The following is a 144,179-nucleotide window of genomic DNA, read 5'->3' as shown; positions in this document are numbered from 1 at the left end:
CAGAAGACTAAGATGGGAAGTACCTATAAATGATGGACTACTCGATAAAGAAGCTGTAGATGAATGGTATAGTTTCTTTAATGATAAAGGACTGGAACTAATCGATTTCTTGCTAAAAAGAAAACAAAAGAAACTAAGACATATTGAATCATTGATAGCAGAACAGAAAAAACTCTTGGAACCATTTAAAGAAACACAAGAATTTCTAAGACTAACAGCACAAGTAAATAATGATTTGAAGATTAAGGATAAAGAAACGCAACAAAGAAAGACAAAGAAATATGTAAGAGATATGAATGACTATAAATCAGATCAGGTATTTAAATGGCAAAACCAAATTGGCATCAATGATCCCATCTCTACATTCTCAACACCTGAAAAAATAGTCAGAATGGAAGAGGCCCTAATGAACTAGAAAAATCTGAAACCAATGGACAGGTGAACAATTTTTCTCCAACCACACCAGAGAATAGAAATAGAGAAGGAGCCTATTACAATACCCCTAGGTCGGGAAACAGAGAAGTGAGGCGTGATCCACACAAAGAAGAAACCCATTACCCACAACAACAAGAAAGAACACACTACAACACCCCAAGAAACTCTAGATATGAAGAGAGAAATAGAGATTATCGTGACTATGATCACAACAGACAAACATATCAGAATAATTACACCCACCCATCAAGAAACTGGGAACCTCAAAGAGAGTATAATTACTACCAGTACCCATCGAAACCCCAAAGACTAAGAACACCAGTAAGACAAAGATCTCCATATAATACAGGTTATTACCATCAACCTGCAAGAAGACTGGAATATAGAACACCAAATGGATATAGAACTCCACAAAACTCAAGCAGGAGACCCCAGGACTGGAATTATAATAGACCAAATCACCATAATGGGCAAAGAGAAAGAAGAGAGCAACCATATGAAACGCATTACAATGGACAAAGGGACAGAAGAAATCACCCACATGAAACATACAGGAGAGATAGAAGTCCCATACCTACACATAATTATTATGGCCTCTTAAGAGATCTGAGAGATGAAGAAAGAAGAGATGATAGACATCATCAATCTGAAAAAGGAAGAAAAGAAAATGATCATAAGAAATCTTTTTTAGAGAAGGGCAAGAGAAATCAGTCTCCAAAAAAGAAAGAAGACCAAAAACCTCAAAGAAGAAGCACAGAAAGAAGAGAGGATGCCGAGGAGGAGAGGGAAAACAAAAGAAAAAGAGAAAGATAGGAGAAGGAATTTTTAATCTCAGCAAAAAGACCCTCACACAAGAAGAGTTGATAGTGCTGGATAAGGGACTGAAATATGCCCCAAAAAAATGCCTAGACAAATTTGAGACATATGCGGGAATTCAAAAATATATTAGGAAATTAAATATTAAAAAATATGTTCTAAGCAATCCAGTAAAAGCCACCTACAAAATAGGAGAGCCCAACATCATCCAGCACAGTAATCTGAAGAACAAATCTATTTTTAATCCCCAGATCAATGATAATAAGTGTATTAATGTTTTTTAAAGAATTGGTTTTAAATGATTTGAAAAATATTAAAATAAAGAAATATGATGAGTCCAAAGCCATTCAAACAGGCCTTAAAAAACTAGCAGATAGGCAAGATGTAGTATTAAGACCAGCAGACAAAGGGGGGGGGGGGGGGGGAATAGTAATTCAGGACAAAGAGAAATACCAAGAGACCATGTTAAATATGTTAAACGATGGAGAAACATACACCAAATTATTAAGTAACCCCATCCATAAACATAAAAAAGAATTGGAACAATTAATCCACCTAGGCCTAAAAAAAGATATACTCAACAAGAAAGAAGCAAGATTCTTAGTACCAGAAGCCTGTAGAACACCTATAATCTACTCAATACCAAAAATGCACAAAGATGGAGTGAATCCCCCACCGAGACCAATAGTTAATTGTATTGATTCACTCACTATGCGACTGGGACAATATATTGACACATTTCTACAGCCTATAATCCCACAAACAAAGGCCTTCACTAAAGACACGAAGTACATCTTGCAAATACTTGAAGAAACCCAGCAACAAGAAAAAATACAAATGGCCACTATAGATGTGGCTTCACTATATACAGTAATCAAGCACCATGAAGCATGCGAAGCCACAAAATGGGCCTTAAGAAAATATACTGGATTGATTTGCAAGCAGAGAAAATTTCTTATCAAATGTTTGGATTTTTGTTGAAGAAAAATTATTTTTGGTACAACAATACATATTACCACCAAAAGACTGGAGTCGCAACGGGCGCGAAGTTTGCGCCGAGTATAGCAAATATTTTCATGGCCCAGTGGGAAGAGGAAGCTATATATCAAAACAGACCATCAGAACTCATCTTATATAATAGATTCATAGATGATGAACTAATCTTCTGGTAGGGACCAAAAAATACACTTGAAGAATTCCTAGAAGAATTGAATAAGAATGATAAAAATATTAAGCTAACTTGGAATATTAGCGAAGAAGAAATTACATATCTAGACCTCCTCATCTCTCAAGAAAATGGAAAAATATTCACAAAGACTCATTTCAAGGAGGTAGACCGCAACAGCTACCTTCCCATGTCTAGCTGTCACCACAAAAACTGGCTATGGAATATCCCGAAGGGACAGCTATTGAGGCTCAAGCGTAACTGCACAAAAGACAAAGATTTCGAAGAACAAGCCAACATTCTAACCCAGAGATTTATGGATAAAGGATATGAACAAGACTTCATGAAAAATAAAATAATAGAAGTACAAAACACACAGAGAAAGGAATTATTGGAGAAGAAACAAAAGAAAAACACCTATACAGATAATGCTCCAATCATACTGAATTACAATATGCAATATAAAGCAGTGGAGAAAATAATAAGGAAGCATTGGTATATTCTAAAAATAGACAAACATCTGAAAAACAACATACCTGAAAAGCCAAGATTTATATATAAAAAGGCACCAACACTAAAAAATAAAATAGTTAAAACCATCATAGACCCCCCAAAAAAACCTTTGAAGTTCTTTACTGGTAAGGGTTTCTACCCCTGTAAAAGATGTTTTGCGTGCACAAAGACAAAGTATCCAAAACAGAAAATACTAGAATTCTCATCCACTAGCAATGGAACAAAATACAAAATCATAGACTTTATCTGCTGCAATACAGAAGGAGTGGTTTACGCTCTACAATGTAGTTGCGGACTACAATATATAGGGAGAACCAAACGCCTGCTAAGAATCCGTATAAAAGAACATGTGCAAAACATAATAAAAGGAAGTGACAAGCACACTGTGTCCAGGCATTTTGCCAAACACCATCAAAAAGACCCCTCAAAAATGATCTTCTGGGGCATAGCACCCTATAAGAAACATTGGAGGGGCAGTCACAAAGTCCGTACCCTGAGCAGATTAGAATCCGAATGGATTTTTAAAATGGATTCCTTCACGCCTAATGGTCTTAATGTGGACTTCGATTTAAACTGTTTTATTAGTGATTTTTAACAAATAATATAGAAGTTTCCATATACACAGAATAAACCCTAATGATATATAAACAACACAGAAACATTTTTAAGTATTTTAAAGATTTTAAAAATATAGTTTTACACTGTTTTAATCTGAATTTTAGTGATATAGAAAACAAGTATTGTATTCCTCTTCTCCTATACATTTAACAAGCTAAAGAACATCACAAGCTAAAGAACATTACATTATTGCGAAGTTTTTCATATTAGAAATAAGAAGATATTGCAAAACCTAGAGTATGGATAAATAGATATTCTTCTCTTATTTAAGTAAATCTCTCCTGTATGTATTTAAGAATTAATCACTATTTTAACAAACAGCGAGATTAATACGATTGCAGATTTTATTTTTGATGAATATAATACACAGGGGTTGTTGTAGGAAAATAGAGCCCATAACCTCACTTCCGGGGTAAACAAAAGAAAAAATTAGTACAAGCAAGTTCGGGAATACGGAGCAATATGGCGGATTGTTTACTTCCGCCGGAATTGCATGTACAAGTCCCCAAAAAAAAAAAATGGCCGAGACGATACTTCCGGCCCGACGAATATAAATAAACGTCACATCCGCTATTAGGCCACTCCCTGAGGAAGTCACGTGACGTGACGTAACGCGTAGGAGGAGCCGCCAACATAACTGGAAGTGACGTTACGGACCGGAGCTAAGTTTCTCCCAACGCTACTAAGATTTCTACCACGCCTGTAACAAGTCGGTTAACTGTAAGTGCAATGATTTTTTATGAATAAAAGTGGTTTTAAAAATACTGCACCATGATGGCCCTCTATGTTTAATGAGCCCTGAGGTCGCGCTAGGAGATTAGGACCCCTAAGGACCGAAGCACCCTGATACGAACCCTGAGAAGGAGCCCGAGACCACGAGTAGGATTCTGCAGACAGGAAATCCAGGCCAATAATAACCCAACCGGCGGCTAAATGTATACATTAAGGCGATTCATATAATTCATTAAGGTGAGAGTCTAGAACACCTAGAGGTGACACCTGGTGGAGGAACAAGTCACAGCACCTTATTTTTGCATGGAAACACTTTTGGGTTATATGTGGAAGATACACAGTTGGATTCATTAGTATAAACTGTTTATGGTGGAAAGGAAAAATGGACATTCACTGAAGACTGCACTTTATTTATCTTTTATTTGATGAGTTTTATAGACACCTGTTGATAAGATATATATTTATTGAAGATTATAAGCACCCAGCACTTTTATAGTTTAAAACACTTGGACTATTACTGTACAGAGTTTATTGAATTATTTATATGTTGATTTGATTGAAATTTATTTTAATCACGAGAATAAGGAATTGCAAAATAACAACACATGGTTTACACCACATATATTTATGTTTATCTTTTTCACAATAATTTATTTAATTTAAACTTTCTCCACTTCTAAAGCGCGCCACACACCCCCTTATATATAATTTCACTAACTGGTGTCTGGTACCAGTCTAGTGGCGCAGCAGTAGGAAGGGACCCTAATTACCTCTGATAGCGCAGGAACCACCCACATACATATAAAGGTAATGTTGTTTGGTCGTTCTTTTTTTCAGTTTCTTCTTATAAGAGACAACTTGCCAATCCATCCCGCAGGAAGCGGTGTGGAAACGATGCAAGTAGGAACAGGAAAGGAAGGGCCAGGAAGAATTCCCTGCTGCCTGAGGAAGAGGAGGCCTTCACCCAAAGAAGTGCCATTGTGGGTAATCAAGAGGCTGCTTGGGTACTTCCATTTGAACGGAATCTTGTGGTTGTGAAGGGCTTTAGTTTTTGTAAGCATTTTCTTTCTTAGCTGCAGAGTGTAGCGGGATACATTAGGAAACACCTTCAGGGTCACGTAGGTTGGAAGGGGTGAGTTTGGATGTTGAAAGAGAGCAAAGAGAGAGTAACATGTCTTTCATTGTGGTATCCAGGATAGGGTTGTTAGTAGTAGGGAAATTAGCTATTGGATCAGGGTGAGGCCTAGAATCCTTCATGTGTTCCCAGTGGCTTCTTACCTCCCCCTTTACCATTGCTAATGCAGGAGGAGCCGGCTCTGTCACCCTACGTTTCCAGAGCTGGAAGTGAATGGTGCTCGGTCCGCTATGCTGGGAAGGGTGTTGTACTGGGAGACCCTTCGATCCATGAGAAGGTACCGGAGCACCATTGCCATTTGCCTGTTGAGCATGGAAGCCACTGCCGGTGGCATTTTGTTGAAGCCCGTGGCTGGCGGGCAGAAAGTAAAGAGACATTTTTGCAGTTGGGCACATTCTTTTTATTTGCAGGCGATCCTCTTGGTGTAAGGGGTCTGATGTGGAGAAGTAGCTGTCTCCTGGAGTCAGCGAGGGGCATGGTTAGGGTAGTTTCCCAGGCGGTTGAGCGGAGCTCATCTAAGGAGCAGCCACCTTAGGTTCCGATTGCCACGCCCCCCGTAGGTTAAAATTTTTTAATTCTCCTCAATTGCTTTGTAAATAACAGAAAAACAGATGCTCAGTCAGCTGCTTCTTTTGTTTTTTTCTACCCTTAAATAACATACATACAATATGAGAATAGGCCACATCAAAAAAAACAAAACAAAACAAAAAAAAATATATATATATATACACACATATACTATATTACTATATTGTCAAAAGTATTGGGACACCAGCCTTTACATGTACATGAACTTTAATACCAATCTTAGACCGTCGAGTTCAATATTGAGTTGGCCCACCCTTGGCAGCTATAACAGCTTCAACTCTTCTGGGAAGGTTGTCCACAGGGTTTAGGAGTGTGTCTATTGGAATGTTTGACCATTCTTCCAGAAGTGCATTTGTGAGGTCAGGCACTAATGTTAGACTAGAAGTCGTGGCTCGCAGTCTCTGCTCTAATTCATCCCAAAGGTGTTCTATGAGGTTGAGGTCAGGACTCTGTGCAGGCCAGTCTAGTTCCTTCACCCCAAATTCACTCATCCATGTCTTTATGGACCTTGCTTTGTGCATCGGTGCACAGTTATGTTGGAACAGGAAGGGACCATCCCCAAACTGTTCCTACAAAGTTGGGAGCATGAAATTGTCCAAAATGATTTGGTATGCTGACGCCTTAAGAGTTCCCTTCACTGGAACCAAGGGGCCAAGCCCAAACCCTGAAAAACAACCCCATGCCATAATCTCCCCTCCACCAAATGAATTGGACCAGTGCACAAAGCAAGGTCCATAAAGACATTGATGAGCGTGTTTGAGGTGGAGGAACCTGACTGGCCTGCACAAAGTCCTGACCTCAAACCAATAGAACACCTTTAGGATGAATGAGAGCAAAGACTGTGAGCAAGGACTTCTCATCCAACATCAGTGCCTGACCTCACAAATGTAAGGAGGATATGGGAGCTTCTTTGAGACAATGACTTAGTTCAGGTAGGTGGTTGTTGTCAGCACACAACAGGGCAGCACTCAGGAGTTTTGGAGGAATATAAGAAATGCACAAGGAACCTCAAAGTGCAGCATAGACAATTTATTTGGACACATAAGGGTAAAAACATTTACAGGACTATCCATAGTGGCAATGTATATAACTAGGCATATTCACATTATAAAGCGCTGCACAAACTGTCGGCAGTATATAATTCTTGTATAATAATAATCCACTGTGCTCAGCGCTGTCGTGCATGGATGTGTTGAAGAGAGCTGACCCGCGGCTGTAATGTATGCAGAGAAGCTAGCACATGCAAGAGTGGAAAGGCAGTCTTTTCTTTTTTGACCTCACAAATGTGCTTCTGGAAGAATGGTCAAACATTCCAATAGACACACTCCTTAACCTTGTGGACACCCTTCCCGGAAGAATTGAAGCTGTTATAGCTGCAAAGGGTGGGCCAACTAAATATTGAACCCTACGGACTTAGAATGGGATGCCATTAAAATTCATGTGCGTGTAAATGCAGGTGTCCCAATACTTTTGACAATATAGTATCAATATATATATATATATATATATATATATATATATATACAGTGCCTTGCGAAAGTATTCGGCCCCCTTGAACTTTTCGAACTTTTGACACATTTCAGGCTTCAAACATAAAGATATAAAACTGTAATTTTTTGTGAAGAATCAACAACAAGTGGGACACAATCATGAAGTGGAACGAAATTAATTGGATATTTCAAACTTTTTTAACAAATAAAAAACTGAAAAATTGGGCGTGCAAAATTATTATTATTATTCACCTTTTGCTGCGATTACAGCTGTAAGTCGCTTGGGGTATGTCTCTATCAGTTTTGCACATCGAGAGACTGAAATTTTTGCCCATTCCTCCTTGCAAAACAGCTCAAGCTCAGTGAGGTTGGATGCAGAGCGTTTGTGAACAGCAGTTTTCAGTTCTTTCCACAGATTCTCGATTGGATTCAGGTCTGGACTTTGACTTGGCCATTCTAACACCTGGATATGTTTATTTGTGAACCATTCCATTGTAGATTTTGCTTTATGTTTAGGATCATTGTCTTGTTGGAAGACAAATCTCTGTCCCAGTCTCGGGTCTTTTGCAGACTCCATCAGGTTTTCTTCCAGAGTGGTCCTGTATTTGGCTCCATCCATCTTCCCATCAATTTTAACCATCTTCCCTGTCCCTGCTGAAGAAAAGCAGGCCCAAACCATGATGCGACCACCACCATGTTTGACAGTGGGGATGGTGTGTTCAGGGTGATGAGCTGTGTTGCTTTTACGCCAAACATAAAGTTTTGCATTGTTGCCAAAAAGTTTGATTTTGGTTTCATCTGACCAGAGCACCTTCTTCCACATGTTTGGTGTGTCTCCCAGGTGGCTTGTGGCAAACTTTAAACAACACCTTTTATGGATATCTTTAAGAAATGGCTTTCTTCTTGCCACTCTTCCATAAAGGCCAGATTTGTGCAGTATACGACTGATTGTTGTCCTATGGACAGAGTCTCCCACCTCAGCTGTAGATCTCTGCAGTTCATCCAGAGTGATTATGGGCCTCTTGGCTGCATCTCTGATCAGTCTTCTCAATGTATGAGTTGAAAGTTTAGAGGGACGGCCAGGTCTTCGTAGATTTGCAGTGGTCTGATACTCCTTCCATTTCAATATTATCGCTTGCACAATGCTCCTTGGGATGTTTAAAGCTTGGGAAATATTTTTGTATCCAAATCTGGCTTTAAACTTCTCCACAACAGTATCTCGGACCTGCCTGGGGTGTTCCTTGCTTTTCATGATGCTCTCTGCGCTTTAAACGGACCTCTGAGACTATCACAGTGCAGGTGCATTTATATGAAGACTTGATTACACACAGGTGGATTCTATTTATCATCATTAGTCATTTAGGTCAACATTGGATCATTCAGAGATCCTCACTGAACTTCTGGAGAGAGTTTGCTGCACTGAAAGTAAAGGGGCTGAATCATTTTGCACGCCCAATTTTTCAGTTTTTTATTTGTTAACAAAGTTTGAATTATCCAATAAATTTTGTTCCACTTCATGGTTGTGTCCCACTTGTTGTTGATTCTTTACAAAAAATTACAGTTTTATATCTTTATGTTTGAAGCCTGAAATGTGGCAAAAGGTCGAAAAGTTAAAGGGGGCTGAATACTTTCGCAGGGAAGATGGTTAAAATTCATGGGAAGATGGATGGAGCCAAATACAGGACCATTCTGGAAGAAATCCTGATGGAGTCTGCAAAAGACCTGAGACTGGGACGGAGATTTGTCTTCCAACAAGACAATGATCCAAAACATAAAGCAAAATCTACAATGGAATGGTTCACAAATAAACATATCCAGGTGTTAGAATGTGTTTAAGGGGGGATGGGTGCGCTGATAGTGTGTTGAAGCTGCTCCCGGTATTCAGTGCTTTTTGAATATAAATGATATGTGGGGTATAGGGGTGCGCTAAACAACAATGTATGTGAATATAAACAACATATATCCAAAAATGTGCAAATCAATCGGTGCATAAACATAAAAGTTCATAAAAGTCCATAAATTTTGATGCAGGTGAGTAGAATGATGTATCCAAATAATACGTGTATCCACCACCAAGTGAAATTCGTCCTTACCAAACGGAAATAAATAAGGTGCAATTATATATTCTTGTGCTGAAAAATCCAATCTCCAAACACCACGTGCAAATCACCAAGAATTAGCCTCTTACCAGATGGTAATAGGTATACACTTAATCAGTGAAACCACAGCCTCGCTTCCTCTCTAAGGTCTTGAAGTTGGATGCAGTAGCCACACTAACATTCCTCCTCCACTAGATGGCACCAGTATCGCTTGTATCAGCAAGAAACATCGCTTGCTCCTTCCTTACAAACTCACAGTTCCACCGTGCAAATAAAGGAAAGAGGGGACTGATAGTGTATTACCCTTGAGATTTCTTCAAAACAATATGGTATTGCACTTACAATTAGATGTCTTGTAATCAGCATAACATATAGGCATACGAATTCCTGTAGAGACTTGCGACCGGCTGCAGCACGGACCGCAAGTTATATGTGACGAATGCGCCTCCTAATCTGACCAGTTTCTTCCAATAGGACTTCTACTGAGACAGGAGTACTGGCGCAACATCACTTCCGCTTTATTTATACAGAAGGAAGCAGACTGTCTAACTTCCGGTGTCTGCAGAGTATGTATAGTAGGAAACTTCTGGCTGATGGCAATTTGAAGCAAAATTCTTTACTGTGGGTACCTTCCTTGATATAAAAGGAGTATATATAAAACAACTTTATTCTATATTAAAAACGAATGAATATAAGAATAGGATGTGATCGATCTAGCACATCCTGGTGACACCGGAAGTAAACACTTTCCTTCCTGTCCTACGACACACTAATTAAGAAGCGTAGTGGGAAAGGGGTGGCACCTATTAATGTTTGAACATAATTTTATACAGCCATAATAGGTGCCACCCCTTTCCCACTACGCTTCTTAATTAGTGTGTCGTAGGATAGGAAGGAAAGTGTTTACTTCCGGTGTCACCAGGATGTGCTAGATCGATCACATCCTATTCTTATATTCATTCGTTTTTAATATAGAATAAAGTTGTTTTATATATACTCCTTTTATATCAAGGAAGGTACCCACAGTAAAGAATTTTGCTTCAAATTGCCATCAGCCAGAAGTTTCATACTATACATACTCTGCAGACACCGGAAGTTAGACAGTCTGCTTCCTTCTGTATAAATAAAGCGGAAGTGACGTTGCGCCAGTACTCCTGTCTCAGTAGAAGTCCTATTGGAAGAAACCGGTCAGATTAGGAGGCGCATTCGTCACATATAACTTGCGGTCCGTGCTGCAGCCGGTCGCAAGTCTCTACAGGAATTCGTATGCCTATATGTTATGCTGATTACAAGACATCTAATTGTAAGTGCAATACCATATTGTTTTGAAGAAATCTCAAGGGTAATACACTATCAGTCCCCTCTTTCCTTTATTTGCACGGTGGAACTGTGAGTTTGTAAGGAAGGAGCAAGCAGTGTTTCTTGCTGATACAAGCGATACTGGTGCCATCTAGTGGAGGAGGAATGTTAGTGTGGCTACTGCATCCAACTTCAAGACCTTAGAGAGGAAGCGAGGCTGTGGTTTCACTGATTAAGTGTATACCTATTACCAACTGGTAAGAGGCTAATTCTTGGTGATTTGCATGTGGTGTTTGGAGATTGGATTTTTCAGCACAAGAATATATAATTGCACCTTATTTATTTCCGTTTGGTAAGGACGAATTTCACTTGGTGGTGGATACACGTATTATTTGGATACATCATTCTACTCACCTGCATCAAAATTTATGGACTTTTATGAACTTTTATGTTTATGCACCGATTGATTTGCACATTTTTGGATATATGTTGTTTATATTCACATACATTGTTGTTTAGCGCACCCCTATACCACACAGGTGTTAGAATGGCCAAGTCAAAGTCCAGACCTGAATCCAATCGAGAATCTGTGGAAAGAACTGAGGAACTGAAAACTGCTGCTAAGCACTTGCACTCAACTTCTTTGGTCAACCATGGCGAGGCCTGTTCTAAATTAAACCTGTTCTATTAAACCACTTTATGGTCTAGGCCACTGTGCTGCAGCTCAGTTTCAGGGTCTTGGCAATCTTCTTATAGCCTAGGCCATATTTATGTAGAGCAAAAATAATTTTTTCAGATCCTCAGAGAGTTATTTGCCATGAGGTGCCATGTTGAACTTCCAGTGACCAGTATGAGAGAGTGAGAGCGATAACACCAAATTTAACACATCTGCTCCCCATTCACACCTGAGACCTTGTAAGTCTAACCAGTCACATGACACTGGGAATGAGAAATGGCTAATTGGGCCCAATTTGGACATTTTCACCTAGGGGTGTACTCACTTTTGTTGCCAGCTGTTTAGACAATAATGGCTGTGTTAAGTTATTTTGAGGGGACAGCAAATGTGCACTGTTATACAAGCTGTACACTAACCACTTTACATTCTAGCAAAGTTTCATTTCTTCATAGTAAAAAAATGAGGTTGAAGGATTATAAGAGGTGCATGAAAGTCAGCCAGCCCCCAGTCTAATGTACTCACCCTCCAGTCTGTCACCAACCAAGTAGACCTGTCTCTTGATACAAAGAACAGGGGTTTAGTTGACACACATTTGCAAACGCATGTGGAAGCTGCAGAGCCACTTCACGGCACCCTGTTAAATCTGCAGCCCTAACACTCCTAATTTAGGAGTGGAAGCACATGGCTGCTAATGGATGGATGGGGGAACAGGTGAGAGGGAGACAGCCCAACCTCCCGCAACCCACCCTCATCCATGACTGGTCTGCTGTCTCAAAACTCAAATAACTAAGTTGTCACGTGAAAAGATGTAATAAAACATTTTCAAAAAAATATGGGGGGTGTACTCTCTTTTGTGAGATACTGTATATATATATATATATATATATATATATATATATATATATATATATATATATATATATATATATATATTTACACATATATATATATATATATATATATATAAAGAGAGAGAGGGAAAAGTGAGATAGCAAAAGAGAGAGATTCCTCTATTCCTAATCTACTACAATACGACTTTGGATTGAAAAAAAAATATTTTCATTCTGTTAGGCTTACTACTTGATACTGTGCATCATGGCAAGGCAAAAATGATCCCCCTTGTCCAAACCCACCAATAGGGCTGAACCAAAAGGAGGATGCTGGCTTTTAGGGGTTGGGATGCTTCATATTGTCCCCTCTCTACCTGTAAAATGCTTTTCGAAAATGGTGCTGAGATCCATGTAGCTCGCCCTTCCTGATGAGTAAGTATGGAAGTGTATAATCAGCACAACCACCCTCATCATTGCCAACAGACGAAGGGCTGCATTTTGCATCAAGTTTTTATGAACATCTACAGTACAGTGACCAATACTCACCACAGGTAGATAATACTAGAGCAAAAATGACTCTGGAACAGTTCACAGAAAGGGGAATTGAGCCGTATTTTTTTTATCAGATGAGAGAAATGTATTCAAAATATACTGTATCTTTTAATTATCATAGAATTTGTTGTCTTTTCATGTTTTGATTTCAGCTTTCTTTTTATTAATTTATTTATTTATTTGTTGATTTTGGTATTATTTTTTTTAACTGTTATATACCTCCATTGCTGAACTACTGTTTTACCAATTTACTACACTTTCTACAGAATCATACTGTTTTTTGTTACACTTTGTGTTAAGCTTATTTCCCCTGAGCATGCTACATTTCAGCTTCAGATCATGACCTCTGATTTTGGTATTTCCTTTTTTTTTTTCTATTTTTTTTTCTCTGAAACACTTACTAACATGAATTGCAAGATACAGGATATAAATAAATTTTTCGTGTTACTCTTCAAGGGTGTTGCATTCTGCAAATAAATGTTTTCTGATGACATTGGATCAATTTCACTTCTGCTACTCCTACCACACCTAAAATGTGCTGATAATTTCCATCTGCTCTTAAACACTATACTTACCGAATGTGCCCAGCATGCCAGTTACATCAACGGAAAACATTTTTCTTTCAAACGTGTTAGTTTTGATTCAAACATCTATTGTAATGATCAATAAAATACATTTAACAGCTAGGTATAATAGGTGCTATTTTGACTGAAAAAAAACTTTTTTGAAACCTTAATATTTCTCCAGCCAAAATATTAAGAACCAGTGTCCTCTTTCCAAAACAAAAGTGTAAGTATAGCGTATATTCACTAAATACAAGTTATATTGTAACATTTACTTGAAGGTTATCTGTAATTCCATTTGCTTGATATATCACACATTGAAGTTTACTGTTGTTTCCATTGGACGTCTGTCTATTAATGAATGTACATAGCCTCCAAGCTTAAAGTATACCCATCATAAGAAAAATATAATGAGGGATGGACGGTGTTAGTAAATTAGAATTTGCAGAACAATACAGACTGTGTTTGGGTTCTTTATCGTTCATAAAACTATTGTCAGAAATTCGTTACTTTGCCTTGGTCAGTGACTGAAAACATTCAAGTCAAAGCATCTTTTTGGTAAGTTAAAGAGGAAGTAAACCCTCCTCTACAACTTGTACCTATAGGCAAGCCTATGATAAGGCTTACCTATAGGTACTGTAAATATCTCCTAAACATGTACCGTTTAGGAGATATTTACCTTACATGTCGCCAGTGACGTCACTGGCGCATGCGCTCTGAAGGAACGGCCGATCGTGCCGTTCCTTCAGAGCCCCGTGCCGTGACTGTCGGCTCCCGCGCGCGTGCGCGGGAGTGACGTCACCGCGGCTCCGGCCAATCAGATGGCCGGATGCCGCGATCCCGGAAGACGGGCGACTAGACATGTCGCCCGTCATAGAGGTGAGTGAGCGGCACGGCGGGGGCTCGTTCTGAGGTAAGTATTGCATAATGAGCTAATATGCGATGCATACTAGCTCATTATGTCTTTCTTTTGCAGGGTGTAAGAAAAAAAAAAAAATTATACGAGTTTACAACCTCTTTAAGTTTCTCATTAAGTGCTAGTATGCGTTGCATACTAGCACATTATGACATTGCCTTGCAGAGACATTTTTTTTTAAACCACCTGCGGTTTATTACCACTTTAACATTTCTAGATGTTCCCTATTCCAAAGCAAATGGTCACTTTTTTGAGTTCAGGTTCACTTTAAGAACTGTATTTAGGGGATTTGTTCACTCAAAGAAGTGAATTAATATTTTTTTTGCGGTAAGTTTTTTGGTTTCAGTTGGTGTTTGTGTGTAAAATGTACATAACATTAGGCCATCAAGCCCTCTTACAGTCTTTTGTTTTAAACATGAGCTTAAGTTCCACGCATGGTATTCAAAACTCCAAAGTTGTGATTTATTTATTTTTTAAGGTTAAAAATGTGAAGTGAATACCAAACAAGGTATGCAAGCAGATGGCAATTGTGAACGGGCTTTGAACTCATGTCATGTACATTTTTACAATGCTTAAAAATCTGAATTTTAATTCATCTGAATTTTAAAAATTCAGCACTGATATTCCAATGTCAACAACACAATTGAGTACTGTACTGTATGTGATACTTTTTTACCCTCTTCAGTTCATACACTACCGATGGTCTCATATAAAAAAAAAAAAACAACAACAACAATGTATTAGAAGTTTAAGAATTGGAGCCTACAATGCCAGGTAAGATAGCTACATCATGGTAAATACGTTTTTTTTTTTTTTCTTTAGCCTAAGACTTCTTTAGCCTAAGACTTTAGCCTAAGACTTTCTTTAGCCTAAGGTCTTCACTTTTCACACATTCTTCATTTATACAATTTTTATATAATTTTAAATTTTTTCATCATATCACTCACAGTCACCCTACCGTGACTACCTTTTTGGGCATCATCTCTAATTTAATCATACAAGATACTTGTTTATACCTCACACACACACACTTATAAGTTATTATATAGCAGCACACTTGAGATATTTAATCATTTGTTTCTTTACTGATTTACTAGGATGTATCCCACAAATTTCCAATTATTGTCCAATGGTGGTCCTGCTGACCTTCCGCCACGATCCTCTTGCCACAGCTCCCGGGAAGGGGATGCCATTCCTTATGCACCTCCGAACTACCTCATGTGATTTTTGCAATCTTGGCTACTTTACTAGTGCCAACAGGTATATCCCCATCCCCCCCTTTTCTCCCTCCTTTCCCTTCTCCTCACCCCCTGTTTCCTTCTCCCCATGGCCCTTTGTTATACCATACTAACAACCATGAATTTCATTATAGACACGCATATATTTACATACTTCGCATCTGCTCCTGATGATTGGTCACAACCATGAAACGCGTAGAGCGGTTTAGGATGACACGTCATGACTATCATGTGTCTACTACATTTTTATTTATTATAATGAATTTTAACTTTAATTTATTAATTTATCTATATTATCTATGCTGGTGTTTATCCGCAATATCCAATTGGACACCATTGATATCATTATGTGCAATCGTATCATGCTTGCTGCAATGGGCTGCATTTCTTAGTGTCATCTACCAGTAATGATGCAACATGTCATTTTGGTTTGATGTGAGATGTATGTACATATTTATTGATCAAATATGATGTTATGATTTTTATATATTTATCTATGTTATCAACCAGTAATGATTACCATTGTCATTATGTTGTAATGTTAACATGTACATTTATCTATTAAAATGTGATATTTATTTATGTTGTTATGGATTTCATATACACATATGCAATACCTATGCCAGCCCATTGATACATTTATATTTAATTCCCCTGATTGCTGCCATATGTTTCATTTAAAGTCCCAACTTCCTTTTGTTTAATGGTAAATAAGTTGCTGAGAGTCTTGTGGCACTTATGTGCAGTCCGTACAATTGGCTCTTTAGCTTGTTGCTGAACTTATTTTTAAATGTTGAAAAACAAATAAAATCGGAGTACTTTTTGCAGTGTACTGCCCTAAGAAATTAATTTACAAGTTATTTGTAGATTGTTACTTGTAGATTTGTAGCTGTATATGTGCTGTAGATTCCTTAAAATTTACCAAAAGTTTTTTAGTAAATGATACACACATAGCTTATCAGAGACATTCAAAATGTGTAAAATAAAAAAGTCCTGGTCACTCCCCCAGAGTAGTACAATGTTTTAGGGCAAAAATGATATTGCTCCAGTCACAGTGTGTTAAAAACAAAATCATAAAAAACAAAAATAATTTGATTTTTTCTACTTACTTGTAAAATCCATTTCTTGGAGTACATCATGGGACACAGAGCAGGCTATAAGTATTACTATCTGGGTTATGCGCCACCTATAGGTGTACACTGGTAGACCAAACACAGTGAGCAAGAGGTCGTCTAGATATCCTAGAACTGGGATCCCTTGAGACATTAGGCCTAACACTAGAGATAGAATTTTTATAAACACCAATGGAGCTGTAGCGACCCCGAAGAGCAAAGCCACAAACAGAAAATGGCGATCATCTATCGTGAAACGCAGGAACTTCTGATGAAGTTGAAAAATTGGGACATGCAGGTATGCATCCTTTATGTCTATGAAAGCTAGAAAATCTCCTACCTGAAGTGAGGCTACTACCGAACAGATTAATTCCATCTGAAAAGGTTGAACGACCAGATATTGATTTAGGGCCTTGAGGATAGGCCTCACATCCCCATTTGGTTTGGGAACTATGAACAGGATTGAGTAAAATCCTGCAAACCTTTCTGATGTTGGTACCTCCAAAATAATCCCTTGAGCCAATAATCGGTCGAGTGCTTGAAAAAACAAGCTTCTCTTCTGTAGTCTGAGGGTATGTTGGACTGGACGTAGAAACCGACGATGAGGTGGAAGTACTTGAAACTCCAGCCTGTATGCCAGAGACACTGTGGAAATGACCCATCTGTCTTGAATAATTGTTTCCCAGGTTTTTGAAAAACCGAAAAACCTTCCCCCCAACCAAGCGACTGGGGACACCCCTTTAAAAGGAAGGCTTAGTTCTGGGCTTAGAAGGCTTCTGAACCCAGGTCTTTCTCTGCTACTGCGTCCTATTAGAAGTTCTTGCCTCCTTGAAAAATGGATGCTTACCTCTCTTTTTGACTGGTAAGAGGGAACTTTTCGCCCTTGAGATTTCTGGATATATTCATCCAAATCTTCCCTAAACAAATGCTACCCATTAAAAGGGAACCCAGCTAGCAACTTTTTGCAAGGTAACTCGGCCAACCAATTTTTTAGCCACAAAAAGCCTGAGTGAACCCTGAGGAGAGTAGAGGACTTCAGAAACCTCTGCCTGAGGTACAGTAGCTTACATGCAGAGCAGACCATCTCCACAAGAGATTGGATCAATATCCTCTGCAGGTGAGAAGCTGAGAAAGTCTGAGCCTCTTCTGGCAGTAACTCCCCGGAAGCGGAGTCCTTCACCTGAGAAACTTCCAATTCCTCAATATTTATCTCCTCTACATCCTCCACCTATTCCTGTTCCAACACAGATGGAGGATCTCTCATGGTTTTCCCCCCTTGTGTAACTGAGGCAATCATACCATTGATCTTATTTTCTAAGCCAGCCAAAGCTGAAGTTAGATCATCTGTTGTAACATATGTTGATGCAGATGCACCAGTAGCGGCCACAATGCCAGGTAAGTGTAATGGTTCATATTGACCTGTCTCCTTTGGTCTTTCAGGGGAAGCTATCACAGCAGAGCACCTACTAGGCTCCTCAGGGGCTGCAGGTGGTACACATGTGCCCCTTCCTGCTGTGCCTCCCCCACTCAGCTTTCTGGAAGACATAGCTTGACACAAGCGACTATATACCTGGGCTTGTGAAAAAAAATATAACACAAAGTCCCTCAGTACAGCATCTCTGCTGTAAGGCTGTGATCCAGCACAAAGCAGCTACCACAGCCTCACAACAATTTGCAACATTTCAGATATGCCTGCCACCTGTGCCAAACACCCAGAACTCACGTGCCCCAGCAAAAAGCCTCTATAAAGCTCAACACCTCAGGCAGCTAAGTAAGATGGCCGCCTTCATCTTCCGGACTTTAACAGCACATGTGCCATGTTGCCACATGCACGCTCAAGGGGAGATCGCCCCACCACGCACGCATGGTGTTACAAGTGTACGCCAGGTGTGCCCACCCCTCGTGCTCTGTGGCTCACTTGCATCTCAGGCAGTGATTTGAAAGCCTTCATTACACAGCTGCAAACAATGTCTGGCAAGGCTCTTCTCAGAGAGGCCGGGAACATACAGCAGCATGAAAAAAGAAATGCAAGGTATGTTGGCCCCAAATATCAGGTGAACCAACACAGAGCTAGGCTGAAAAATCCCCAACACCCTCTGGTGGCTGGAGAGGAAAAGTACAATCATTTGTGATAAAGTATAAATAACTGCGCTAAGCACAAAAACATACAATGATATTCTGTAAATGACCAATAAAATAAGCAGCAGCTGTAGTGGGAAACACTATAATCAAGATTCTAAAGGAAAGCCGCGCTATGTCTGAGATTGTAAAATAATCTAACTGAAAGATGGTAAATGAACATATAAATCAAGAATGTCCAAATGCTTGACACAACATGTGTCCAAAAAAGTCCAAACAAAAGAGGTCCAGTATAGAGTGCAGTATAGAAGAAAATGAATCCACCACCATAAGTCACTTCTTCCGCCGCTAGTGTGGCATGCTGGAATTAAGCTATGCGCTTACCAGATCTTACAAAGGTATCAGCATCGAACAATACATGGACATCAGTGGACTAGACCCAATGCAGTACTTCTCTCCGGACGGTCCCCTCTGCAGACAGAGCCCCGCAGTATCCACCATACAGCACAAGTAGTCTCATGCAGATCACCAAGCAATCATAGGGATCAATTCTTAGATGTTTTGGCTGCTTCTTCTTCTACATTTCTATGGGAAAGCTAGGTGACCAGCCAAGGCATAAAGCTTGCTCTGGTAAATGAAGTTGAGAAATAACTGACTTACTTGCAGAATCACCAGGTGGAAATGAAGGAAAAAAAGCCTAAAAAAAAGAAGCAGCCAGAACATCTAAGAATTGATCCCTATGATTGCTTGGTGATCTGGATGAGACTACTTGTGCTGTATGGTGGATACTGCGGGGCTCTGTCTGCAGAAGGGACCATCCAGAGAGAAGTACTGCATTGGGTCTAGTCCACTGATGTCCATGTATTGTTTGATGCTGATACCTTTGTAAGATCTGGCAAGCGCATAGCTTAATTCCAGCATGCCACACTAGCGGCGGAAGAAGTGACTTATGGTGGTTTGTGGTGGCTTTCCTTTAGAACAATAATTTGTGATATGACAGTAAAACAACAAAGTGTTGCCAAGGGAGTAAAAATATATATAACAAGCAGCAAGAGGGTCGCTGGTTCGAATCCCAACCACGACACTACCTGCCTGGAGTTTGCATGTTCTCCCTGTGCCTGCGTGGGTTTCCTCCGGGTATTCTGGTTTCCTCCCACACTCCAAAGACATGCTGGTAGGTTAATTGGATCCTGTATAAAATTGGCCCTACTATGTATGTATGAATGTGAGTTAGGGACCTTAGATTGTACGCTCCTTGAGGGCAGGGACTGATGTGAATGTGTCATGTATATTTAAAGCGCTGCATAAATTGACAGCGCTATATAAGTACCTGAAATAAAAAAAAAATAAAATAAAACACCCCTGATGCATTATGTAACAAGGGCTCACTTACCAATCCCCCACAGGACCCAGACATCTAGACAGAGGCCCAATCTTCACCCATCATGGCGGGCCTTATCACTAAAGACCTTCAAGGACTTGGTACCCCCTAACTTCATGTATCCACTCCCTTGAACCTGTACAGCACCTTGCCGGAATTGCCTTGGTTCTTACTTGCCCAGGATTCCAAAACACAGGGTCCAGCGCCAAAAATGGTCGCATTACAGGCAAATCCTCGCTGAGTCCTCCATTCTTTGCGAGGCTCAGGTACCATTTATCTTAGCATTTAGCCATCCTAAATAGATCCAATTATTAAGTCCCTTGATTCTCAATCGAACCGACCCGGGACCATAGAGCTTTCAGAGAGCTTTAACAACTGTGACCATCACCTTTAGGACACTGGCAAAAAACTGAATTGGCCCATTCTTGGCAGCTATAACAGCTTCAACTCTTCTGGCAAAGCTGTCCACAAGGTTTAGGAGTGTGTCTAAGGGAATGCCTGACCATTCTTCCAGAAGCGCAATTTTGAGGTCAGGCACTGATGTTGGACGAGGTCTGGCTTGCAGTCTCTGCTCTAACTCATCCCAAAGGTATTCCATTGGGTTGAAGTCAGGACTCTGTGTCGGCCAGTCAAGTTCCTCCACCCCAAACTCACTCATCCATGTCTTTATAGACTTTGCTTTATGCACTGGTGGGCAGTCATGTTAGAACAAGAAGGGGCCATCTCCAAACTGTTTCCACAAAGTTGGGAGCATGAAATTGTCCAAAATGTCTTGGTATGCTGACTCCTTAAGAGTTCCCTTTACTGAAACTAAGAGGCCAAGCTGAACCGCTAAAAAACAACCCCACACCATAATCCCTACTTCACAAAATGATTTGGACTAGCGCACAAAGCAATGAACTTGACTGGCCTGCCTCAACCTGATAAAACATCTTTAGGATGAATTAGAGCGGAGACTGCAAGCCAGACCTTCTCATCCACATCAGTGCCTGACCTCACAAATGCGCTGCTAGAAGAATGGTCAAACATTCCCATAGACACATTTTTAAACCTTGTAGACAGCCTTCCCAGAAGAGTTGAAGCTGTTTTAGCTGCAAAGGGTGGGCCAACTTAATATTGAACCCTACAGACTAAGTCTGGAATGCCATTAAAGTTCATGTGCGTGTAAAGGCAGGTGTCCCAATACTTTTGGTAAAATAGTGTATATTTATATACGCAATCCTACACTTCCACGAATCGGGCATGAGTACACACTGCCGGAGGCTCTCCCTCTGTGATTCTACGCAGTGGGTAGGGATGATCGAACGGCCGATGGTCGACCCGAACATTGACTGTTCGAGGTTTGGCTGAATTCCAAACTTTTTGCTGAAAAAGTTCGGAATTCGGCAACCAGAACCGACCAAAATGCAATGTGACAGGAAATGGGCTTTAAAAGCCTGTGATTGGACCAGAACCATCAATAAAAGCCAATTGAGGGGGCAGGAGAATGCTAGGAATGTGATTGGAGTGACTAGGGGGTCCAGAGGCCAATCATTAGTGAATACGCCCCCCAGTATATAAGATAGCCCCGCCAAATCCCTAGCATTGTAATACAGGGACGTGGAAGAGAGTGGAAGCAGTTCTGTTACTTCTGCTTCAAAGTGTCATTTAGCAATTATTAGTGTGAGGAAAGGGATATCTAGTGTAGTTAGAGTGCTATTTTCCACTATAGTTAGATTTAATAATCTAGTTTCTGTAGGGAAAGTGTTAAGTGTAAGGGGACAGTAGTGTAGTGTAGGGTTAACTGACTCTGACTGCTATGGCAGGGTGACAAAACCCTTCCATGTCAGGGTGACTGCTATAGAGAAAAGATTGTTTCTCTTAGAACACTAATAGAACAGCGATATGGCTTCGCCCCTGTCACCCTGCTTTTTGCTGCAGGTGTTTATAGGGCTTTTTTGAGGACATGTTTGGAGTCAGGCATGACATCTAAACTTCTGTGTATGGGTATATATACACACACACATGTATGTATATATACACATACACATATATAGGTGTGAAAGTAGCAGAACACTATGCTTGCGCTAATGAAATAATTAACAGGCATATGTCTCCGTTCCTATCACACCTATATGTGTGTATGTGTATATATACCCCTATACAGAAGTTCAGATGTTTTGCCTGCCTCCAAAGACCCCAAAAAAATGCCCAAAAAAACTCCTGCTGCAAAAACACTCCTGGGCGTTTTTGTAGCTGGCGTTTTTTTGAGCATTTTTTGGACACTAAATCCAAAGAAATCTAATTTTTTTTTCAATAATTTTTTCAATAATTGGCTCTCAATCAAAAATGAAAATTTTTAAGAACTTTTTTTGTGTGATTAATAGTCCCTGGGGCATGACCCAGAACCCTAGGCACTTTTTAGGGGCATTTATTGGGTTTTAGGGCTTCAAAATTGTGTTTTTTGATTCCAGAAGTTTGGGTCCCATTGATTTTAATGGGGTTCTGGAATCAGAACCGAAGTTTCAGGAAATTCGGGTGTTCTGGTTGAACCGAACTTTTCAAAAGTTCGATCATCCCTAGCAGTGGGAGCTGATCAGTGGGTCCCAAAGAACCTGATATCTGCTGGCACCCGCTGATTATTCGGTACACAGACAGAGCAGTGATCTGCCTATGTAAACAAGGCAGATTACTGTTCTGTCAGTAGGGAAAGCATTGATCCTGTGTTCCTGAAAAGCAGGAACATGGATCAATGCCTTCTCCTAGTAAAAGCACACAGTTAACCCTTTGATCACCCCTGATGTTTACCCCTTTCCCAGCCAGTGTCATTAGTACAGTGACAGTGTATATTTTTAGCACCGATCACTGTATTCGTGTCAGTGGTCTCCAAAAAGTGTCAAAAGTTTGAGTTAGTGTCCTGACTATCCATTGCAATATCGCAGCCCCGCTGTAAGTCACTGATCGCTACCATTACTAGTGTAAAAATAAAAAAATGAAGGAAAAAATAAATAAAAATGTCCCATAGTTTGTAGATGCTATATCTTTTGCGCAAACCAATCAATATACGCTTATTGGGAATTTATTTGCCAAAAATATGTAGCAGAATACATATTGGCCTAAATTAATAAAGAAATTTTATTTTTTCAATTTTTTTTATTGGATATGTTTTATGGCAGAAAGTAGAAAAAAAATTGTTTTTTTTTTTTCATTTTACTTTTTGGTCTTTTTTTCTTTATAGTTAAAGGGAAAAAAGCAGTGGTGATCAAATAAAACCAAAAGAAAACTCTGTTTGGGGGGGAAAAAGAACATTCATTCTTTTTTTGGATACAGCATTGCACGACCGCATAATAGTCAGTTAAAGTACCACAGTGGAGTATCGCAAACAAATGGACTAGTCATGAAGGGGATAAATCTTCCGGAGGGCAAGTGAATAAACCATAGTTTGTGGATTCTATAACTTTCCTATGGACTAAATCATATAAAATGACTTGGGTTATTTTCACCAAAGAAATGTAGCAGTATACATTTTGGGCTAAAGTTATGAAGAACAATTATTTATTAGCAAAATTGTATAACAAAAACCATTTTTTTCAATATTTTCAGACTTTTTTTTTTTTTTAGCAAAAAATAAAAAACCCAGTGGTGATTAAATACCACCAAAATAAAGCTTTGGTTTTGTGAACAAAATGGAAAAATTTAGTTTGGGACCAGTGTTGCATTAACGCGCAGTTGTCATTCAAAGTGCGACAGCGCTGGAAGCTAAAAATTGTTCTGGACAGGAATGGGTAAAAGTGCCCTGTTTTAAAGTGGTTGAAATCCCCATGCAGAGGTGGTATATGCTTGACAAAGGGTGCATGGTACCACAAAATGTTGTACCTTATTCCATCTCAACCTGTATCTGGTTTGTTTGCGCTTCTAGCTTTATATTGTATCCTTCCCACCTTTTTATAGAGGTAATTTACTAATCGAAAAACAACTGTTCACTTTGCAAAGTGAATAACCATGGTGGTTGGTATGCAGGGAAAAGATGTGGTTTCTTTGAATACCTAACTACATGCAAGGGAATTTTTTTTTTTTTTAATTACTTTTTTTTTCTTGCACATTATTATACAAACAATTTTTCCTGTGCTAGGGGCATTTCCTGAGTTGGGTTGCATGTGTTACCTAAACAAAATTAGGTGTGAATGGGCTCTTATTTAACTCAATGTACAGCTTGTTTTCTTTATGAACAGTCCCTACTCCTTTAGTAAATGAATACCATTGCATGTTATTTAGACCATTATTATGAAGATTGATGTATTTTGTACAAGTGCATGATAATCACTCCATGGCAGGTGTAGTTGCCCAATTGTGCACAATTCTTGCAATTATATACACTTCATTAGCAATATCCCTAACACACTTTATATGTATTATATGCAGAGTTTTACAGTACAAAAAATTTAAAATAAAGCTTGTGAAATAAAATGAATCTGCAGCTGAAAAAAAGTATATATATATATATATATATATATATATATATATATATATATATATATATATATATATATATACACTGCTGCTCAAAAAAAAATTAAAGTAATACTTTTTTAATCAGAGTACAGCATCAAGTAAATTAAACTCCTGGGATATTGATCTGGTCAGTTAGGTAGCAGAGGGGGGTTGTTATTCAGTTCCAGCTGCTTTGGTGTTAATGAAATTAACAACAGCTGCACGAGATGGGCAACAATGAGACAATCCCCAAAACAGGAATGGTTTTACAGGTGGAGGCCACTGAATTTTTTTTTTCTAATACTCATTTACAGTCTTTACTGATGATGCGATACCCGAACCCTATATTGGATGCGCAGGCAGTCCAACTCCTCCAGAATGGCACATAAAAAGGTGACAATGACAGAAAGTTTGCTGTGTCTCCCTGCAAAGTCTCAAGAGCATGGACGAGATTCCATGAGACAGCCAGTTACTCTAGTAGAGCTGGAAAGGGTCGTAGAAGGTCCTTAACCCTTCAGCAGGACTGGTATTCTTTGTTCACAGAGGAACAGGATGAGCACTGCCAAAGCCCTAAAAAATGACCTCCAGCAAGCCACTGGTGTGAATATCTCTGTCCAAACAATCAGAAACAGACTTCATGAGGGTGACCTGAGGGCCCGATGTCCTCTAGTGGGCTCTGTACTCACTGCTTGGCACAGTGGAGCTTGATTGACATTTGCCATTGAACACCAGAATTGGCAGGTCCACCACTGGCACCCTGTGCTTTTCACAGATGAGAGCAGGTTCACCCTGAGCACATGTGACAAACATGAAAAAGTCTGGAGAAGCCATGGAGAATGTTATGCTGCTTGTAACATTGTTCAGCATGACCATTTGGGTGGTGGGTCAGTGATGGTCTGAGGAGGCATATCAATGGAGGGATGCACAGACCTCTACAGGCTAGACAATGGCACCCTGACTGCTATTAGGAATCAGGATGAAAGCCTTGGACCCATTGTTGAATCCTAAGCTGGTGCAGTACGTCCTTGGTTCCTCCTGGTGCATGACGATGCCCGGGCGTATGTGGCGAAAGTATACAGCCAGTTCCTAGAGTATTAAGGAATTTATACCATTAAATGGCCGCCCCACACTCGCCTGACCTAAATCTAATAGAGCACCTCGGGGGCATTATATTTTGATCCATCCCACGTTGCACCTCAGTCTGTTTAGGAGCTCAGTGATGTTCTGGTCCAGATCTAGAAGGAAACACCCAAGGACACCATCCAGTGTCTCATTAGGAGCTTGCCCTTACATGTCAGGCATGCATACAAGCACATGGGGGCCAAACAAACTACTGAGTACCGTTTTGAGTTGCTGCAATGAAATTTCAGCAAAATAGACTAGCCTGCTGCATCCTTTTTTTCACTTTGATTTTTGGGGGTGTCTTTGAGTTTAGTCCTCTGTAGGTTATAATTTTCATAAAAAAATAAAATAAAAAAAAACAGTCATTCAAGATAGTCTCCAACCATTCAAGATAGTCTCCAACTTATCTACCGACTCACCTAAAAGAGGGTGGTGTTCCTAGAGCCAATAATTACACAAGAAAAAGGGGAGTATGATGAGCACTCGGAGGGGTGCCCATCAAAGGGACTCTATTAGGAACAAGCAGTTCCTAATACAAGCAAGCCTAGTACAAGCAAGGTCTTTGAAAATGTCACCTGAAGTGACGAAACGCGTCAAAACGTGGAACACACAATGTGACATACGCACAGAGTACTGGAGCACAAGCCGGAATAACCTCCGCTCGCCACTCTGCATTGCTGTACACTGCTGTCACAGGGATTTTTTTAACCCTTTTACCCTGCAAATACTTTGTGATTTTTATTGGACTACCCATTATATGGGGAATAAAGCTTTTAAACTTTATTACACTATCTGAAGCCTTTATATTTTCTATGTGCACCTACCGCAGGGCTCAAAATTTCAAGTCATGAGCTACTAGCCAGGCCTTAAGAGTTACTCGCCACTGGTTGCCCCACCCAAACCCTACCCTGCCCTGCCCCTAAACACGCCCTCGTAAAATATCTCATAAAATTACACTGTTAAATGTTTTATTCAGAATTAAGTTACAAAAATAAATATTAACAACAACAACAACCGAGAGAAAGAGAGGGTTCGACAGAGAGAGAGGGGGTTTGACAGAGAGAGACAAGGGGTGGGGGGTTGACAGGGAAAGGGGGTGACAGGGAGAGAGAGGAGGCTGACACGGAGAGAGGGAAAGGGGGTAACAGGGAGAGAGAGGGTGCTGACACGGAGAGAGGCAAAGTGGGTGACAGGGAGAGAGGGGGCTGACGTGGAGAGAGGGAAAGGGGGTGACAGGGAGAGAGAGGGGGATGACACAGAGAGAGGCAAAGGGGGTGACAGGGAGAGAGGCAAAGGGGCTGACATGGAGAGAGGGGGGTGGACGGAGAGAGGGGGTGACACGGAGCGAGGGAGAGACGGGGGTGACAGGGAGAGAGGGGTGTGAACGGAGAGAGGGGGTGACACAGAGAGAGGGAGACAGGGGGGTTACAGGGAGAGAGGGGGGTGACACAGAGAGAGGGAGAGAGGGGGCTGACATGGAGAGAGGGACAGAGGGGGGTGTCAGGGAGAGAGGGGGGTGAATGGAGAGAGGGAGAGAGGGGGGTCACACGGAGAGAGGGGGTGACAGGGAGAGAGGGGGGTGACACAGAGAGAGTGAGAGAGGGGGCTGACATGGAGAGAGGGAGAGAGGGGGGTGAACAGAGAGAGGGAGAGAGGAGGGTGACACTGAGAGAGGGAGAGAGGGAGGTGACAGGGAGAGAGGGGGTGACACAGAGAGAGGGAGAGAGGGGGGTGACACCGAGAGGGAGAGAGAGGGGGTGACAGGGAGAGAGAAAAGAAAGGGGTGACACAGAGAGAAAGAGAGGGGGTTACAGGGAGAGTGAGAGAGTGAGAGGGGGTGACAGGGAGAGTGACAGAGTGAGAGGGGGTGACAGGGAGAGTGAGAGGGGTTGACAGGGAGAGTGAGGGGGGGGGTGACAGGGAGAGCGAGGGGGGTGATAGGGAGAGACAGGAGGTGACAGGGACGGGGGGGTGACAGGGAAAGATGGGGGCATGACAGGGACAGACAGGGGAAGATGACAGGGACAGAGTGGGGGGTGACAGGGACAGAGGGGGGGTGACAGGGACAGAGGGGGGAGATGACAGGGACAGAGGGGGGGTGACGGGGACAGAGGGGGGTGACAGGGACAGAGGGAGGATATGAAAGGGACAGAGGGGGGTGAGAGGGACAGAGAGGGGGGTGACAGGGACAGAGAGGGGAGATGACAGGGACAGAGGGGGGAGATGACAGGGACAGAGTGGGGTGACGGGGACAGAGGGGAGTGACACGGACAGAGGGAGGATATGACAGGGACAGAGGGGGGGGTGACAGGGACAGAGAGGGGGATGACAGGGACAGGGGGGGTGACAGGGACAGAAGGGGGAGATGACAGGGACAGAGGGGGGGTGACAGGGAAAGAGGGGGAACACAGGGACAGAGGGGGGTGACAGGGAAAGAGGGGGGAACACAGGGACAGAGGGGGGGGGTGACAGGGGGGTGACAGAGACAGAAGGGGGGTGACAGGGACAGAGGGGGGGGGAAACAGGGACAGAGAGGGGGTTGACAGGAACAGAGGGGGGAACACAGGGACAGAGGGGGGAGATGACAGGGACAGGAGGGATGACAGGGACAGAGGGGGGGATGACAGGGACAGAGGGGGGTGACAGGGACAGAGGGGGGTGACAGGGTAGGGAGAAGTAAGTCCGGTCACAGTGCTCATCTTACTCAGCTGCCGGCTGCTTAAATGAAACTTTCCTGCCCACACATCTCCTTCACACACAACACGCACGGGCAGCACTGAGTGTGTGGGCGGGCACAGGGAGAGAGAGGGGGGCGGGAGAAGGCAGAGCAGATGCAGCCTCTCCCATTCCTGGAGGGGGCAGGAGCTGCTCACTGGGCTACAATGAAACGCACACACAGCCTTGTGACAGGTGGGCAGGCTGAACAGAGGAGCTACACATTCCCCATACAGCACAGCCCTGTTCTTACTCGCCCTCCTCATCATTCTACTCGCAAAATGCGAGAAGGCAAGTGGAATTTTTGAGGGCTGATATATATATATATATATATATATATATATATATATATATATATATATATATATATATATATATATACACAGTATCTCACAAAAGTGAGTGCAACCCTCATTTTTTAAAAAATATTTTATTATAACTTTTCATGTGACAACACTGAAGAAATGACACTTTGCCACAATATAAAGTAGTGTGTGTACAGCTTGTATAACAGTGCAAATTTGTTGTCCCCTCAAAATAACTTAACACACAGCCAATAATGTCTAAACCGCTGGCAAAAAAAGTGAGTACACCCCTAAGTGACAATGTCCAAATAGGGTTTAAATTGTCAATATTTTGTGTGGCCACCATTATTCTCCAGCACTGCCTTAACCCTCTTGGGCATGGAGTTCACCAGAGCTTCACAGGTTGCCACTGGAGTCCTCTTCCACTCCTCCATGACGACATCACAGAGCTGGTGGATGTTAGAGACCTTGCGCTCCTCCACCTTCCATTTAAGGATATCCCACATATGCTCAATAGGGTTTAGGCCTGGAAACATGCTTGGCTAGTCCATCACCTTTACCCTCAGCTTCCCTTAGCAAGGCAGCAGTTATCTTGGAGGTGTGTTTGGGGTCATTATCATGTTGGAATACTGCCCTGAGGTCCAGTCTCTGAAGGGAGGGGATCATGATCTGCTTCAGTATGTCACAGTAGATGTTGGCATTCATGGTTCCCTCAATGAACTGTAGATCCCCAGTGCCAACAGCACTCATGCAGTCCCAGCCCATGACACTACCACCACCATGCTTGACTGTAGGCAAGACACACTTATCTTTCTACTCCTCACCTGGTCCTGCAACACACGCTTGACACCATCTGAACCAAATAAGTTTATCTTGGTCTCATCAGATGACAGGACATGGTTCCAGTAATCCATGTCTTCAGCAAACTGTTTGTGTGCTTTCTTGTGTATCATCTTTAGAAGAGGCTTTCTTCTGGAACAACAGCCATGCAGACCAGTTTGATGCAGTGTGTGGCATATGGTCTGAGCACTGACAGGCTGACCTCCTACCCCTTCAACCTCTGCAGCAATGCTGGCAGCACTCATATGTCTATTTCCCAAAGACAATCTCTGGATATGACGCTGAGCAGCATGGTTGAACTACTTTGGACTACCATGACAAAGCCAAAAAATGTTCTGAGTGGAACCTGTCCTGGAAAACCGCTGTATGGTCTTGGCCACCTTGCTGCAGCTCAGTTTCAGGGTCTTGGCAATCTTTTTATAGCCTGGGACATCTTTATGTAGAGCAACAATTCTTTTTTTCAGATCCTCAGAGAGTTTTTTGCCATGAGGTGCCATGTTAAACTTCCAGTGACCAGTATGAGAGAGTGAGAGTGAAAACACCAAATTTAACATACCTGCTCCCCATTCACATCTGAGACCTTGTAACACTAATGAGTCACATGACACTGGGGAGGGAAAATGGCTAATTGGGTCCAATTTGGACATTTTCACTTAGGGGTGTACTCACTTTTGTTGCCAGCGGTTTAGACATTACATGATGTGTGTTCTGAGGGGACAGCAAATTTACAGTGTTATTCAAGTTGTACACTTACTACTTTACATTGTAGCAAAGTGTCATTTCTTCAGTGTTGTCACATGAAACAATATAATAAAAATATTTACAAGGGGTGTACTCACCTTTGTGAGATACTGTATATGTATATATTTATTTCCCATTGTGCTTTATTATAGTATTTACATTTTTGGGGTGTCCACAGGATTATTCTCTGATGAGTTTAAGTCACTGCATACCAAGTAATAAATTTTAGAATTTAAAGTGATATTAATATTTTTTTATTTAAAAAAAAACAAATAGATTCATACTTACCTGCTTTGTGCAATAGGAGCACAGAGCGGCCCTGAACCTCCTCTTCTCGGGGGCCCCCGCTGGCGCTTTTGGCCCCTCCTCTCTGGCAAGTGCCCCCATAGAAAGCCACTTTCTTTGGGGGCACTCATGCGGGCTCACTCCCAAGCCTCACTGTCTGTGTCTATAGACACAGGCAGCTGGCCTTGGCCTTGTACTCTGTTCCCTCATCACTGGCTTTGATTGACAGCCTCAGTGAAGCCAGTGAGACCAGGAATTGAGGGGAGAGAAGAGCTGCAGAAAAACGCAGCTACTACTATATATTACATTAATGTTAATAATGTTATTAATGCTCTGGTCTTTGCTGACATATGGTTCAGGTGCACATCTCTAAATATACTTAAATTGTACTTTCTATCTCTCTATTCATTTGTACTCCAAAATGTCTGTCTTTTTGGCTGTGCTTAGGTTTGAGGGTGGCCACATTTGTTCTCCATGGTCCCCCTTGTATGTATGAATAAAGCCATCCTCTTTTGCTTGCTTCCAAGATGGACTGCACACTTACATGCAGATGCATTCAGTGTCCGCACATAGCATCAACTTGGTCCAACCTGCATGTGCCGTGGTTTGATAAAGTACTTTGAATTATGGGATTTATAAAGTGCATTGATTGGTGCAGATGGCCATAAATAAATGTGCACTGCTTACTCTACACAAACAGTGATGAGAAAAAAGCAGAACATTGGGAGTGTGCAAAGGACATTAAATGAAGGCTGTAAACAACAGTAAGACACATTTTTTAAACAATTACAACACAGTGAAAGTGCATAATTGATATTTTAAAAAGGTTTAAAGTTTACTGTCACTTTAAGCTGTTTGTGGATTGTGCTGATTAACATACTGTAAAGACAGATTTACATCCATAAAGAGTTGTCAATGCATAAAGAAGCATATAAAAAAAGAACTTAATTACATTAGTGCTCCAAGTAAATACCTGCAAGTGGTAACTTCTTCAAAAACATTGCAATCTCCCAAGAAAATAACTTGAAAAATAATTGAAATGCTGGTACAGCACCAGCCTAAATGCTCTTTCTGGACAATTTTAAGTATTTAGAAACAACAGGAATGGAAATGTATTCTTGTAAAATTAAAAATCGACAGGCATTCTACTAAATACAACATAAAAGTGACTGCATTTCACTCTGAATTGTGTATTTTAATGGAATCTGTACATTGTTTGAATAACCAGTAGTTTGCCACTTATAACCACTTCCTATTGTTTGAAAATGTACTAATTTCTTCTTATCACCTGGCTCTATGGCTTTAGTCATTTTATTTCATCTGGCTCTCAGCATGTGTCCCTTTGTTCTTCAGCATTATCTACTCTGGGAATTATGTTCAGTTTTTATTATAAACCTGACAATGGGTAATTTGGATAATTATGCTTTCATTGAGAAGTTTTTCCTTTTTTTTCCAAAATAAAATAAAACCAGAAAAGTCAATATGCATTTCTTTTCAAATTTAACAGCAATAAATTAAATACATATATTTTAAAAATGTGAAATTACACATCAAAGTACAGAGTGTTCGCAACAGCTTTAGCTATAGCACCATAATATAGTTTTTAAAAATGAAAAAATAATGTGATGTATCAATTTAAAGCAAATGTGTCATATATGAAATTGGTTCACAGTTATAAAACAGGCTGCAACAATATTTAGATAGATATGTGGTTGCTGGTCTAATATTGTCTGCCACAAAATAAGGATAGCCATCAAAGGTAATCTTGCCCGATAGACTACCTACCCAACAAAATGGCACACACATGGTTACAGCTGAACTTCAGAAACACAGGCAATCATACAAATAAAATACAGTATGTATATGAGAAATGTGTTACCTACCAAGGGATTTGTATTTATGATATGTATATATATATATATATATATATATATATATATATATATATATATATACACATTTGCCCTATTAAGAGAATAGGTGTTTTGTGGTTTTGTGATTTTAGGATTACCTCTTGGAGCTGCATAGTTGAAAAGCAGTGTGATAATATATCTGCACTCTAAATTATATTGTAGTAGAAAGAGGGAGAGTGCTGAAATCATAAGATAATCTAAAAACACTACAGAGGCTTAACTGAATTGTGAAGCGGTTTAGTAAATAGTCCCTACTCTGGCAGTTTGGGAAGCACTGGTTTTTCTTTTGATTTTTGACCTAGAAATATGCATCAAAATATGTTCAGTCTGCAGAAAGTTATATGAAGCATAAATCTGCATTTAAAGAGTTAACAAAGATTTGCAAGCAAATATTTAAAGCGGTTGTAAACCCTTACATATACCCAGTATATACTGCTACATAAGTTGTACCTGTTTATCTGCAGTCTTCTTTTCTCTACAGTTCGAAGTTCAAAGTAGAAAGCTGAAATTACACTCTGCAGAGCTCAGTGAGGAGAGCTCTGAGAGCTGATTGGAGGGAAGGGACACATTCTTTCCACACAGCACACAGGCATAGAGCTAAGGCTGTCAATCTGCTGGAGCTCCCTCCACTGCCACTATTTTTCTCTCAGTGTCAAAAAACTAGTCCGAAGGGATACATGCTGATAGCAGAGCAATAAAGAAGCAGACAGAAATTACCCTTAGTGCTCCGAATAGAGACACATAAGCACTACAGAGATATATGCTTTGTTCATATTTCATTTCATTTACAACCAATTTAAATGCTTCCCACTAGGGATGATTGAACTTTTCAAAAGTTCAGTTCGGCCAGAACATCTGAACTTCCCGAAAGTTTGGACCGGATTTCAGAACCCCATTGAAATCAATGGAACACGAACTTCGGTAATCAAAAAACACAATTTTGAAGCCCTAAAACCCAATAAATGCCCCTAAAAAGTGCATAGGGTTCTGGGTCATGCCCCAGGGACTATTAATCACACAAAAAAAGTTCTTAAAAATTCTCATTTTTGATAGAGAGCCAACTATTGAAAAAAATAATAAAAAAAAAGTTAAAAAAAAAATCTTTGGATTTAGTGTCTGGAGGGTCTAAAAACCTGTGTACCTGTGTACCTGTGAAGTTTCAGCTCTGTAGCATGTCCAGAACCATAAAAAAAAGATTGTTTGTATTAGGTCACTTATAGAACAGGGATATGGCTCCGCTATTTTCACACCTTGCCGGTTTAGTAGCAAGAGTTTTTTTGGGCATTTTTTGGGGGACTTTGGAGGCAGGCAAAACATCTGAACTTCTGTGTAGGGGTATATATATATATACATACACCCATGTCTGTATATATACACATACACATATATAGGTGTGAAAATAGCAGAAATCTATGCTTGCGCTAATTACACCAATATAGCTTCATTCCTATAACACCTATATATGTGTATGTGTATAAATACATATAAGTGTGTGTGTGTATATATAACCCTATACAGAAGTTTGGATGTTTTGCCTGCCTCCAAAGACCCCAAAAAAATGCCCAAAAAAACGCCTGCAAGAACACACCTGGGCATTTCTTTTGGCGCTGGCATTTTTTTTGACATTTTTTGGGCGTCTTTGGAGGCAGGCAAAACATCTGAACTTCTGTGTAGGGGTATATATATACATACACCCATGTCTCTATATATACACATACACATATATAGGTGTGAAAATAGCAGAAATCTATGCTTGCGCTAATTAACACCAATATAGCTTCTCTCCTATAACACCTATATATGTGTATGTGTATAAATACATATAAGTGTGTGTTTATATATAACCCTATACAGAAGTTCAGTTGTTTTGCCTGCCTCCAAAGACGCCCAAAAAATGAGCAAAAAAATGCCAGCGCCAAAAAAAATGCCCAGGTGTGTTCTTGCAGGCGTTTTTTTTTGGACATCTGAACTTCTGTATAGGGGTATATATACACACACACACTTGTATGTATTTATACACATACACATATATAGGTGTTATAGGAGCGGAGACATATGCCTGTTAATTACGTAATTAGCGCAAGCATATGTTTCTGCTACTTTCACACCTATATATGTGTATGTGTATATATACAGACATGGGTGTATGTATATATACACCTACACAGATGTTCAGATGTCATGCCTGACTCCAGACATCTCCTCAAAAAAGCCCAATAAACGCCTGCAGCAAAAAGCATGCTCACAGGCGAGAAGCCATATCAGTGCACTGAATGTGACCTGAGAGAAACAATCTTTTCTCTATAGCGGTCATCCTGATATGGAAGGGTTTTGTCACCCTGCCATAGCAGTCAGTGTCAGTTAACCCTACACTACACTACGGTCCCCTTACACTTAACACTTTCCCTACAGAAACTAAATTATTAAAGCTAACTATAGTGGAAAATAGCACCCTAACTACACTAGATATCCCTTTCCTCACACTAAAAATTGCTAAATGACACTTTGTAGCAGAAGTAACAGAACTGCTTCCACTCTCTTCCATGTCCCTGTATAACAATGCTAGGAATTTGGCGGGGGCTATCTTATATACTGGGGGGCGTATTCACTAACGATTGGCCTATGGACCCCCTAGTCACTCCAATCACATTCCTAGCATTCTCCTGCCCCCTCAATTGGCTTTTACTGATGGTTCTGGTCCAATCACGGGCTTTTATTCCAGTTTTGTTTATTTAATGACACTTATTTTTCTTAGTTTTCTATGGGATAGGTCCAGTTGTATTAATTCCAGTTAAGTCTGTGATACATCACAGTAAAGGTAAAACAAACGTTCCTTCATAAAATGCAGGAAGACTAATAGATTTCACATGGCTATGTGTGCAGTGTTATGTCCCCATTTCCTTCATGTCCTGCAGTCTGGACACTTCTGTGCCTTAACAGGGAAAGGCCACATGACTTGTTTGCAGCATCCAATTAGAACTCTGCAGTACTTAATTAATAAATTAAAATCCATCCCTCCACCTTTCTTCTGACTTCCATGCTCTTCGGTGGAGGGATCTTGAACTTCATTTCAGTCTAACTTCTTAGGCAAACGCCCCATTTTAGTCTGGATGTTCCTCAGAAGAAAGAAGATTATAGTGACTGCCAGACAGGTCATCTTAGCTACCCAGAAGGCCGTGTCCCATCCGTAATGTTTGGCAATAGTGCTGAAGGGCAATCCTGCAAGAAATCCTCCAACATTGGCAGAAAGAGCCACAATTGCATGAGAAGTGCCGCAGAAGTTGGATGGAGCACTTTCATTGGCAATAACCCCAAAGAGAGCAATAGGTCCATATGAACAAAAGCCAAATATGGCTCCTAGTATGAGAATCCATACCATGGGTGATCCAGGAGTCACTGTAATACGGAACAGAAACATGGAGCCCACTATTCCAGCCATCATTGAGAGAAGTAAAAAATGACGCGGGTTACCATGGCTCTTTAACCCTACTTTTGCCACTGCTCTGTCAGACAGCAATCCTGCTAAGATACTGCCGATAAGACCTCCAATCTCTAGAGCACTCATGTAGGAACTACCTATTAAAGCAGATTGTCCTTTGCCTTGAATCAGAAAGAGCTGACCCCAATCTGTACAACACGTCTTTACTCCAAACACAACCAAGTACCCAGTACACAGCAACCACAGGTATGGAGACAATAGAAACTCCTTCAGTGTAGTCTCATCTGAAGCTCCAGAACCTTTCTTTCCTTTTTTGGGTCCTTCTTCAATATTCTTAAGACCCACATCTGATGGCTAATTTTTAATAAGAATAAGACATACTACAGAGGCCGCAACACAGATCAGACCTGACATTGAAAGAGTGCTGCGCCAGCTGTAACTAGCTGCGACAAGGGTTGCAATGATAGGACCAAGGGTGCCTGCAAGATTCATGCTGCACGATAACACAGCCCACCATGTGCCAAACTGGGAAGGCTCAAACCACTTACGAAGCACCTTCCCACAAGGCGGCCATCCAAATCCCTGAGCCAGCCCATTAAAGAACCAAAGTATAGCAAAGACTGACACGCTGGAGCTCCACGAAAATAGAACGTTCACTAAGCCCACTAAACAGAGACCTGAAGAGAAGAGCCAGCGGGCACTTATCTGGTCAGACAGGACTCCACTTATAAACTTGCTGACTGCATATGCCGCTGACTGGCTGCTTATGATCAAACCCAAATCATCCTTGTCAAGCTTGATTTCTTGCATTACAGATGGCATGACAAAAGAGAATGTCTTACGATTAAAATAGTACAAAGAATATCCTATAAACATGGCACTAAAAATGACTGTCCTGTAGTAGCCATATCCCTGTCCCTGTTGCCCCATTGTGTCCATGTGGAGATTTATAACTTAGTTCCTGTAATTCATTTAAAATGGTAAAAGCTCTTCTCCGGGTACTCAGCCTATAGCTGCAGATATTATCAGCACAGCTCACATATAGCAAATAGACTTCCCACTGAGAACACAGAGCACAGAACAAGCCTGATGAGCTGTAAGTAGAGAAGGTCCGAGGAGGGGAAAAAACTCTGCCAATCTCTTCAGGGCTTTCTGCTGAGTAGTGAGTTTTCTCCCTGTTTTCTATAAGGCTGGCAGAAAATAAACTTCAGGGAGAATGATTAACAGAGGCGTCACACCATACATTACCCTCTTCCTTCACCGACCACCTCCCGTGCCTCCTCCCGCCACACAAAAGAATCATCACGGGCTTTTAAAGCCCATTTCCTGTACCATTGCATTTTGGTCGGTTCTGGTTGCCAAATTCCAAACTTTTTCAGCAAAAAGTTCGGAATTCGGCCGAACCTCGAACAGCCAATGTTCGGGTCGAACCGATGGTCGACCCGAACCGTTCGATCATCCCTACTTCCCACCTGGCCAATGTACATAAATGGGCAGGTGGTAGCTTCCCTGTTCTGAGTGGACAGACCCATCCGTCCCTTTAGAATGGGTGCCGTGCACGATCCTGTGATCTTCTGACACAGCCCATCACAGATCAGGACATGGGCGCTGTGATTGGCCCTCTCAATTAAGTGATGGCGATGTCGGATCACAGCCTTCACACAATGTAAACAGAGAAACGTGTTTCTGTGTCAGCAATCTCCAATAAGCTCAGTGCAGGAGGGAAGGGGGGAGTGGGGGATGCTGCAGCTTCTGTGACAGATCTGTTCATAACTGATGATTTTACACAGAGAGCTATAATATATACACACAGACTGTAGCTATCCCCACACAGTACACCAAGCATTACTGTCCCTGTCCCATGAACATCTGTCAAAGTTTCCAATGAACATCTGTACCAGTGCACAAAACACCTGCAATAGCACAATAGTGTTCCATTGCAACATCAACATCTGTCAGTGTCTGCCGGTGGACGGTCAACATCTGTCATAGTGTACAAGTGTACAAAAACATCTGTCAGTGTACAAGTGCACAAAAACATCTGTCAGTGTACCAGTGTCCCACTAATAAATTAATAAAAAATGTAAAGAACCTCAGTTCTCCAGTGCTCGTGTGAAAAGGGGAACGCACACATTGGTCCCATAAAAAGGCAATCGCACCACACATGTGAAGTATCCCTGCGAATGTCAGAGTGAGAGCAAGAATTCTCACACCAGACCTCCTGTGCAACTCTAAACTGGTAACCAATAAAGGCTTCTAAATTATCACCTATGGAGCCAATTTACAAGCTTGTACAATTTTAAAGCGTGACATGTTTGATATCTATTTACCCAACACCACATTTTATATTTTACCTAAAATTTGGGTATTATATTGTCTTTGTGTGCATTGAAATTCATTAAAATATATTTATGCGCTAGTGTGTAAAATTGCGTTTGAAAAACTGCTGCCTAAATACCGTAACATATAAATTTGCAAAACCCACAGTTTTATTCTCTAGGGTCTCTGCAACAAAAATATATACAGTTTGGGGGTTCTAAGTAATTTTACTTGTAAACAAAAAGTGTCATAAAAAGGGCTGGTCTTAAAGTGGATAATGCCTCCTTGGATGTTGGGCCTCTCTATGTGGCTAGGCTGTGAAAAAGGCTCACAAATATGGTACTGCCATGCTAAGGACGAGTATCAGAATGTGTTTTGGGGTGTAGTTGCAAGTATGCCTATGCCATGTGTGAGAAATACCTTATTAATAGGACATTTTTGTAAAAAAAAAAATTATTGAATTTCTTAATTTTCCAAAGAATTGTGGGAAAAATGTCCAACTTCAAAAAACTTGCTATGCCTTTTACTAAATACCTTGGATGATTTTACTGTCCTGTAATGTTAGGGCCTCGAGAAATTAGTTAGGCCATCAAATGAGATCAGGAGTAATCAATTTTCAATGATAGGCTCTAGAGCTTGTAGTCTTTATAACTTTCACACAGACTAAATAATATACACTGATTTTGGGTTATTTTTTAGCAAAGAAATGTAGCAGTATAAATTTTGGTCAAAATGTATGAAGAAAAAATACTTATTTGCAAAATGTTATAACAGAAAAAGAAAAATGCATTTTTTTGAAGATTTTTGGTCTTTTTTAATTTCTAGCACAAAAAAAAAAAAAAAAAAGAAAAAACCCAGTGGTGACTAAATACCACCAAAAGAAAGCTCTATTTGTGTGAAAATAAAGATAAAAATGTCATATGGGTACAGTGTTGCATGTCTGAGTAATTATTATTCAAAGCAGGACAGCATTGAAAACTGAAAATTGACCTGGGCAGAAAGGGGGTAAAGGTGTCCAGTATTGAGGCAGTTAAGCTAAAAAAATGTGTGAATCAACTTAAAAAAAAGTCACAGGTCTACTGGTTTTGGTATTATTATTCAATATTACAGTGCAATAAGTACAATTATACAAGTATAAACAGTAGGGTTATTAAGTGGTCACATTTACAGACTTATTTAGTAAAAGGATGCAAGGTGCAACGTGTTGAAGTACTGTGTCAACATAATAATTTACTTTACCATGTAAACTTTAAATTTATAGTACCTTATTAAATTGTTGTTTGCCGTTTAATATACCAATGATTATTGTTTTGTTCCTTTTTGCCAGTATCGATCAACATCCACAGAAAAGAATCATCTAAGGACCAGTACTAAAAAGAACAGTGAAACAAGACTTGACTGAAAAAAACTGGAAAAATCAATAGGAAGTGTTTTGAAGCTTGATTGGAAATAGTGAACTTAATCTACCACTTAAGAAAAGTCCCATAGTCAAAATTACTCTCACTGCATGCAGGGCCAGGAAAAAGCTTTGTAGACTAGTGGTTTGATTAGTCATTCTCCCAAGTGTCCCTGATAAGTGGCACCTTATGGCACTTAGACAACTCTGGGAATAAAAACAATTGCTATATTTGTATTTCGGTCTTCTGTCTTTACTCATGTCTTCTAGCAAGTCGCAGTATGAAATAAAATGTTGTTACAGTAAATATTTTAGACAAGGTTAAAGGCTTAAGGATGTAACCAAAGTGTCCATGTAAGATGTAAGTTGGGTACACGTGGCTGCATTGCAGATTTTTAATAAAGATGTGTAAAAGTTGTTTTTACTTAGGAACATGTTGCATACAGGTTTTCAATTTACACAATCACATCTAAGAATAAAACTTGGTCATACCATGCCATTTCCGTAATACTCAAAAAAACAGCAAAAGCAAGTATTGCAAACTTAAAAGCAACTGTGCCTGTGCTATCTATGGATGCCTCTAAGCATACACAGCCTTGGCTAATAGATCATACAGCCCCATAATGCTAAGTGATCTTTCACTTTTATAAATGAATGATTAGCATAGTGGAGTTCTGTCACACACAGTATCCTGTGTAGAAGCCTGTGTTCCTGGGTGTACTGATAAATAGCGCTTTCTATGTTAATATGTATTCAATTAAATGTTCAATTATTTACAGTTGGTCCTTCATCAAAGGTCTAGGATGGTCCAGTAGATACGAATAGCATATATAAACGTGAGCACAGAGACCTAAAATATATAAAAAAGAGTATATTTGGATAAGTGAAACTCTTTTAGTGAAAATTACAGAGTGGGCAGGGGTAACTGTAGTGCATGATTAATCTCTTGTGGAAGGTCAGAGTCTGACATATCCACCAGAAGGGACTATGAGAAGGAACCGGATGCACTGGGAGTTATTAACTACAACTGGACCATGCAAAATCTGGTGCAGCTATGCAAAGAAGCCAATCAGCTTCCAGGTTTTATTGCCAAAGCTTAACTTAACAAGGTAAAGTTAGAAGCTGATTGGCTACCATGTATAACTGCACCAGATTCTGAGTGTACCCGTTTTAATAAATCTCCCCCAGTCTGTTTGGGCAAGATGGAGAAATGGTGGTGTCCGGGTGGGTCCTTGTGCAGTGGAGCAGAGATTGTTCTAGGTTGGAAGGGCACAGCTGGGGTTTCTAAGCAATGCTGTCACGTACCTGAAGGGAAACTGAAATGACAAGGCTGGCCTCTCTTGTACCTCCAACCCAGGACCCACTGAGAGTGAAACAGAGGGTGCTGAGGGACAGGAGGAACATGAGTGCCTGCAGATGTAGACCTAGGGACTTGCAGCAGGGAATGTGATTCTGAGGAGACATAAGAACCATCAGATCAGGAGCAGTAGCTGTGCACCATAGTTCAGCTGAGGTTAAAGAAGCACCCCACTTGCACTGTAGTATAGGAGTGTGTGGCAGGTCTGAGCTTTCAGCAGCCTTGCAGCAGGTATGCACAGCTGGTCATAGAACTGTGATCGCAGACAGCCAGGCAGACACTCGAACAAGTCGGGAAGCCAGGATCGAGGACAGGAGCGTAGTCACAGGATAGCAAAGGTCATAACAGCCAAGCAGCAAGGTACCAAATCAGGAGCAGAGCCAAAGTCAGGAACGAGCTGGTCAGAAATAATGACAAAACGAGCAGGATCCAAGATCAGGTCAGGAGTAAGCCGAGTCAGCATCCAAAGAAACACACTGGAAGTGCACAGGACACAGGGACAGCTGGAGACCAGTCAGCATTAGAGCACAGGCAGAGGCATCCTTAAATAGCCTGTCCGGTGCCAACATACATTGTGCCCATGCCTGTTTGCATGCACACATTCCTGATAGCCATTCTGCAAAGATTGGTGCGCTCATGCACATTTCTGTTAGCCAGACCTTTCACAGGAATTCCCTGACAAATGCATTTGGGAGATTTTCCTGCTTTCTCAAACCTAGGTAGGTTTCTGTACCCATTTTTATACACTTCATTCATTGTGCATTTTTCAAATAAAGGTGAAAATAGAGATTAAATGTTTTAAAAAGTATGATTTTTCTTTTTTATGTTTTGGACAATATGGGGGATAGGAGACCTCCTGTGAAGTTTGTACTTCTTTTTTGCTATCTGTGTTCCTGCTAGGGAGATTCCCACACTGTTGTTCTAATGACCATCAAAAGTGAGGGAAAATCCAAAATGTTTGATTTGTCACTAGAACAGGTATGAAGAGGGAATATTCCAATGGAGACATTTGTTCCAGTGACAGATGTTCAAGGGGGAATTTACTTCACATTGGAGAGATTGTATCTCATTTCCTGCTGTGTCTACAGGGCAGGATGTAAAGGGACATTTCTCAAAGGGGACAAAGATGTTAGAAACCTGACAGGGGTTTACTATCCCCTACTCTAGCTAAAAAAATAAAAATAGCTTTATAAATACTTTAGGGTTTATTCTACAATGCTACAGATATTTGTGCATGTTCAACGTATCTAATAAATCCACTATATTGCCAAATGTTTGAGGACACTTGACAATTACTATTACATATGTGAGCTTGTTGGACATTCTGTTCTAAAAGCAGGGGCAATGATATTGCGTTGCTGCTTCCCCCCTTTTTCTTTTCAGATTTAACAGTCTCCACTCTTCTCAAAAGCTTTCCACAAGGTTTTGAAAAGTGTATGTACTCTATAGTTGTTTTTCTCTTTCAATCAAAAGAGCATTTGTGAGTTCAAGTAATGATGTTGGATAAAAAGACCTGGCTTGTAGTCAGCTTTCAAGTTCTTCTCAAAGGTGTTTAGTAGGATTAAGTATTGGCTTCTTTGCAGGCCACCTCAAACATCATACCATGCATTTATGGACTTTTCGACCTGGCTTTGTGCACAGGGGTACAGCGGTGCTGGAACAGAGAAGCATGTCTCCCAAACTTTTGCCATAAAATTGTTTCAAATGTATTTGAATATACTGACATTAAGATAAATCTTCCATAGAAACACCAGAACTCCAAAAATTAAAAGGACATCTACATAGGTTTGGTCATATAGCAGATTTGGTGTTTACAGATTCAGGGATGATGTTCTCCTAAATGGATGGCTCAGAACTCCTGAGTGGATGGCTCGAATCCCAGGTGGCTCAAAAAATACATGGAGAGGTACTCATGGTGCAGTAATTTTTATTATGGGTAGAAGAAATAAAAGAAAAAAAACTTGATGGGAGTGTGCATGCGCGGCGGCTCTGCATGGACGCACACTAACAGAGCTCCGCACCACTCCGGCATTCTCTCACTCCTGCTGCCCAGCTAAAGGCACTCACTGCTCCACCACTGCTCCACCCTGCATCCGGACCCCCCCAGGGCACATTCCTATGCCCGGCACCACAGCGAGAAGAGACCTCTCGGAGACTTTAGCCTCGGAGCCACCAAGGCCTACCTACACCCAGATGGCGGCGGCCCCTCCTTCTACTGGCGGCCACAGCGGGAGGGCAGATTCAGAGGATATCTTGGACCCCCTAGGCACCCAACTTCTGCCTCAGACCCCCCTCAGTAATCCTGTGAGTACCTCTCCAGCACCCCCATGCTCCCCTGCCTCCACTGAATCCTACATAGGCCGGACACTGGAAGATCTTCTATTATCCCCTATGGAGGACATTTCTAGCAGGCCTCAATCCAGAGCTGCAGCCTGAAGCCTTTAAAAATCCCTCTAATATACAGGGAATGATGGCCACTATTTCCAAGATATTAGCCAGGGGGTTATCTCCTACTGCCACTCAAATCACCTCCACTATACAAGGTGACTTACAAAATCTGGGGGCTCGTATTGAAGTAATTGAACAAAAAACTGATCACACCATTGCTAAGATGAATCAAAATACCACTAGAATTCAAGATATCCATTGGGTCACCCAGTGGTAATCTCCCACCCCCGCTAGGGGGTGGGGGGTCTTTTTGTTAATTGTTGCCTTATTTACACAATGTGCCTTACTGTTTGTTGAGACAGCTCAGCAGGGGGCATTCTCCCCCTTCTGTGCTGTCATGCTCCTCCACCTGCTCCTGTGGTCTCAACGAGATGGCTATCTTGTGCCCCGCTGGAGCAATTCTGAGATCCCATTTTGGGGTTCCGGTATGTTCTTCCTGGTCTACCTTGGGGACTTTATTTCACCATGGTATTCCCAGGTGTGACTGTTTGTCACTATTGTTTTTTCCTGATGATTGTATTTTTGCTGCATGGTATGCTGTTATCTTTTTACTAACTAATGTACTTCTTCCCCATCTATTCTGTTCCAATTCTGTCCTCCCTCCTCTGCTTTTCTCTCCCCCTCTTATCCTAGCATCATCCTTCACAGCTGACAACCCTCAGCCGACAGTCTGGTTCGTCCCGGTCTGTTTCCAGTCTCCAGCTTCCATCTCCCGGCTGATCCTAAGAATCTTTCCATCAAGATTTTTTGCCCTTACCTCCATGGCTACCTCTGATCTTCGACCGCCATCGCTGTGCCTAGCTTCCCATAATGTCCAGGGCCTCAACTCTCCGCTCAAGAGGTGTAAGTTGTTTCAATATTACCATACCTTACACTATGATATCCTGCTATTACAGGAAACCCACTTCCCAGCTACAATTAACCCCTGCTTTATCCATTTTAAATATCCGTTATTCTATATGGCAAATTCTGACACTAAGACAAAGGGTGTGGCTATTTTCCTTTCCATAAAAATTATGTTTTCCCCCTTTAAGATAGTGAGAGACCCAGACGGACGATTCCTCTTCTTGATAGGGGATAGAGATGGACAGCTTTATACTTTCCTCTCATACTACGCTCCCATCATGGGATAAGCTAAATTTTTCACAGACCTTGCTAACCATATCACACAGCACACCGTGGGCACGCTAATTATGGGAGGGAACTCTAACTTAGCCTTTGACCTCAGCGTTGATAAATCTACACCCCTGACATCCCCCTTTAAGCAACCATGCAGGCAGAGCCTCGGGGTGGCCGAAACAGTGTCCTCCCTTGATCTTGTGGATATCTGGAGGGAACATCATTCTAACGCTATAGACTACACTCACTATTCTGCCCCCCACCTCACTTACGCCCGTATTGACCACATTTTTGTTCCCACATTGTTTATTCCCAATTCCGAAATCAGAAATTTGGGATACACCTTTATCTGATCATGCCATTGTCTCCCTATCCCTTCTCATACACACCCACCCTCCTGGTCCAACTTACTGAAGACTTAACAAAACCCTTTTATCAAATCTCATACATTGCACCATTATTGACAAGGGAATTAGAGAATATTTTCAATTAAAGGATGTGGATGATATTTCCCCTGTCTCTCTCTGGGCAGCTCATAAGCTGGTTACCCGAAGGCATATCATTCAGCTCGCCTCAAAGCTCAAACGTGAGAGACAAGCTGATGTCACAAAACTTGAATGCTCCTTTCAACCGCTTCGTAAAATGCATAAACGTAACCCTACTTCAGACTCGTTACAACAGTTAGATTCAGCCAGAATTGCCCTAAACATACCTCTCACCATTGCGGCTAAGAAGCATATCCGCTGGACGAATATTAGATTTTACACAGAACGTGATAAAATTGGCACTCACTTAGCTTATAAATTATCCCCTAAGCCTTGGTCCCATGCCTTCCCCGGGATTAGACTCCCTTCTGGGGCCTTTTTTCAAAATCCTCCCTCAGTCATGTCCACATTTCACGATTTCGTCGCCAAATTGTACAAATCGCAACCAGACTCCCCTACTTGTGTTGGGGACTTTCTGGATGCAATCCCACTGCCCAAGCTCTCGGCCTCACATCGGGAATGATTGGAAGAGCCGATCTCAGAATCAAAAGTATTGGCTGTGATCAAAAATCTGAAATCTCCAACTACAGACCCATTTCCCTTATTAACAATGATATCAAAATCCTCACTAAACTCCTTACTAACAGACTGAACTCCTTTATTTCTCTTTATGTTCACAAGGATCAATCGGGTTTTATCCCGGGCAGACAAGGACCGGATCAAATGCGCCGTGCGGTTGACCTTATCTCTACCCTGGGCTCCACATGGGATGGGGGTCTCCCCCCCCAGAAGGGTCTTCTCCTCTCCCTTGATATCCAAAAGGCTTTTGATATGGTCTCCTGGCCGTATATTTTTGCTGTGCTCGAGAGGTGGGGATTTTGCCTTCACTTTACGGGCATACTACATGCTCTATATTCCCCTCCTTCAGCTCGCATGTGCCTTCATGGCTGCTACTCTGATCCCTTTCCCATCACCAGGGGCACACGCCAAGGGTGCCCTCTTTCGCCATTGCGATTGAGTCCCTTGCAATAGCCTTACGACATGATCCTGACATAGCTGGGGTCCGTTGCGGTTATATGGAACATAAATGCGCACTGTTCGCGGATGACCTCTTACTTTTTGTCACCAACCCTTTGATATCTTTTCCCAATATCTTTAGGCAAACTACCCCCCTCTCATTAAAAAACTAAAAGCAGGCCTCCCTGCCTGGGGTTCCCACTCCCTCTCTTGGTTGGGTAGAATCCACTCCATTAAAATGACTCTACTCCCCTGAATTCTTCACATGTTTTGCTCCCTCCCTATTCCTGTCCAGGCTGCACATTTGGAGGATCTTCAGGCCGCCATTGTCAAATCTGTTTGGGGCTCAAGGGGCCATAGATTTGCTAAAACGATACTGTATCATTCACGGCACAACGGAGGTCTGGCTCTACCGAATCTCAATTGGTACTATCAAGCTGCCCAACTGGCTCAATTTTCCTCCATTTATAGATGGGGCTCAAAACCTGATTGGATCCACATAGAACGGCAAGCAACCCCTCAACACACGCTCGATTTTTTGGCCTGATGTTCTGCACTAAGTTGATATCTGCTCTGAAACATTTAACATATCTCTTTCATAGCCCCAAGTTCCCCTCCGGATAAAACATTAGAGCCTTTAGTTGGTGGTCGACCAAGGGATTGTCCCGCCTAGGTCACTTCTTCAATTCTACAGGGCCCTTGTCATTCCCTCATTGCTTTAGCTGACTCAAAATGCCCTTGACTGAGATGTATCGCCATTCACAAATTTCTCACTACCTTCACTCCATTTGGCTCAATAAACCTGAACCCCCCCCCACATTACGCCTTATGAGCGTGGTGCTCGGAGGCCAGGGACCCCAGAGGTGGAATTTCTATTATCTATTGTGCTCTCTCTGACAGTACAGACAAACATAAATATGCGCTGGCCTGGGAGAGGGAATTGGAGATGGACTTGGATGAATGGTGCTCCCATTTCCACCGTTCCTTTAAAGGTATTCTAAATGTCTCCTTGATTGAAGCAAATGTTAAACTGTTTACTCCATGGTATCTAGTCCCCTCCCGTCTAGCCTCTATGTACCCAAATTCTTCCCCCCTTTGCTTCAGAAACTGCGAGCTGACTGGTGACATTCTCCACATATGGTTGTCCTGCCCCAGGATCCACTCCTATTGGAATAATTTATTTTGCATTGCCCGGAAGGTCATCAATCATCCCATTGGGCAATCTCCTCAGATTGCTCTACTTAACGGCAAGGTCCCTGGTATCTCTAAACACTCTCAGAAACTTCTCCATTTTATCCTTTTGGGGTCTAAGCTCACCATAGTTAGGGCTTGGAAGAAGCCAAAGGTCTCTGTTAGGGAAACCAAATTGAAGATCTCCTGGATTATGTCCCAGGAAACAATTTCCAGCATCCTTGCCGATAGAGTAGCTCAGTTTAAACTGGTCTGGGAGCCTTGGGCTGCATATGTACAGGTCACTATTTAATGTCTAGAACCAGATTGTCTGTTTCCACATTTTGTTTTCATACTATTTTTCCTCACTCATGGTCTTTAATCTAACCTAATTACTTGGGGCTCTATTCCCCTGTTGACGCCCTACACTCTCTCTTTCTAAACTCTTTTCTTCCTCATCTTTACCCTTCTTCTCCCCTGCACTCCTCTTTTGATGCTGGTTCCTCTGGGCCGTCTCCGCTGGGAGCCCGGTCTAGGCCTGGATGTTTTGCCACCCTTTTGGGGGCTCGGAGTCTGGCCCTGGTCTCCAGTTGGGCGATGTCCCGGTCGAGCTGAATTAGCCCTTTGATTATCGCCTTCACCTCTCCTCCCTTGGAGGACTGAAGTTCCTCACTCCATGTCACCCTACCCTATCCCAATTTTGTGGAGGGGGTAGTAGTTCTTATGTGCTTTTCCTTTTCGGAATTTCTGTATGGATTTCCTGATGCTTTTTGTTATTATGCCCCTTACTGTGGCTGTTAATTACCATCTTTTACCATTGCACTTTTATTGTTGTACTTTGTTTGTCACTGAAACCTTTAATAAAAACCCTTGAAAGTTAAAATAAAAAAACTCATATTTTATGATGCCTCTTAAGGCACTTGTAACAGGCAATGAATACAGGTACAATAGGAGCCGCTAGAGAGTGTTCCTTCCCCGTCCCACGTTACAGATTCCCGCAAACCGGACGTGACGTGTTGGACCTCAATGCATTTCGCTGATCATAGGGTCATCAGGTGTTTATTGCTTCATATGATATCCTGTCCAGGAGACACCCTTTCCCTTCTATCTTGTCCTTGTGTCACAGGATTAAAAAATAAGGAGCAATGGACTTGATTTACTAAAACTGGAGAGTGCAAAGTCTAGTGCAGCAGTGCATGGTAGCCAATCAGCTTGTAACTTCAGCTTGTTCAATTAAGCTTTAACAAAAGAAAAAACTGAAAGCTGATTGATTTCTATGCAGAGATGCACCATATTTTGCACTCTCCAGTTTTAGTAAATCAACACAAGTGTCTCTAGGGAAGTCAGTGACAGCAACAAAATCTTGACAGAAGTTCTAACCCCTCTCTATCAATCTAAAACAACAACAAAAGAGTTACTTTTTTAAAAGTGTAAAGTTCTTTCATTTTATTTATTTTTTATAGAGTATGGAAGGGATAGAAATTCTCACAGGTTTGTATCAATGTCTGTGCCCCCCTCATGTTGCCACTGCAAAAAAAAAAATAGAATAGAATTCTTACGTACTACGGACACATGATACAGTGACAGCTGCCCCTAGCTTTATTAATTACTCTCACTTTTTGTTGTGTCTGCACAAAGTAAAAGTAAATATTCCCAAAAGAACAAGGCAAAGAAAACCTAGCAGGAACATTACCCATTCCCTATTTAAGATCTAAAACTGAGAAAAAAATGGCTTTAGGCATACAGTACTTTCATTTTATTTAAAGGTGGCAATTGCATTTGTATGATCAAAAGTATGAAACACATAGGGTTAGCTGAGCTAGTTAAATGTATTTTTGTGACTAACCTCTGGACTAAGCCTTAATCAGATGTTTAATTTACAATATATATAATATCTAGAACATAGCTGTTGTTATCTTCAATCTACCTAAAGACAAAAAAGCCCATTTAAAGCGGAGTTCCACCCAAAAGTGGAACTTACGTTTTAGGGAGTCCTGACCCCCCGACATGCCACATTTGGCATGTCATTTTTTTGGGGGGGGAGTGGGTACCTAGTTTTGACAGGTACCCGCTCCCACTTCCGCTCGGAGCGGCGCGGCGCCCTGAGCAGAAGTTCTCCTCTCCCCCTCCCTCCCTGCAATCTTCTGGGACACGTCAGAGGTCCCAGAAGATTGCCGGCCAATCACGGCGCGCAGCTCGACTCGCGCATGCGCAGTGGGTACCCGGCTGTGAAGCCGCAAACTGTAACAGCCGGGTGCCCACAGCAGTGATGCCGGCGCCGAGGGAGAGGATCGAGACTTCCGGCGGCCGCATCGCTGGACCGTTGGACAGGTGAGTAAATGGCTGGAACTCCGCTTTAACCTCTATGTATTTGTTTAAGATGGATAGAGCCAGAAAGTAATTTTGTAAATATTATAAAAATGGCAAGGGCTGAATAATACATCCTATGTGTTCTCTAACCTCTGCAATCCAGATATGGTATTTATCTTTAAGTCTAGAGAATAATCATCAAATGACTGGGAATAACTCTAATGGAGAGCCTATAAAATTACAGTGCCTTGAAAAAGTATTCATACCCCTTGAAAGTTTCCACATTGCGCCATGTTACATCCAAAACCATAATGTATTTTATTGAGATTTTATTTGGTAGACCAACATAAAGTGGCACATAATTGTGAAGTGTAAGGAAAATGATAAATGTTTTTCCAAATTTTTTACAAATGAATATCTTAAAAGATGCTAAATGATCTTACACTTTTAAAAATTAACAATTAGCAATGTGGGTCTCTGTCACACACAGTACCGGCCTCAACAGTGATGCTTGTTTATTCAGAAATATGAAAGATCATTCAGTGTTGTGGGTCTGTGTAAGCTCTCTGCGGTTGTCTGTAAACATGCAGGGCACCTGAGGATAAATGAAACATCCTGTCAGGGCAGCACCAATTGTTCATTCATACTAATAAAAGAGCAATCAGCTTAAAGAGGGGGTGAGGGCTCAGCACTGACTGTACCTCCCACCACAGGAATGCCCATAAATTGGACTTCTGACTGGGGTGGAGTTACAGCCAGAATTACAATGAATAAAGTAGAGCTTTTACTTAACAACAGGAGCACTGATTAGAATAGATCTAGATCTAGAATAGAAGTGCTATATGCAATAGGGGGATAAAAAAAGTTTAACCACTTGCCGACTGCTTACATTGACAGTACTGCAGCAAAGTGGCTCTTGTAGGTCCAGCGACGTAGACCTACGTCGGGCGCGATCACGGCGCGAGCCGATCCTGGTCTGATTCGGCTGAGAACCGATCAGTCCCCAGATGCAGACCAATGATTTTTGGTCTGGATCTGGTGATCGGTTCTAGCCAATGGCATCATATCCCCTGCCTGTGTAATGTAAACACAGGCAGGGGAAATGATGTAATTTTCCCTCCTGGAGCCCTTTCGGTTCCAGGAGAAGAAGGAGAAGCTTTAAAAAGATGAGTTCCACCAAACACTACACTGATGCTACCTCACATAGGCACGTTTACCCCCTTGATCACTCCTGATCACCCCTGATCAACCCCCCAAACCCCCACAGTGAACACTATATACAGTGGTATACAGATCTTTTACTGATCACTGTATTAGTGTCACTTGTGACGCTAGTTTGTATTTGTGCTAGGCCTAAATAGGGTTAGGGCACCCGCCATATATCCCCTAATAAAGTTTTAACCCTTTGATCTCCCCCAGTTAACCCCTTCACTCCCTATCACACAGTGCACTAATATATACAGTATATCAGATAACTACTGATCACTGTATTAGTGTCACTTGTGACCCTAATTTGCGCTTGCGCTAGGCCCAAATAGGTTTAGGACACCCGCCATCTATCCCCTAATAAACTTTTAACCCCTTGATCTCCCCCAGTTAACCCCTTCACTCCCTAACACAGTGCACTAATATACTGTATACAGTATATCAGATAACTACTGATCACTGTATTAGTGTCACTTGTGACCCTAATTTGCGCTTGTGCTAGGCCCAAATATCCCCTATAAAGGTTTAACCCCTTGATCTCCCCCAGTTAACCCCTTCACTGCCCTGTCACAGTGTTCACTATATACAGTGATTACCGATCACTGTATTAGAGTCACGGGTGACACTACTTAGGCTACTTAGCGTCAGGGTCCCACCACACCACCGTTATTTAGCGTCAGTTAGAGTCAAGTACACTAACACACATACACACACACACACACACACACACATACACACCTCCATTACTAGTATAGTGTTTGAACAGATCAATATCTTATCTGATCAGAACTATACTAGCATCCCCATAGTTTAGTGTTCCCAAAACGCGGTGTTTGCACAATCAGCACTGATTCCTGCCATCACCTGCGTTTAGCCCCTCCGCCCAGACCACCCTACCCAGGCAAGTGCAGTAATCAATAGATTACTGTCACTTCCAAAAAACACAAATCACACAAAACCGCTGCATTGAGTCAGGCCTGATCTCTGCCAGCACTGGCAGTTTTTTTTTGTAGCGACCAAATAGGTAAAATAGCACCTGGTTGTCAAGGACTGTTAGTCACACTACTGTACCGGTAAATTAAGTTGATAAAATGTCCAAACGTTGGTACAGTAGTGCAGATGCCTACAGTATACTGACCATGTCAGATGAGAGCGATGGGGAAGCCTCACTGGCAGAATCAGGGTCAGTAAATTAACCTATAGACATCAGCAGCTCCCTGACAGATAGCTCAGACGATGGGTGGGTCCCTGCTGAGGTCAGGCGTACCCGACCCCTTTCTGGAGTTCCTGAGAAGCAAGAACCGGATGTTTCTCATATGCAGCAAAGTGCCAGTACTAGTGCCGCTCACACTTCTCATGATCTGGCAAGCACGAGTGGCCTAGTACACCCTGGACCTAGTACAACCAGCACTGCAGACTTGGTGACGTGGCGACTGAGTCCCATAAGTGCATTTGAAGCTGGTGCAGTGGATAGCATGAGTAGTAGCCCGCAGCCACCGCGTATTCGAAGACAGGCCCGTAGAGCCCATAGTGTCCTCCCTGAAGCGCTGGCATATCCTAATTGGCAGCCCACAGATTCTACAGCGCCAGTACTTCCCCCATTCACTGCCCAACCCGGAATTCAAGTGGAAACAGCTGGTTTTAATCCCCTTAAATTTTTTGAGCTGTTTTTCACTGAAGATCTTTTCAGATCTATTGTGGATCAATCAAATTTAACGCACGTCAATTCATCACCGCCAACCCAAATTCACCCCTTGCCAGACCATTCGCCTGGAATCCTATAACGATTCCCGATTTTAAAATCTTTCTGGGTCTATCCTTCAACATGGGCATTACAAAAAAAATGAATTGCAGTTTTATTGGTCCACTGACCCAATTAATCAAATGCGCGTGTTCTCTGCTGCTATGTCCAGGGTTCGATACAAACAAATATTTTGGTTCATGCATTTCAACGACAATGAACTCTGTCGTCCTCGGGGTGACCCTGAATATGATCGGCTCCACAAAATTCGGCCCCTTGTAGACCACTTCAATCAGCGGTTTGTAGCCTTGTTTACCCCCGAACAAGATGTCTGCGTTGACGAGTCCCTGATAAAGTTTACTGGCCGCCTTGCTATCAAACAGTATCTGCCCAGCAAGCGTGCCAGATACGGGGTCAAACTGTATAAGCTCTGTGACAGGGCCACAGGTTATACAGTTAGTTTCTGTGTCTACGAGGGAAAAGATAGCTCTGTGGAGCCCCCCAACTGCCCAGACTACATAGGGAGCAGCCATAAGGTAGTTTGGGACTTGGTGTCACCCTTATTCGGAAAGGGGTACCACTTGTACGTGGACAATTTTTATTTAAGCGTGCCACTTTTTAGACACCTCTTTCAATTGCAAATTGGCGCTTGTGGCACCGTGCGATCTAATTGCCGGGGCTTCCCCCAACGGCTAGTAAATGCCCCACTGAGTCCGGGGTGCAACGAATTGCTTGCAGTGAAGTGGAGGGACAAACGGAAAATTTACGTTCTGTCCTCCATTCACCCAGACACGGCTGTCAAAATGACTACGGTCACCGGTGTTGTTGTTGAGAAGCTCCTCTGTGTCCACGACTATAACCGTAAAATGGGAGGGGTGGACTACAATGACCAGATGATGGGACCGTACTTAATTGCCCATAAGGCCAGACGCTGGTACAAAGAAGTGTCTGTATACCTATTTCAATTGGCTATTTACAACGCTTTTGTCTTATACAAAGCGTCTCCCCCGGAACATTATCCTTCTTTCAATTCCAAGAAGAGATAATCAGAGCCCTTCTGTATTCAGCTGGTGCTCCTGTCCAACTTCCCCAACCAGATGCAGTGAGGTGGCTGCATGAGAGGCATTTTCAGGAATTTCTCCCGAGTACCCCTACCCAAAGATACCCCCAAAAAAGATGCTGTGTCTGCAGCAAGCGCAGATTTAGGGGTGACACTCGTAATTATTTTCCTGACTGTCCTGACCGACCTGGTCTTTGCCACGGTGACTGTTTCCGTCGCTACCACACACTAGTGGATTATTAGCGTAGGGTACAGCACGGCACAGTTTAGGGCACATTTACACAGGGTCTTAAAAGATGTTCGATGGCTATCGTCATTGTGAGAGACCCTAACCTGGAACCTGGAACTCTAACGTTGAAGAAAAAAAAGTGTAAAAAAAATACAGAAAAAAAATAGGAAAAAAAACATAAAATAAAAAAGCCAAAAATAGTTGTCGTCTAAGTTATTTTTATGTTCTTCTACACTTCCTACTGTACTTTTACTGTACTTTGTTTGTTTCTCATTCTTTTGTATCTGGTACCTGTCGGCTGCCACACTGATTTTATATATTCTGACACAAACAGCGTTTGCGCTCAGCATATATGAATACCTCTGATGGCAGCAGCTGTGGTAGGTTGATTTCACCACTGCAGTTAAAATACCTTTAGGTAAACGTGGAATATTGTCGTGTATACCCACCATTAAATCAGTGGGTTTGGTTGTTGCGCGGTTAATGGTGTGTATACTACACAATATTCCTGTGGTGATTTCTCTTAGGTTCTATTTTTTTCGTTCAGCCCACAGGCTGCATGAAAAAAAAAAAAACCTACACTATATGCCAAACAAGGACCAGCAATGTACTGGCACGTTGCTGGACTTTGAGTGGTTATACCAGGATGATGCCTGCAGATTTAGGCATCACCTTGGTATCGTTTTTTACAGCCAGCGGTCGGCTTACAAGGAAAAGCAATCCTAGCCGATAATTGGCTGCTAGACTGCTTTTATATGCAGTGGGAGGGGACTCCCCCCCTCCCGCCGCCTTCCACGGTTTTTCTCGGGCTCTCCTGTCCCACCGGTTAACCCGAGAGTGCAGTCGGTGGTTCAGTTATCTAACCATAGAGCTGATTGGAGATGAGAATGGCTCCAATCATCTCTATGGCCTAAGATACCGGAAGCTATGAGCATTTCATGACTTCTTTTTCGCCAGAAATAAAAAGCGCCATTGGGAAAGCATTTTATCACACCAATTTTGGTGTGGTCAGATGCGTTAAGGTCAGAGGAGAGATCTAGAGTCTAAAAGACCCCAATTTTTTTTTAAAAAGAGTACCTGTCACTACAGATTGCTATCATAGGGGATATTTAAATTCACTGTGATAACAAAAAAATTATAAAAAAAAAAAAAAATTAAAGGAAAGGTGTCAAAATAACATAAAAAAGCAAAAAAAAAAAAAAATCAAGCCCCCCTGTCCCCCCGTGCTTGCGCGCAAATGTGCACACAAGCATTGGTCTAGTGTCATATGTAAACTGCAATTGCACCATGCAGGTATCATCGCAAACGCCAGGTCGAGTGCAGTAATTCTTGCAGTAGACCTCCTCTGTAAGTCCAAAGTGGTAACCTGTAAAGACTTTTAAATGCTTTTAAAACCGTACGTAGTTTGTTGCCGCTGAACGGGCTTGCGCAATTTTTAAAGCATGTCATGTTTGGTGTCTATGTACTCGGCATAAGATCATCTTTTAAATTTTACAATTAGGAATTATATAGTGTATTTCTGCATTAAATATAAAAAGTGTTTTTTTTACACAAAAATTGCGTTTGGAAAATCTGTGCGCAAATACTGTGTTACAAAAAAAATTGCAACATCCACCATTTTGTTCTTTATGGCCTCTGCTTTAAAAAATATATAATGTTTGGGGGTTCAAAGTAATTTTCTAGAAAAAAGAAAAAAAAGTTTTCATGTAAACAAAAAGTCACAGAAAAGGCTTGGTCTTCAAGTGGTTAGAAGAGTGGGTGATGTGTGGCTAAGATTGAGCATAAAATGCCAGGACAGTTCAAACACCCCCCAAATTACCCCTTTTTGGAGGAAAGTAGACACCCAAAGCTATTTGCTGAGAGGCATATTTAGTCCATGGTGTATTTTGCCCTAAGTTTCAGGAAAATGACAATTAGTTTTATTTTTGTTTTTTTTTTTTTTTACTCAAAGTTGTCACTAAATGATATATTGCTCAGGCATGCCATGGGTATATGTTAAATGACACCCCAAAATACATTCTGCTGCTTCTCCTGAGTACAGAAATACCACATGTGTGAGACTTTTGAGCCTAGCTGTGCACGGGACCCTGAAAACCAATCCCCACCTTCAGGTTTTCTAATGGCGTAAATTGCTTATTTTACCTCCGCACTACCTGTCACAGTTTCAGAGGCCCTGAAATTTCAAGATAGCACAACCCCCCCCCCCCCCAAATGACACCATTTTGCAAATTAGACACTCCAAGATATTTGCTGGAATATTTTATATTTTGCCACAAGTTTCGGGAAAATTATTATTATTTTATTTTTTTTTTGTTTTTTTTTACACAAAGTTGTCAGTAAATGAAATATTGCTCACACATGCCATGGGTATATGTAAAATGACACCCCAAAATACATTCTGCTGCTTCTCCTGAGTACAGAGATACCCCATGTGTGAGACTTTTTGGCAGTCTAGCCGCGTACAGGACCCCGAAAACCATTCGCCACCTTCAGGCTTTCTAAGGGCGTAAATTGTTGATTTCACTCCTTACTAACTATCACAGTTTTGAAGGCCATGAAATGCCAAGATAGCACAAAACCCCCCAAATGACCCCATTTTGCAAAGTAGACACTCCAAGCTATTTGCTTGGAGTCTCCAACCCTGGGGTATGGGATTATAGCTACTACTCTAAAACTCATGATATGTACTCTAGATTGGATCTGCTTTTTGTCGATCAGTTTCACCTGGATTCTGTCTGTGCGATGACTATTGGCTCGATTACCCTCTCTGATCACTCCCCGGTCTCCCTGACCTTCACGCTTCCTGGAGCTTCTCATAAAAGCTGGTCTTGGAGGCTTAACGAAAATCTTCTAGATTACCCCTCCACTGCTGAGGCTGTCACGGAAGCAATACACTCTTATTTTGAGCTCAACTCCTCGCCAGAGGTGACCCCTTTGGCATTATGGGAGGGCCACAAGGCCGTGATCAGGGGGGTTTTAATCTCCCAAGGGGCAAGGCTGAAATGACAACGACAGCAAGAGATCTCTACTCTGCTTGCCAACATCCATACCCTGGAAATGAAGCATAAGGGTGCCATGGACCCGGCAGTTACCCATAGGGGAACCTTGGTGCAGTGCCTGGACCGCCGAGCCCAGGATAAACTTCGGTTCTGGGCCCATCAATTTTTTTTTTTTTATTTATTAATTTTATTGAAGTATAAAAGTATACAAACAGTATTAGAATACAGGCGTAACAAAGCACATGTTCAAAAAAAAAAAAAAACAGATCTAACAGAGGACAACTATCTAGCTTGAAATATATGGATATCCAGTAAGGACCTGATGTGAACAAAAGATGACAACAAAAATTGGAAAAATAGTCATGATGACCAACAAGAGCTAAGACAATTGTGAAGACCGAGCGCCCAAGAAAAGAGCCAAGCCTGAGCTTTCTATTATCCTGAAAAGAAAGAAAGGAAGGGAAGGCTAAGAGGAGCGAGGAGACCCCAAATGTAGAACGTCAGGGCAGTCTGGACAAGTCCTACAGTGAACCCATACCCTGGTTGCATGGCACCCAGGAACGGGGAAGAGGGAGTTGTCAGTGTATTAAGAACCAGGCTATGGGTGTGTGGATAGAACAAGGGGTGCTTGCCTACCGGGCCCACCCAGTGCAAGTATGCACCCAGCAGGAGCAGAGGAGGGAGGGACTAGGAAGGTAAGGGCAGGTAGGTGAGAGAGGGATGGGAGGAGGAAAGGAGGAGGGTATATATAATAAAAAAAGGGGGATGGGGGAATTAGAGGCAGGTCAAATTAAATAAGAGAGGGCAAGGCAGTCTCTTGTAAAGGGGTCAAGCTTCATCACTACTTTTGTGGAAGGGGAGAGTCCAAGGGGGCCCATCGATTTTATGGGCACGACAGTAAATGTGGCAGGCTGCTGGCCCGTATGTTGCAGAAATGCACAGAGGCCCGCCATGTACATTCCCTTAACACACCTACAGGTCAGGTGAAGATCTCCCCTTAGATAGCTAAGGAGTTGCAAAAGTTTTATGAGTCTCTCTATCATATCCCCCCTACGGGAGGTGATCGGGTGGACAGGATAAAATCATATTTATTGGCCTCCGGTTTGCCCCAGCTCCCCGCGAAGACTCTGGCGGACCCAGTTTTACTAATTTTTATTATAAGAAATTGTGTGTTGTATTTGGGGATCATATCTGTAGGTACTTTAATACTGTCTCTCTGGATATCCCCCTGCCCCCTGAGGCCCTCATGGCCCACATTACGGTATTGCCTAAACCAGGTAAGGACCCCCTCCATTGTGCTAGTTACAGGCCCATATCCCTTCTCAACACTGACACCAAAATTATGGCTAAGGTTTTGGCCTTGCGCCTCCAGGATCACATTGCTACCTTATCCACCCTGACCAGGTGGGTTTCATGCTGTGTAGAGAGGCCCGCGACAATACCATATGTGCCCTTCATGTCCTGCATTGGGCACAGCATGGCCCGGATCGGGCTCTGAGTTTGGTTTTGTCTTTGGACGTGGAAAAGGCCTTTGACAGGGTAGACTGGACGTACCTGTCGGAGGTCCTTCATTCCCTTGGCCTTGGGGCTCAGATGTTGGGGTGGATCCTGGCATTGCACAGTGGGTCAGGGGCCAGGGTAAATGGATTGCTGTTGGATGCTTTCCCCATCTATAACGGAACCAGACAGGGATGCCCCCCTGTCCCCGCTGCCCTTTGCCCTGACCCTGGAACCGTTACTACAGATGGTGAGAGCCACAGGGGATATCCGGGGCCTCACCATAGGATCGGTGGAACATAAGCTACCAGTTTATGCTGATGATCTTCTGTTTTATACTGGTGAGCCTCAGCTCTCACTTCCTGTGCTCCTGCGTGAGCTGCACAACTTTGGAGATCTTTCCAACTTTAAAATCAAACTATGACAAGTCAGACTTGCTCCCTATACATATCCCTCCGGGAATGGTGGAGGCCCTCCGCAGCTCCTTTGGCTTTAAATGGAGGGAGCACTCTCTCCCATATTAGGTACCCACATTTCTCTGGACCTGACGGTTCTATATGACAAAAACTATGGGACTTTGGTGAACCGGAATACGGTCCCCATACATCTACCACAAATATTTTTCAAAAGACTTAAGCGATCCTTTCTGAGATTTGTATGGCATAACAAACATCCAAGATTGGCACATGCTATTTTGCGACGCCACAAAAGAGAGGGGGGGGTGGGTCTACTTGATGTTTCCTTATATTACAAAGCCATGGCCCTGGTACGCATCCTTAATTGGGCGAATTATACTGCCACTAAACCCTGGGTCCCTTTGGAGAGAACTCTAGCTGGCAGGAATTTAGCTGGTGCACCATGGATACCAGCATCCGACAGGAGTCTCTCGGAGTGGACCTCTCCATTGACTAAGGCTACCCTCCGGGTGTGGGATAGGCTTAATGCGGGGGTGATTATTTCGCCGGTACCTCTCCGCTGGCCTCTCTGGGGGGAGCTATCCTTGGTTCCCACCAGATGAGGACTCACATTTCCTTTTTTTTCCATTTACTCTCACATATGTATAAACTAGTCTTTGGCACAGTTTTGCGTATGGTACCTTATTATATCAGGGACTGGAAAAGAGATATGGGAGTGACGTTCTCACCCCAGCAGACCACCGGGATTATGCGTTTGGCACATGTTTCCTCTATCAGCATGGTATAGAACTCCCACTAAACTGGCACAGATGTTCCCTACCGCAGACCCCAGATGTTGGACAGGTTGTGGCCAAGAAAGCCCCGTTCCTTCACATATGGTGGGAGTGTCCCCTACTCAGACCCTTTTGGGATGCAGTGAGCCTTTGGATTTAGAAGCTGACTGTCCCCCCTCCGGAACGCACCCCGGTCATGTACCTTTTTCATGATGTACACTCCTCTATTAAGAGATACAAACGTAGTATCACCCTATTTTTGCTAAATGCTGCCAAGTGTCTAATTCCAAAGTATTGAAAGCAGACCACTTGCCCTACTTTGGCTGAGTAGAAATGAGAGGTGAATGGGATAATGGGTGCGGAACAGAGGGTATTGACACTCAGGGGGCAGCAATCCCTATTCATGGACATTTGGACGGGCTGGATGTTTTACTCTGATGAGCTCCCGAATGAGTGACATAGTTATACCAGGTTCCAGTGCTGGGTCTCTGGGATGGGGACAGCACCTTTCCCTGCAGCATCCCTCCTCCTGGCCTGAAGCTTCCTTCCTAGCCGTACTCCTTCCTGACTCTTTTCCCATTTTTACTCTCCTCTTTCTTGTTCTCTATATGTCTACTCCTTTCCGGCTCCCTAGGGGGCAGTTCTTTTCTTTTTCTTAATATATTAACTACCCTGTTTTACTTCACCAAAGTGATCAACCTCTCACATGACTGGCTGGCCAATATCCAAGGGTATTCTGTGTATCGGTAGGACAGGGTAAGAAAACGGGGGGGGGGGGGGGGTATGTCTCTATGTAAAGAATAAAGTAAGGGTGATAGAGAGGAGTGATATAGTGATATTATGGAAGGGATGATTATTGAGTTAGAATACATGTGGGTAGGACTCCGTAGGGAAGATGTAAAGGGAAAAGTAATTGTGGGGGTTTGTTATAGAGCACCAAGTGAAAGGGAGGAGTTAGAGCTGGAATTTATATCACTGTTGGGTAAAGTGGCAAAGCTGGGATCAGTCATCATATTAGGGGACTTCAATTGTCCCAACATTGACTGAGAAGAGGGCACTACTCACTCACAGAAGGCCCGTCTCTTCATAGAAACCTTACAGGACAACTACATGTCTAAGTTGGTGGATTCTCCTACTAGAGAAAATGCAGTGCTGGATCTATTATTTACTAATGACCCAGATCTAATCTCAGATGTAGGAGTCAAGGACAACCTGGGTTCTAGAAATCACAGGATGATCACATTTAGCATAAATAACAATATAACAAGGCAAGAGGGGAACATAAAAACCCTAAACTTCAGAAGGGCAAACTTTCCCAAATTGTGCTCAATGATGAAGAAGGTAAACTGGGATCAAACCCTAGGAACACTGATCACGGAGGAAAAATGGGAATACTTTAGGAACATTTTAAACAAATGCATCTCGCAGTGCATTCCTATGGGAAATAAATTTAAAAGAGACAAAGCCAAACCTGGCTTCCTAAACCGTAATGTTAAAAAACGTATTAGGGAAAAGAAAATGGCCTTCAAGAAATATAAATCGGAGGACATATTATCAGCTTTTCAGCAATACAAGGAAACAAATAAGAAATGTAAATACGAAATGAAAATGGCTAAAATCAACCTCGAGAGATAAATAGCGGAGGATAGTAAAAAGAACCCAAAGAAATTCTTTAAATATATCAACAGCAAAAAACTAGGGTAGAGCATGTTGCACACATAATTAATGAGGATGGTCACAGAGGACACTGAAAAGGCAACCGTGCCCAATACGTTTTTCTCCTCAGTCTTTACACAGGAAAAGCAGGGGTACACTGACCATTACTGTGTGGTTAGCAGTACTTCACAGGACTTGCCACTATGGCTAACAGAGGGTGAAATCAGGGAAAGGCTGGATAAAATTAACACAAATAAATCACCAGGCCCGGAAGTTGTACATCCGAGAGTACTCAAAGAACTTAATAAAACTATATCTAGACCACTGTTCCTGATCTTTGCTAACAGTATTATGACAGGAACTGTACCAGGTGATTGGAGGAAAGGTAACGTGATATCAATATTAAAAAAAGGGCAGAGGCATGTCCCGGGAAATTATAGTCCGGTCAGCCTGACATCGATAGTATGTAAACTTTTGGAGGGGATGATAAGGGACTATATCCAAGAGTTTGTCAAAGACAACAACATCATCAGCAGTAATCAGCACGGGTTTACAAAAGGGCATTCTTGTCAAACCAATCTGTTAACATTCTATGAGGAGGTGAGCTGTGAGCTAGATAGGGGGAGACCAGTGGGTGTGGTGTACCTGGTTTTTGCCAAGGCGTTTCACGCAGTTCCCCACAAGCGCTTAATTTATAAAATAAGATCTGCAGGCATCAACCACAAGGTGTGCTCTTGGATACAGAACTGGTTAAAAGGGCGTGTCCAAATAGTGTTAATAAATAATGCATACTCAGACTGGTCTGGGGTGGTAAGTGGGGTTCCCCAAAGCTCAGTTCTGGGACCAACCTTGTTCAATTTATTCATAAATAGCATTGAGGACGGGATCAGTAGCTCGATTTCAGTTTTTGCAGATGACACAAAATTGGGCAGGGCAATAATCTCACAACATGAGGCTGATATCTTACGAAATTACATGAACAAAATAACAGAGTGGGCAACTACATGGCAAATGAGGTTTATTGTGGAGAAGTGTAAGGTTTTGCACTTGGGGACTAAAAACATAAAAGCACAATACACTTTAGGAGGGGAACCTTTGGGGGAATCAAAAATGGAGAAAGATCTGGGAGTCTTGGTAGAGGATACATTTGGCAATAGTATGCAATGTCAAGCTTCAGCTGCCAAGGCAGGCAGGGTATTGGCATGCATAAGGAAGGGGATGTATTCCACTGATAAAACTATAATCCTACCACTTTATAAAACTCTGGTCCGAACACATCTGGAGTATTCTGTCCAGTTCTGGTCGCCAATCCTCAGAAGGGATGTGTTGGAGCTGGAGAGAGTCCAGAGAAGGGCAACTAAACTAATTGGGGGATTGGAGGACCTTAATTATGAAGAGCGTTTACAAGCGCTTGATTTATTCTCCCTGAAGAAGAGACACCTGAGAGGGGACATGATAGCAATTTATAAATACCTCAATGGTGATGTCAGCATAGAAAAAAAATCTATTCAGTCACAAGGATTGCATGAGGACATGAGGCCATACAATGCGATTAGAGGCAGTCACAAGGATTGCATGAGGACATGAGGCCATACAATGCGATTAGAGGAGAAGCGTTTTAACCTCATTCTACGCAGGGGGTTCTTCACTTTTAGGGCTACAAGATTGTGGAGTTCTCTACTACAAGAGGTAGTTACTGCGGGAAGTATGGCTACTTTCAAAAGACTCTTGGATGTACATCTCAAGAATCAGAACATTAAGGGGTATGAGAGATGATTACGGTCACACACACCTAAACAGGTTGAACTGGATGGACTATTGTCTTTATTCAACCTCAACTACTATGTAACTATGATATGGCAGCTTAGTCTAGTAGTTGGTTATATCTGCTGTCGCAGAGCTACCAGGCCACCCTGGGGGTTCATCCCAGGGGGCAAAGCCTGGAAAATCGGGCAAGGAGTTTTATGAGATTTTTCTCTGTCTGGCCGATAGGCACACTCAACATGTTCAGCAAACCTGTCCCTAATTTCTGTGACCATTGCCTGTCTCATGTTTTGCCTTTACTATATGTTGTTTATGCTTGTGACTGTTTTTTTTTTCTTCTGTATTCTGTATTTTGTTTGCTTGAAAAATAAAGGTTATTAAAAAAAAAAAAAAAAAGCAGTCCCATGCACCATAAACTCTTCAGTAATTGCCTCTGATCACCACAGTGCCCTTCACTCCACCTATATGTGTCTTCTCACCTGCTTGAATGGACCTCACTAATTAAACAAGGTCTATATGCACTTTGCAGTGTTTTAAGTGGCATCGCTCCCACTGGCTGTACACCCCAAGTCCGTGGCTCTCAGCAGCTCATAGCGTGGTGTAAATCATATAGGAGGCAAGAGGAAAGAACCATAGTGCAAAATCGCTAACAAAAAGTATTTATTTCCATATAAATATCCACTCACAGTTCCGGAGTAAAAAATGGACATTTCACAATACAAATCTTTATTAGGCTATGAGCCAAAGAGAATCTCCAGCACTTAGTTGATTCTGCGTTGCAAAAAAATCAGGCTGTTCTGCAGGTAAAAGTGTGTCCCACCTAAATATATATAAAAAAGAAATTTACTGTTAAAAGTTTTCACATAGTAGCTGCCAAAGTACAGTAATTTTGTGTCATTCATACAAAAGGGGTACCAAAGATATTGAGGATTTTGCTTGTCCACAATGGTTATCTATAAAATAGTGTCTCTAGCATAATAAAATTGTCATTGCACACTGCTCCTTACAAGGAAAGAGTAGACTTGCCAGACAAGTTTAATATTTTCTGAAGCTTAAAGCAAAGTGCCATAACAAGATGTCTTCTCCTTTTAGTGTCAAATTAATGTTCATCATAAAGAGATTATGTTTTTATTAGCATCCCTATCACTTAGAGAGAGGAACATGGAAAGCAGTGGTATGGGATTGTCTATCTAGGTTATGGACTTCTGCTTTGTTCCACTGAACAAAGTATATTGCTCACTTCATTGAATAACCTTCTTTGACAACTTGGGCATTTGGAATAGTAAAGAAGCACTGGACCATGATATGTCTGCATGAACAGAATTCATATTGCAACATTTTCTGTCCAGTTAGAATATGCAACCATATGGAAATGACGACAATTTAGAATTGCAATGTGAAAAAGGTCTAAGAAAATGATTAACTGACCTGTAATACTACATGATGCAATAATCTATCTATCTATCTATCTATCTATCTATCTATCTATCTATCTATCTATCTATCTATCTATCTATCTATCTATCTATCTATCTATCTATCTATCTATCTATCTATCTATCTATCTATCTATCTATCTATCTATCTATCTATCTATCTATCTATCTATCTATCTATCTATCTATCTATCTATCTATCTATCTATCTATCTATCTATCTATCTATCTATCTATCTATCTATCTATCTATCTATCTATCTATCTATCTATCTATCTATCTATCTATCTATCTATCTATCTATCTATCTATCTATCTATCTATCTATCTATCTATCTATCTATCTATCTATCTATCTATCTATCTATCTATCTACCACCATTTTTTTTTTTGCAATGGATTATATTATAGATTATATACTTCTATATTGTGGAATAGGCAATAGTTATAAATAGTGTGTAAATGCTCCCACTTTTAACGATTTTGCTCAAATGCAATTGTATATATATAAAGCCTTTTAGTTACAATGACTGGATGTTAAGTGGATAAAGAATTATGGTCTAAGAGCAAAATTATCCAAATAAATATGACATTGCTCTTTTAAATTCTATAACTTTTCCTTTAAAGTGCCAAAATTATCTTTAATTTTATATTGTCTTCGCTCACTTTCTTTAATCCTATGGCAGCACAGTGTCACAAATAATGGAAGTGTTGCAACACTTATTTCAGCAGCAACCACTGGAAATAAAGGGCAACAGACACATATAATATAACAGGTAAGATGTTTATTGAAAAGCCTTAGCTGAGCCTGCCACATTTGCGCAATTTGCATATACCCCACCCACATATCACTCTTAGTGACAGGCACCATTGAGGAAACCCAACGCAATTTATCAATAAAGCTGCAGTTTTGGAAGCAACTTGCCATGCCTTGCCTTGCCCTTTATTTAGTAGGAAAAGGGAGAAAGAAAAAAGTGGTACTAAAGGAGTTTCATTGGGACCCTTTCAATGTCCTTACTGCCTCACAAAGGAGATTACAACTTAAAGTAAAACTAAAGGCAAAACTTTTTTTTTTTCTCTCTGGATAGAGTAGGTAGGAAGTTTTTTTTTTTTTTTTTTTGCCATGTGTGTACCATTGGGTAAAATTCCCTTCACTTTCTTTTCCAGCCAAAACAAGAAATGTGCTGAAATTTCTCCAAAGTGACAGAATCCTTGGTGGACAATTTCCACTCTATTACTATAGAGATTTTCTTTTCTTTTTTTTTTTTCACTTTTGATGATAATGGTAAACATGAAAAATGGAGAGGGTGAATCTCCCTAACAGGGACTTTAACAGCAATATAAACCGACAGGTTGTGCTTTTGGTTATTCCTTAATGCTATTACCATATTGAGTTATGAACCTTTCACATTAGTCCCTGCCTCACATGATACCCCAGATCCATGCACACAGACTATTGAGTGATTTTTAGATGGAATTCAATTAATCCATGAGTATGTGCCTGGATTTTCGGAGGAAACCTGGGCACACAAAGGAAATGTAGTTAGGATATCTACACAGATAGTGCGCTTGGTTGGTATAAGTATCTATTAAGTCATTGAATGTCATTTTTCTATGCAACCAGATCTCTGAAACTGATTGAAAGGCTCATTTCTTAGAGCCATCTTTACTGCCACTGTTTGCTTTCTTTACTCTTGATATGAGTACCCAATTACGTTTGCAAAAAAATTATGGCAGGAGGAAGTATATTGAGGTAAACAGAAATAAATATTGTACATCTCCTGCAGTTACTATATATGGAATGTATAATTTGAAGGGCACAGAAAATGAGATACTGGTGATGCAGTACAGAATACAGCAATTATAGCTTTTATCTATAACTCCTACACACATTGCAAGGTCTTTACATGTCACAAACATGTCAGTTTTCAACAATAGATTTAAAAATAAATAAATAAAAATACTGTAGCATCGCAACAACAGACAAAAAGCTTGTAGAAAAATATTTCCTTTGAGTTGTGGGACTACTTTGACATATAAACAAAAACAAGTGCACACTTTAATACTCACTTTCTAAAGACACAACAATACAGTATGAAACCAAACTCTGACTTTTTTTTTAGGAGATTTTTTAAAAACACATTCAGATACTCCCTTAATCCCATCTCTCACAAAATCTACTTAAAACAAAACAAGAATTTGCACATACACTGCTGACAGTTAGAAATGTCCCAAAAGAAAACTAGAAGAGCAACATAATGTGCCCTCTAAAGACTGGCCATATCAGTACATATCACAGTTGATACATAAACTCCTGGTACTATAACTTTTGGAAAGATTCAGTCACACAAGAACACTGGCTGATGATTTGTACATCCAGAAAAAAAAAATGAATTGTAGTTGGGTTGTGCAGATCAGGAGCATAAAAATAGATGTTTGCCAGTAGAAAAGTTATAAAGTTATATCCCCGGGTTAAATATTACCTTTGAAAAAACAAGAGAATAAAGACTATAATTTTACTTTATAGCTTTCTATCTATATCTATAACTTTGTATCTAGGGTGATGCAAGCTTCATTTTAAAATACAGTTTAATATAGAACAGATTGGGATTGCAGTTTTTGCTGAATTCCATATTACAGCCTGAATATTCAAGGGCACACTTTGTGCATGAATACATAATGAATAAACCTTGAAATGATTTGACAGACTGACAAATCAACATATATTCTCAGTAAAATATAACTTTAATGAATGCAATCTGTTAATGGTACATATAGTATAATATTCATTTTGCAACATAGTATAATATTTATTTTGCAACCTAAAGTTGAATTTGAATTCATTAACCTTTTCCCGCTGTCCACACGCATATATGTGACCCCTGGGCAGCGCACTTACTGCATACTCCCAGCAAAGCAACTAAGATGTCATGGGTAGATCCCAATGGAACCTTGCGATTGGGAGCTTCTAATCATGTGACTGCTGTGACAGCCAATTACAGTGGTCACACAATCTAAAAGTCCACTTCCACAATCCAGGATCTAGATCATCTTAACCACTTTAAGACCGGAAGGATTTACCCCCTTCCTGACCAGGTCATATTTTGCGATTTGGCACGGCGTTAATTAAACGGACAATTGCGCTGTCGTGCAACGCTGCACCTAAATAAAATTAATATCCTTTTTATTCCCCACAAATAGAGCTTTGTTTTGGTGGTATTTTATAACCTGTGCAATTTTTATTTTTTGCGCTATAAACAAAAAAAGAGCGTCAATTCTAAAAAAAATATATATATTTTTCACATTCTGCTATATAACATTCACAAAAAATAAAAATGTAAACATCAACAATTTTTAACATTTTAGGCCAATTTGTTTTCTGCTACATATTTTTGGTAAAAAAAAAATCACAATAAGCATACTTTGATTGGTTTGCGCAAAAGTTATCGCATCTACTATGTTATGTCATTTTTATTGTTTTTATTTTTTACTAGTAATGGCGGTGATCTGCATTTTTTTGCAGGACTGCGACATTGCGGCGGACAGATTGGACCCCTGACTGACATTTTTGACACTTTTGGGGGGACCAGTGACATTACTACAGTAATCAGTGCTAAAAATATGCCCTGTTACTGTAATAATGACACTGGCAGGCAAGGGGTTAACACTGTTGGTGATCAAGGGGTTAAATGTGTACCTAGGGGTGTGTTTCTAACTGTGGGTGGGCATGGCTTGTGAAATCACCTCAGAGACCTGTGTTCCTATATATCAGGATCACAGGAGCTCTGTGATAATTTCAGGGAGAAGAACGGTCAGCTGTGTTTACAGCAACTGACCGTCCTTCTCATGCAGTGGGGAACGATCGCGGGTGTCAGGCAGCAATCGGAGCCATCTGCCCGCTGCATCAGCTTCCCCACTGACAAGCGGGGATGGGTGTGCGCCACCGGTGGCACGCGCTAGGCCCCTAGCTGCCTGCGCGCGACCAAGGTATAGCTACGTCAGTTGCTGCAGTATAACTGTAGCGGGTGGTCGTTAAGCGTTTAAAGGGCCGGGGCTGTGGCGGCAAGGGGATAAAAATAATTTAAATGCAACTGAACTGCACCCAAACATGCCTTTATATTAACCTTCTACATTCCTCTGTGCTCAGGGAAAGGTCAAAACTCTGAGCCAATAAGGATCTGCTGCAATGCACATGTGTTGACTATGAACATGTTCATTGACAACAGGAGATAGAAAATCAGAGTAATTAGGCAGTGTGCTGTTGATCATGAATGTCCAATCAGCAGGCTGAGGTTGTGTTCTTTATCAAACTGGGCTGTTGCAGTGGTGTTCCAGGACTTGGCTGCTCTGTCCAGCAGGGGTGCTTTAAAAAGTAGACTAGCTGAACACAATTACAAATCCCTTGGTAGGAAAAAAAACAGTTTTCATACACTAACTGTATTTAAACTATGTGTATTTTGTATAATAATGTTTATTGAAAAAATCAGAATACAGTAGCTAAGGTAAATTCAAAATGGCACATAAAAGTGTTATTGTTGGGCTGGGGTTACTTTTTTCTTCTTTTTGGAAATGTAGAACTGTACATTTTGTAAAAAAAACTGTAAAAAATGCAACAATGGTAAAAAATTTACACTGTGCTGCTAAACAACTTACACATGAGTTTAAGAAATTAAAAATGATTAGATAACCTAATTATTTGAGGGTGCCGTTTGTAATTGGATTCATGAAAACAGATACAAAACTTTAAAGAGCACATAGTGCAAGGTTAGGTCAGTGTGGTGTAGAGCTTGAAGTAGAAACCCAATGTTCACAGTAAACCTATTTACCCGGATTTTTTCAAATTTAGAAGGATAGCTTCTGGCTTTATAGAATAATCAATACAGAAGCAACACCAAGTTGGAGGGGCCTATGCCTGGGGTACTCAATCAGGAAGAGAACACGCACACTCACACTCAATCTTTGATGTTGTAATTTATCTTGGAAATTGAATAAAGGTTAGCAGTAATGGAGTTAAGACTGTTTCCATAGGCAAAGGTAATGTACAATATAGCAGTTGGTAATTGTACATTGGCACTAGCTTGGGCCTGTTTTATTAGCAGGGGCCTTCCACTGGAGGGGTAGTGATTTGCAGTATTTGAAACTGAACTCTTTTGCTGCTGAGAGGAGCCCCGCTTTACTAGTCCACATACAGGAATGTTCACTGTGCACTGGTAATGTCCCTGATCTTACCGTACTCAAACAGGAACCTCACCCTTATAGTGTAAATGTTAAATTGCAAAACTGTATTAAGTTCAAAGTACTCATTGAGGCCATTGGGGGATAATATTTCCAGTTTATAAATCAAAAATGTCTCCATGTTGTAGAGTTTATAAAAACTCTCTGTATGAGGGAGATTGCCAGGAATCCCTTCTATGAACCACACCCTAAGGCTGCATTCACACTTGAGCGTAGCGTTTTTTACCGCGATTTTACCGCGATTTTTACCGCGATTTTTACCGCGATTTTACCGCGATTTTACCGCGATTTTTTCAGGCGTTTTTCATTGACATCTATCAAAAACGCTGGTAATCAGCCCAAAAAAGAAGCTCATGTACTTTTTTCAGCTACAGGCGTTTTGCAAAACGCTCAGATGTGAACAGGGGCCATTTAAATGAATGGGGTTTTACTTGTTGGGCGTTTTGGAAGCGTTTCTTTTGAGCGTTTTTGGAGCTGAAAACGCCCAGGTGTGAATGGAGCCTTAGGCCCAAAGTGGAACTGCCATATATATGTAGGAGATGTCTCAGAACAGTATGATCATCTTTACATTATTCTTTAAATCACCTATGTTCTCTGAAGCTTCAGAAGGCTCTGATGGTTAGCCCTATATAGCGTAAATAACAGGGACATGTGGGACAATAAATGACAACATTTGTAGAGCGACATTTGTAAAATAATATGATCTGGTAGGTGGTACTGTTAATGGCAAAGGTTTTTTTTGTCCATGGGTGACAAACTGACAAGTCAAGCACTTTCTCCTTTTGCATTAATAAATGCCAGTTAAAGGATATGTTTACCTTTTCTAGCATGTTACATGTTACACCCATATTCAGGGTGTAACATATACTATAACATGTTAATTTTGCAGCTTCCCCATGCCCCCTTGAGTCCCCGCTGTGACAGCAGACCAGGGATCTTCCCCCCATGTCTGCTTTCACAATTCAAAAAAGGCGCTTCGCCTACCCAGCCTCATCATTCATTCATTTACAGAGTTCTGTAAATGGGAAACTACAACTACAAACAGGTTTTGCAGCTGTCAGGTTGTAGTTCTTAATGAACTACCAGGGCTCTGTTGAGCACCCTAGGTAGTTCATTTGGGGGTCTCTGTTAGTGTGCAACTGCCTGCTCATACGAGTCTGCAAGAACCCTGCATAGTACCCATGATCTGCTAATTGTGGGCGCAATGCTTTACGAGCTCCACAAAAAAAAAAAATAATAATAATAAAGGCACATTTGTTTATCTGTAAAAATATGTGCATTTTTTTTCTTTTCTTTTTTTTTTTGGAAAAAGGTGAACTTATCCTTTAAGGTGCCAAACATGTTACCATCCTTGCAAAGAAGGCATTTAAGCTTATGCTCAGGGCCTTCCTTTATACAATTCTGAGTCCATTAGGTAATATTGGACCTAAGAGAGGGTCACTCAGCAAAATAGACCAGTGTTTATTATGAATTCTTTCCATTTGTTTGTACAAACTGTGAAATAGTTTTATATGCTTTACATCCTTGAAAGCTTCATTGGAAGAAGTGTTATATGTTACTTGGGGTTCTAAATAAGGCTAACAAGCTTTTTCTACAAACTCCTTCTTCTAATATGCTTGATCAAAGCATTCATTATTTGGTACCTCCCTTTGTTTGATGCAGTTGTCCAAACAGTTCTTCCTTAAAAGAGATGTATGGGATTATTTTAAGATTTATACTTTATACTTATCTAGGTGGATAAAGCATTAGTCTGATGCTGCATCTGTCCCCCGGCGCCTCTACACTGACAGCTCTATGAGCAGATAGCTAATGACTGTCAATCAGCAGCTCTTTTCTCTGCCCCCTCCCCGCTCACTGGAACGCTGGGCTGTGGAAGGGGCTGAGCAGCCGGCTCAGGCTCTCAGTGGCTTGCTGAGAGGCTGAGCTGGGTTTCAGCCCAGGCACCTGGTGGATCCCGACTTCCACTGTTGCGATTACATATAAGCAGAGAGTGGACTTCAATTCTGAAAACAAAATAAATTGCACTCCTGTGGTCCATAGGTGATGTACAGCCAAACAAGCTTTGGCTGTACATCTCCTTTAGGCAGCAAAACTGACTCTTAGAAATATTAGATATCCATTTGGGGTGGTGACACCTATTAGCATTCAGGTAGGAATTTCCAGCAAATGTTTTGAAGTGCTTTATGGTGACAATGTAATGTTCCTGATGGCCCAATTCAAGATCTAAGGACCAGAGAAGTATAATCACAAACATTAGTGAATAATTTTGGGATTAGCATTACAATATGAAAGGGTATGACAGTAAAAGGAACCTCATTCAAATAATGACAATATCATTGATGTATTGACAGAAAAACACAATCTAGGATGAAAAGGGTTATTATTCCAGACATAATTTTGTTCCCACAGACCCATAGCTAGATTGGCGTAACTGGGCACACAAATTGGGTCTTTAGGTAGAAGGAACCCTCAAAGCAAAAGTAATTGTGTTCCAAACAATACAATATTTAAAAGTGGCTATGTGCTATGGACCAAAAACATAAGCAAAATAAAATCAATATGTATGCTGCCTCCATCAAAGCAACTACCTAGTAGAGCCAAAATAACTGGGGAATGTGAAGTGCATGTGGCGCTGCTTGTTTGTAGTGAGCACAAAAGATTAATGATGTGTCGTATATTCACAACCAAATTAAAAATGCAAAAAAGGTGTCCAGTGCTACTTGTGCTATTCATTCACAGCAAATACATGCATGTGTGTGCAAATAGCAGAAAACTAATATAAACATAAAACACAACATAGGAGATGCTTCTCATGTTGTGCCAGGCATGAGACTGCTGGGGCAGGGGAATTAAGGAAGAAGGAGGGATTGATACACTTCGGAATTGGCACACATATAAAGCCAGATTGAGCTATGAATGCTGATCAACCCCTTGGAGGGGAAAGCTTTTTGGTGAGTGCCACAAAAGAGGGGAAGCAAGAGTGGAGACACTGGCACAAGGCACCCATTTTTTATGATTTTGCAACATTATACTAAGTAATTTCAGTCATTGGCAATTGTCAATTTTTTAATCACTATAAGGATACATATGAAACACTATGGACCTTTAGTACTTGTAACTTTATTGTTTAACATACATTGGTTTATGAATTCATTTTTATTTTTAATAATATTTACTGCTGGTACATTTTTTCACTGGAATTAATTGTACACTAATATATTTATTTACACTTGTTATGCTTGCCTATAAAAGCAGTGTTTTTTTTGCTTCAGTTTTATGTTTATATTATTTTTGTGCTATTTGCACACACATGCATGTATTTATTGTGAATAAGTAGTACTGGGCACTTTTTTTGCACTTTGAATTTGTTTGAAAATATACAACACATTATTAATCCACTGTTTCCAAACAACATTTTGTACAACTGAAAATACATTGGATTTGTTTATAGTGTATGTGGAGGAAAGAGGAAAGAAAGAAGTTTATCCCAACTTTTTGAGGTATAGAAGTGTATAAAGATGCCATGCCTAAAGACAGCCAACTGTATGAAGGTTCCCATCAGTAGAATTTAGGGTTGCAGATCCAGGGAGTCTCTAATGAAGGAAAGTAAATCTGTCACTAATAGCTGCAAAAAATGGTCTATTTAAATAGATAAGCCACTGATAATACCGCCTGTGGCAGCTTTGATAGGCCTGCCTGGTGAGTTAGTGGGATGTTTATTAATCTTGGGAAGATAGTAGAAGTAGGGCACATTGTAGTAATCTTGAAATAGAAAGGAAAGTTCCTGTTTTGTGATGATTTTGTCACAAAAGGCCATATCCAACAAAGGTTTTATATCACCTTTCAAATTTGTCAGCTTCTTTTGTTTCTTCCATGCACCATTCTAAAATATTTCAATACGTTTGAGATGGTTTTTTTTGCATTAATATTGAGTGTGTTATTATAATGTTCTGATATTCTCACACATAAATGCTACACCCCACATACTGCATTCTACAACTACTGCATTCTATTATACAAACAACCATCTTGGAATTGCAGTTTGTATAATTTTTAGGTAGATGTGATATCTCTGTGGAAAAGGAGGTAACATTTTTACTTTTTTCTGTCTTTTGCATTTCTTACATGTGGCAAAACCACAGGGATAGGATCCCACAGCTCCCAACACTGAATTGGAGGAATGAGGGCTGTAGGAACGAAAAAGAGAGGGAGAAAGCGTGGTGCCTAAAGTTTGAGCCTAACTGCTGGAAAATTGACATCCTTTTTGTAAAATGTCATAAAGTTTCTTATCAGTATACAGGATAGGAAGTCATTTTTAACAATCTTTACCACTTGATTATATTGTTGAGAATAAGTAGTTACAAAGTGCACTCCTCTGTAAGGGGATCGTTTGTTTGTTCTAGAGGCAGAAGGGTTACTGATTAGAGTATTACAATTTCATTCCTCAGCCAAACTCCGGCCTCTATTTATAAGATCTTCACTATATCCCCCTGTTCTCAACTTATTTGAAACAATGTCACATTCCCTTATGAAATCATCCTGTAAGGAATAATTCCTGGCTCTCATACATTCTCGAACTGGCAGCACTTGAACCATAAGTACAGCATGACAGCTTGAAGCCAGTAGGAGTGAGTTGCCAACACATTGTTTCCTATAGGTCTTCGTGTATACCACACCCTACTCTACACATTTTTTCGAAGTGACATCTAGATAGTCAATACCATCAGAGTTAGTGTTATATGTGAACTCCAGGCTCAAATAGTTGGCATTGAGATAATGTATGAAATGCTCTATCACATGAACTGGACCACTCCACACAAAAATCAGATTGCTTATAAAACGACAGTACCAATCAATATGTGTTCTATCCTATAGGGGTTGTCATGGGAAAATAAAAAAGTTCCTCCCATCACCCCATATATACATTCATTAGAGAGGGAGAAAATGTAAAGCCCATCGAGGCACCCTGGCACTGCAGATAAAACTTGCAGTCAAACATGAACTTGTTTTATTTCAATAGGGATTATATAGCTAAGCACATGAATTTGCACAGCTCCTGATTATAACTGCTATATTGAGTTAAACGATGTTTGAATACTGCAAGGGCTAAGTTGTGTGGTATGAAGGAGTATAAAAGTGATCCAGCTATTATTGGACTGTGTATGGGCTAGAAGGTGTCCTGTGTCTCTGAGATGACCTGCAATTGTTTAATAAGAGGTTGAAGATGCTCATCAACCCATTTACTGAATCTTTCCAATGGAGACCTAACAGTTATACAAACTGCAATTCCAAGATGGTTGTTTATTTAATAGAATGCAGTAGATGTACAATGCAGTATGTGGGGTGTACCATTCATAATTTGCGTGTGACAATATCAAAACATTATAATGATACTCTCAATATTATTGCAAAAGAAATCTCAAATGTATTGAAACATTTTAGAATTGTGCAGAGAGGAAACCTTGATTATTGTTTCTTTCTTTGGTTTGGAACAGGTTACTCCAGTGTGGTGGATACACAAGCTTAATACGAGAATTCCAAGTAGAATGAATAGCAGAATTGACATTAACCTCTTCTTGAAGTGATCAGTTTAGTTTAGTCTCAGAATATACTGTATGTGGGTAATGTTGTCTAGCTTTCATAGTGTGTATATTTCCCTTTTTCTCTGGTTTCTCTGGCTTCTCTTCATTCCAAGATGTTGTAACTGCTTCAGTGCAAAATAAAATTTCATAAGAAGGAGGGATTCTGTGCCGGCTTTTGATTTCTATGAAGTATAACATGTTTGTTATTTAAAAAAAAAGACTTTAGAATAACTTTAAGTGTATCTTCATCCTATGTGAGATTAGTGACAAGAGTAAGTTTGAGTGGGTGGCTTGCGACTTGAACTTTTTTAATAGACTTTAAGTACCTTTTATGGTGCCAAGGAGCACATAACACCATAACACCATTTTTTGCTTATATGTGTTTATTTCATGTAGTTTATTCATGGTGGAAGGAGTTGCACTATATATTTGTTTTACACTTATCTATACACATTGGCCCTTTTAGATATGTACACAGTTTTATATATATGAAGCACATATAGCTATTAATTATTTATTCAAATTATTCACATTGTATATGAAAGGTATTTATCTTAAATGAGCAGTGCATCATAATATTCACTGTATTCAGTTTTGATCAGTAAGTGTGGAAGTACACTGTTGGGTGGTAGCAGCACCTAAATTGGACACATTCACTTTGTATTTTTTGTAAAGTGGAGTTCCAGCCTGTAAAAAGAAATAATATAATACAAATATTATAAATATTGTAGCTGCTGACTTTTAATATAAGGACACTTACCTGTCCAGGTATCCCAGAATGTCGGCAATTCCTAAATCAGCTGTGGCTGCAGGCGCTGGCATCTTCACTAAGGGAAACATGAAGTGAAGCCTTTCAGCTTCACAGCCTGTTTCTTACTGCGCATGCAAGAGTCACACTGAGATTTCTACATCGCCACGCTGTATTCTGGGACCTCTGTGTCTCCCAGAAGGCAGTGGGGGAGTAGGAGGGGCCATAACTTTCGTAGATCACTGTGATTATTGAGCAGAGGTCTTACCTAGAAGTGGGAGTGGTTTTGACAGGTATCTGCTCCCCACTCCCCCTCAAATGTGGTAGTGGAGAGGGGGAGGGTGCGAACAAACAGAGCTTCCTCTTTTGGGTGGAGATCTGCTTTAAGTGTGGCAGCACAGGAGTAATTATCTGATTCACTGTAGGATGATGGAGTAATTTTTAAATGAGTGGCATATTAGTGTTGTACAGTAAGGTTATGAAAAAAATCTTTTGAGATTTTTAAACAGTGTAAATGGGTTAGGTTCCAAGCAGAAGCAAAATATAAACAATTGCTAAGGAGAGATATCTCATACCTGGAAAGAATATGATTGGATAACTTTAATTTTTTTGGTATTGTGTGAGTGACCATTTTCTCCTTGGCCTTTTTTATATTCTCCTTTTCCTTCCTCCTCTCTGAGCTTCTCTTTTTTGGGGTTGGAGGGGGCTGAGTCTAAAAAAGACATATCTGCTTTATTAGTGGACATAGAAGAAGGAATTGATTGGTGCTGCTGAGGGCTCAGAGAGTGAAATATTAGATGAAGGCAGGATATATGGAGAAGAATTATCTTGTGATAGAGCCTCAAAGTTGGTTACTGACTGTTATACTGTGTTTGTTATTGGACACTTCTCCATCCAAAGAGATCATTTCAGATGTGATATTAGCAACAATGTGAATAGTATTGGTATCAGAAGAATGCAATATGGTCTGTGCTTTGATGTTTTTAAAGAATGTATAACAATATTTGTTCTGATGTATATTTTTTACATGTATTTTTGTATTTACACATATGCTCAGTGTTACACTTAGGTGTACTGATCTATTGGTTGAACTAGATGGACTTTTGTCTTTTTTCAGCTAGACTAACTATGTAACTATGCAACTATGTGGCGGTTTCAAACTCATTAATGCAGGGGGAGGTGGAGGAACCTTTAAAACTAAACTCTCCATTTGTATTTTAAATTACAGGTAAGCTTATAATAAAGCTTAACTGTAGGTGAAATGAATATCTTCTAAATGTGCACTGTGTAGGTGATATTCTAGTAAGCCGTTGACATCACTGGCACATGCACACTGAAGGGATGGCATTCTCCTGCCATTCCTTCAAAGCTCTGTGCCCCTGGCCATGACTCCCTCATGCACATGTGGTAGTGACCTTCAAGTGGCGGCAGCCCGCAAACCTGGAAGGAAGACCAAGTGAAGATGGAAGCCTCTACAGCAGTGACAGCATGCCCCGGGGGGGGGACTTTTTTTATGTGCGATGCATACTAGCACATTATGAAAGCTAAGAGAAAAAAGGAGTGAGTGGATCATTTCTTCCAAGAGAAAACCCAGGAACACCTACATTCTTCAAGGTAACTTTGGAGTTTCCCTAATTTACATGTGACATTCGGATTGTTTGGTCAATTTCTTTAAAAATATCACAGGGATACTATTGGTATTAATTGTCTATGGCCAATTTACCTTTTTGACATAGGTGATCAAGTTTTTTCTTTCTCTGGGCTTGCATCCACTTAGTGGGACAGAAATCAGATAAGTGCTAAGTTGCTAAGTGGTAAGTGATAAATTGGTTAGGTCTGTATCTAACAAAAAAAATCACGTATTTTTAGGATCCACAGACCTCTTTGGGCCTTAGTGTGTGGAATTATAGGAGTTATACCTAGCACTCTTCCCCCGCAGAACATTTTTGGAAACTCTGTGAAAGGAAGATATTTTTGATTTATAAACTGGATGCATTCTCTCCTAAAGACCTCAATGAGAGATTTAAACCTAATACAGTGTTGTGATTTAAAATTCACACTAATAATAGCCACTTCGTGACTGCAATAGGTATATATATATATGTTGCGGCTTTAAAGTGGTTTACTGAGGTTATGGCTAAAGCCATCAGCCATAAACCAGTATTGTTTTTTTCTACGCGGCTATTCTCTTTCTCATGAAAGTGATCTGAGCAGCTGATTAGCTACTGGATCGCATTTAAAAGAAGCGGGTGGGGTGGTACCCCCCTCCTGCCGCTTGCTTGTCAGTGTTTCTTGGGCTTATCATTCTTCCTGAAAAGCATGGGAAATGATCCAACGACTTGCATGGCTGGCATAGAGATGAACAGAGACCAGGATCATCACCTCTATAATCTAGGAGGACCGGAGTGACGTCACAACATCACTTCTGCTCTAAAGCAGAAGTAAACATTTTTTTTTAAGTAAAAGATCTTTTTTTTTTCTGTTTGGTTTTTTTTTTTTTTTTTATCTTTTGCTTTTAAAAAGGTAGAGCAGATCTCTTCATAAGGAGAACCTGTCATCCCTTATTTCTGTTACAAAGGATGTTTATATTCCTTGTATTAGGAATAAAAGTGATGAAAAAAATGAAAAGAACAGTGTAAAAATAATATAAAAAATAAAATGTCAATAAATAAGAAAACAAATGTAAACCACCCCCATCCCTCCTACTTACACACAGCAGCGAATGTACATGTAAGTCGTGCACACATATATAAGTGTTGTTCGTCCCACCCTTAATTGTGAGGTTTCACAATAATTCTAGTACTAGATCTCCTCTGTAACTCTAAAAATGTTTACAGGTTACCTGTTTAAAGTGTCTAAACCAAAAAATAAGTTGCGCAAAAAAATGTCACCAAATACTAAAAAAAAATAATATCGGGAATAGGCTCATACACAAAACCGGCAAGCCAATACATAGACTCAATTCTAAGGGAACATGTGACAACCTTGCCATCTTATATAAAAGACACTCCCGACCTGCTGAAACGTTTAGAGGGTCTTACAGTCTCACCAGGCACTATATTAGTGGCTATAGATATCGAAGCCTTATATAGCAGCCCGCATACAAGGGGGTTGTCTGTGGTGAGGGAATTTCTCTTTGAACGCCCTCTAAGACAGAGGGGACATACTGATTTTATTCTGGAGGCTTTGTCCTTTATTTTGACTGGGAACGCCTTCGTCTTTGATCGCTCCCACTTCCTCCAGGTGCAGGGGGTGGCGATGGGGACCTCATGTGCCCCATCGTACTCCAACCTGTACCTGGGGGGGTGGAAGCGAACTCTATTCTCGGATGAGGGCCTCGCCCTTTTCTTTCCGCACGTCCTCCTCTGGCTCCGCTACATAGACGATGTGTTTATGTTGTGGTCGGGGCCAGAGGAGGACCTGCGGAAATTCCTCAAATCATTAAACAATAACACATACAATCTCAAATTTACAACCCAATGGAATCGTAGATCCATACCCTTTTTAGATATCACAATATCTATTACAGAAACAGGAAAAATAGAGACAACTCTCTATCGCAAACCCACAGCAGGAAATACCGTGCTGCATGCACGAAGCTTTCACCCGAAATCATTGGTGCAAAGTATACCATACTCGCAGTATTTGCGACTTCGGCGGATATGCTCTAATGAAGAGCAATTCTGCTCAGAAGCAAATAAACTTCAGACTCGGCTACTTGCTAGGGGATACACAACAACAACTTTACGCAAGGCGTATAATAGGGCCCACCAAAAAACGAGAGAGGAAACTCTTTTCCAGAAAAAAGAAAAAAGTCAGGAGGAAAGTGTATGCATTATTACTCCTTACCATCGTCAGCACCACATAATCCGCAACATCCTACAACAACATTGGTACCTGCTCAAAAATGATAACATCTTAACCAAATATCTGAAAGACTTCCCGGAAATAACCTTCAGGAAAGCAAAATCAATTAGAGATAGAGTTATTAGAAGCCACTTTGATGACAAGAGGGACAAAATAAATGAAGATATAGCGGGTACATGGCGTTGTGGGAGCTGCAAATTTTGTGAATGGATCTACGAAAACCAATCATTATATCTACCCAATGGACAACTACATTCAGTTAGGCATTATGTGGACTGCCAAACCATAGGCATTGTCTACATTATGTTCTGCGACTGTGGCGCCTATTATGTAGGGAAGACAAAACAAAACTTTTGGCGCCGCATTAAAGATCATATAGGCTATGGGAAAAATAACCTGTTGTCAACACCAATTGGGAGACACTTAGGTGTATACCATAAAAACAATACTAAAGTAGTCAAGTTTGCGGCTTTGGAGCGCATACTGGAAGATCCGAGAGGGGGAGAGTTTGATAAAATTATACTACAGCGCGAAGCACGCTGGATTTATATGCTGCAAGCCACCACAAATCCAGGCCTAAATGAGGCACTCAGCTTTAAACCCTTTCTTTGAAGTTAAAAATAAATCCTCTCAAAAAATTCCCTTCGCTCTCCCTTAAAAATTGACAACATATATAATGGTCCCATGAGCATATACATATGTACAAAATGAACAACCTCCATTAGCCCAAGGAGATTTTTGAACAATAAATCTCAATATCTAAGAGATTCCGTGTAAATGGGGAGAATGAGCCTTGCCTGTATAGGGTCCAATTTATCCCTCTGCTCTTTCCGGTATTTATCCTCCCCCTTTCCTTTTCTATTTCTTCCCCCTCTTTCCCTCCAAGATTGGAGGTGAAAAATAAGTCCTAAATACATGCCCATATCAGCCCATTTATTGAGGTATGATATACATGATGTAAAAGATATATGTATTTATACAATATAAAACAATACCAATTGTATACTATGAATACCTAGGTAAGATACATAGTTATTGGATTGTTAAATGTAGTAACTTTCATTGTTTTTATGTATTGGGTAAAGTGCAGAAACCTCCTCTTTCTCTGCGGAGAATGTGCTAGCCGGGGCAGCGATACAGTAACTAACATTGGAGACAAGAGGGACCGTTTGCGGTTAGTGACAGGGCGGCGATGACCCACCCCTTAGGGGTTGTTGGTGAGCGAACGTCACTTCTGCCCGATCCCTCTATCTCCGGCGGGTATGCGTTCCAATGAACGCCACCGCCGGAAGTAAACAAATGACGTAAGTATGAGGCGCCGGAAGTGACAGGTGGAAGCGGGTGACTGACGCACATCCGGTGCGCTGCAATCAGCATAACAACACCTGAGCCGAATAGCGGCCTGGTGTTTTGGGGGATATATAGCCCACACATGAATCTGCAGATCATGGCGGGATGACTAGCAGGCTGGCGGAGACACGCGTCACAGTGAGTAGATATAGACTATGACCCCATACTCTATTTATAATTGTTTCTGGGACTTATATACATCTATCTCGCCCTCTTCTCAGTGCTTTTTGCCTGGAGAAGGATTTACCTTTCCTCTGTCCCCACGGGCTGGATTTAACTACACATGTCTATTGGAATAGATCATCATGGCCAGAGTATATAAACTTTTCTAACAGATATATAAGAATATGTAAGTATATTAATCTATAGAGAAAAAATAGAGCCATATAACTCTTTTTTAAATCATAATCTGCTATATATCCGGCCTTATTCTAGCTCACACCCGGATAACCCAGTGGAAAGATTCCATTGAAGCCTGTATGGGATATACTGTATATATACTCTCTACCATAAGGGGACAAAATTTTATGAGGTGAACCCTATAACAATACAAGGTAAAATGTTAAATCAATATTTGAACATAGATACTGAAATGTAGAAATTTTGACCCATATATCTAAACAAATGGAGATATATGAAGAGATATATACATATGCATATATATATATTTCTCTTTGCTAGATAACACTCACTGGCCGCTGATACCATCCGCCACACTGCTACTCCCTATTGTTGCCTGACCTTCTTTGAAAGCATAGGTAACTATGGATCAATATTTACATGACTCAGTAAAGAAACTTATATTTACTTTTACTTTGGAGATTATACGCCCCCTATTATTTTGTACATACAGGTGGACTAACTCCATCTCTTCCCCCGCCTACCCTTCTCCCCTCCTCTATATGGTTACTATTGGTTACTGACTGCCACGGACTGCACGGCCTTTTGCATTTTAAGAGGTTGGTTTCTCAGCACTTGATGTTTGCTCAAATAATATGTTAAAGATATCAAGGAACATAGAATAAATGTACAGTTTGGACTAATTATGTGTTCTATTTCTATCAAGAAAATACATAAACGTCTGAGGTCCAGAAGAAGCTAAGGCGAAATGCGTCGACCTCTTCAGACCACTATTATAGTATCTATCATATGCAAAATCACGTAAAATGTCTGTATACACAATTTAAATCCATAGAGAATGTGATTTTAACACAGTCAATCTGTATATGTCGCATTTTGTTTCTTTTTTTGTCTCAATTAATATTTTAATATGTGATTAATAAAATATACATGTTTTTTAAACAAACAACTTTTGCCTGCCTGGTATGTGCCTTTAAAGTCCGCTATTTCCTCCACTGAACAAAATTAATTTGTATCAGTGGTTCCTTTTTTTTTTTTTTTTTGTTTAAAAACAATATTATTCATTAAATCACAAAAAATGTAGCTAAAAACATTAGTACAACCATACATTGTTGTCTATCTATCAAAAGTAGGTAACATTGCAACAGTTAGGCTGTTGTTTCCACGATTATGTTTCAACATGTTTTGCCATACTGGCTTATTTAGGAAAAGGCGTGGTACAGTAACTACTGAACAGATAAATAAAGGCAAAAATCAGAGAACACATCAACTGTCAGTAACAGGTGTGACCAGAAATGTTTTGACTGCTAGGGATGAGCTTCGAGTTTGAGTCGAACGCAAGTTTGACTCAAACATTGGCTGTTCTCTCGTTTGTCGAATGACGAAAAAATGGCCTTCTTCGCGGGAACTTCAAGTTCCCGGATTATCATGGACTCTGACCTCTGATTCCAAATTACCTTTCTGGCCAGGGGATTTGAACCCACAACCATCTCAATTGCAACCCTGGAATACTACCACCTATGCCACCATCAAGCCAGCTTAGGCTTGACACACTCTCCCTAACTTCTATATCATCCACTGTGTGTAGGGTAAGTTAGTTAGTTAGTTAGTTAGTTAGCTAGTTAGCTAGTTAGCTAGTTAGTTAGCTAGTTAGTTAGTTAGTTAGTTAGTTAGTAAGTGAGAGTGTGTTCACTCTAAGCCTGCTTGACGATGGTCTAGGTGGTAGAATGCCAGACTTGCAAATGTGCAGTTGTGGGCTTGAATCCCTTGGCCAGCAGGTAGCTAATAATACATTGCTGGCAGGGAGAGAGATTTTTGCTTTTTACAGTTTGTTGAGATCAGATATTGCAGTGTATACCACAAAGTTTTATATAAATGTGTATATATATATATATATATATATATATATATATATATATATATACACACACACACACACACACACACACACACACACACACACACTACCATTCAAAAGTTTGGGGTCACTTAGAAATGTCCTTATTTTTTAAAGAAAATCACAGTTTTTGTTAATGAAGATAGAATTAAATGAATCAGAAATACACTCTAGACATTGTTAATGTGGTACATGATTATTCTAGCTGGAAACGACTGATTTTAATGGAATATCTACATAGTTGTACAGAAGCCCATTTCCAGCAACCATCACTCCTGTGTAGTGTTGAGCGAACACGGACTGTATTATTCGTGTTCGTACCGAATAATTGGATTTTTTTTACCCGAACACGGACACGGACACTTTACTGTATGTTCGGGTAAAAATCCGTGTTCGGTCGTTTTATTTCCGGGTTTTGCATGCTTTGGCGCTCTTTTCATGGCGGGCTTTCAACAGCCAATCAACAATCGTTTAACTGGTGTGCCTTAAGCCATCCCAGCCATGCCTGCAAATGTCTTAGTAGCTGTGATTGGCCGTCTGAAGCATGTGACCAAGTCTTTATAAGTTCGAGGCAGCCGCCGCAGCAGCGTCATTCTGCTGCTTAGCTAAGGGACAGAGCACACATCAATGTGCTGGCTGCTGATTAGGGAAAGATAGGCAGGAAAAAACCATTTGTGTCCGGATAGAATTGAGGGACAGGTCGGAGTGTTTAGGCAGGGCGAGTTGTAGGCATTTTAGGGATAGAGTCTGCTGAATTATAGGGTCAGTGTCTTCTACAAACTACAATCGATATTGCTGTGTGGGGGGTGGGGTGAATCTGCACTCAATCCTGATCTACGATCTCTTCTCAATCCTGTTAGGGACAGAGTCTGCTGAATTTTAGGGAAACTGTGTTCTACAAACTACAATCGATATTGCTGTGTGGTGTGGGATTGGAGATAGGCAGGTGTCAGTGATCCACATCCATTTTTCTGTGTGTGAGCTGCAGTGAACACAATCTTTTTGGGCTGCAGTGAACACAATCTTTTTGGGCTGCAGTGAACACAATCTTTTTGGGCTGCAGTGAACACAATCTTTTTGGGCTGCAGTGAACACAATCTTTTTGGGCTGCAGTGAACACAATCTTTTTGGGGTGCAGTGAACAAAATCTTTTTGGGGTGCAGTGAACACAATCCTTTTTGGTGTGCAGTGAACACAATCTTTGTGGGGTGCAGTGAACACAATCTTTTTGGGGTGCAGTGAACACAATCTTTTTGGGGTGCAGTGAACAAAATCCTTTTTGGGGTGCAGTGAACACAATCTTTTTGGGGTGCAGTGAACAAAATCCTTTGTGGGGTGCAGTGAACACAATCTTTTTGGGGTGCAGTGAACACAATCTTTTTGGGGTGGAGTGAACAACATCCTTTTTGGGGTGCAGTGAACAAAATCCTTTTTGGGGTGCAGTGAACAAAATCATTTTTGGGGTGCAGTGAACACAATCTTTTTGGGGTGCAGTGAACACAATCTTTGTGGGGTGCAGTGAACACAATCTTTTTGGGGTGGAGTGAACAACATCCTTTTTGGGGTGCAGTGAACAACATCCTTTTTGGGGTGCAGTGAACACAATCTTTTTGGGGTGCAGTGAACACAATCTTTTTGGGGTGCAGTGAACACAATCTTTGTGGGGTACAGTGAACAGAATCTTTGTGGGGTGCAGTGAACACAATCTTTTTGGGGTGCAGTGAACACAATCTTTGTGGGGTGCAGTGAACACAATCTTTTTGGGGTGGAGTGAACAAAATCATTTTTGGGGTGCAGTGAACAACATCCTTTTTGGGGTGCAGTGATCAAAATCCTTTTTGGGGTGCAGTGAACACAATCTTTTTGGGGTGCAGTGAACACAATCCTTTGTGGGATGCAGTGAACAGAATCTTTGTGGGGTGCAGTGAACACAATCTTTGGGGGGGTACAGTGAACACAATCTTTTTGGGGTGCAGTGAACACAATCTTTTTGGGGTACAGTGAACAGAATCTTTGTGGGGTGCAGTGAACACAATCTTTGGGGGGTACAGTGAACACAATCTTTTTGGGGTGCAGTGAACACAATCTTTGGGGGGTACAGTGAACACAATCTTTTTGGGGTGCAGTGAACACAATCTTTGTGGGGTACAGTGAACAGAATCTTTGTGGGGTGCAGTGAACACAATCTTTGGGGGGTACAGTGAACACAATCTTTTTGGGGTGCAGTGAACACAATCTTTGTGGGGTGCAGTGAACACAATCTTTTTGGGGTGGAGTGAACAAAATCATTTTTGGGGTGCAGTGAACAACATCCTTTTTGGGGTGCAGTGATCAAAATCCTTTTTGGGGTGCAGTGAACACAATCTTTTTGGGGTGCAGTGAACAAAATCCTTTGTGGGGTGCAGTGAACAGAATCTTTGTGGGGTGCAGTGAACACAATCTTTGGGGGGGTACAGTGAACACAATCTTTTTGGGGTGCAGTGAACACAATCTTTGTGGGGTACAGTGAACAGAATCTTTGTGGGGTGCAGTGAACACAATCTTTGGGGGGTACAGTGAACACAATCTTTTTGGGGTGCAGTGAACACAATCTTTGGGGGGTACAGTGAACACAATCTTTTTGGGGTGCAGTGAACACAATCTTTGTGGGGTGCAGTGAACACAATCATTGGGGGGGTACAGTGAACACAATCTTTTTGGGGTGCAGTGAACAACATCCTTTTAGGGTGCAGTGAACACAATCTTTGTGGGGTGCAGTGAACAACATCCTTTTAGGGTGCAGTGAACACAATCTTTGTGGGGTACAGTGAACAGAATCTTTGTGGGGTGCAGTGAACACAATCTTTGGGGGGTACAGTGAACACAATCTTTGTGAGGTGCAGTGAACACAATCTTTGTGGGGTGCAGTGAACACAATCATTGTGGGGTGCAGTGAACTCAATCTTTGTGGGGTACAGTGAACACAATCTCATACTTCTGAAGATTTGAGGGTGCTGCCTGTTCCATACTCCCCCTACTCCTCATCTAGCCTTTTAGGGGTACAAACAATAGTAATTGGGGCCTAGTGTGGTTGTGTACGTGTGATATACATACACTTTTTTTGGATCATATTTTCTATTCCGCTATTTAATCAAAAACCTTTGGGGATCAGTTAAATTGGGGGATAGTCTGTGTTGGTACGTGTGAGAGAGATCCACCTTTCCAAGTTGTTGGGGTTCATCTCATACTTCTGAAGGTTTGAGGTTGCTGCCTGTTCCATACTCCCCCTACTCCTAGCCTTTTAGGGGTACAAACAATAGTAATTGGGGCCTAGTGTGGTTGTGTACGTGTGATATACATACACTTTTTTTGGATCATATTTTCTATTCCGCTATTTAATCAAAAACCTTTGGGGATCAGTTAAATTGGGGGATAGTCTGTGTTGGTACGTGTGAGAGAGATCCACCTTTCCAAGTTGTTGGGGTTCATCTCATACTTCTGAAGGTTTGAGGGTGCTGCCTGTTCCATACCCCCCCTACTCCTCATCTAGCCTTTTAGGGGTACAAACAATAGTAATTGGGGCCTAGTGTGGTTGTGTACGTGTGATATACATACACTTTTTTTGGATCATATTTTCTATTCCGCTATTTAATCAAAAACCTTTGGGGATCAGTTAAATTGGGGGATAGTCTGTGTTGGTAAGTGTGAGAGAGATCCACCTTTCCAAGTTGTTGGGGTTCATCTCATACTTCTGAAGGTTTGAGGGTGCTGCCTGTTCCATACTCCCCCTACTCCTAGCCTTTTAGGGGTACAAACAATAGTAATTGGGGCCTAGTGTGGTTGTGTACGTGTGATATACATACACTTTTTTTGGATCATATTTTCTATTCCGCTATTTAATCAAAAACCTTTGGGGATCAGTTAAATTGGGGGATAGTCTGTGTTGGTACGTGTGAGAGAGATCCACCTTTCCAAGTTTTTGGGGTTCATCTCATACTTCTGAAGATTTGAGGGTGCTGCCTGTTCCATACCCCCCCTACTCCTCATCTAGCCTTTTAGGGGTACAAACAATAGTAATTGGGGCCTAGTGTGGTTGTGTACGTGTGATATACATACACTTTTTTTGGATCATATTTTCTATTCCGCTATTTAATCAAAAACCTTTGGGGATCAGTTAAATTGGGGGATAGTCTGTGTTGGTACGTGTGAGAGAGATCCACCTTTCCAAGTTGTTGGGGTTCATCTCATACTTCTGAAGGTTTGAGGGTGCTGCCTGTTCCATACCCCCCCTACTCCTCATCTAGCCTTTTAGGGGTACAAACAATAGTAATTGGGGCCTAGTGTGGTTGTGTACGTGTGATATACATACACTTTTTTTGGATCATATTTTCTATTCCGCTATTTAATCAAAAACCTTTGGGGATCAGTTAAATTGGGGGATAGTCTGTGTTGGTACGTGTGAGAGAGATCCACCTTTCCAAGTTGTTGGGGTTCATCTCATACTTCTGAAGGTTTGAGGGTGCTGCCTGTTCCATACTCCCCCTACTCCTAGCCTTTTAGGGGTACAAACAATAGTAATTGGGGCCTAGTGTGGTTGTGTACGTGTGATATACATACACTTTTTTTGGATCATATTTTCTATTCCGCTATTCAATAAAAACCTTTGAGGATCAATTGAATTGCGGGATAGTCTGTGTCGGTACGTGTGAGATCCACCTTTCCAAGTTTTTGGGGTTCATCTCTTACTTCTGAAGATTTGAGGGTGCTGTCTGTTCCATACTCCTCCTACTCCTCATCCATCCTTTTAGGGGTAGAAACAATAGTAATTGGGGCCTAGTGTGGTTTTGTACGTGCGAGATACATACACTTTTTTGGATCATATTTCCTATTCCGCTATTCAATAAAAACCTTTCTAGGGCAAGATCTTAAATTACAGAAATATGAGGAGACCGTCAAATAAGGGCCGTGGCCTGGGTCGTGGTGCTGCTGGTAGAGCTCCTGTTGCAAGGAGAGGACGTGGTCGATCTGTGCCAGCTACACGCACAAGTGAAACACCTTCCTCAAGTGTGAGTAGGCGACAGAACCTGCATCAGTATTTGGTAGGGCATCAAACGCCCCTAGAAGTGATGAGGCCAGAACAAGTTGAGGCGATAGTAGATTGGTTTGCTGCTGACAGTGCCTCCAGTTCCTTCACATTGTCTCCCACCCAGTCTACTGCAGAAAGGTCAGAGTTGGCACCTGCAGCCAATGTCCAACCGTCTTTCACCTCACCCCCTTGCAAATCAGGCCAGCAGTCTGAGCCCCAAGCCATACAGCACTCTCTTATTCTTTTTGAGGACTCTGTCAGCAGGGTTTCCCAGGGCCATTCACCTAGCCCTGCCCCAGAAGTGGAAGAGATTGAGTGCAGCGATGCCCAACCACTTATTTCTCAAGATGAGTACATGCAAGGATCATCGCAGCACGTCTCCGATGATGACGAAACGCAGGTGCCAACTGCTGCGGCGTTCAGCATTGTGGAGACCGACAAGGAGGGCAGGGGTGAAGACTGGGTGGAAGATGATGTGGAGGACGATGAGGTCCTCGACCCCACATGGAATGAACGTCATGCAGGTGACCTGAGTAGTTTGGAGGAAGAGGCGGTGGTCGCACAGAGCCACCAGCACAGCAGAAGAGGGAGCAGGGTGCAGAAGCGGAGCGGCCGTGCCCTAGACACTACGCCCGCTACTGCCCAACGCAGCAAGGGAACAAGCGCACCAAAGTCAGCTCAAAGGAGTTCTCTAGCGTGGAAGTTCTTTAGAAAATGTGCTGATGACAGGACACGAGTGGTTTGCACCCTGTGCAATCAGAGCTTGAAGCGAGGCATAAACCTTCTCAACCTGAGCACAACCTGCATGATCAGGCATCTAAGTGCAAAGCACGAGCTGCAGTGGAGTACACACCTTCAAAACCAAGAAACGTCTCTGGCTCATCCTGCTTCCTCTTCTGCTGCAGTCTCGGCCGCTCCAGCCACATCTGTAGTGATACCGGCACCTGCCACCCCGCAAACAGACGATCTGTCAGCAACACCACCACCTGGGTCACCAACAACCATCTCCACAATGTCCCGTGGAAGCGTTCAGCTTTCCATCTCCCAAACACTTGAGAGGAAGAGGAAGTACCCCCCTACCCACCCGCGATCCCTGGCCCTGAATGCCAGCATTTCAAAATTATTGGCCTTTGAAATGCTGTCATTCCGTCTGGTGGAGACGCACAGTTTTAAAAACCTTATGTCGGTGGCTGTCCCACAGTACGTCGTGCCCAGCCGCCACTACTTTTCCAGGCAAGCCATCCCTTCCCTGCACAACCAAGTGGGGGAAAATATCAGGTGTGCACTGCGCAACGCCATCTGTGCCAAGGTCCACCTAACTACGGATACGTGGACCAGTAAGCACGGTCAGGGGCGTTATATCTCCCTAACGGCACACTGGGTAAATGCAGTGGCGGATGGGCCTGAGGCGGATAGCAATTTGGCGCATGTCCTTCCACCACCGAGGATTGCAGGGCGCTTCAGTTTGCCTCCTGTTCCTAACTCCTCCTACTCCGCTTCCTCATCCTCTACCGCCTCCTCATCCGGACAGCGTAACACCTTCACCACCAACTTCAGCACGGCCAGGGGTAAACGACAGCAGGCAGTTTTACAACTTGCCTGTTTGGGGGACAAACCACACACCGCGCAGGAGTTGTGGAGGAGCATGGAACAGCAGACAAATGAGTGGTTGCTGCCAGCGAGCCTCAAGCCCGGCCTGGTGGTGTGCGATAACGGGTGAAATCTCATAGCAGCTCTGGGCCTAGCCGGTTTGACGCACATCCCTTGCCTGGCGCATGTGCTGAATTTGGTGGTGCAGAGGTTCCTTAAAAACTACCCCGATATGTCAGAGCTGCTGCAGAAAGTGCGGGCCGTTTGTGCGCACTTTCGGCGTTCTCACCCTGCTGCTGCTCGCCTGGCAGCGCTGCAGCGTAACTTCGGCCTTCCCGCTCACCGCCTCATATGTGACGTGCCCACAAGGTGGAACTCCACCTTGCACATGCTGGAAAGACTGTGCGAGCAGCAGCAGGCCATAGTGGAGTTTCAGCTGCAGCACGCACGCGTGAGTCACTCTGCGGAACAGCACCACTTCACCACCAATAACTGGGCCTCCATGCGAGACCTGTGTGCCTTGTTGCGCTGTTTTGAGTACTCCACCAACATGGCCAGTGGCAATGACGCCGTTCTCAGCTTAACTATCCCACTTCTATGCCTCCTTGAAAAAACAATTCGGGCGATGATGGAAGAGGATGTGGCACAGGATGAGGAGGAGGAGGAGGATGAAGAGGTAACATTTCCAAGGCTTTCAGGGCAGTCATTCGCAAGGGGCTCCGAGGGTGGGTTCCTGCACACGCAAACGCCAGGGACGCAATTGTCCAGCAGGGGCACAGTTCTGGAGGATGAGGAGGATGAGGAGGAGGAGGAGCTGGAGGAGGAGATGGAACCATGTTCACAGCAGGGTGGCACCCAGGCCAGCTCATTGCCATCACTGGTGCGTGGCTGGGGGGATACAGAGGACACGGACGATACACCTCCCACAGAGGACAGCCTTTCGTTGCCTCTGGGCAGCCTGGCACACATGAGCGATTACATGCTGCAGTGTCTCCACAACGACCGCCGAGTTGCCCACATTCTAACTTGTGCTGATTACTGGGTGGCCACGCTTACTGGGTGGCCACGCTGCTGGATCCCCGTTACAAGGACAACGTACCGTCCTTAATTCACTCACTGGAGCGCGATCGCAAGATGCGCGAGTACAAGCGCACGCTGGTAGACGCCATGCTGCTGGCATTCCCATCTGACAGCGGGGCCACAGTGGAAGCACAAGGCAGAGGAGGAGGAGGAGGAGGTCGCCAACGCAACCAGGGCACCGCCAGCACCTCAGAAGGCAGGGTTAGCATGGCCGAAATGTGGAAAAGCTTTGTCAGCACGCCACAACAAACAGCAGCACCAGCAGCTCAGATGGAACGTCTTAGCAGGAGGCAGCATTTTACCAACATGGTGGAGCAGTATGTGTGCACACGCCTACATGTAGTGAATGACGGGTCTGCCCCCTTCAACTTCTGGGTCTCCAAATTGGGCACATGGCCTGAGCTTGCCCTTTACGCCTTGGAGGTGCTGGCGTGCCCTGCAGCCAGTGTATTATCTGAACGGGTATTTAGCACGGCTGGGGGCGTTATAACAGACAAGCGCAGCCGCCTGTCCAGAGACAATGTGGACAAGCTCACGTTCATTAAAATGAACCAGGCATGGATCCCACGGGACTTTTCCGTACCTTATGCAGAATAGCAATGGATACCGACCTTACCCACCCATTGTTCCATTTTTGCTCTTTCTCACTCTTTTGGGGTGTACCCTCATTTAAAATTTTTGAAAAGAAGCAGTGTTGGCTACCTCGTCCTCCTCCTCAGGGCCAGATTAATGTAGGGGCTATTGGAGCTGCAGCTCCAGGCCCCTACCTTTTATATAGGCCCCGGGTTGGCCATATTCACTGTTACCGCTCTTCTGTCACTTGTAAACACAGAAGTCTGGCTTCTATGCTCGCTTCCCCAGGCAGCACCCTCAGAACCTCCCCACACAGCGTGAAGGCCGGACAAGGAGGGACAGTTGGCGATGCATGGATGTGTTTATGGGCTTCAGAGACAGCATCCCATGTTGAATTAGGCATGCATGGCTGCACCCTTCCTCCTCTGGGTGCATGGCAAGGCACGGCCCTTAAGGCCCTTCAAAATCCTCAGCACCAAGACCATGATGCTGTTAATCCGGCCCTGGTCCTCCTCCACCGCCGCTTCCACCTACACCGCCCATAGGTGTGCGCAGCCTATTGCATTAAGGTGTGCACCCCAAAGTTGAAATACACATGCATGTGTTTGCCAGCAGGGAGAGTAATGTATCGGGGCCATGTACCTGTAGGCAAGGAGAAATAGAGCAGAGCAGGTCCCAGGGAGATCTTTCCCATCTCCTCACTGGCAATGCTATGTGCCCTAGGTGATTAGGGTGTGCCCAGGCACACCCAGCACACCCTGTGCGCACGCCTATGTCACCGCCACATCCACCACCACCTCAACCTCCCTCCTACTCCATATGGGCCTCGTCCTTCAGAGATGAAGAAGAACATTGTTTTATTTTTCTGTTTTTTTTTGTTGTTTTAAGTTATTTCCCTATCCACATTTGTTTGCAGAGCACTTGCCATGCTCTTAATTACGTTTTGCTGCCATTTGCAGCACTCTAGCCCTTTCCTTTGGTGTTTTAGAGCCATTTTAGTGCCTTAAAGTTCGGGTCCCCATTGACTTCAATGGGGTTCGGTGTCCGGGAAAAGTTCGGTAAAAGTCCGGGACACGGACCCGGACTTTTTTTTAAAGTTCGGCCGAACCCGTCGAACACGGACATCTAGGTGTCCGCTCAACCCTACTCCTGTGTTCTAATGGTACATTGTGTTAGCTAATCATGTTTCAAAGGCTAATTTATGATTACAAAATACTTGTGCAATTATGTTAGCACAGCTGAAAACTGATGTGCTGATTATAGAAGCTATTAAACTGGCCTTCCTTTGAGCTAGTTGAGTATCTGGAGCATCAGCATTTGTGGGTTTGATTATACTCTCAAAATGGCCAGAAAAAGAGAACTTTCTTCTGAAACTCGACAGTCTATTCTTGTTCTGAGAAATGAAGGCTATTCCATGCGAGAAATTGCCAAGACACGGAAGATTTCCTACAAGGGTGTATACTACTCCCTTCAGAGAACAGCACAAACAGGCTCTAACCAGAATAGAAAGAGAAGTGCTAGGCCCCGGTGCACAACTAAGCAGGAGGACAATACATTAGAGTCTCTAGTTTGAGAAATAGATGCCTCACAGGTCCTCAACTGGCAGCTTCATTAAATGGTGCCTGCAAAATGCCAGTCTCAACATCCACAATGAAGAGGCGACTCTGGGTTACTGGCCTTCTTGGCAGAATGGCAAAGAAAAAGCCGTATCTGAGACTGGCCAATAAAAGGAACAGATTAAGGTGGGCAAAAGAACAGACATTGGACAGAGGAAGATTGGAAAAAAGTGTTATAGACAGGCCAAGCTAAGTTTGATCTGTTTGGATTACACAGAAAAACATTTGTGAGACGCAGAACAAGTGAACAGAAGCTGGAGGAGTGCCTGACGCCATCTGTCAAGCATGGTGGAGGTAATGTGAGGGTCTGGGGCTGCTTTGGTGCTGGTAAAGTGAGAGATTTAAAGGGAGAGAAAAAAATTCCTGCGCTAAGTTAAATAAATGACAGTGTATTCGATATGAATTATGTGAGCAGCTAGCACCAAAATCAACTAACAGTGATCAATAACCAAAATCTTTACAAAAAGTGCAGCGCTAAAGTAATTTGAATAATAATGTGGCAAGTGGAGAACCACAAAAAAAACATATACAATATAAGCAAAATAGTGTCCAAAATACTGAATAAAGTCCCAAAACAGAAATGCAAATGAAAATGAATCCGCATGCAAGGTGTTGAGGAGAACAATCCTTTTCAGTGACACCCAGGGAAAAGTGGAGGATGGGGACACCTCTGTGCACAAGTATCACAAGCAGCTTACCAGAACTCCTTGGCTACTCAATTTAATGAGACAGCCTCTCCCAGCAAGATGTTATACCAATGTCACCAGCGGTTGTCAAGCTCCAATGCTTCATAATCACTCCATCATATAAGCATGAGTATATAAAAAGAATAAAAGCCCATAGCGTAATTCCGTAACATATAAAATCCAATTTATTAAAAGAATACTACTCACAGTGAGAAGGTAAAAAACAGGTACATAGAACAGTGCGGCGTCCCGCAATTGTCCAAAACAGCATCAAGCAATGTAAAGCAGCCGGCTCCGTAAGGTAAAGTGAGAGATTTGTACAAGGTAAAAGGGATTTTGAATAAGGAAGGCTATCACTCCATTTTGGAACGCCATGCCATACCCTGTGGACAGCGCTTGATTGGAGCGAATTTCCTCCTACAACAGGACAACGACCCAAAGCACACCTCCAAACAATGCAAGAACTATTTAGGGAAGAAGCAGTCAGCTGGGTTCTGTCTGTAATGGAGTGGCCAGTGCAGTAACCAGAACTTAATCCTTTTGAGCTGTTGTGGGAGCAGCTTGACCGCATGGTACGTAAGAAGTGCCCATTAAGCCAATCCAACTTGTGGGAGGTGGTTCAGGAAGCGTGGGATGAAATTTCTTCAGATTACCTCAACAAATTAAAGCTAAAATGTCAAAGGTCATTATTTCTAGCCTCATCAATGTCTTGACTATATTTTCTATTATTTTGCAACTCATTTGATGAATAAAAGTGTGAGTTTTCATGGAAAACATGACATTGTCTGGATGACCCCAAACTTTTGAATGGTCTATCTATCTATCTATCTATCTATCTATCTATCTATCTATCTATCTATCTATCTATCTATCTATCTATCTATCTATCTATCTATCTATCTATCTATCTATCTATCTATCTATCTATCTATCTATCTATCTATCTATCTATCTATCTATCTATCTATCTATCTATCTATCTATCTATCTATCTATCTATCTATCTATCTATCTATCTATCTATCTATCTATCTATCGAGGCACTTCAGTTTATATCAGTTTATGTCAGTATTGCTGAAAAAAATGGATTGCCCCCCCCCCCCAGTCCAGACCTGGCCCTTCGGATCTGGTATGGATTTTAAGGGGAACCCGCACCAAAAAAAAAAAAACGGCGTTGGGTTCCCCCTAAAATCCATACCAGACACTTATCCGAGCACACAGCCTGGGTGGCCAGGATGGGGGTGGGGGCGAATGAGCGCCCCTCCCCTCCTGAACCATACCAGGCCACATGCCCTTAACATGGGGGGTGGGTGCTTTTGGTACAAGAACATGTACATATGTACTGTATGCATAATTAGATTATGGATGTTTTAAATGTTAAATGTTATTAGGGAAACTTCCCCCTAAACTAACATCTTGCGAACTTGAACTTATGCATTCTATACTTAAGCTTAACTATATTCATAGTTACAGTATGCAAGGGTGCTTTAGGGGGAAGAAGGTCATGTGTAGGGAGAGGGGTCCTTTTAAATCACAGGCTCAGTATAGGCATGCAAACTAGCAGAATATTAGCATACATTAATAAGGGTATTTACTCAATAGATAAGGCTCCATGCACACTAGCTTATTTTGAAACTCCTAGCAGGCTAGTTTGAGCTTTTTTGTTGAAGCAAATTGTGTTTTTCTATGTGTCCATGCACATTATTGTAAGCTAGAGGCATTTTTCCAGCTCCAGCATTTTTCAGCGATTTGCCAGCTGAAAAAAAAAGCTCCTAAAAGCTCCTTAACCTTGCTAACTGCTGCTAAGCACTGGTTTCCAGCATTTTTAATAATAGCCAGCAGCCCATCAGCGTCCTTAGCAACAAGTATATAGCTGGTTTTTAAGGAGCGGGTTGGGAACAACCCTTTTGGGTATGAGATAGATTTTAAGGGGAATCCCACGCCAATATTAAAAAAAAAAAAAAAAAATGGTCCCCCCTCCAAATCCATACCAAATTCTTATCCAAGCATGCAGACTGGCAGGCCTTTCTTCTGAACCATACCAAGCCACATGCCCTCAACATGACGGTGCATTATTTTATATTTAGAAATGAATCAACAAAAAAAAAAACGTCCTCCAGAGTAGATCCTTGTAAATCACAATGAATGCCGGGTGCCCCCGCAAAAAAAAAAAAAAAAAAATAGAAGCTCCGCACCTGATGAAGGCTCCCGCCATTTGACAGCTCCACCCCCTCTTGCCACTATATAAACTAAGGGGTGGAGCAACCCAGTAATGTCACCGGACCACCCTGCCCCCTTTTGACATCATTAACTCAGAATGCCCAGTTGATGATGTCACTATGACATCACCGGGAGGCCTCGCCCTGTAATTTATTTAGCAGCAGGAGGTGGCTAAGCTGTCAAATGGCGGAATCCTTCATGGGATGCAGACTTTTTTTTGGTCAGCAGGCGGATTTCATTGTGATTTGATGGTGGATTTACTCCAGGGGACCTTGTTTTTTTTTTTTTAAATAAAGGACTTGTCAAAAACTTACCTAAGGGTCTGGTATGGATTGGGGGGGACCCCACATGTTTTTTATTTTGGCATGGGGTTCCCCTCAAAATCTATACCAGACCTAAAAGGACCTGATATGAATTTGGGGGACCCCACCCTGTTTTTTTTTATTGCCAGCAAGTGTTTCGTTTACATTCAGTTTTCTGTTGACAGTTGATGAGTCATCCATTGTTAAGAACGTGATAGCCAACTTCCCGGCCAACTCCTTAACAACCAGCAATTAGTTGGTTGTTAAGGACACCAGCAACTGCCTGATCCTTATCAAAAACACTACTGCTCCTAAACATTTTTGGAAATGCTGGCAAAAAAAACTGACTCTCTAATATTAGTGTTTTTTATCCAGCATTTTTTCAGTGTTTTTTGAGCATCTAGTGTACATGGAGCCTAATTTTACCACTTTACAAAACTCTGGTTTGGCCACATTTTGACTATGCCATTCAGCTCTGGTCACCAGTCCTCAGGAAGAATGTGCTGGAACTGGAGAGAGTCCAGAGAAAAGCAACAAAGCTAATAAGGTGACTGGTGTAAGGGCCTGAACTTGAACCAGGGACCTCTGCTGTGTCTGACGATGACTCTTCTCACTGAGCTACCTGAGATGTTGGACAGTGCCCTGTTTGATCCATTGGACAACCTCACATTGTGCCTTGACTTCTGATGAACCTTGAACTCTTTGCTCCACCCATGAACTTCCTGATTTAAGCCATGTCTATACCCTTCCCGTTTGCCAGATTATTGTGTTCTCTTCAGCCAGTATCTTGCTCTTACCTGCTGCTGTCCATATTGTGCTACCACTCTTTATCGACCCTTGGCTTGTTGCTCGACTACACTCCTGCCTGATTCCAACCTACAACTACTCATTAAGGACCTGTGGCTTGTTTTACTGACTATGCTTCTATTTGATCCTTACCTGCTTATCCACTTCTGGACCCTTGCTTGCTCACCTCCTGGTGGGGTCGTCCTGAGGACTGTGACCTGATAGAGACATGAACACACACCCACATGTTGAACTGGATGGAATGATGTCTTTATTAAACATTACCAACATGTAACTATTTAACTATGTGTGATGACCCTCATATTTTATTCTAGTGCTAAAGCACCATGGTAACAAAGGATACGGAGAGTATCCCAATATTAAGAGTTTTAGTTATATTATCTAATTTTCTAAATATCTAGGGCTTCAACTTAGAAGGGACCCCTCCTAGGAATACTTTGTTTCAATTTAAATAAACTTGTGGTAGAACAAGAAAAGATGGAATACCTGTCATGACCTGTGGGGTCCAACAATTTCTTAGGCTAGTTGTCAGTGAGTAGATCTCCACAACCAGAAGCCTTTACATATATTAGAGTGCAGAAGCCACAACATAGGAGCATCTAGTCTTTCTCTGTTACAGTTTTTTTTTTTATATAGCATAAGAAAAACTTAAGCCTACCTGGCCTCCAGGGATACAGCCTTGCCGAGGGACAATACCTTCTACCAAGTTTCTTTGAAAATAAGACCTACCCGGAAAATAAGACCTACTGTGAGTTTCGGGGAGGGCTACAATATAAGCCCTAACCTGAAAATAAGTCCTAGTTTAAAGTGTTTGTAAAATCCTAGAATCCACTCTATTACTGTTTTATATAATGTCCAATGTGTGTGTTTCTGTATTGTAATTGTTTCAAATACCTTCAGTACAGCGCCTCTAGGTGCTCAGCTGACCTCCCGCTGCTTTCCTCCTCTTCTCCCAGCTGTCAGTGGGGGATCTCAGCCCCTCCCCTCTTCAGTGCTCAGAGCGTAGAAGAGAGCTCCAGCGAGTCCTGGAAGCACCGACCGGCGCTGTAACAAAGGTGTTTGGCACAATTATAATACAGGAACACTCACATTGGACATGATATAATACTGAGAGAAGAGAGTTCAAGTGGGTCACGGAAACACCAAGCGGTGCTGTAACAAAGGTTTTTGGCACAATTATAATACAGGAACACACACATTGGACATTTACGTTATACAATACTAATAATAGAGTGGATTATAGGATTTTATGAACACTTTTACTCGGTTCACACAGGGGATTCCTGACAGGCAGGGAGAGAGAGGGGGAGAGAAGACAGCACATTACATGTTAAGACCTATCATAAAAAAAGGCTCTACAGTGTCTTTTGGTGCCAACATTAATATAAGACCCAGTCTTATTTTCGAGGAAACATGGAATGCCTGAGCTCCAGCCCTGGAGCCTCAATCTAGACACACCACCTGCTCACACAAAAGCCTTCTTTTGCTCGAAAAGAGAGCAAATAGTGTAGGAATTTTCTGCTTCCTGAGGGGAGGACTAAAGTAGGGACCATCCTAGAATAGGGTTCAGTTGTTTTGTTAGAGATTTATTTAGTCAACAAATAACAAACTCACCACCAGGGGTTCAACACTTAAAAGGAAATGCAGGATTCTAGAGTTATATCTACAGATTGACTGGTAGGGTATTCACCCAAAAAAGGGTAAATATAATTAATACAGTAATGGGCCATACACTATACGATTGCCTTTAGATTTTTTTCCTTTGGATTTACCAAAACCATATAATATGAGGTCAAATCTAAACATTTTCAATTTGTATGCAATCAGGCAGGCCCCTGTACTACATAGTTGAAGGTAAATCTAAAGGAAATCTAACAACAAAACTTGTATAGTGTGTATCCAGCTTTATTCTTTCCTCATAGCTGCTACCCTTATTCATTTGGTTGCCCTTTCCCGCATTCTTTGCATTAGTACAATATGCTTGTGAACTATTTGTGAACTGGTGCTCAGATTGGAATTGCATATTCCAAATGAGGTATTACTAATGCTTTTACTATAATAAAAACTGTGTGCCATACATGATACTGAAGTGTAACATACACATCATGCATGCAATTGAAATAAATCTACTAATCCATACAACCAGATCAAGTTTTCTAGTTTTTTGCTTACCACAGTTGCTCCTTGAAACTATATTCCAAATAAAAGTTATTTGTAAAATGTTAAAAGTAAATTAAAAAAAAAAGTAATACTTTTTTTTTTAGTGTAGTGCTATTTTTTTGTATGCAGCTAAATTCATATCTACACTAGGGTTCTCTCTTATCAACTGCAGAACCTTTGTTTAATTATTCAAAATACTTTTTAGAAAAAAATAAGTAATAAAGATAATGAAATCTGTGTGGGAACCAAAATGTTTTTCATGTGCCATATGGGTAAAAACTCATAACCAATAACACCTCCTGCAATTAAACATGACTAACTGATAAAAATGTCTTTAGTGTGAAGCTTCATCATTGGCCTGGAATATTGTTTGTGTGAACAAAATGTCTCACTCAGAATTTCATCAGTAACTTTTTAATCAGGATATTTTCCTTATTCCTGTTGGATAAACCTTTAAAAAGGCATACATAATTTGGTAATTTCAGCTGTTTTATTGAAACTAAAGATGTGAGGCTTATTCAATAAAATTCACCAAAGAGCAATAATAATGGAAAAAGCAGATTAGGAGCAAACTTTAAGAGTTAGGGATAGAGCAAGAAGAAAACGTAAAGAGGAACTAGAGTGACAAAAAAAAAAAAAAAAAAGCTGCTAGCACATTAATGTTACTTCTCTTCTGCCAAAAAAATCTCTCCCCCTGCTTGTAAGCAATTATTTAAGAACTGTACCCTCACAACTGTTCATGCAGGTTTGTTCTGAGTTACATATGCGCAGGAGTCATCTCAGCCTGTCCAGTCAAGAAGTATGAAGACTCCCAAAACAAGAAAACATGGATAAGATAGAAGCACCTGCTAAAGATCAATGAGAAATTCTAGACATTGATGTGCTGGATTGGACACTTTACAAGTTAAGTGTTGAAATTTGCTGTGCATACAGGTACGTGCTCTTGCCCAGAAGAGCCGCCTTGCTGTCGTATTCATACAGGCGGTTAAAGAGCTGATTATCTTTATGACTGTAGCCTGCCTCTGTGGCTGGTCTGGTTTTTAAAATGTCCCTTTTTAAAATCACCAAAGAGCAATAATAATGGAAAAAGCAGATTAGGGGCACACTTTAGGAGTTAGGGATAGAGCAAGAAGAAAACGTAAAGAGGAACTAGACTGAAAAAAAAAAAAAAAACTGCTAGCACATCAATGTTACTTCTCTTCTGCCAAAAAAATCTCTCCCCTGCTTGTAAGCAATTATTTAGGAACTGTACCCTAACAACTGTTCATGCAGGTTTGTTCTGAGTTACATATGCGCAGGAGTCATCTCAGCCTGTCCAGTCAAGAAGTATGAAGACTCCCAAAACAAGAAAACATGGATAAGATAGAAGCACCTGCTAAAGATCAATGAGAAATTCTAGACATTGATGTTCTGGATTGGGCACTTTACAAGTTAAGTGTTGAAATTTGCTGTGCATACAGGTACGTGCTCCTGCCCAGAAGAGCCGCCTTGCTGTCGTATTCATACAGGCGGTTAAAGAGCTGATTATCTTTATGACTGTAGCCTGTCTCTGTGGCTGGTCTGGTTTTTAAAATGTCCCCTGAAGTTTCTTATCAGTTATTAATTGATTAACTGACAAATACTTCCCTGCCCCACCTTTCTGTATATTTAGACAAGCTTATAGGGAAAGTCACAGACAGTTACCAAGTGTTTGCATAAAATAACTATCTTTTAGAAAAAATGTAAATGACACCTCCTATAGAACTTTCTAATAACTCAGTAAGCAGCTACCATCAATTTTTGGTAAGTCCAAAAAAAATACATGTAAAATCTTTGCTTTTCAGGCATTAGCTTATTAAACAATGCAAGTCCACAAAAAAAAAAACAACAAATGCATGAAATTTTAAATGCATGAGATGACTTTGGTGGCCCAAAGTCATCTGGTGAGTGGCTCCCTTACTAAAGGCAGAGGAGCACAAAAAGAAGCACGTTTTAAGAAGAACATGGAGCACGTTTTTTTTTGTGAGTTTTTTTTACCTGTTCTCCTTTATTTCTGGAACTCTGTTCCGGCATCTCCACCAATTGACAAAGGCAGCGGGAGGAACTATATTTAAACTAGGATCTGAACTGGAGTAGCCCCTGCCGTGGAGTAAGCAGGTGGCTGCATGTGCTGACATTGCTACTGTAGTTCCAGGCCGGTCAATGGCAGTCCCCTGCAGAGTAGTTTGTAGCTGCGTTCCGCCTCTCCCTGTATTTTTGCTTTTTTGTGTTAGGATCAGGCAGCAGAGAGAGGGAGAGCAGAGCTGCCTGTGCTTCCTCCTTACTGTCTGACAAGTAATGAGATTCCTGGCATCGCACTACACACTCCTGACTGAGTTTTTAATTGAGGGTACCTTTTTCATTGTGGTGCTCTCTGAAGAGCGATCTGCTGTTGGATAGCTGTTAAGGGCCTGTTCACACTAGTGCAGTGTTTTTCTGCACTGGAAGAATGCCAGTCAGCGCTAGGGCCCATAGATAACAATTATTTTCTCTGTGCTTCATTCTATTTGCAATTTAGCCTGGAGGTACAGAGCAGTGAGCTGCAATAAAGTGCAGACATGCTGCATTTTATCGCAGCTCAAAGGAAGTCACCGCATGTCAACGCACAGCAGCACAATGAACCATAATCCAGTTTGGTGACACTTTGTGCGCTTCCCATAAAGTTGAAAAATTAAATAACTGTGTGATGCAAAAAATCACGCATCACACCACCCCTACTGCCAGTTCACTGCAGCTAAAACTGCTTCCTGCACACTAAACAGCTCAAGTGCAGGCAAGTGTGAATGTGCACTTAGAGAGTATTTGACAGGCAGTGAGGAGACATTATATTGGCTTCTCACTGTCTATTTTAACCAACTAAATGCCAAACTGCCATGCTGTGTGCATTGTGTGTGGTTTCAGTGTGGCCTGGCTTGGACTAGAGCCTGAGGCCCCATCAGGTGGGCCATGATTTCTAACAGCGGCCTTGCCTCCAAAGCTCTGTTCTCTGACCCCTTCTATCCTCTAACTACACCCTCTCCTTTGGTCACTTGATATCCTCCCAGTGTTCTATTACCACCTCTATGCTGATGTCACCAAAATCTGTCTCACTACTGCTCACCTCAACCCTTCAATGTCCTCTTGTATTACTAACTTAATTACTGATATATCAGTATGAATACTATTTCCTAAAACCAAATATCCCCCCCCCCAAACCACCACCAGCATCACCACCATGCATTTGCCATGGATTTTCCCATCAAAAACGTTAATACAATTATCTAACCCTTCCCTCATGCCACGGTGCTAGGTTGAATCCTGGTCTTTGACCTGTCCTTTCAGCCTCAAACCCGTTCACTTTCCAAATCTTGCAGTTTGAACCTTCATGACATTTCCAAAATATGTTCCTTCTTAACCATTGAAACTGCCAAGCTACGTATGTATGTCCTTGCTATCTATTGCCTTGACTATTGCATCTCCCTTCTCATTGGCTTACCTCTGCACAAACTTTCTTCTCTTAAAGCGTAACTCCACTTTTGTTGATCTATGTACATGACAAGGATTTTAACAAACATTGTTGCAGATTCCTACCTTTTGCTATTCTGAAGAAATCCCTGTTTGTTCCTCTGTGCTGAGTGGGTCTAATGGGAGTGGTTCCATAATTATCAACCAGCTGCTGCAACTGTAGAACATTAATGAGAAAAGCTGCTGGGCCTGCATCCCTTTAGATGTGTTCCTATTGGGAGTATCTCACCAAAAATGACATTTTTGGTCCAGGGGATGCCAGAAATCTGACTTGTATCTTAGGCAGACTTCTGTGAAAATCAGTAAGCCAATTACACAAGCAGGAAATTATGTTCTATGGAGTGGTCAGTACACATTCTGTGTACAGAACAGCTCCAGGTAGCCATATTGCATTGAATTTTCAGAAAATTACAACGGCTGCAGATTGAAAAGGAAAGGTAATTTTTAATAACATTCAATTACAATATGATTTGTGTTGCAATTGTATACGCTATATTGTTTTTTCTTTATTTGCTATTTTTTTCCCCCTTGAAAGTTGAGTTACCCTTTAAGTCTATTATTAATGCTGCTGCCAAACATATCTACTTTTTCAACCACCCCACTCTGCCTCTTGCACTAGTATTCTATCAAAGTGAGGACTTTTAATATGCACTGATACACTGCATTCATTTACAATTGAAAATTTGTGTGGATATATTACACAGCCAGTAAGTTAGTATGAAATATATTCATCCTAGACATGTTCTCAAAATGTTAACATCTGCACAGTTCATCCAACACATTTCTTGGATTTAAAGGATGTATGTGATCCTAATAATGTGTCCTTCAGAGAGAGAAAATACATAAATGTAAGTGCAGTACTCCTATAATATTGTATTGAGTATATTACATCACAGTTCTGGCACTTTAAGGCATGAAGCTACATACCTCATGTAGGATTTGTATTTACATATGCAGAAACCCTTACTAAGTTAAAACCAATCACACAGATGGGTCTTGATTCTTTTGGGACACAATGACACATATCATTACCACTTGCTGAGATGCCACAGTACATATAATGCGGTGGGGCGGCTCATACTGGCACGTTAAAATACTTGTATATCAGGGCTTTCCTCTGGGTCCACTCGTGCATGCATGCCCGCACCCGGAAACCCAAGCTGTCATTCACTGCAGCACAAGCCTATCTGTGGGTCCTGACCAATAAATGTATGCCTGGGACCCACTGATCAGCTAAGCAAATGACAGAAGAGAGTCCTGTGTTGGTAAACAATACAGGGCTGACTGCATACAGCAGCTATGTATCAATATCAGGGGTAAATGCAGGCACATCGCTCAGTAAAAGCAGCACAAACTACACACAGTAAACATTGTTAGGCACAGAGTCAACCCCTTCCCAGCCAGTGTCATTGGTACAGTGACAGTGTATATTATTAGCTATATTCACTGTATTAATGTCTCCGGTGATGTCAGTTAGTCAGTTCCCCCCCAGTGTCAGTTAGTGTCAGATTGTCCGCCGCATTCACAGTCCCACTAAAAGTCATTAATCATCGCCATTACTAGTATAAAATAAATAAATAAAAATAAATGTTCCAGTATATATACCATCGTTTGTAGATGCTATAACTTTCACGCTAACCAAATAGTATATGCTTATTGGGATTTTTTTTACCAAAGACATGTAGCAGAATACATTTGTTCTAAATATGAAGAAATTTGATTTTACAAGTGTTCAAATACCTTGTACAACCAAAAGAAAGCTCTATTTCTGTGAAAACAAATTATATACATTTTGTTAACCACTTAAGCCCCGGAAGATTTTACCCCCTTCCTGACCAGGGTTTTTTTTGCGATTTTTTACTGCGTGACTTTAACGGACAATTGCGCGGTCGTGCGACGCTGTACCTAAATGAATTTGACGTCCTTTTTTTTCCCCACAAACAGAGCTTTCTTTTGGTGGTATTTGATCACCATGCGCTATAAACAAAAAAAAGCGTCAATTTTGCAAAAATAACAATATTTTTCAAATTTTTTTATATGAAATTCCCCAAAAAAAATGTAAAAATCAATTTTTTTTAACATTTTCGGCCAATTTGTTTTATGCTACATATGTTTGGTAAAAAAAATTGCAAAAAGTGTATTTTGATTGGTTTGCGCAAAAGTTATCGCGTTTACTAACAAAGGGAAAGATATTTGTAATTTTTGGTGTTTTTTTTTAACGAGTAATGGCAGCGATCTGCGATTTTTTTTGCTGGCCAGTGACAGGCTAGTGACGTACCGGTACGTCACTTTGCTTGGCCGGGGCTGACCGCCGCAGTATATGTACTTGCGGTGGTTGGCAAGTGGTTAAGGTACAGTGTTGGATGACTGTGCAATTACCAGGTAAAGCAATGCAGTGCTAAATAGCAAAAAATGGCCTGTTCATAAAGGGGGTAAAACTTTCTGGAGCTGAGGTGGTTAACTGCGGTTTAACATAGTATGGCACATATTTATAGTCCTCACAATTACTGTAACTAATACTATTACACATACTGTTGATATATTAATGAGACCCTCTTTCTCATTTTATGATAGGACTAGTGTAGTCAAAATTTATGAAGGTTTGTATAAACAAAGCTATATTTTTTAATAGAATGTGGTTTATGGGATGTTAATTTTCACGAAAATACCCCTTGTTTCTTTTGGTATTATTTAAGGATTGCTTGTATTGGGATATGGAGAATAAAAATTTTATGAAAAATATATTTTGTTTAGATTTTTTTCTCCTTCTGATATGTCCTTTCTTTTTTGCAACATACAAGCCACTTACAGCTCTGCTTAGAGCTACATCACCAATCGTGTCCCAAAATGTTACCCAAACCATACTCTCTTTTTCTCCCAAGATCTCCTGCCTTGTACCTCCCTTGTTTCTTATATGGTGACCATATACGGTGTGGTGGACATTACAGATTCCAAACCCCAATGTGCTCAATGGCAGCAGAATGTTAAAAATCCGTTCTTGTTTTTTATAGGAGAATAGGCCAGGCATCTAAGGTTAGTCTTTGATAATGTGCTAGTATGCGATGCATACAGGGCAGTGACCAGCATGGGATGCTGGTTACTGCCCTGGGGAACATGTACCAAAATGTTGCTGTTTTTTTTTTTTTTTTTTATTATTTGCTTGGCAGGGAGCAGCAATTTTAATAATTCTTAAAGTGAAACATTAAAAAAAATCCTTTAAATAACATGCCTTATTGATTACTTTATCTAGGATAAGGATCTGATTTAGATCTAAATTAAATGAGGGTCCAAACACAAATAAAAAAATGATGTCAAATGTCCCCTAAAAGAACATAGCAGGTATTTATCTTCAATGAGAATATGGTATAGATATAAAGGGGGACCTCCACACACAATAAAATTGTGTGTGATGTCCAAAATTCTACCCTCATACTAAAATGCAGCCTCACATGCAAGGAAAGGGGGGTAATGTACTTCTCACTCATTTATAAAAAGGAGTGCTATCTGGGTTGCCCCTTGCTGTTAAAGGGGGCTTCTAAATTCTGATAAACCCCTGTCTGTAGACCCCCATAATCACTGGGCTTGGGTTGTGGGTAAGAGACCCTTGTCCTCACCAAAATGGGGACAAGGTGCTTTGCCAAGGGGTACCACTCATGATGAGGGCATGTGGCCTGGGGTGGTTCATGTAAAGTTTCTGTAAAGGTCTGATGTGGAATATTTGGGGGATCCCACACTTTTTCCTTGATTTGTGTATGGGGTTCCCCTTAAAATATGCACTACACCCAAAACATAAATGAATGGGGCCCGCCATGTCACTGGTTGTAAAGAACGTGGTAGGTGTGGGCACCCACCACTTCCTTAACAGCCATTGAAAGTTTAAGAAGTTCTGATATATAGTAGCAGGAGAAAAACCCACAACTATATGTAATGTTTGGCTTCTGCCTAAAGAACCAGTATTTGAACTAAACTGGGAGCTCATTCTTTGTAAATTTAAAATGAAGTAGCATATTTTCCTTGACAAGTTAGTTGATTGAAGTGATTCAGTGAGCATCTTCTGTTGACCAATTAGGCATCATTTATCAACTGCTCTGATTTTATCAACCTTAATTCTCATGGTTGGTATGGGAATATACACATTGTACATTGTCTTTGCTCTCTATATTACCGTACTGAATAAGCTCCCCTTTGATAATGAAGATTTGACAAAAAAATGGATAAATTAGATATTTAGAACTGATTTAAATCAATGACATTTTCAACACAGCAAGTGACAAACATTTTGGGGAAAAAAGAAAGAGAAGTGCACATAATACAGGTTAACAGATGGTGATCTGAAAGAGAAAAAGAGTAATCAGAGAAAGTAACATCTGAACTTAGCTGAGTGAAGTTGAGATCAAGAAAGCGACCGTGTCAATGTTTAAGAGGATGAGTCCTCTGGGAGAGACCAAATGAGAAGGTTAAATTGAGATATTTGGAAGCAACAAGCGAAAATGGGTCATTAATAATGATGTTAAAGTCACCCGAAATGAGAGTGGATAGTTCACAAGACAGAAATCTGCATAGCCTATTTAAGACTACTTTTATTATGCAGATTGGAAGGAAAAGTTCAACTGATGCATACGATTAAATTTGAAACTTATTTTTCTTGTAAATTTGTCCTTGACTGCAAAGAAAAGACATGCCTGCAAGAGAGATACTATAGACTAAACAAAGACATACGGATAACTGGAAACAATAAAAGAAATCTGTGTGATAATATGTACTGACAGTACAGACATCTGTTCAAAAGGTAGATATTTCAATAATATTGTTTACAAAAAAACATATTCATTTGTTTTCCTCAATTAGGAGATAATGTATCAAATGTTTCCATTTGTCTTGAAAACAAAATCTCAGCAGGGTTTGACTTTTGGATTATTATCATGTATTCTAGAAGAACATATATTTTATACTCTTCTAATTGAATATAATGTATCTCTGTTTCCCTGTAGGTCAGAACGCATTGCATTTAGAATGCACTCAGTCCACTTAGCTTGGTAGCTCCAAAGACATATTTAGGCTGAGGGTGAGGTCCGCAAATGGGCATCAGTCACTGAGATGTTCAGCAATTTTATTGCTGAACCAAACAACTTGTGGAAAAGAGGGTTCAGAATCATGTCATCACTTCCATTCAGAAAGTGCAACTGAAGGCAGTAGTAAAGAAGAACCAATGTAGCCCCTTCGGGTCTGGTATGAATTTTGAGGGAGACCCTATGCAAAAAAAGAAAAATTCTACAAAGCATATCAGTTCTTTTGGGTCTGTTATGGATTTTAACCACTTTGCCACTGAGTACCGTAGTACTACTGCGGCAAAGTGGCTCGTTATCGTCTGACGACGTAGACCTACGTCGTCAGACACTCCCCCTTGTGGGCGGCGCTCGCGTGCCGCCGGAGGCTCGCTCCCGCTGTATTCAGTCACAGCGGGAGCCGGGCCAGGGGAGGAGCAGCGGCGATCGCCTCTGCTCTTCCCCGATCGTCGGGGATCTAGTGTGGAGATCCGCCCGCCTGTGTAAACACAAGCGGGCGGATCTCCCAAGTGACAGGGAGTGAGTCCCTGGCTCACACAGTCACCCCCCCCCCCCACACGTCAGTAAGCACCAGGCATACATTAACCCCTCCCTCTCCAATAAAATTAACCCCTTCCCTGCCAGTGTCATTTTTACAGTAACAGTGCATATATATAGCACTGATTACTGCAGTAATGTCACTGGTCACCCCAAAAGTGTCAAAAATGTCAGTCAAGGGTCCGATCTGTCCGCCGCAATGTCGCAGTCCCGCAAAAAAAACCGCAGATCGCCGCCATTACGCGTTAAAAAAAAAAACACCAAAAATGACAGAAATCTTTCCCTTTGTTAGTAAACGCAATAACTTTTGCGCAAACCAATCAAAATACGCTTATTGTGAATTTTTTTCTTACCAAACATAGGTAGCAGAAAAAAAATTGGCCAAAAATTTAAAAAATTTGATTTTTACATTTTTTTGGGGGGGAATTTCATATAAAAAAATGTGAAAAATATTGTTGTTTTTTCAAAATTGATGCTCTTTTTTTGTTTATAGCGCAAAAAGTAAAAATCGCACAGGTGATCAAATACCACCAAATGAAAACTCTGTTTGTGGGAACAAAAGGACGTAAATTTCGTTTGGGTATGGCGTCGCACGACCGCGCAATTGTCAGTTAAAGTCTCACAGCGCCGAATCGCAAAAAGTGGCCCAGACGTAAGACAGCAAAATGCTCTAGTGGTAAAGTGGTTAAGAAGGAACCATACACAAAAAAATCAAAAGCACAAGTTTACCTAAAATATCCACAATAGCCACATGCCTTCAACATGGGACTCCTCTGGCAAAGCACTTTGTCCCTATGTTGATGACAAAAGTCTCTTCTCCACAACCATAGCCCAATAGTTGTGGGGGTCTGTGGGCAGAGAGCATATAAGAATCTGAAAGCCCTGTTTAACAATATGGGTGCACCCAGATACCACCCCCATGTGAATAAGTAAGTTCACCCTCTCTTTTTGTCCTTACCGTTATCATCAAAAGTGTAAGTAAAAGAAAAATCCAAATTTTAGAAAATCTTCAAATGGGGACACTAGTTTGAATGATCCTGGTGACAACAATAAATTTCCTTTCACCCCCTGTTTTGCCTATGGAACAGGAAGTGAAAGAAAATCTCCTCAATGGGACAGCGAAGGCAAAAAAATAAAAAAATAAATGACAGAGGTTACAATCCTCCCTTACTCTATTTAAAAGGTAAAACAATGTTTTAATTTTACTTTAATACACAGAAACTAATATACAGATGAATGCATCACAGAAAAACATGTGTACTATCTTCATCTGCCACAAGTCTTGTAATTCTGTTAAGCTGCCATTTTAATGCAGACATTTATGTAAGACAGCCATCTTTTTTCCACTTTATTTAGGTAAAACATTTGGTTATAAACCCAATCCCAACTTGGTATTTGGACAATGGATGAGCATCACCATGCTGATGAGATATTAACTCTCCTTCTTACTTCTGTTAGCAGGCTTCTAGTTTTGGTGTGGCAGTGCTGTGCAAGGCAGAATAATATAATAGGTACCGTAATCACTGCTAATTCTCTTTCCCATAGTCCTATTTAAAGTTTTCTAAGGCTCACAAAAACCTAAAAAAGCAAGACTTAGGTACTTAAACTAGCTGAATTTAAAAAGGTCTTTATTTTTAAATGAAACCTATGAGCAAGCAGCAGTTCACTAATTCTAAAAACTGAAATTGGTTGTTACAATGTAAGAAAAAATTTACTCTTGGCATACCTATGATATACCGTTCTATAGTACTAATCTGCAGTGTGCAGAGAGCAGTGTTGAGAGCTTCCAACCCTATGCAGCTTTCATCTATAATCCAAGATTTAAGCAGAAGACTCCAAATTGCTGATTTTCCACAGATGACTAACTGAAGATAGCTTCTTGAATTCAAATATTAAACATGCTTCAGTCTGGTATACACTGTGCTCTTTCAATACATGTAGCAGATTAACTTTAACAGTCTTGGGTGCTTACAGGATAATTTACTAAAAGGGATTTTGGAACTGTCACACTACTAGACTCTGTCCATTTTAAGCGACCAATCATGTTCATCCTGCATTTCTATTTTTTCTCTAAAAGTTTAAGTACTGTATATGTTTAAAACCATATTATTGATATACTTAAAATACTCCTGCCGTAGGAGAACATGGAGGATGCTATTAATGTCTTTTTCCTATAGAAAATTCTAGATTGTTGTGATGTTGATTTGGCCTAGTTTTAGATCAGTGAATAGGAGTCTTTACAGAAATAATGTATTGTGATTTGAACTGACTGCATGTTTGTTCTGTTTCTGTGTTTTAAAAGTATCGAAAAAGGGCACAACTGTTCAGGAGGTGATCAGTGGCAGACTACACTGTATATTTTTCTCATTACAGGTGTGCTTTTCATGCTGGGTAAAGCAACAGGTTCTTTTTAACTTAATCCTTCCCACCAGCATATGCTTGGGGGGGGGGGGGGGGAGAGGGGTGCTTTGGGGCAGGGGGAGCTCGTGTGATGTCAAAAGGGGGCTTGTGCACCGGTGACGTAACTGGGTGGCCCCGCCCCATGGCCCATAAAAGAACTGTCAAAGCTGAAGTCTGTGCAGACTTTTAAAAAAATGTTCTATTTTTCAGGTCCAGCGTGCGTCGTAATTGACGATGGATTTACATCGAGGGACACTATTTTTTTCTTTTACTCTTTTTGGTGAATGGGTACGGGGTACTATGTACCAGATACCCATTCACATGCAGGGGGGCCGGGACCTGGGGGCACCATTGTTAAAGGGGGCTTCCAGATTCTGATAAGCCCCTAACCCATAGACCCACACAATTACAGCCCAAGGTTATCGGGAAGAGGCCCTTGTCCCCATCCACATTGGGACAAGGTGCTTTGAGGGCACCCCAAAGCACCCTCTCAATGTTGAGGGCAAGCAGCCTGGTATGATTCAGGAGGGGGGTGCTTGTTTGCCCCCCTTTCCTGGCCTGTCAGGCTGGATGCTTGGATAAGGGTCTGGTGTGGATTTTGGAGGAGACCCCACGCCGTTTTTCTTTAGACTTTGTCATAGAGTTCCTCTTACAATCTGTACAAGACCCAAAGGGCCTGGTATTTATTTTTAGGGGGATCCTACACCCTTTTTTCTTCTAATTTTTGGCATGGAGATTCCCTTATAATCTATACCAGACTCAAAGGGCCCAGTATAGATTTTGGGGGGGACCCCACGCGGTTTTTTTAATTCTGTCATAGGGTTCCCCTTAACCACTTAAATACAGGGCACTTTCACCCAGACCAATTTTCAGCTTTCAGTGCTCATTAGCATCTATGGGAAATATTGGTCAGCTTGACATGGCAGTGCTCCTGGTCTTTAATATTGGTGTCTATGGAAAATATTGGTCAACTTGACAAGGCACTGCTCCCTGTCTTTAACATTGGCATCTTTGGGAAATCTTGGTCAGCTTGACATGGCACTGCTCCCTAACTATAAGTTACAGGGACAAAAAACTTGGGGAGCACCGAGAGGGGAACCAGGACTACAATATATCCATACATTTTAAAAGTGGGCTATGCCTTTACATTACCCTAACTGCACTAAACTGACTGAACACACTATCCACTAACTACCTGCCTATTCTCTATTATCGCACACTGTTTACGGCTGACGTGTAAGCAGCAGCCTTCTATAGTGTGGGGCATGAACTTAGCCCCTAAGCCATGATTGGCCAAAGGCACCCTGCCTTTGGCCAATCATGACTCTGACAGGACATTGTGCATAGTTGCCAACATTTGAAACAAATTTCCAGGGACACTTTGCAGCACAGCTATTAATTACCACACCCACTTCCCTGAAGCTCCGCCCACTCCAAATTATTAATCTCAGCCTACTTATCATCCGATTATAGGGTCTACTCAATAAAGAGAGAATTACAGGAAATTGAAAAGGGAAATTTAAACTTGAGGCCAAAGTAGCAGAGTTGGAATAATTCTCCCATTCAGCTGCACTACTTCTGCCTAAAGTTTAAAATTCTCACCACAATTCCCTGCAATTCTAAAGTGTCAAATGTGCTCAGGTGTGACCATACAAAAAATGTAATATGTAAATATAAATAAAGTGCAAAGTGTAAATAAGTACATTAAGTAAGTAAGTGCAAAGTACAAAGTGTAAATAAGTACATTGCCGGGACAATGTAAATTACTCGGGACAGGCTTCTATTTGCCGAGACTGTCCCGGCAAAACTGAGACAGTTGGCAAGTATGCATTGTGCTGTGATTGGCCAAAGAAAACAGGTAAAGTGCATGCTTTGGCCAATCATTAGCAATCAATACACTGCAACATCGCAGTGCATTATGGGGCGTGATCTGCGAACACACAAACAGCTGATGTGTGAGTTAAATGTAACAGAGCCCATCCCTAAGTGTGAGAGCCATGACTGGCCAAAGGCTGAGTGCCTTTAGCCAATCATGGTTCAGGGGCTTAGTCCACACCCCGCACTATATAAGGCTGCTGCTTACACAGCAGCCATGTATAGTGTGCGATAATGAAGATTAGGCAGGTAGTTAGCGGATAGTCTGTTTAGACAGTTTAGTGTAGTGTACAGGCATATCCCACTTTTGGTACACAATGGGACCAGAGCACCAGACAGAGCATGTATGTAAAAAGAAAATGTACCTACGGTGAAGCTATACCTTTTTTACTTCTCAATGCATGTACTGCATTGCAATAGTCATTTACAGGCATAACTGATTAGGCAAGTTGGCTGACATCAAAATTGGATTTTCATGGACCTCCATGAAAAGGACCACCTGGCATTTCTGGATTTGGATCTGTACCATGAAAATGGTCAGATCTATTCGAGAAACAATTACAATAGCTGTCACCATCTGAACTGGCTAAATAATATACCCAAAAGCCAGTTTTGCAGATTACGACGCAATTGCTTCAAACTTGCGGACTACCAGAATCAAAGTCTATCCTTAAAAAAAAAGTTTGCAGATAAAGACTACCCAGCGTCTTTGGTAAAGGAGGCCTGTGCTTTGTATGACACCCCCGATCCGAGGAAGTCTATAAAAACTAACAGTCAGGGAAACATCATACGCTTTACCACCCAGTTCCATAGTCAAAACAAACGCATGGAACATATTATTCGCAAACATTGGTCAGCGAGGCCAGAACACATTGGCCCCATAAAAGATGATAAGGGAGTTTTGGCCACAGAGGACAGGGAAAAGGCGGTAGTGTTAAATAAATTCTTCTCTTCAGTCTTCACAAAAAATCAGGGGGCTACACTAACCCAGCTTGTACCTGGCCAAACTAAACAACACACCTCAGGAAATACCGCCATGGCTAACGAAAGATAGACTTAGAACTAAACTAGAGAAACTTAACATAAACAAATCACCGGGACCGGATGGCTTGCACCCGAGGGTTCTTAAAGAGCTCAGCCAGGTGATTGCCAGACCATTATTCTTGATCTTTAAGGATAGTTTACAGACGGGTATGGTGCCAGCTGATTTGAAAAAAGCCAACGTGGTACCAATATTTAAAAAGGGGCCGAGATATATCCTGGGTAACTATAGGCCGGTCAGCCTAACATCAGTAGTCTGCAAGATTTTGGAGGGGATGTTAAGGGACCACATACAAGACTTTAGTAATGAAAACGGTATTATTAGTAGTAATCAGCATGGATTCATGAAAAATCATTCTTGCCAAACCAATCTATTAACCTTCTATGATGAAGTGAGCTGCCACCTAGATAAAGGTAAGCCTGTGGATGTGGTGTACCTGGACTTCGCAAAGGCCTTTGACACCGTTCCCCACAAACGCTTACTGTTCAAACTAAGGAAGGTAGGTATGGACCATAAGGTGAGTACCTGGATAGAGAACTGGCTCCAGGGGAGGTTGCAAAGGGTGGTGATTAATGGGGAGTACTCAGATTGGGCGGGTGTGGAAAGGGGGGTCCCCCAGGGTTCTGTCCTGGGGCCAATCCTGTTTAATTTATTCATAAATGATCTAGAGGAGGGGATATCGAGCAAAATCTCAGTATTTGCGGATGATACTAAACTAAGCACGCCAATATCTTCTGGGCAGGATGTGGAAACATTACAAGTGGACCTGAACAAAATTATGGGGTGGGCAACTACATGGCAGATGAGGTTCAATGTTGAAAAATGTAAAGTAATGCACCTGGGTGCCAGAAACCAGAAAGCAAGCTACTCAATGGGGGGGGGGGGGAACCTCTGGGTGAGTCTAGGATGGAAAAGGACCTGGGGGTACTGGTAGACAACAGGCTTGGCAGTGGCATGCAATGCCAAGCCGCTGCAAGCAAAGCCAACAGAATACTGGGATATATTAAAAAGGGGAATCACTCCAGAAATAAAGAGATTATTCTCCCACTATACAAGACTCTGGTCCGGCCACAGCTGGAGTATGCAGTCCAGTTCTGGGCACCGGTCCTCAGGAAGGATGTGCTGAAAATGGAGAAAGTCCAGAGAAGGGCAACAAAAATAATTAGGGGAATGGAGGACATCAGCCATGAGGAAAGACTACAAGCACTGAATTTATTCTCTCTGGAGAAGAGACGATTGAGGGGGGATATGATATCAATGTACAAATATTGTACTGGAAACCCTAGCATATGGAAAAAACCTATTCAGAGAAAGGAAATACATTAAGACGCGTGGCCACTCACTAAAACTAGAGGAAAGGCGGTTTTACCTTAAAATACACAGGGGGTTCTTCACTGTAAGAGCAGTAAGGATGTGGAATTCTCTTCCGCAAACAGTTGTATCAGCAGGGAGCATTGATAGTTTCAAAAAACTATTAGATGGGCACCTTAAAGACCACAACATATAGGGGTATACAATGTGCAACATGCAGGGGTATACAATGTGTGGTTAACAGTAGACACACACACACATCATAGGTTGAACTGGATGAACTGATGTCTTTTTTTCAACCTCACTAACTATGTAACTATGTAACTAATTGGTCAATACTTCAACAGGATCCTCACCTAGCTAATAGATATGTTGCGAACATAAAATTTTCCATTCGCGAACGGCGAACGCGAATTTCCGCAAATGTTTGCGAACGGGGGCAAACCGCCATAGACTTCAATAGGCAGGCAAATTTTAAAACCCACAGGGACTCTTTCTGGCCACAATAGTGATGGAAAAGTTGTTTCAAGGGGACTAACACCTGGACTGTGGCATGCCGGAGGGGGATCCATGGCAAAACTCCCATGGAAAATTACGTAGTTGATGCAGAGTCGGGTTTTAATCCGTAAAGGGCATAAATCACCTAAATTGTTTGGAATAACGTGCTTTAAAACATCCAGTGTGTGTATACGATCAGGTATAATGTTGTGTTGATCAGGTAGTGTAAGAGTTACGCCCGCTTCACAGTGACAGACCAAACTCTAACAGACCAAACTCCCCATTTAACGCACCGCAAACAACTGCAAACAGTCCATTAGCACAACCGCAAACTTCCCATTTGCACAAGGTTGGATACCAAGCTAGCCATGTCCCGTTCCTTGTCATCACGGACGTCATTGAAGGTCTCTTCCTTCACCCAGCCACGTACAACACCAAGGGTCCCTGAAAGGTGACAACAAGCCCCCTGGGACGCCTGCTGTAGTTGGTCTTTCACCTCCTCAAAGCCACCTTCCTCCTCTGACTCCTCTTATTCAGACTCCTCTCTCTGCGTTGCCGCAGGTCCAGCAATCGACAACAACAAGGCTGCTTCTGGTGGTAATGGTGACCACAACTCTTCCTCTTCATGCTCATCTACGGTCTGATACAGCACTCTTCGCAGGGCACGCTGCAGAAAAAAACACATATGGGATGAGGTCGATGATGTTGCCTTGGGTTTGACTGACCAGGTTTGTCACCTCCGCAAAAGGATGCATGAGCCTACAGCCATTGTGCATGAGCGTTCAGTAATGCGGCCAAAAAATATCCAGCTCCGCACAGGCCGTCCTCTTTTTTTTAAATTTAAAAAATCTGTTCTTACCAGTTTAATCTCTGTTTTGTCCAGTGGCGGCTGGTGAAGTTTTAAGATGGGGGGGCGCAAGACCCCGCCCTTCCATTTTGACCCCTCCCATTTCTCAGAAGCCCCACCCCTTATAGACACCCATTTTGTCCCCTGTATTTTGCTTGCGTGAACCAATTCTCCCAATATATCACATATTAAGGGGTCCATCAATGCTAGTATATCCCATAATAGGGAACAGGGGCCCTATTATGGGATATACTGTGAGAGACATCCTATTATGGGATACATGGACTGAGAGTGGCACAAACCCCACAGTACAAACCCCTCAAGCACAAACAACTCCAGCACAAACCCCACAGTACAGGCCCTCTAGCATAAACCCCACAGTACAGGCCCTCTAGCACAAACCCCACAGTACAGGCCCTCTAGCACAAACCCCACAGTACAGGCCCTCTAGCACAAACCCCACAGTACAGGCCCTCTAGCATAAACCCCACAGTACAGGCCCCTAGCACAAACCCCACAGTACATGCCCCCTTCAATATAGTGACCAGTATAAATGCCCCCTTTCAATGTAGTGACCAGCATACATGTCCCCAATGCAGTGACCAGTATACATGTCCCCAATGCAGAGCTATGCGTGCGTGCCTCCAGTGACCACCAGTATACATGTCCCCCAATGCAGAGCTATGCGTGCGTGCCTCCAGTGACCACCAGTATACATGTACCCCAATGCAGAGCTATGCGTGCGTGCCTCCAGTGACCACCAGTATACATGTACCCCAATGCAGAGCTATGCGTGCGTGTCTCCAGTGACCACCAGTATACATGTACCCCAATGCAGAGCTATGCGTGCGTGCCTCCAGTGACCACCAGTATACATGTACCCCAATGCAGAGCTATGCGTGCGTGCCTCCAGTGACCACCAGTAATGTACCCCAATGCAGAGCTATGCGTGCGTGCCTCCAGTGACAACCAGTAATGTACCCCAATTAGACCCCCCAGATCTGAAATCCAAAGTTTTAAATTTTTTCAATATTTGGCTTTTTTTTATCAAAAATGACAATTTTTAAGAACTTTTGTGTGATTTCGTATATGGGGGGTCTGTGAAGTTTCAGCTCTGTAGCATGTCCAGAACCATAAAAAAAGGATTGTTTGTATTAGAACACTTTCAGCTCAGGGGGTTAGCTTCTCTTCTCGGTTTTCACACCTTGCCGGTTTCAAAGCAGGCATTTTTTTGGGTTCTTTGCAGTCAGGAAAAACATCTGAACTTGTGTATAGTGGTACTGTGCACAAGTTCTGATGTTTTGCCTGCCTCCAAAAACTCCCAAAAAATGCCAGCAAAAACACACCTGGGCATTTTTTTTGACGCTAGCGTTTTTTTTTTGGCATTTTTTGGGGTTCTTTTGAGGCAGGCAAAACATCTGAACTTGTGTATAATGGTATATATACACACATAATTATATGTATATAGACACCTAGCCATATATAGGTGTGATAGTAGCAGAAATGTATTACTGTAAATGATTTCATTAGCCCAAGCATATATTTCTGCTACTATCACACCTATGTATGTCTAGGTGTGTATATAAATATATGTATGTGTGTATATACACCACTATACACGAGTTCAGATGTTTTGCCTGCCTCCAAAACCCCCCAAAAAATGCCAGCAAAAACACACCTGGGCATTTTTTTTTGACGCTAGCGTTTTTTTTGGCATTTTTTTGGGTTCTTTTGAGGCAGGCTAAACATCTGAACTTGTGTATAGTGGTATATATACACACATAATTATATGTATATAGACACCTAGCCATATATAGGTGTGATAGTAGCAGAAATATATTACTGTAAATGATTTCATTAGCGCAAGCATATATTTCTGCTACTATCACACCTATATATGTCTAGGGGTATATATACAGACATATATGTGTATATATACCCCCTATACACATGTTCAGATGTCATGTCTGACATCAAACATGTCCTCAAAAAAGCACTGGCAGTGGCAGCCCCTGCAGCATGAAAAATGCTTGGCTAGTGAGAAGCCATATGCCTGTCCCGAAGCAACTCAGAGAAATGATCATTTCTCTATAGCGGTCACCCTGCTATGGAAGGGTTTTGTCACCCTTCCATAGCAGTCATTGTCAGTTAACCCTACACTACACTACGGTCCCTTTACACTTAACACTTTCCCTACAGAAACTAAATTTTTGAAGCTAACTTAAGTGTAAAGGAGCACTCTAACTACGCTAGATATCCCTTTCCTCACACTAAAAATAGCTAAATGACACTTTGTAACACATTAGAACAGAACAGCATTCCACTCTCTTCCATGTCCCGTACAAGAATGCTAGGAATTTGGCGGGGGCGATCTTATATACTGGGGGGCATATAGTCACTCCAATCACATTCCTAGCATTCTCCTGCCCCCTCAATTGGCTTTTGCTAATGGTTCTGGTCCAATCACGGGCTTTTAAAGCCCATTTCCTGAAGCATTGCATTTTGGTCGGTTCTGGTTGCCGAATTCCGAACTTTTTGGGCAAAAAGTTCTAAATTCGGCCGAACCTCGAACACCCAATGTTCGGGTCGAACTGATGGTGGACCCGAACCGTTCGATCATCCCTACTCACTACACGTATGCCCCAGGCCTGTGTGCAGCTCAACATACAGCTAAACCTTCAATCCTATAATAACCAGTCCTTTTGTAACTTTAGGCTTTATTCCAATGAAAGAATGGTTGTCAAATGAAACAGGATACAAGTCATAATTGATATGCAAATAGGATTGAGAATAGTCAGGTGAAACTGTAAATAAACAGATAAAAGCATACAATCAGTATACAAACATAAACAAGATATATAACTAACAGTTCATGGGCATACCAGCGATGCTTCCTAGATGGGTTCAGGAATCTCCCACAGGAACATGGGATGCTGTCTGCTTGTCCATGAGGTCTAAAATGGAGATTTTCTCAGAGAGGGGTGGAACTAATACCCAGTAATAGAGAGCAAGAGATACCATAAAGTACTGTCCAACAATAGTCTTTGTAACAGTGGCATCTTGTGGATAATATTGGTATTGCAAGTTTCGATAACATTAATTACCCTAGGCTGAAGGCATGACATATATATATATATATATATATATATATAAAAAGCAGACTGATGTACCAGACCTAAAAAGGGCTTTTTGGGGTGCTGTCAGGACGCTGTCCTTACAGCAGATGAGTCTTTGAGGACTGGAGTGGACACAGAACACTGGCCTAGCTATTAATTCAGCAGCACTCTCCCTGCTCTAACTAACACTGCAGCTTCAGAATATTAGTGATACTATGCGTGCAAGTTACTGTGCCACCCTATATGAGCGGCGTGCACACAGTACCTGTGGCCTCTCACACATGGGCAGGCAACTGCAATATATATATATATATATATATATATATATATATATATATATATAAAGCAGACTGATGTACCAGCCCTAAAAAGGGCTTTTTGGTGTGCTTTCAGGATGCTGTCCTTACAGCAGATGGATCTTTGAGGACTGGAGTGGACACAGAACACTGGCCTAGCTATTAATTCAGCCTACGGAGGCGGCCATTCAAACCTTTCTCCAAACACTAAAACTGCCATCCCTGACCGAGGATGCCCTGGCACACCTAAACAGACCTTTTACCTATCAGGAACTTTCTGACACAATTAAAAACTCACCTATCAACAAATCCCCGGGTCCTGACGGCATGACAAATGAATACTATAAATCCCTACAAGACCAATTGTCTCCATACCTTCTACGGTTATTCTCCAAAGCAGTGGACTCTGGCTCCCTCCTGGGAGAAATGCTGCAAGCCAACATCACAACACTCCCCAAACCCGGCAAACTTCCCACTACCCCCGCCAATTTTAGACCTATATCCCTACTGAACAACGACTTGAAACTATACGCCAAGCTCCTGGCTAATAGAATGGCAGTGATATTACCGTCCCTTGTTGGGGGGGACCAGATGGGATTTGTTAAGGGCAGACAAGCCCCTGACGCCACCAGGAGAGTAATCAACCTTCTTCACCACGCCGAACGCACAAAAACGCCTTCTCTGCTTCTATCTATAGACGCAGAGAAGGCGTTTGATTAGGTCCATTGGGGATATATGAAAGCGGTCTTGGTAAAATTTGGGTTCTCTGGCCCCATACTGTCAGCCATTCTGACTCTGTACACGAACCCGACAACCAAAGTGATGTCAGCGGGTACTCTATCTAAAGCCTTTCCTATAAAAAAATGGCACCCGCCAGGGCTGCCCGTTGTCCCCTCTCATATTTAATTTAATGTTTGAACCGCTGGTGGAGTCGCTCCGATGTCATCCGTTGATATCGGGCTTCAAATTCCACCGCTCCAGCCACATCATCACGCTTTTCGCTGATGATGTGATCTTTAGCCTCACGAATCCCATCGTGTCCCTCCCGGCAGGCCCACCAGATCCTCCAAAATTTTAGTGACATCTCATATTACAAAGTCAACTTTGGCAAATCCGTGATACTCAACATGGGCATGCAAGCATCCACACTTTCACACCTCAAGGACCAATTGCCGTATTCCTGGCCATCTGGAGACGTTCAATATTTGGGCATCCGTCTGACGTTCCCTACCTCGAAATTGCTAACCGCTAACCTCAAACCTCTTCTGACTTCTATATCGACAGATGTTATGAGACTTAGATCGACTGAATTATTTTGGACAGGTCGTATCGCAGCCTCCAAAATGATCTGTTTGCCTAAACTCTTATACCTGTTTCGTTCCCTTCCATTACTTATCCCTAACAGACTGCTCACCCCCTTTACTAAAATGCTACGCTCATTTATATGGCAGAAAAAGAGAGCAAGGTGTGCGCACGCACACATGGTACGTCATAAATCGGTGGGTGGTTTGGGTCTCCCGGATATTGCAGATTACTACCATGCTTCTAAACTTGCCCCCCTGCTCCACTGGTTTTCCCCCCACCATGCCCTTCCCTGGCTACCCATAGAATCCACGCTATCCACCACGGCTGACCTCAGTGCCCTCCTATTGGCAGGTATTTGGAAACCGCTAACCCTTCATTTTCTCCCGGCCACAACGCAGGCCTCCCTACACTCTTCCTCACACATATCCCACAAATCACACAAACACAGTTGATCCCCTTGCCTTTGACGGTACTAAGTGTCCTTCCCCCTTGTGTCCAAGTCAACAAGCTCACTTCGGCGGGTATCACAATGGTGTCACAACTTTACCACAAATCTTCTGTCAAATCCTTTGCTGACATTCAAAGAGATTTCTTGCTCCCCTCACTGGCTATGTACATCTACAATAGCGTTTCCAGTTTCCTAACTAAGCACCCCCCCCCCAAGTTATACCTCCCTCCCCCAGTGTGGGCATATCTCACTGATCCCTCTTCCAAACTTAAAGGCATATCCCTTTTCTACAACATTTTCCTACAGAAGACCACGTTCCATAAGCGTATGCCAGCTTAGATCAACATCATCTGGTAAGTGTGAAATCTTACCACATTCCGGCGGTGAATTGAAAGGTGCCACTACTACTACCTACGTATACGCACAGTCACCTGATTTGGCTCATACAGTTTTTTGCAGTAAGGACTCACCTTTATATGCATTGTAATTTGAGCCTTCACTGTCACTGACTTTTTATATAATTTCTTTGCCTTGGATATAAGCACCTTATTGTGATATCATTTTTTTTGCACTTTGTATATTGCACAAAAACAGGTATGACTTTTTGGTCTATTAGCACTATTTAAAGCACTTTATATTGCACAGTAACTTTCTATCATATACTTGAAATATTATGATTTACAGTTGTTTTTAAATATTGCACAGATGAAATATTGGAATATTTGCACAGTCAGTATTTGCACATAGTGATATGTTTACAGTAGGTGGGAGGATTTAGCGCTGTTTACATTCATCCAACACTTTGGAGAACATCGCCAAGCAATTCAGACCGGTAAAGACGACCACAGTGTACCTCAACACTTCACAAAACACCACAATAAATCTAGTGCTGGCCTAAAAGTATGGGCCATAGAATCCATTTTTACCACCTTTTCTGAAGCAGAGAGGTTTGTGCGTTTATGTACTGGATTTTTGCCCTTGACGTTTTGTCACCTGGGGGCATAAACGAGGAATTAGAAATGAATACGCTATTATAGAATATCTTTTTGGGTCTCTATGAATATTATCTTGCGCTGGATGTGCGTTTTTTTTTTTTATTCTCTTATTTTTATTGTGATATTTGTTCCTTTTTTAACTATTTCTGAACAATGTCCTGAGGGTGCATACTCTTTGAACTATGTTTTCATACACATTGTTTATATGTATATATATATATATATATATTTTTTTTTTTTAATATATTTCTTTTTTTATATATATTTTTATACATTTTTTAAATATTTTCAACATGGTAATGTAGTATTCACATGTGCGATAATTGTGCAATAGTAACCAGCTTTCAGGGGTATGCACGTTCTGGTATCAATTTCCTATCTATTTATCTTCTGCCTGAATGCACCTGTTCCATGTAAAAACGATTTCAGTTGCCTATATAAATGTCCTTTTACCTCCAACGGGCGGAGGTCTGACGAAGGAGCTGAGCTCCGAAACATGTAACCGCCCACCACCCCCTCTATTGGACACTGGCTGCTGCTTCCCCACCCTGCCTTCAGGAAATCTCATGCCGACTCAGCTGAGACACAGACGAAAGGACGCGTCTACAGGAAGCTGATCACCGGATGTCCTCATTGCAACCACTCAGCACAGCAGATAGAAAGGCTCCAGACAGATCTTTGCTATGCCCATGTCACATTTACCAAATGCGAGTGCTTTTACACTTTTAACCTAATAAATATTTAGAGCCTACTGCACTTAGAGGCGCCTTGTCTTTTATCTTTATCGCTTTCAGAGCAGCTTCTCCTCTCCAGTGCTGCCGAATTGCAGTGTCTCACTTAAAGCCTGCTGTATTCCATGGAAGCGCCCATACAACAAACCCTTGTTCTAAGAAAGAAAATGTGACAGCAGCTAAACACCAGACCGACAGCCCAATTTGTGTATGTGAGGTATCAAGGTGAATGAAGGGTGCTGCAGCTTGATGTGGGAGAGTATCCCGTGTACTACCCACCTGACTCGTGCCCTGATAGAATAGAGGTCCTGGTCGTGGCCAAGACCAATCTGGTGACCAGGAACCTGAAAAAGGTAACATGGAGGTCCAGGATTAACCCGGCATGAAGGAGAGCCCTAAGCCCACCCCCCTCCCCCTTGGGTAAAAGCTTGTGAAGCCCTGCATGTGTTTGTATGTCATATTACCTGCGCGAGAAAAACGTCCAGCCTTATGCAGGATGAAACAACCTTACCTCACTGACCCATGGAGAAAGACAGACAAGAAAACGTGAGTGGCTGGGTTGAGTGCCACTGGAGACGAGCTTGCAACATGTGTTGCAAGAAAGTAGCCTCAAAGGGAGGCGAAAAAAAGGAGTAGAGAAAAGTGGAAGATGTATGGGGATAACCAAGGCCATGCTGACCAAGTAACAAAAATAAATGAGCTGACACTGAAAAGAGGCATGCTGAAGCATGTCGGCGTTTGTGACCTAAGAAGTGACATGAGTTGTAAGCATGAACGGGCAAATGAGTGGTATGAGTGGTGGCTGAGAGTTAGGGGCAGGAACTTCAAGGTGGAGGCCATGCTGCAGAAGCTCGTGGTGCCTGAAAACAGGTAACGAGTGGTATGAGTGGCGACTGAGAGCATGTGGCAAAGAACCTCGAGAAGGAGGCCATGTAGCAGAAGCTTGTGGTGCCTATAAATGAGTAATGAGTGGTATGAGTGGTGACTGAGAGTTTGTGGCAGGGACCTCTTGGGGGATGCCCATTTTGCTGAAGCTCGTAGTGCCTGTAAATGGATTTTGAGTAGTATGAGTGGCGACTGAGACCTTGTGGCAAAGAACCTCAAGAAGGAGGCCGTGTAGCAGAAGCTTGTGATGCCTGTAAATGGGTAATGAGTGGTATGGGCAGTAACTGAGAGCTTGTGGCAGGAACCTCGTGGGGAAGGCCATGTTGCAGAAGCATGGTACCTGTTGGAAAAACATATTTTATATATATATATATATATATATATATATATTTTTTTTTTTTTTAGTAGAAAGCATGTTCAACCTAGTGCAGGATGGAATAAATTGAACACGACTGACCTAAGGGAGAAACGACAAACAAGAAAACGTGAGTGGCCAAATTGTGTGCCACTGCAGACAATGAGCTGTCGGATCGTGTGCCACTGGAGACGTGCTTGCAATGATTGAAGGAAAGTTGCCTCAACAGGGAGGCGAAAACAAGGAAAAATCGTACTGACTTGGGTCAGAGTTATGAAGCTAGAGTATCGTATGTGTTTGAGTAAGTGTGACCATATGAATGGTCTGAGTAATGAATGTTTGCTTGTGGCAAGAGCCTCACGAGAGAGACCGAGCTGCAGGAAGCTGTGATTTGTGTGACAACTGGACTTGTGTTGTGCCAAGGATACAAAACACTATGTCACTAACACGACTGGTATTCAAATCGGGCCGTCATAGAGTGTTAGGGTGCCAACCCCTCCTCCAAAACCAAACACATACAAACCACCCAGCCCCCCAGGCTAATCAAAGTGCAAACAAGGCACCTGGTGGGTCTAATTACAACCTCAATCAGCCACAGAACCCGTGCAAACAATACAAGCTGATCTCCAAATGGATGAGAAGGCAACCCCATAGACAGTGTATCCTATAACCAGCGAAGCCTGTGTTGAGTGATATCGGACAACGACCGACAGCGGCTCGGAGGCTTGGATCTATAAACTAATCGTATGTTTGTGGATGGGATGACAAGCAAGGCAGAGGGAACCTACGAATATACTACGCCTGTGCCGAATCATTTCGGGACATGACTGACGACAACTCAGAGGCAGCTAAGTATGAAAGGGATGCAGGATAGGAAACATAACGAAACGTAACATTGCGTATGAAAGAAGAAAGAACAACAGATGAAGACCATGAACAGAGAAGCTGCAACACACTAGTAATTGAATGCACAGACTCAGAAATACGGAGTGAGCTGGGGAGTGTCAGCCTAGTGACGTGTAGTTTTGTGCACTGGAACCGACAAGGAACACAGGTGAGTAGGCTGCTTATTACCCCCTGGATCTTCCAATAAATTCAGGCCACCATACTGGCCTTCTAATATATATACATAACAGGCTTCCAAAAAAAAAAATAAAAAAAAAAATAAATAAATAAATATTCAGTGCACAAAGTTATTCCAACACCAACAAGTGGTACTTTTGCTGGAAAATAAATAACGGAGAAGCCAGTTGTGTAACTAGTGCCTCTAATGGTTACAAAAAATTCATTAAAATGTTGAATCTATTTTCAGAGACGATATCAATATATAGATATGAAAACCTTGCCACTCTCCATGTCAGATAATGCTGTAGAGCAGAGATAAGGGGATTCATCACATTCCATGATGGTATTCAGAAGTCTTTTGAATCACTGGTGCACATTCTAGCTACACTGGTTGATTCAAAAGCAAAGCATTATCTGTTCTTGTAGGGAAAATAGATTTCCTATACTGAATGGAGATGCACAGAACATTTTTAATATAAACTGTTGACGGGCAAAGGCAGAAGCATGGCAATTAAGGATAGGAAACACTTTGCTTGAGCTGCTGAAGATATGTTCAATTATACAAAAATAAAAAATAGCTTTATGTGCAGGGATTGTGTAGATTTTATAAAGAGGATGCAAAAATGATTATTTGTAATGTGTTTTTACACAATATGGTTCCTAGTTCTAAAATAGGCATGGGAACCCACAAAAATCAGCTTTTTTCTTTTATTAAATATCAGTAAGGAGATTGGAAGATAAAGCCGATTGCAGAGCAGGGCACTTTTTATTACAAGCCATGGATCGGTAGTAACAAAAGGTCAGGTTGCATCCGTAGACCTTCATAGGAAACCTGTACTGAAAGAAATACTAATGCTGACCTTCTGCTTCTGAAAATGCTAATCTCCTGGTTGTCATGCTGATGTGCTTCAGTACTGTATATATCACTGACTCAATCAACTATGGGGATCAGGTTCTCTCACTTTTCTGTGATTTAAAGTGAATTTAAATGCTAATAATTAACTTCTACAATTTCATCCCTTTAGGTCTGTTACCAAAAAAAGCATTTTTTTTTTATGTCTGTAAGTGCCGGTTCACATACGTATATGCGATGTGGGAACCCTGCAAACCCACTGCGGGTTCCTGCATCACATTAAAATCGCAGGCAATTCACACTGCCATATGCAAATCGCTGGGGTGTCAATACTAAGTTAATGACACCCCCATATTAATTTGCATATCACAGTGTGAACTGTCAGTTCAGACATGGATCGGATCACATAGATGTGAACCACCATGCGATCTGATTCTGCTGCGGACCCAAAAAAGTCTCCTGTGTGTGTTGTGTCCGAATCCAATGTAAATTCAGCCATACAATCTGTATGGCTGAATTTGCATCGCACAGACATCGCACGTGATTTTCAGAGCAGTGCGCTCCAAATCACATGCAATGTCTGTCATCATACTGATGTGAACCAGGGCTGAGTGAGCTCCTTATTTATTGTGCACTCACCTCTGTGAACTACAGAACACTGCTCCTTATGTTTTAGCGATAAGGAGAGGATGAGGTGTTCTGTAGTACTAAACCACTTCTTCTCCATATATACAAAGCACAGTGAGTGGGAGTCATGATACTAGGACAAGTTTGTTACTGGTCGGTTCTCTAAAAGAAAAAAGGATTAAAAAAAAAGACTAAAACAAGCCACCACAACTAAGAACTGCTTAGCTGCAATTTGTTAAATCTTTGTTCTTAGGTTTGGATGCGATGCATTTGCTACTACATGTTTGTTTAAGATCAGTGACTTAGAAGAAAGTCAGCAAACATAATCCTTAGCCAATTACCTAAAAAATATTAAATATGGAAAGTAACTGTTAAAGGGGTATATTTCAATGTTTTGGAAGCTCGTGAGTGCTAATATAATGAGAAGAAGTGGAACTTTTTTTCTAGTTTTGGATAGATTTGGGAAGTATTACAACCTTTTTCTGATTACTGACCTGATTACTGTCTGTGTACCCAGTGAAGAAAAAAATAAAAGGAAGCCAAGGGAAATCTACTCAAAGTGTATAAAGAGACTCAGTTTTCAGAGCTATTACTGGAACAGGTCCCTCATTGGGGGTTTTCCATTTTACTCTAGTTCTGGGGATAACTAGGACATTTTAGATTTGCCTTCACTTTTTGTCATGGTGCCAGTGGTCATAAGGACAAGAGCAGAGGCATAACTAGAACCTTTAGGGCCCCAGTGCCAGAAACTATGAAGGGCCTCCCTGGACCCCTGGTCGGGGCCCTTCCCTTCAAGCCTGGGGCTCTTCCCACTAATCCTGGGGCCCTTTACTCTTGTTACGGAGCCCTTTATTATGGTTCCGCAGCGGGACCCTTTCACAAATTCTGCAGTGGGCCCCCTTCCTGCCATCTTGGGGCCTCCCCACGGTGGTGGAATTCCAGGGCCCGGTTGCAAGTCTGACCTTTGCGATGCTGGAAGATCACCCACTGGTGTCAGTAGTTTTTATGTTTTGGTATTTTTTTTATCATTTTCTTTTATTTTTTTACAATGTCACTGACTATGACTCTGTCATGACTACATAAATATATTGCGTTAAACTTGCAGTAACGTACTGAAATATAGTGCGTTAAACAGCACGTAACGCACAAAAATATACTGCATTAAATGTGCAGTAACGCACAGAAATATACTTAATTAAACGTGCACTAACGCGCTGAACTATAATGCAGTAAACTGCATTGCAAAAAATGTTAAAGTGCCCCTGTCCCGGCAACATATGTAAACGGCTTTCAATCCATACATGTGAGGTATTGCCGCGAACGTTAGAGCAAGATAAACATTTCTAGCCCAAGACCTCCTCTGTAACTCTAAACTGGTAACCTGTAAACATTATTAAAGTGTTTACCTATGGAGATTTTTAAGTACTGAAGTTTGGTATCATTCCACGAGTGTGCGCAATTTTAAAGTGTGACATGTTAGGTATCTATTTATTCGGCATAACATCATCTTTCACATTATACAAGAAAATTTAGCTAACTTTAGTGTTTTGTTTTTTTAATTCATAAAACTGTTTTTTTTTTTCAAAAAAAAAAAAGACATTTGAAACATTTCTGTGCAAATACCGTGTGATATAAAAAGTTGCAATCACCGCCATTTTATTCCCTATGGTCTCCTAAAAAATATATATATAATGTTTGAGGGTTCTGAGTAATTTTCTAGCAAACAAATGATGATTTTTACATGTAGGAGCGGAGTGCCAGAAATGGAAGTAGTTAAGTGTTTCCTAAAGCCAGAAGGTTGGAATGTTAAATTAAAATAGTTTTGAGGCATGTGTGTATTTTTTTTTTCTACACAGTTAAACAATTGAATGAACATTTTCCAACAGTGGTAATTCCATACTTTTTGCCAGGGTTGTATAAGCCCAATATGCAAGGAGGACCTTACTTCAATGAAGCTTATAGCCCTCCAATATGGCATCCAGGCCATGTAAGCCATGTGGAGCAAACAGGATGTGGGGAAGTAAGCAACTTCCCAAAATGTTCATGATCCTTGCCCACTTCCAATACCATGGCATCACTTTATGCGCAGCTATGCAACAGGGCAACATGCCATCCAACTCATCCCCTCAGAACAGAAAGGGTGGGAGGAACCCAGGAAAACAGGCAACAGGTGGTGGGGGGGGCAAGCAAAGGCAATCACCCCAACCCAGGCTCCGGCAATCTCACCACAGGGCAGACAGACAATGAATACCCATCCCATTAGAATCATGGTATGGGCCCACCTGTGCCCCTCAGAGACCCAGATCATACAATAGAAACATAACTGAACAAATCAAAATAGAAAAATATAAACCAGTGACACACATTAAAGAGCTACTGTACATATAGGTAATCCAAAACATAGCTACAATATACAACAGAAACATATACCACACAGTGAATAATAATCATTTAAAGTGTGTCAGATGACAATAAATATTGGGGAGAGCCCAGATGGTTGGAAATTTAAAAGACCATATACACCGATGTGCACATGTAAGCCATAACATGAACTATGACAATAATATTATTCAGTAGTATGAGTACAGGAGGAAATGTAAAGGACCATACACAAAAATGTTCTTGTCTGTAGGTGAACACCTGAGATTTCAAATATGCATCATTTACCCAAGTTTTTCAAATTTTACAGACACTAAGCCCTCCAGATATGGGGTTGAAACTACTTATACATGTACACGCCTATGCCCTTCTTTATATTTACTCTACAGATTTATATGTACCTATTCATCCTCAACAACTGCACACTTCATTTTGCATAACATTATCCGATTCCTGGCCCTTGGTTTATGAAGAGGGGTCGAAGATGGAATTTCTTGCCAGCAGAGAAGCCAACAGTTACTTGATTACTATACTTCATACTCAAAGTAATCTATATATATGGATACTATTATCTGTTTTAAAGCATAGACCAATGCAACAAAGACATAAATGAAAAAAAGAAACAAAAAAGGTCACAGATATAAAATATTTTTGGGTGAAGAAGAATTGAATGCATATTAAATGACTGTTTACTTTACACGTTTTGAATTACACAGTACTTATTAAAGGTGATTGCTATTTTGCCAACACATTTGTCAATCTGTGACCAAAAAAACAGAAAGAGCTTTTTTTTTAAAGCATATATGAGAAATCAAAAGATAACTAGGAAGTCACTTGAGAGTTACATGATAATACATTTGTGAATCTCAGCTTCAGTAACACTAACTGGGTGCAAATGTGATACTTAACAGAATCCTCTTATTATCTGGAATTGTCTGAATGTGTAAGACTAAAAGACTAAAAAAAAAAAAAAAAAATGTGTTGATATACTAATCATGAGAATAAGTGACTGTGGATGTTGACAGCAGCTTTGTTGTTTGCCTGTGTACTGAAAATATTCTCCTGCACTGCAGGATAAAAGGAACAGCAGTGAGTAAAAAAAGAAGAGCATCATTAATTCAAGTTTACAGGAGTGCACAAAGGAATAGTTACAGTATTGATTAACTACTTGTGGACCGCCCTCCCACAATGTACTGCAGATGGGCAGCCTGCACAGGCAAAGCAATGTACCTGTATGTTGATGCCTGCTTCCGGGTTCAGGGTGCACTCATGCAAACTTCCCCACCAACACCCACTGTGATTGTACACAGCGGGAGTCTGTCAGCTGATCCTGGCCAATGATTCATACATGGGACCTGCTGATCGACTGTGTGCAATCACAGCCCAGAGCCTTGTTTTGACAAGAAACACAGGGCTGTGTACAGAGGGAGTGATTTCTCTGTTTCTTATTGCTGAAAAGCAGCGGTAAGAAATACAGAGATCTGTAGTAAAAAAGCAGCACACATTACACATTGTCAGGTACACATTTAACCCCTTGATCGCCCAAGATGCAAACCCCTTCCCAGTCAGGGTCATAAGTACAGTGACAGTGTATAGTATTTGTGCTGATCACTGGATTAGTATAATTGGTGATGTCAATGTCAGTTAGTCAGTTCCAACCCAGCATCAGTTAGTGTCAGATTTTTCCACAACAGATTGCCCGCAGCCCCAATATAAGTCTCTGATCACCACCATTACTAGTATAAAAGAAATATTTCAGTATACATACCATAGATTTTAGATGCTATAACCTTCATGCAAAACAATCAATATACACTTATTGGTATTTTTATTTTTACCAAGAATACAGAATACAAAGAAAACAGAATATATTTTGGCCACAATTCATTACATTTTTTTTCATATTTTTAATGGGTATGTTTTGTAGCAGAATAAAAAAAATTTTGTCAAAATTATTTTTTGTTTTCATAACACAAACAAAAAAAAAAAACACTGGTGATCAAATACCATCAAAAGAAAGCTCTACTTGCGTGAAAAAAGATGATATACATTTTGTTTGGGTACAGCATTGCATGACAGCACAATAAACAGTTAAAGTAGTATAGTGCTAAAAAGAAAAAAGTGGCCTTGTCATGAAGAGGGTAAAACCTTCCAGGGCTCAAGTGGTTAAAGGGCATGTATAGTGTTTTTGTTGACATGTTTGTTTATTTATGTATTATGTCCAAGACTTCAAATAATATTTTAATGCATATAAATATTATATGTTTATTGTGCATCAACCCCATTCTGTAACTATCAACATAATGCATTTGTACTTTGAATGAAACATGGTAAGATATTTTTAAAGTGCAGTAGTTGGATGTGGCAAACAATCTTATCAGATGGGGTGCAAGACAAACCTATAGCTAAATAACAAATACATTGATTAGATTCAATATTTGTTTTTGTATCCAAAAATTTGGCTCACGTGTCTTTTTTGATATGTATCCTAAAGAAGGGGGTGCTTGTAAACGCTCAAAATGTAGTGGTTGCATACGTTTACTTTACAAATAAAGTTGAATAGATTTTTTTTCTTTCTGACTACGTCATACACTGTCCTAACCCACCCACATAGAATCTACAGTTGTGAAGGGCCTTTACTTCCAATGGTATCCCCAAGTGTGGAGGTGTCACATAAGATTTCTATTTCAGAAACAGTAAAAAAGCAAAATAGAGCAAATTACCTTTGCATCAGTGCTACCCTATTTACCTAAGCAGAAGTCCATCATAGCAGAACATAGACAGAAGTCATTACCTTGCAGGACAGGTCCATTCCTTTTTATTACATTTAGCCAATCGGGTGCAGCAGAAGTGAGAGCTGGAAAGGGGCTTTATGCCAGGACCCCACGTTAAAGAGTAGAATTCAGATGACTCCTGTGACTTTTGCTTGACATTAATGTTTCTTTTGATGGCCATTTAATAGTCTGCTCAATCTTCACACTTACATTAGGATGTATTTGGAACACCCATCCCCCATCTTCTGCCCATGGCATTCATTGAACCCTTGAGCCTGCCATACATGGATCGAAATTCGGTCAGTTCAGCAGGGACTGGATGCATTTTAATCCATGCATGGGCAGGCTGGTTGTACAGAAGTTGATCTACCGATTGACTTCTGTAGAACCACCCTGTCAGGTTTTGCCCATCAATCAGTGCCACCTGCTATAGCCGGAAGCACTGATCATTGTATTCTGATGACAAGAACGTCTCCTTTCTGTCAGAATACAACAGGTCAGTGGAAAAGATTCAGCAATCCATCTAGACTGTGTGGATGAGTTAATCGAGTCATGTTTTTCATATAACTCGCTGGTTGAATGTAAAAAAAAATGAATAATGTAGGGGCTGCCTTAAAGAGCAGTCCAATAGGTGGAATAATTACTTTTTGAGCTTTCTTTATCTTTTCTGAGCATAGTGTAAAACATCTTAATAGGAATATGTCAAATTCACATGCTTTGTATAATGCTGCCTGATGCTGCCTTAACTCTGGTGGCTTATTAAGCGGACATCGAGACTTTACAAAAAGTGGATACAATTTACTTGTCTACAAAGATTCTTTCAGAAACAAAGCAGTTTTTATTTATTTGAATGTGTTTTTCTCTCCCTCCCCACATGTCTGACCTGTAGTAGCCTAATGTTGACTTTATTTTTGAAGAAATTAAAATCCAATTAATTCTAAGAAACATTTAAGACCTCCAGCTCGGATAAAGCACAGCTAACTAAGCTAAATGTAAATTACACATCAGTGTACTTGTAATAACACCTAATTAAAATAATAAAAACATTTGTGTTCTGGAACTTACTAAATATACAGTAGTTTATTTAGATGAGGAATATTTTCCAAAAAATAGCTCATCTTACAGTATTTAAATGAGCAATGCCATTGTGTATAAATAGCTATATAAAGATAGATAGATTGATAGATACAATGATATATAGCCCCTAAAGGGCTTAATAAAAAGCTAAGTCAGTGACCACCTGTTGGTGCTTTTGGTACCCTGATTCATGGAAAAATGATGGATATCAAGTTGATGGTCTTCTTTATTCTTATGTGTTTTGATTCTGATCTCTTCGGCAAACTCTTTGACATATATGTGCTAATTGCTATGTTTTGCGACTTTTTGCCATTATTGTGCTATATACTGTAAGACTGATTCTTCTGTGTGGTGTTCTGTGTGTCCATTTTTTCTTTAATGGAAGCCTTAGTAGGTTTCTTTACCCACTCCTTTTATTTGGGGTGGCATGTTCTTTTTCCAGTGGTGTTAGTCTTGGGGTTCTCAACACCATGCATCCTCTGCGACTATTCATATATCTGAGGCCTCAAGATTATTCTATCTTAAGCATTGATTTACATTACGTACATTACGTACATTTGTATGTATTTATTCCTATCTTTGTGCACTGTTGTTTATTGTGAGTCCATTGTAATTATCTTGTATGAAGTGCTATTTATTTCTTACACTTGTTTACTTTTGGCACATGTGGGGTGTTTGGTTTTGTACAGTGTTTATTGTTTGTATTTTTTGCTATGTAGTCCTAGCACTTGTTGTTTTATTACATGTCATGTTACCAATTATGAGTGGTCTATTCCTGCCTGGCTTTTTCTATGTGCAGTGGCAGTCATCTTTTAAGTGTTTATAATATGCTTTTTTTTTTCTCTACTTTCTCTACATTTTGCCATTTTTATGCGGAAGCATAAAAAAGTTAGCTTTATTTAAGCTTGGATGTTAGATATTTTTCTTTTTGATGCGCTGTTGTGATTTGCTCCTTTGTTGATCTTTCTTTGACCTCTATTCTGTATGTGTCTTTTTACCCTTGCACTGTATGATGTCATCACTAGGGGGAACTGTAGGTGGGTTTATTGGTCTGTTCACTTCCATGTAGTGTCCTGAGAAAGATGAACTGAGCTTCATCAAAATGTTGAAAATCAAAACTCTGCAAGACCCGTAAATGCCTCTATACCAGGATAGATAGATAGATAGATAGATAGATAGATAGATAGATAGATAGATAGATAGATAGATAGATAGATAGATAGATAGATAGATAGATAGATAGATAGATAGATAGATAGATAGATAGATAGATAGATAGATAGATAGATAGATAGATAGATAGATAGATAGATAGATAGATAGATAGATAGATAGATAGATAGATAGATAGATAGATAGATAGATAGATAGATAGATAGATAGATAGATAGATAGATAGATAGATAGATAGATAGATAGATAGATAGATAGATAGATAGATAGATAGATAGATAGATAGATAGATAGATGGCTCAGGGTAACACTATAATCATCTACCTAAAGCCTTTTAGGTATTAAAGTGACACTAAACAATAGCCTAAAGCCCCGTACACACGTACCGATCGTCGGCCGACCGATCGGCCGTCTTTTGTCCCCGGGCTGTCGTGTCCGCTGAAAAGTGCAAAAGACTGCACGCAAATTTTGTCCGCCGACTGCAGAAGTGATGTCATGTGATGGTTAACTTTCCCTGTGTTTTTTCTTTTCTGAGCATGCCCAGTCTTGCAAATCTTCTGTCTGTTGGCCGAATTCTGTACTGACTGGCGAACAATCGGCCGTTCTGGTGTCGACATACAAAAATTTTAATGCTTGCACGACAGATTCTGTTCGGCCGAAAGTGCGCTGTCGGCTGTCGGAAGCATCATACTAACAAGCCGAAAATCGGCCGATCGGTCGTCGGCCGAATCTTTTCGGCCGACAATCTGCACGTGTGTACGGGCCTTTACTCTCCAAAAACTATCTACAGTACACACATTCACTACTTACCGAACATGTGATATGTTTTTTATAAGTTTGTTTCTTACTATAGTTTACTACATCCTAGTAACATCCACAGGGAGCTCCAAACCATTCCATGAGTTGTGGTCATGTGCACTGCTCCATGCACACTAAAATCCCATAGTCCATAGCAAAATCCCTAATATCCATCTCAGGAGCAAAAAAGAGAGGGTGGCTATGTTCCTACATACAGTGGAGAACAAAGAAAAAAGTAATTTAGCCATTTGGAAGGATCAACATAAGGTATGTTTTGAGTTAAGAATAAAAATTGAATTAGAATGTAATTTTCTTTAGTGTCACTTTAATCTTTAAATGTGACCCCTATGATTGGGTGATATTGTATAATAAAAATAATTGTCATTTAAAAACAAAATGATAGGGGACGTATCCACCCAGCGAAGCAAATGGTGGCTTGTTTCGTAGCTCCAGCTGCCTCTTGCCTTCAGCAGCAATATAGAGAAACAGGAAGAGTCTCCTACTACATGGCAGCCTGCCCACTTTCCCACCGTCTCCCTGGGTGGTGATGTCTAAAAGAAGAAAGCCCACTAAGCCATCCAGCACCTTACTGATTTCTACACAGCAGTGGGGCCCGCACGCATTCCATGGACATAATTTAATCAGTTTTTCATTTTATTTGTCACATACGTCTAGCGCAAACAGTTCGGGCGAGAAACACAATAACCTTTCAATTTATTGCTCATTCGGCAGAATTTTCCAAACTGTTCCTTCAATTTTTCAGCTCTGAAAAGTTAAAACCGATTTTCTATTTGTGCTCATTAACTGGACAAAAAACGAACAAACTGATCAAATTACAGATTTCCCAACTATTTTTTGGCTAATGTATGGTCAGCATTACTCCCAATCAATTTCCCCCTGAGAACAAGCTAATAAAAATCATCCAAACCCCCAAATTGCTCAAGCTATTCCTAAAGATAGACAATCTTTATGAGCCCTACTTCTTTTTGAATATGAATCCCAATTAAAATTTTTAAAAGCCAACTCTTATAGGATAAGCAATAAAGCTGGTGCTAGACTAGTGAACCAAGCAAAAGACCAAGAACTTAAACAACAGATTGCATCCCTCACTCATCCTTACTCTAATCGTAAACTATTTAACCCTAAGGATATTGCTGACACCTTTGGGGATTATTATCAATCACTTTAGGATCTATGCACTGACACCTCTACCCCGCAGCCCTCTCCAGAACTTATTACAAAATTTCTCTGTGATGTGCACTTACCTTCTCTCACCCCAGAACAGCTCTCTTCCATATTGCAACCATTTACCTCCCAAGAAGTACTCAAGATTATTAAAAATCTTCCAAATCATGAGGGCGGAAACAGCAGCCGACGGAGATGGGTGCGTTCTAAAGATCTCCAGAGACATCCTCGCTGACTGGCAACTCTCAAACGACAAACAGCAGCCCTGACAGCACACACCCTCTGGTGCTTAGTCCTGTGCACCACCCCCAGGGAGATGGGGAAACGAAAGCCACAAGAGGGGCGAAGGAAGCTCACAGATTTTTTTCCCTCCACCAGCATGTCTCCCAGTCAAGATGGCACTGGCAGGTCTCCTGCAGTTACATGAAAGAAGTAAAACAACAGGCACCCACCGAGAGAGGTAATGATAGTGCCTTCACACACAATACCCCTAGCAACAGCCCTCAGAAGAGCAAATTTAAATACTCCACACCACAGTATGAAACCGAGAAGCATACAGAGGAGGACTAAAATTCACAAGATGATACGAGGGAGATGGTGGAGATGATAGAGGATATCCCAACCAAAGGCCAACCCATCATGGACACTACCCTAAAGGAGATGCTGATCTCTCTGTGGTGCTCTCCACAGGGACATGGCCACACTAGTTTCTCAAGTAAGAGGGGAAGTATCAAAGCTGAGGCACAGAGTGCACCATGTAGAGAGCAAAAGTTTTCTGTTGCTCACAATGAGTTGATGGATGCCCACAATGAACAGGAGGAAGAAATTACCCTGCTTAAAGCAAAAATAGCTGACTTGGAGGAAAGATCACATAGGAACAATGTTTAGTTTAGAGTGGTGGCAGAATCTGTCCCCCAGTGGATCTCTGTTCTTACCTGCAAAATATGATCGTGGCTTTGCTCCCATTTGTGCCAGAGAAGGTATGGGTGGTAGATAGAGCCCACAGACTTCAACGACCATCTTACCTTCCTGATACAGTCCCCAGGGATGTTATAGCAAAAATCAACTTTTTTCATGTGAAAGAGGAACTGATGCAATTTGCCACACATAACTCCCCTCTGCCTGATTCCTACTCAGGCATTTTTTTATTTACTGACCTATCTCAACACACAATACAAGCCCATGGGCTGCTGGGAAATATTATGAAACTTCTCTGTAATCATCACATCATGTATCAATGGAGACACCCCGCTAAACTACTTGTCACCAAAGACCAAACTACCCACATTGTGAAATCAGTGGATGAAGCTATCCGCTTAGCTAAACAATGGAACCTCCTGCCACCTTCAGAGGGCCCTCAGAAGGCTTAATCCCCTAGCGGTCATTTATTGCCTGAATGGGAGACCATGGCAGGTTAAACATTATATAATGTACCCTTTTTATCTCCACTTTGTTTGAAGTAACTAAATGGCCCTTTTCCAGATCAGCCATTCTGTGAGAGATGCTCTCCTAGTGGTTGGAGAAACCCTGATTGTTGTGCGCAGCACATGCTGTTTCGTGAGCAAGCTCACATTTTTTTTAGAATATGTTTTTGTTGTTTGTTCTTAAGTTTCACTTTTTTCTTTTATGCACCACAAAGTCAATCTTCACTACCCTGCCTATCAAGTGAACCCATACATGCCCCCACACCGGCGTAAGCACTTTGGCATCGTCTGTTACCCTATATAAAATATATGAACCTCTACCTTCCTGTTATCCTCTGCGGCAAGTACGTCACTAGCATCATTGTGGACTTAGCCTTTTTACATCTTTTTAAATGCTACCATGGTGTTTAAATTAGTCTCTTTAAATGCACATGGCCTTAATAACCCTTATAAGAGGAAATCAATGTGGGCAGAAGCTGTAAATTTAAAATATTCTTTGCATTCAAGAGACTAATATTTGCAAGGGATAAGCACCTAAACACACCAATAACGCATATCCCATTTTATACACAGCAAATGCTCCAGAAAAGAAAAGCAGGGTTATGGTGGCCATTAAAAACTCAGTGACATTTGTACCCTATGACGTTCTTTTTGACCCTCAGGGTAGATACTCAGTGCTGACCTGTAATTTGAACAACTCAGCATATACATTAGTAAATCTTTACACCCCTAACTTTGGACAAGTGTTAGGCCGCAGGCCTTTATTTGTGGGAGGAGCTAGCGTGCCTTTAAGACGCTGCTCCTCCCCTCCCCGCCTGCCGCGTCACTCGCTGTCACCGGACAGCCGAACTTCCGGTCCTCCAGGCCCGCAGGATGTGTAGCAGGCCCGCTGACACCGCCGACCCGGCTGACACCGCCGACCCGGCTGACACCGCCGACCCGGCTGACACCGCCGACCCGGCTGTCACCGCCGACCCGGCCGACACCGCCGACTCTGCTGGCTCCGCTGACTCCACGGACTCCCCGCCACTGCCGCCGCCGGTTCCCGCCGGCCTGCCTCCTGCTTGCCTCCAGCCTCCTGCACCATCATCCTCCGCTCGGGCGGCCCGTCCATTCATCCGGCCGCCGGGCGACAGGTACCGCTTGGGGGGGGGGGGAGGGGGGGGGGGTTCCTGGGTTCCTGCGGGGGCTTGATTTCTGCCTTGCCTGCTCCAGGCCACGGCTACCACATACGTGGGTCTCCGGGGGGGGTCTTGTTCTGCCTTGCCTGCACCAGGCCACGGCCCTGCTTCTTACTACTTCTGTCTTTATCTCTGTTACTAGCTGTGTATTTCCATGCTGTTTTACTATTGCCACTATGTGTACTGGCCCTGCCTATGGACGCTGCTTGTTACTATGGGTACTACTCTAATACTATTTTGACCAGGAGTACTGCACTGCTAATACCTTTTGCTATGGGTTGTTACCCCTATACTATTGTTACATGGGCTCTGCTACCTAATACTGTTGTTATTAGGGGTACTGCTACTCCGCAATACTACTTTGCTATGAGTATTGCTACTATAAAAAAAAAAAAAAAACTATTGTTACTATAGGCATTGCTACCCTGAATTCTATTGTTACTATGCGTACTACCCTGGGAACATTATTTTGCTATGGGTACTGCCGCAATGTACTGCTACGCTACTGTTACTGCTGTTACCTCTTGGACCATTGATATACATGCCGCTACACGACCATACTGTCATTACCACAACTAACTGTGTTCCGATTCACTGCATGCCGTTACTGTGTGCACCTCGGCGGACATATACTGCTACAGTTTTTCATTTACGACCGCACGCGCCACTGCCTTGCACCTACGGATGCTCTGCATACCTTTACCTTACGTGCACTATTGCCATACATGCCGTCGCGCATGTCACTACGGTGGGCGCTACCACACGGCCACGCTACATCATTGTTGTTACTATTCCCACCATATTACTGCATACACTAATTTCATCTCTACCTACGCTGTTACTACCGCGGTGCTACGGTTACACTGCTACACTACATGACTACCAATTACGCTTATATTGCCGCTGTTCACACTACTACACTACTTAGGCTACCACCGTATACTACTACTACTTCCTCGTTGGTATGTTGCACTACCCCTTCATCAAGCCTCTGCATAGGGTTAGAGAACTGGCTATTTAGGGCTAGGCGCTGGCCTTAGTCTCCCTGGTAGCTGGTCCCGCGAGGCCAACTCCCCAATCTCAACACGGAGATTTTCGCCCTCGGGCCAAATCATAGTTAGTGCCTCGCATCCACCCATCTCTTGGGGTTATAGTTAGGGCCTCACCTGTCACGGCCACACGTTTTAAATCTTTTACCGTCACCGAGAGGCCAACCCCCCGCCACCACGCTAGTGGCTCGTGCCCCACGCCCAAATCATAGATAGAGCCTCTCACCTGCCGCTTGGCAACTAGCAGGGCCTCACCTGTCACGGGGTAGTCAGCTTTCGCCTCGGCACTAGTTAGCCAGCCAGTTCTGTTTTAGCTCAACGGTGTTTGCTTAACCAATTTTCCTTTGTGTGTTATTTTCTCTTTCAGCATGTCTCAAGCAGTCATCGTAGGTGAAGGGTCATCTCTCCCAGGCACACCCGCTAGGCCTACCACCCCTGTGAGAACTGGTGCCCTCGGGGAATTTCCGAGAACCTTCCACGCCGGGCCCCCCTTTTAAAGACCCTGGACCATCCCCAGGTTTTCGTCTGTTGGGCGCCTCAGGGGCACCCCCCTTTTTTCAGCTACGGCCAGTAGGCTGAATTCTGCGAACGGTTCTCAGCACATCCCGGGGATCCCGGACTGGGTTCCAGCTCTCGGGGGGGGGGGGGGGCTAGGACGGTCTTTTAAGGGACGCTAGACACCATCTCATGATCACTACAAATCAACAGTGTCAGTCTGTCCAAACTGGAAGCGCTGTCCATCCCACATGGTCCCACTTCCCTCCAAGCCACTACAGGCACTCGCTCCAACAGCTGACAGAGTAGGCCCCCAGCCTCGCCTTTTTTCCTCCCCTTCTGCTTCCCCAGTCCTTACCCCGGCACACTTGGTCCCCCCCAGCCCTCCGCAAGGACATCTTAGAGGGGTAGGACATGTTTCTGGTTTCCTTACTGTCTGCCTCCCCAGACGGTGTAGGAAACCGGGTGTACTATTACGGTGATTTGGCCTTAATGATGAAGGCCAGAGACCCTAGATTCAACAAGCTTCCATTCCAGGTTTTATCCTAGCCTCCGGCATCTTCAGCGTTGCGTGCTCCGTGCGTCTGCAATGCCGATAGGTATTAGGTTTCACCTTCTCGTAAGTGGTTGTCTTAGGCCGCAAGTACGGGGGTTTTCTTGTTCTTCGACTTCCACAAGTCTGTATCAGCAAGCTGTGGCAGCTTGGCCCAGGTTAACGTCCGTTCTCACTGGAGCCTCTTGGGCTCGGTTCTATTTTTCAGGTATTTCCACAGGCTTAGTGCCCCCGTTGGGCAGTCTGCTCTTCCACCTCTCATACTGCCGACCTGTGCTCCTCGGAGGCCGATCCCTCCTTTCCTGGTTCCTCATGGGGGAGCTAGGGAACCTGTTCGACGTAGCCAAGGGACAGGCTTGGTCGTCCCGTCATTTATCTGGCTCAATTATGCGGTAACAATAACCTTATGGAGGTGCCCGTTGTTTTAGCGCCTGCAGACTACTGCACGTCCGTTCCATATGCTTTGGGCAGCGCGCGTTCCAATAAACATCTTGTCATTAATCTGTCTGCTCTTCGTTTGTCCACTACCCGAGCCTGAATTACGCTCATTCTATCCACCAATTCTCTTTACTATCGCCCTGATTGATGCCATCCAAGCTACTTGAAGGCAGGTAGGGCCGCATGGCTCAGTTAGTCTTTACTCCATGCCTTTGAATTGTTACCCATTCGTCCCTCCTTGTTCATGGTGTCAAGGGCAGAAGAATGTTCCTTGCTGTTAGTCTCACGTTCGGGGCCTTGAGTAGCCCGTGAAGTTTCAACACTTGCTGAGACTCCCTGCTGGTTCCTCCTCCTTTTCTCTAGATGCCCCACGGTGTTACATCACGTGGATGTTTTCCTGTTGGTCGTACTTAGCGTCTGCTACCCTGTCAGTCTCTAGGCACTGTTGCACTGTCACTACCTTTAAGGCGTCCCCCTGTCGCTTGTCAGGACCACTGTACCCACCTCTAGTCTAGTCCTTTTAGGCGTCACACTCGTGCCACACCACGCAGTCTAGTCTCCCTGTGGTCAAGCTCGGGCGTTCGCAAGGAGGTTAGTCAAGTTCCACAAGTTGGTATCTTACTCGTAAGGATCTACAGTCTGGTTGGTTCTTTGAACTCCGCAATCTGCATTATTCCCCTTGGTAGTTCATTCATTTCCAGGCTGTTGGGCTTATCATGGACCCTCCAGATGAACTTGGTCGTTCAGTCTCCCCGGCTAGGGTAGACCTGACCATGTGATTGGTTTTCCTGGTACACTAGCATGGGGTCTTCTTGTTCATTCCACCGTGATCCGCCAAATCCTCAGTTTTCTGGACAGACGCAGCCGCCATTTCCGGGTTGCAGCACATTAACACTTCGTTAGGTGTTGATGGCCGGTAGAGTCTCTTGGCTTTCTGCCTCCCGCGAGACTTCGGCCTTATTAGGTTTTCACCTGATAGTGGCGGCGGTTTGCATGGGGCATTCCTGGCCAGGGAAGGCTGCGCAGTTAGTGTCAACTTGGCGGCCGACATTTGAATCTAGTAGGGCTGTTCATCTTCTTGATCTTTATGAGGCTGGTTCGCTGGCTGACCTGGTTGACGGCCACCAGTCAGTTCTTCCTCTTCCGCGAACATATCACAAGTCCCTCAAGTTCGTCAAGTTGATCCCGGGCTAGCCCGGTTTGGCTCAGTGTCAATTTTCTCGGGTACCGTATCTACGAACACCAGGAGGACTCACGACAGAGCATGACCATCTTCCAAGGTCCTCAGTTGAATTCGTCTTACACGGTCGTTCAGTCAACCATGGTCGCTTCGCTGTTTTTGCCACCTTTCAGCTCAGACTACCATATAACTCGGACAAACTTTACTTTGTCTGGCGTGCGAGCCACACTTTGACGTCTGCTCCAAGCCTTTCTCCTACCCTCAGGGCTTGCCCGGTGAGGAAGGTATTGGGTTGGTAGGTAGATCGTTACGTGTCAACAACGTTTGCCATTGATGGGAATTCCGGACCTTCTGGCGCACTGGACTTGACACCATTCGTACCTCGTACAAACCTAGTCTTCAACCTCCATTTATTTAGTCTCCATGGGTTCCTTCCCGGGTATTCACCTTTGCAACCCAGTCGGCTAGGCTATCGTGCCTCCTCAAGAGGTTAGGTAGTTAGAGGACTACTGTCCTTTCACTCCGATGTTCAAAGGCCGGGCAGATATACCATCCGTTGGCATCCCCGTCTACCCGACTGAGGGTAACTGGTGCCGAATTGGAATCCTGATCATCTACCAGCAGGACACTCCCAGCCGCTCTCCGCTTTTCCCCCTGTCAGGTAGCCCCCTACCACTACTTAATGCATATTTTACATTCGCTCGTTGGGCATTGTTTTACGCTGGGTCCCCTCATCGCATTCCAGTCATTCTTTCAGAACAGGGGCGGTTCAGCTGCTTCTAGAACCAGGGCGCTGGGTATCAGCTATTTTTCCACGCATACACCCCACACCCGGGGAAAGAGGTAAGGTTAGCCTTCAAGAATCTTGTATCTTAAGCTGTGTCATGAATAAGTGCGTTTACTGCTTACTTTTTGCCCTCTTTTATTTACAGGCCTACCCCCTACGTCGGTTCCGGCACACCACACCGACTTATCCATACTTGCAGTTCTGTTCATCATTAATTAACCGACCACAAGTGTTAGGCCGCAGGCCTTTATTTGTGGGAGGAGCTAGCGTGCCTTTAAGACGCTGCTCCTCCCCTCCCCGCCTGCCGC

General features: G+C 41.8%; 1 protein-coding gene across 1 annotated transcript; it reads right to left on the bottom strand.

The window, feature by feature from the left end:
* Positions 1-35,427: 35,427 nt before the first annotated feature.
* On the bottom strand, positions 35,428-37,335 carry LOC309560203 (glucose-6-phosphate exchanger SLC37A4-like). Its single transcript, XM_082263776.1, is given in 2 exon segments — positions 35,428-36,421; positions 36,425-37,335. Coding segments are annotated over 2 exon segments (1,305 nt in total). The 5' UTR covers positions 37,007-37,335; the 3' UTR covers positions 35,428-35,698.
* Positions 37,336-144,179: the final 106,844 nt, after the last annotated feature.

The sequence above is a fragment of the Pelophylax lessonae genome (assembly GCF_965119305.1).
Source record: "Pelophylax lessonae genome assembly, chromosome: 7".
Taxonomy (NCBI): Eukaryota; Metazoa; Chordata; class Amphibia; order Anura; family Ranidae; genus Pelophylax; species Pelophylax lessonae.
Note: the sequence above shows the minus strand (reverse complement) of the source record. Positions and strands in the feature narration are given on the sequence as shown.